We start from the raw sequence: 144,179 nt of genomic DNA, 5'->3' as shown, positions 1-144,179 counted from the left end.
TGAGATGTTCCAATCATACCCATTGGGACATCTGTTTACATAGGGTTACCCTTGGATATATTTAGAATAGTTGGTTGGATAGTCTCCACATGGACGAAACGGATTAGGTTAATGTGGGACCCACCTTGATGTTTGTGTTTTTTTCTACACTGTCCATCTAGTTTGCCAATTCATTTTAGGGCATGAGTTTATGGACCTTAAAGAAGGTTTCAAACGTGGGTGTCATTATCCCCACTGTTTCTGTGGTGTGGCCCACTTTGAGCTTTGGATTTGCTTTAAGTTTGGGTCCATGCTCTAAAATGAGTTAGCAAAAAGGATGAATGGCATGGTATAAAACACATACATTACAGTGGGCCCTACAACACCACCTGGCCGTGTTGGGGTCACCTCCTAATCCCCATTCAGTGGATCACGCGCGGATAGAGTTTTGATGAGGATAAGCCCACCAAAAACCCATCATAGATGCTGGTAAATTAAAGATATGAAGGGAGTGACATTTTTTAGAGTTTATATTTTAGGTCAACTTTATCTAGCAAGGAGTTGAACACTGTTGCTGGTTGGATCCGCCCCCTACTCTGATTGTGGTTGTGGAATTTAATTGGAGGGCAGGTTATTGCCCTCTGGGTACCCAGAAACTTTTAAATGAAGGTAGATTAGGTGGTGACTTCAACGCCACCCAATCAAGTGGTGTTGGGCATTATAGGACCTTTGTGATTTTTGTGTTTTATAGTGACGCCGTACATCTATTTTGTCAGCTCCTTTTAAAGCATGAGCTGTAAAATAAAGCAGATCTACTTGTACTAAATTATTCAACCTTGCAAAATATTACAAGGATGCCATGTTGAAATAATATGAAAGTTTGGATAACTCATGCGTCGTGGTGTGATATTGAAACAGTTCTCTGTTGCTATAATATACAGAGTTTTAATTCGGACAGTGCTCCATTACTAGTTGATTTCAAGTTATTTTAAGATTAATGTCCTAGCACAAAAGGAGATAAGGAAGACATATCTCAAGTACTATAACCCTCGGTGATAGAAAGCCTTTATGTTTACCTCGGCGTGCATTAAATTAGAAATTGCACAAGTAATGGAAGCATGTTTTATATGCATGGTAAACTCAAGCAGAGATCATTGAATTGTGGTGAAGTGGATCTTTCATCACTTGAAGAGTATTTCTAAGATAGTTATTTGTTATGGTTATCAAAATTTAGAGTTGGTTGGCTTTGTCGATGCTGAGTATGTAAAAAATTAAGATGTAAGAAGATTTATCACACAAGTTACATTTTCTCTTTGATTAGTAGTGCAAGTAGTTAAATGTTGATATCGTAGTTAATGGTAGCTTCATTTACTATGAAAGTAGAGTACATTTTAGCAGTTAGTGGTGACTTTGACATCTCCATTTGTGTATGACCGTAGCGAGCTGTTGAAGAGAGTGCCGACCATTATAGTAATCCGTGTGGCGAGCATTTATTATGGCTTGGTCGTGGTTAATGTCTTCTCATAGATATCTAAATTATTCTTCAAAAACTAGATAAGTATGAAATCGTTGTATCATCATAATGTAAAATTGTTGGGCTTCTCAGAATTCTTGAAAAATGGCTCAAACCCATCATAAAATGGCCGACAAATCTTGGGCATGATTATCTATAGTCTCAAAGTGATGCAGTTATTAAAGATGTACATCAATTTATCAATCCCTTCCTACAAGACTTAGATCTAACAAATCTAACTAAAAATAGAAATTACGAAAGTAATGGCATGACGAGCAGCATCGGAAAGCATGAAAACAGATATTAACTTCTGTAATAAGATTAGCAAGCTGAAAGAATGATATTAAAAATAGTTGATGGTTAGAAACCATATAATGCAAGTGAATAACGTGCATTTAATGTAGATCATTGATATACCCAGTGGATCACTGATAGTAAATGTGAATTGGTGTCTATCGACAATTTTCACTACTTAACATTTTACCCAAAAAAAAAAAAAAAGAATAAATCTTCACTTTCATATGGGACCACCATACTCTCCATCATTCATACATCAAATTCTATTCAACTTTACAAACTCCAACCATTCATACAATAGAAAAAATAAAAATAAATAAATAAATACAACTTTGAAAGGAATGAAATCACTAAATCATTGGGATAGTGTGGTGTCCATTTGTACAACTTTCAACGGTCGAAGAAGCTTCGGCTCTTGGTGTGGTCTACCCTGAAAGAAAAAAAAAAATACTGAAAAAGGCCAAGTGGCCTCTTGTCGCAAGGGCCTTACCTTTTAAACCAATCCCACACTGTGGCCCATTGGATTTTCATCGAGAGCTTTAGCTCTTCGTTGTTGTCCCCTCTTATGAAAAAAAAAAAAACCAAGAAAGAAAAGAAGAAAAAGGCAAAATGGCAATTCTCGCTACGAACCCACTAATTAAACCCTCACATGAGACTATATAGGGCCCACTGGATAGTCTTGTAGCAGATCCAACCTGTCCACATGAAAGATGTTTTAATTTTAGGCTATTGGATTAAGTTGGAGGGAAGAACTCATCACAGATTGACCACAACATTATAAAATTAATGCATAATATTCATATAGTTGTGTGCCACAGATAACTTTAATTTTTTAAAAATGATTCTATTATAAGTTCATGACTATTAAATTAAAGAGTGCGGATCCTCTGCCTCTGGGAGGCAGGAACTCCCTGCCTCCAGCGTTTTCATTGGTCACCGTCAGTATAAGTGCCATGTCATCAGATTTTTTAAATATATTAAAAATATACATTTAATAGGAAGAATAACGGACGTTAAACGGAAGCGGTTTGCGTGCTTAGTAACTCAGCAGGGTAAGCGTAATGAGTAAAGTCTGTGGAGCCCACCGTCATCATTCGTGCATTGTATCAACTCCATTCATCTCTTTTATCATCTAATTTGAGGGTTTTACAACAAAATTTAATCATATCCAAAGATCAAGTGGACCACACCACCTGAAACAGTGTGAATTGAATTCTACCGTTGAAAAGTTGTTGCGGGCCCACAGAAGTTTTATGTCAAGATGATATTTGTTTTTTCCATTCATCCATGTCTTTATGATCTTATGAACAGTTTGGATGAAAAATAAATATCATTGAGGGCTTAGAAACATTTCAATGGTGAAAATCAATACTTCCACTGTTTCCTTTGGTATGGTCTACTTGAGCTTTTGATATACTTCAGTTTTGGGCTCAACCGCTAAAATGATTTGAAAAAATGGATGGACGGTGTGGATAAATCACAAGCATTCATAGTGGACCCAACAGAGTTTACTCAATACGATAAGACTAATACCCAATCCGATTTCACGTTAGAGATGCAGATTTCCCAGCCAAAGCCTTTTGCAATAAGATCCTGCACAAGGATTCTGGATGGGCCCACTGCGATGTTTGTGATAAATCCAACCCGTTCATCCATTTTTAGATATCATTTTAGGACATAATACCAAAATTAAGATGTATACAAAACTCAAATGGGCCACACGAGAGGAAACAATAGGGATTTAGTGTCCACCATTTAAATATTTATATGGCCACAAAAGTTTTGCATCGGTCTAATATTTTGGTGTTTTCACTTCATCTTAGTAAAAATGACCTTACAAATAGTCTGGATGGCATATAAACATCAAGACGCCTAGAAAGGCTTCAACTGTAGGAATTTCTTTCTCCATTGTTTCATCTTGTATGGCCTAGTTGAGTTTTTTATCATTCTAATTTTTTGTTACAAGTCTTAAAATGAGTTCTAAAAATGGATGAATGGATTAGAATTCTTATAAACATCATGGTGGACCCCACCATACATCCCAGTGCTGGAACTTCATGCAAAAGGCTTTCCTCGGTGAATCCGCGTCCACAGTTTCCATTGGAAACGGACTGGCTACTCCCCTGCCACTCAGTACTATGTGGGCCCACCATGATGTATGTGTTTCATCCATGCCATCCATTTATTTTTCTAGATCATTTTATGATCTGAGACCAAAAATGAGATATAACCCAATCTCAACTGGACCACATTACATGAAGTAGTGTTGAATGAACGTTGACCATTAAAAACTTTTTGGGGGACATAAAAGTTTTGGATCAAGCTTTTCCCTTCATCTGGGTCTTTAAAACCAAACCAACAGATTGGATGTCAAATAAACAGTACGGTGGGCCTTAGGAGGACTTTAATGATGGATATCTAATCACCATTGTTTTCCTGTGGTGTGGTCCATCTGAGATTTATATCCCTCTCATTTTTAGGGTCAACCCCTAAAATTATATGTAAAAATAGATTAACGGAATGGATGAAACATATACATCATGGTGGGGCCCACAGAGTACCGACCACCACCACCACCACCACCGAGCTGGTGGTGGGGGGAGTAGCCAATTCGCTTTCATTTCCATTTGAGATTCAGTGCCACATTGGGTAGTGAGACTTGATACTGAAGTGATGTCACCTATTTATATGGGTCCCACTATGATGTATGTTTTATATTCAAACCGTCCATCCATTTGGAGAGATCATTTTAGGGCATGAGCCAAAGAATGAATCAGATCTAAAACTCGAGTGGACCCCACCATAGAAAATAGTGGAGAGAGTCGCACCCACCATTTATTACGACTGAATCCAATCCAAACCTCGTCACTTTGTCTACTCAACCCCGTCACTTTGTACTGCAATCCTGTCACTTTATCTACTGAACCCTGTCACTTAGTGTTGCAACCTCGTCACTTTGTCTAGTGAACCCTGTCACTTTGTACTGCAATCCCGTCGCTTTGTCTACTAAACCCCGTCACTTTGTACTGCAACCTCATTACTTTGACTACTGAACTCCGTTACTTTGTACTGCAACATCATTACTTTGTCTACTGTACCCCGTCACTTTGTACTGCAATATCGTCACTTTGTCTACTGTACTCCGTCACTTTGTGCTACAACCTCATCACTTTGTCTACTGCTTCCCATCACTTTGTGCTGTAACCTCGTCACTTTGTCTAGTAAACCCCATCACTTTGTACTGCAACCCCACCATTTTGTCTACTGAACCCCGTCACTTTGTACTGCAACCTTGTCACTTTGTCTACTATACCTAGGGGTGTAAACGAGTCGATCCGAGTTGAACTGGGCTCAACCCAGCCCAGCCCGGTCACTAGCCACACCCAGCCCAAACCCGGCCCAGCCCGGTCACCGGGCCAACATGTCTAGCACGAACCCGGCCCAGTCAACAATCGGGCGAGTTGGGGCCAGTTTCGAACCTTCGAGTTCGGGCCAGTTTCGGGATGAGTCAGGCCGAGTCGGGAAAACCTACAAAACCGAAAATAGCTGAAAACCTACAACAATAACATAAGAGTAAGAATTTTTTTTATTTTTATTTTTTAATCCCTCTTTAAAATGTCCACAATTTAAAGCTGAAAATGGGATTGTACGTCCAAGATCGGATCCAATGCCATCACCAATCAGTTTGAAAATCAGAAAAAACAGCTTGAGATGTCATCCATGGCTAGATCTGATTCAGAAGTAGCAAAAAGAAATAGCCAAAACCTCTTAAAATAGTAGGTCCGCTCGAACCACAAAAATAACTGAAAATCAGATCGTAAAGTTAGGATAAGCAAATCACATATCTCTACGCAGATCTAACCTCAACAAAAACTGCTCGAAATCCGATCGTAGATACAAGATTCAATACAATAACATGAAAAAAACCACAAACTTCTCTGTAAGTCCGATCATAGATTCAAGATCAGATACAATAAAATAAAACCTTGTCGTAGATTAAAAGATACACAACAATAACATAAGAAAAACAACAAAATTCACAATAAATAAATAAACAACTCAAAAGACTACATATAACAGCTGAAATCCTGATCGTAGGTTCAAGATCATATTCAATAACGCCACCACATAACATGAAAATCAGAAACAGATAACGGAAATCTCATCCACAGTAAGATCTATACCGTAAATAAAAGATAAAAATACCTAAAATCTCCTTAAAATAGTAGATCTATTGATGTAACAACATCTATCTAGATCTACGCCATGAAAAGAAAATGAAGAAAAATAAAATTTATGAATCTGAAATTACAGAAAGGAAAGAAAGAAAACGGACATACCTTGAGAGAGAAGGGTTTCAAAAGCTTTTTCTTTTTCTTTTTCCTTAAAACAAGGTATATATATATCCTAAAGGGCGAGTCGGGACGAGTCGAGTTGGGTTTTGGGCCGAGTCGGGCCGAACTGGGACCTATCTGAGCTCGACCCGAACTCAGTTTCAGGCCGAAGAAAATGGCCCGTCTCGACCTGAATTCAATTCCGGGTCGGGCCGAGTCGAGTGAGTTAACCGGGCTAACCCGGTTCGTGTACACCCTCAACTGTACCCCGTCACTTTGTACTACAACCCCGTCACTTTGTACTGCAACCCTGTCACTTTGTCTACTGAACCCCGTCACTTTGTACTGCAACCCCGTCACTTTGTCTACTAAACCCTGTCACTTTGTACTGTAACTCCGTCACTTCGTTTACTATATCCCTTCACTTTGTACTACAACATTATCACTTTGTCTACTGTACCCCGTCACTTTATATTGCAACCCTGTCACTTTATCTATTGAACCCCGTCACTTTGTACTGCAACACCATCACTTTGTCTACTGTAGTACAAAGTGACGGAGTTCAGTAGACAAAGTGACGGGGTTGCAGTACAAAGTGACGGGGTTCACTAGACAAAGTGACGAGGTTGTAGTACAAAGTGATGGGGTTCAATAGACAAAGTGATAGGGTTGTAGTACAAAGTGACGGGGTACAATAAACAAAGTGACGGGATTACAGTACAAAGTGACGGGGTTCAGTAGACAAAGTGACGAGGTTGCAGCATAATGTGACGGGGTTCACTAGACAAAGTGACGAGGTTGCAGCATAAAGTGACAGGGTATAATAGACAAAGTGACGAGGTTGTAGCACAAAGTGATGGGGTACAGTAGACAAAGTGACGATGTTGCAGTACAAAGTGACGGAGTTCAATAGACAAAGTAACGGGGTTGCAGTACAAAGTGACGGGGTTCACTAGACAAAGTGACGAGGTTGCAACACTAAGTGACAGGGTTCAGTAGATAAAGTGATGGGGTTACAGTACAAAGTGACGCGGTTCAGTAGACAAAGTAACGAGGTTTGGATTGGATTTAGTTGTAATAAATGGTGGGCGTGACTCTTTTTACTATTTTCTATGGTGGGGTCCACTCGAGTTTTGGATCTGATTCATTCTTTGGCTCATGCCCTAAAATGATTTCTCCAAATGGATGGACGGTGTGGATACAAAACATACATCATAGTGGGACCCATATAAATAGGTGACATTACTTCAGCAGTGAGTCTCACTAGTCAATGTTTCACTAAATCCCAAACGGAAATGAAAGCAGATTGGCTACTCCCCCAACCACCAGCCCAATGGTGGTGGTGGTCGGTACTCTATGGGCCCCACCATGATATATATGTTTCATCCATTCTGCTAATCTATTTTTACATATAATTTTAGCGGTTGATCCCAAAAATGAGAGGGATATAAATCTCATATGGACCACACCACAGGAAAACAATGGTGATTGGATATCCATCATTAAAGTCCTCCTAAGGCCCATCGTATTGTTTATTTGACATTCAATCTATTTCTTGATGAAGGGAAAAGCTTGATCCAAATACATACATCATGGTGGGCTCACATAGTACCAAGTGGCAGGGGAGTAGCCAGTCCGTTTCCAATGAAAACCGTGGACGCGGATTCACTGGGGAAAGCTTTTGCATGAAGTTCCAGCACTGGGATGTATGGTTGGGTCCACCATAATGTTTATAAGAATTTTAATCCATTCATCCACTTTTAGAGCTCATTTTAAGACATGTAACAAAAAAATAGGATGATCAAAAACTCAACTAGGCCAAACAAGATGAAATAGTGGAGAAAGAAATTCCTACAGTTGAAACCTTCCTAGGCGTCTTGATGTTTATATGCCATCCAGACTGTTTATAAGGTCAATTTTACTAAGATGACGTAAAAATAACAAAATATTAGACTGATGCAAAACTTTTGTGGCCATATAAATATTTCAATGGTGGACACTAAATCCCCACTGTTTCCTCTCGTGTGGCCCATTTGAGTTTTGTATACACCTTAGTTTTGGTATTATGTCCTAAAATGATATCTAAAAATGGATGAACGGGTTGGATTTATCACTAATGTCGCAGTTGGCCCATCCGAAAACCTTGCGCAGGATGTTACTGCAAAAGGCTTTGGCTGGAAATCCGCATCCCTAACACGTGAAATTGGATTGCGTACGAGTCTTATCGCATTGAGTAAACTCTGCTGGACCCACTGTGAATTCATGTGGTTTATCCACGCCGTCCATCCATTTTTTCAAATCATTCTAGGGGTTGAGCCCAAAACTAAAGTATATCAAAAGCTTAAGTAGACCATACCAAAGGAAACAGTGGAAGTATTGATTTTCCCCATTAAAATGTTTCTAAGCCCTCAATGATGTTTATTTTTCAACTAAACTGTTTGTAAGATCACAAAGACATGAATAAATGGAAAAAACAAATATCATCTTGATATAAAACTTCTGTGGGGCCCCAACAACTTTTCAACGATAGAATTCAATTCACACTGTTTCAGGTGGTGTGGTCCACTTGATCTTTGGATATGATTAATTTTGTTGTAAAACCCTAAAATTAGATGATAAAAGAGATGGATGGAGTTGATACAATGCACGAATGACCAAGGTGGGCTCCACAGACTTTACTCTGTACGCTTACCCTGCTGAATTACTCAGCAGGCAAACCGCTTCCATTTAACGTCCGTTATATTTCTTATTAAATGTATTTTTTTAATATATTTAAAAAACCTGATGACATGGCACTTATAGTGACGTTGACCAATGAAAACGCTGGAGGCAGGGAGTTCCAGCCTCCAGTAGGGAGAGGATCCGCACTCTAAATTAAAGTGAATGGATTAAATCAACCGAAGATATCTTGAATCATTAATTTAGTGGATCTCACACCTCATTCTCAAAAGACCGTCTTAACTTTTATGACGTGTAATGACATTTTCATCTTTCAAAAATATAAAAAGTGCATGGGATGTCGAAACATTAATGACTTTAGATTCTAAAGTCAATTCCTTTATGGCATTATAATTAGATGTTATTTTAATTAATAACCCTAAATAGATGGACATCTTATACAAGCTATTTACATTACAGTGGTCCCCATAGCACCTAACACCACCCAGCTGGTGTTGGCCCCCCACCCAAACTGCTTACCTAAGTAACATGTTTCGGGTGATGCCATTTATGACAGCAGCCGGCCATCAATCAAATCTTAACAAGTCAGGGAATGAAAGATCTCACGTCCCCATTACCCGAATCCATAATTGTGGGGTTCATCGTGATACACGTGCCTTACAACCCATCTATTTTGAAAACGTATATTAATGCATGATCCCAATAATAATTTATTTATTTTTTTTATAAAAACCCCAAATCTTTAGTAAACCGCGTTATACGAATCAGTTGTCATTGAAGACACACCATTAAAGACTTCTTAAGGATTGCCAGAATGTCTATTTTCCATCCAACCTGTTGATAAGGTCACACACACCTGGATGAAGGGGCTACAAAAATATCAGCTTGATCCAAAACTTTTATAGCCCACAAAAAGTTTTTAGTGGTCAATTACCACCATTTTCTTGGTGTGGTCCACCTGAGTTTTGTATTTGCTTCATGTTTGAGTTCATACCTTAAAATGATCTATCAAAATAGATAGACTGCGTTGATTTAAGGAATATACATAACGGTGGGATCCACATACCCAAACCACGTCCCACCATGGGACCGGCCCTGATGGTGCAGCGGACAAGACGAGCACCAAAACTTTTGAGCGAATATGGTCGAGGAAAATATGTGGCCACCACCATTTTTGACGACAGGCAAGTGGGCCATGTGAGCTCTAAATCTCAACGGCTGACGTTATTTTGGTTATTATTCTACCTCGGGAAGCTGCGCTAGGTTGCGTGCCAACAACGTGTGGACGGTGTCAAAGGAAGGGCCAAAAAGCTCATTTCCGTTCCGTGTTACATGCATCAGCACCTGTCAGAATCTGAAAATAGACTCTTCCTTCCGATAATGACCCTTGTGGGGCCCACTTCCTGAAAACACGTCTAATTCCACACGCAAAAAGCACCGTGTAACGGAATGGCAACTTCATTTTAACATTGCTTTTGTTTGGTGATTCACATTTTCCGTTCCTTTCATTTTCTTTCATTTACGTCTGGTGGGCCCCACTGCAAGAACATGTCCGTGAAAAAGAAATTATATGATTCTTTGCCGCATCTTTCACAGTATACATTGATCTGTTGAATCCTCACCATAGGAACATTTTCGACCAATATGAATACCAGATTCGAAGATCCCAGCCACTAATAGTAGGACATTTTCCATTGGGCATGGAACATTGTTTTATTTATCTTTTTAATCGTTAATCTGCACAGCTTAAATCAAATGGCTAAGATTTTCCTATCATGTACACTTTTGAGACATAAGTCCATGCGTGAATGGGTCACAAGACTCACAACGAATCAATTATATGGATAAATGGAAGCAGATTGCCTGGTGTACCACACACCACCTACCTCCCTGCTGTGTTGACGTCACCAAGTTCTGGTGGTCCCATCATGAGATATATATGAGTTATATCCAAACCGTCCATCCACTTGGCGAGTTCGTCTTAAGGCTTGAGCAGAAAAATAAGACAGATCCAACCATCAACTGGACCATAATGTAAAAAGCAGTGTTAGACTGATCGTCTACCATTGAAACCATTTTGGGGGTCACAGAAATTTTGGATCAATACGATATTTGATTTTCCTCTTAGTATAGGTCTGTGTGACCTCATGATCAGATTGAATGAAAAATAAAAGTTATGGTGGGCCCTATAAATGTTTTAACCCTGATAATCAGTGTCCAGCTGATATTTGTGGTGTGGTCCGTTTGAACTTTAGATATGACTCAGTTTTAAAAAGAAGATCTAAAATTATCTCTCCAAATGGATGAACGGCGTTGATATAATAAATTGGAGCACCAGGAGCATCGACACGTACCCACACCGGCTAAGTTGGTGGTGTGTGCCACACCAGCCAATACGCTTCCTATGTATGCGGACGTGGACCAGGTGCTATTGGCAACACAGCCAGCAGCAATGTGTTAGGCGCTGTGGGGCCTAACTTAATATAGGTTGTTTGGATCTGCTTTATTTTGTGGCTCAGGCCCTAAAATCAGCTGACAAAATAGATAGACGGCGTGGATAAAACACATATATTATGGTCGGACCTAAGGAGCTTTTTCAACAGCACACATTACCGAAGAAGGTGCTGTGTGCTACACTACACAGTCCATGTCCGGTCTCCACCTCGTATAGTTCCAGTGAAGATAAATAAATAACAGCGTGTTTGGATTTCTCCCCCTTTTTATAAAAATGAGATAAGGAGGTTAGGGCTTGACATCTCTCGTGAACGTGTCAATTTCGAAAATCCAAGCAGTTCATCAAACACGGCATCAGCAAAACCCATCATGATGATATTTCGAACTCATGGACATATGAGTGGGCCACGATCTTAATCTCAAATACAGCCCTTGTGTGTAGGAGAAAAATGCATCTCATTCTCAAAGGCATCCAAATTTCACACTTCGATTTAAACTTCGAAAAGATAATACAATGCTCTCACGGGCAACTGTACCGTACAGGTTGCGTTTTTAAACTTGTACAAGTGGGCCATGGTTTTGTGATCAAAAGGTTGAGATCATGGGACTCGCATTTAAGGCTCATGAACTAATTGTTGGTATGGAATTCGGCCACATAATACACGTGTGAGATTTGTAGTCGTGATAGAATTGATTTATGGTCCAACTTAAATAAAACGCCACTGACCATTCATGTTGAAATAGAGCGATATTTTGTTAAATGGTCAGAAAATCAACTGCATATTCTATCAACCCTCGAGAGCTTTAATCATATGATTTGTAAAAATTGAGTTCTTTTCTAATGAGTTCTTTTTTACTTTAAAATTAAAGAACTTACAAAAATATAGTAAGTAAATTACAGCTATAGGTACAACTAAGTTTACCAGGCTTAAAGTAAGGATGGATTGGTCTATTCCTTGAAACTACAGGTTTCAGGTTGATGAGCAGTAGTGATAATAAATGTTCCGGAACACTGGATAGGTAGTGTTGCGCTGGATAAATCTTTTATTTTGAGCACTCATTTACTATTTATAAGCTCCTGAACCATGTCATAAGAATAATTATTACTTACATCGTGACTCACATAGTGCCAATTGTAAAGTCGCGATTGTCATTAACTAATCTTGCATTGCCGTTGTCAAACACATCCTCATCACAATATCGTAGACCGTGGAAATATCATGCTTGCCACATGTCTGCTTCTCCGCCTATGATCTGGTTCCGGCAGATATTGTCTAAACACTAACATCTCAAACAAACATTAGGTAGGTTTAAGATAAATAAATGTACTAAGCCTTGTACTGTTGGCTAAGTGCATGGAAACCTCGTGTTGCACGTTGTAGCATTTGAAAACGTTCACATCCGCATAACCTGTCTTGACCGTCCGTTAGGCCTTGTCCGGTCTTCTTAAGAGGGTTTGGAAAATATTATGATCAGATGATTCCAACGGCTCAGTCAGGGGCATCAGAGATGAATGTGTGAGATTGTCCGTAAAAAAATGAGTTTACTTACAGATGTTTTGGACCATCAGATTGCTGTGCATTTTGTCCTGTAGTGGAAGGAGAGTAGCATAGATTTAGTGGACGGTCTAGGTACATGCTGTGATTGCCAATAAATCAAGATATAATTATGTGCATGCGTAGGTTCATGCACTTGGCACGCTACATTTCTCTCATATGAAGATGTTATTAAAAAAAAAAAATCAAAAATCAAAATTGAAATATTCTACATTTCACTGTCAAACAATCCAAACAAGCCATTCTTTCAAAATCGAGTCCGATCTCCTGTTATGTTGGACGTACAAGAGATTTTCCCCCCCTAGGTATAAATTCCACATGTGGGACCCACCTCCGAGTAACCTAAGCAGTCCATCTAGTGGGACTCCAGGCCGCATTATCACCCTCATCAGAGGACAGGTGACATCCAATCAAAGGACGCAGATTCGGTGGATCCACCGAACCACGGAAGTTGGTGGATGCGTGACTGAAGGACAGCCGCCTGTACGTTTCTTCAGCTCAGTTTAAGATCATGAGCCCAAAAATGAAGAATATAAAATCTCAGGTGGACTACACCACAGGAACCAATAATTGAACACACCCACCCTTAAAAACTTCCCAGGGCCCACTGTAATAGTTTCCATCCAACCTGTTATAAGGTCACACGGACTTGGCTAAGAAAAAACACAAATATCATTTTGATTTAAAACTTTTGTGGTCTCTAATGAACTTTTTCTATGTTGTGGTTCACCAAAGATTTTGATATACTTCATTTTTAGGCTCAAGCCCTAAAATGAACTGAAAAAACGAATACCCGGCGCGGATATAAAACAGATACAACAGGGTGGGCCATGGTCATGGGTCCACCAACTTCGGCGGTTCCCATATCTGGAAGGGGATTGGCTAGTGTACCACACACCACCGACCAGGCTGATGCGTGTGCGCGTCGTGTGCTATGCGACGACGAGCGCTGACCTTTCTCGAGCTACGAACCGTTTAAAGGGTCGCGGATTGGCTGCCGTACCTCACGCCAACTATCTAGCTGCTCAACTGACGCCAGCAAGTTTCATGGGTTTGATAACGAGGTATGTGTTATATTCAAACCGCTCATCCATTTGGTGAGATTGTCTTAAAGCTTGAGATAAAAAATAAGACAGATCTAACTATCAACAGGAGACGCTGGGCATCGGACCGAGTCGGACCGGATTTGGTCTAACCCAATCAGATTCGAAATCTACACGGCCGGATCTGAATTCGATCCGATTCGGCACCGAGTATAGGCCATTGGAGTCGAACTGATCAAATGCACAGTTGGTCTGACCTAAACTGCCGAACCGAGTCGATCCTGATCAGATTTTTTAACGGTGAAGATCATTATCCTGATTGATATTTTCGGTGTGGTTCATTTGAGCTTTAGATATGATTCAATTTTTTACAAAATGCCCTAAAATGATTATGAAAAATAGATAAACGGTATGGATATAATAAATACATCATTGTGGGGCCCATCTTAAACTCATTTGAGTAGTTCGTACAACTCGTAGCTCAAGGGTGAGGCTTTTAAAAGCAAGCTACAGCTGTAAAACAACTGTGATTGTGAACGGCGTCAGTGGTGAGCACGTTTTAAGGGGGGTTTGATCGCGGTGCATGTGTTATATCATGGTGCATGTGTTATATCAAAACCGTCCATCCATTTGGCGAGCATGTTTTAAGGCTTGGGACGAAAAATAAGATAAATCTAACTATTAAGTGGGCCACATTGAAAAAAGCAGTGAAGAATGAACGTTTATCATTGAAACCCTTTTTGGGGTCACGGTCTGACGGAAGTTCTGGATGATTTCAAATTTATTTTTCCTCTTAATTGAGGTCTTTGTGATCTCATGAACAGATTGGATAGAAAATAAATGTTATGGTGGGCCCTACAAATTGTTTAGAGGTGAAAATTATTCTCAATCGCTATTTGTGGTGTGGTCTAGGTGATCTTTGGATATGATCCATTTTTTTGGATAATGCTGTAAATTGATATGTAAATATGTATGAACGGTGTAGATATAATAAATACATCACTATGGGCCATATAACTTTGATCTCCTTTGAACCGTTCGTGCAACTCGCAGCTCGAGGAGCATCCGCTTGGCACGACACGTACCTATGCTAGTGAGTAAGCCAGCTATATAGCTACTGTGTGTGGTACACCCACAAAACCTTTTACTAATGTACACAGTAACTTTGTTGGTGCCCACCTTGAATGCATTTGATTTATCCACCCCGTCCATTCGTTTTTGTAGATCATTTTAATAGTTGAACCCAAAATTGATGTGAATGGATTAGTTTTTGGGTCGGGTCGGGTCGAATCAGGGTCAATCCGAACTCGACTCGAAAAGTTTTGGATCTGGATGGGGCTACCTGATCCGCACCAATCCAGACCGTCGGTTCTGTTCTAATCGAGTCGGATCGGGTCTATTTTGCCCAGCTCTAGACTGGCACTACAAAAACCAGTGGGGGATTTAACGTCTATCATTGAAATCCTTTTCAGGTAACAGAAGTTTTTCGGGTAACAGAAGTTTTGGACCAATATGAAATTTATTTTTCCTTTACATTTAAGTATTTGTGACCTTATGATTAGATTGGATGTAAAGTAAATGTTACGGCGGGCCTTATAAATTTTTTACCAGTGAAAATTATTATCTCCGCTGCTATTTATGGTGTGGTTCAGATGATCTTTGGATACGATTCATTTTTGAATAATTCTCTAAAATTATCTTTAAAAATAGGTGAACTGTATAGGTATAATAAATACATCACTGTGGGGCCACGTAACTTTGATCTCCTTTAACCATTAGTACAACTCGTAGCTGAAGGAGCGTCAGTGCTCGGCTTCTCACGACACGTACCGACAGCAGCTATGTAGCTGGTGTGAGGTACACCGGCCAATCCCTTCCGGATGGGCTACTCCCCCTGTCACCAGCCTTGTGGCTGATAGTCGGTGCTCTATGGGCTCCTTAATGATCTATGTATTTCATCCATTCCGTTCATTCATATTTAAAGATCATTTTAGGGATTCGTCCAAAAAATTAGAGGGATATTAATCACATTTGGACCACAGCACGGGAAAACAATAGTGATTGGTTATCCACCATTAAAATCTTCCTAAGGCCCACTGTACTGTTTATTTGACATCCAAACTGTTGCTTAGGTCATAAAGGCCTAGATGAGGGAAAAAACAAAGATCAGCTTGATCCAAAACTTTTATGGCCTCCAAAAAGTTTTTAATGGTCGACACTCATTCAACACTTTTTACTGTAATATGGTCCACTTAAGATTGAGATATAATTCCTTTTTGGTATTATATCATAAAAGGATCTGGTAAAATAGATGGACGGCATGGATGAAACAAATACATCATGATGGGGCCCAAAAGCACCGACCACCAGCCATTGGCCGGTGGCAGGGGGAGTAGCCAATCCGTTTCCCCTGCCACCGGACGCGGATTAGTTACTGACAGGTTGAGTAGCCAACTCGCTACTGAAGTGACGTCACCTAGTTCCTTGGGTCCCACAACAATATATATTTTGTATCCACACCGTCCATCCATTTGGAGAGATCATTTTAGAGCATGAACCAAAGAATGAGTCAAATCCAAATCTCAAGTGGACCCCAACACAGAAAACAGTGAAGAGGGTGATGACCACCATTAAAAACTTCCAAGCGTCACGAAAGTTTTCGATCAAGCTGATAACTATGTTTTCCCTTCTTTGATTTCTCTGTTAACTTATGAATAGGTTGGATCTCAAATAAACATTACAGTGGACCTAGGAAGGTTTGCAAAGGTGGCCGTCCCTCTCCCCACTGTTTTCTTTGGTGGGGTCCACTCCAGCTTTGGATCTGGTTCATTCTTTTTTTCATGCCCTAAAATGATCTCTCCAAATGGATGGACAGTGTGGATACAACACATATCATATTGGGACCCACAGAACTAGATGACGTCACTTCACTAGCCAATATCTAGAGGTGGGCATATTGGACCCGATCTGACCCGACTCGGTACCGTTCCGAACAAAACCGACGGCCTAGATCAACCCTGATCGAATTTACCAATCCAGATCCGATCATTTTTCGGGTCAGGTTCGGATAAAGGTGTATCCAGACAGAACCGATCCGAAAACTGTAAATATATATCTAAACAAAAAAATTTTCGTTCGGCGCCAAAAAGTCCCGCCCAACTCTATCTCTATATCTATCTATTTCTCTTTATATTTGCCTCTCTGTCTCTGTTGAAGAAAAAAAGTAAGAAGAAGGCTAATTAAATATTCTTTGATAGATCAAATTCTTTTTTTTTTTGCTGTTGGGTTTTGTAGCTTCATGGTATTTCTCTGTTGGAGAAGAATATATACAGAGAAGTGGTATATAGTTTAATTTGAAAGAGAGAGAGTCATACTCGTAGCAGGTTGACGGTCATACCCGAAGTTGACGAAAGTAGATTGATTGGATCGGCCGGTGTAACGGGTCTGATCACGAGGTATGTATTATATCCAAACCGTCCATCCATTTGGTTAGCTTATTTTAAGGCTTCAGACAAAAAATAAGATAGATCTAACCTTCAACTAGACCACACTTCAAAAATTAGTAGGTGATTCAACGTCTGCCATTGAAACCCTTTCTAGGGTCACATTAAATTTTGGATCAAATTTTATTTTTCCTCTTCATTTGGTACTTAAGATCTTATGAAATTTATTTTTCCTATTCATTCAGTTACTTGTGACCTTATAAACAGATTGGATGTAAAATAAACGTTATAGTGGGCCCTACAAATTTTTTAACGGTGAAAATCATTATCTCTATTGCTATTTATGGTGTGGTTCAGATGATCTTTGGATATGATTCATTTTTTTGGATAATGCTTTAAAATCATCTCTAAAAATAGATGAACGGTGTAGATATAATAAATACATCACTGTGGGGCCCACATAAGATGTAACATTGATCTCCTTTGAACCGTTCTCACAGCTCGGAGATCGAGGAGCGTCAGTGCTGTCTTCGCACAGCACGTAGCCAATAGGCTAGGGAGTAGGGAAGCGGACTGCGTACTGAGTAACTCAGTACGGTAAGCGTACTGAGTAAACTCCGTGGGCCACTGTGTCACTCGTGCGTTGTATCCACTCCGTCCATTTCTTTTAACACATAATTTTAGATCTCTATACCAACAATGGATTATATCCAAACCTCAAATGGACCACACCACTGGAAACTGTGTGAATTGAAAATCTACCGTTGAAAAATTCTTGGGGACAAAAGAGGTTTTAGATCAAGCTGATATTTGTGTTTTTCATTCATCCATGTCCTTCTCATCTTATGAACAGGTTGGATGACAAATAAACATACTGGGGGCCTTAAAAAATTTTCAACGGTTGAAATCAATAGTTTCACTTTTTCCAGTGGTATGGCCCACTTAAACTTTGTGTATACATCAATTTTGGATTGAACCCATAAAATGATCTAGAAAAACGAATGGACGGCGTGGATAAACCACATGCATTCGCAGTGGGCCCAACCTAGTTTACTCGGCACGATAAGAGTATACTACACGGACCTTTTAGCTGGTGCTAGCTACAAATAGCATTTATAAAGCTTCTCTAAGAAGCTATGTCACCGGTGTGAAGCTTCTTCAAGAAGCTACACAGCAATAGTTTTTATTCAACTGGGTAAACTATGTGGGCCCATCATGAATTTTTTTGGTTTATCTACACCGTCCATCAATTTTTTCAGATCATTTAAGGAGTTGATACTAAATTTTAAGTGAATTCAATAATCAAGTAGATCACACCATACGGAACACTGATATAATGATTTTAATGTCGTTGGAAAAAACGAACGATTCAAGCTTTCCCCAATCTGATCCGACTCGGTTTTCTTGACCGGGTCGGACCCGGATCGATTCAGGTCAACAAACATTTGAATCTATTCGAATTAGATGATTCAAACTCGGTCCCGGATCGGAACGAGTACGGATCAGGTTCTACAAATTTCGAATCTGGTCGGGTTGGGCCGAATCCGATCCGACTCGGTCCGATGCCCACCTCTACCAATATCCCTACTCAACCTGTAAGTAGCTAATCCACGTGGCCTGCTACCAGCCAATGTACGTGGTCGGTGCTACGTGGGCCCCATCATGATATATGTGTTCTATCTATTTTTTTAGATCATCTTATGTATGAGACAAAAAATGATCGTATATCCTAATCTTAAGTGGACCACATTACGGGAAAAAGTGTTTAACAAAGCTCTACCATTAAAAAAATTTTGGGGCCATAAAAGTTTTGGATCAGGCTGATCTTTGTTTTTTTCCTTTTATCTGGGTCTGTATAACCTAATCAACGGATTGGATGTGAAATAAATAGTAAGTGGGCCTTAGGAGGATTTTAATGGTGGATATCTAACAACTATTGTTTTCCTGTGGCTTGGTCCCCCTGAGATTTATATACCTCTCATCTTTGAGATCAAGTGTAAAATGATCAGTAAAAATGGATGAATGAAATGTATGAAACACATACATACATCATGGTGGTAGGGCCCACAGCGCACCCACCGTCAGTCACCCGGCTGGTGGCAGGGGAAGTAGCCAATCCGTTTCCGTTCAAAGGATATCAAAGTTACATGGACCCCACAATGATTTATATATCATATCCACACCGTTCATCCATTCGGACAGATCGTTTTACAGCATAAGCCCACCAATGCTCAGGTGGACCACACCAAAAATAGCATTGGTGACTGATTCTTGCCGTTAAAACATTAGTAGGGCCCACCATAACATTTATTTTCCTTCCAATCTGTTCATAAGGTCACACTGACCTGGATGAATAGGAAAAACAAATACCTTATTCATCTAAAACTTAGAGGATCCAAAAGGATTTCAATGGTAGATGTTCAATCCTCCACTGCTTTTTACAATGTGATCCACTTAATCTTTAGATCAGTCTTATTTTTTCTGCCCAAACCTTACAATGAGCTTGCCAAATGTACGGACGGTTTGGATATAACACATACCTCATGGTGGGACCCACAGAACTTGGTGACATAAACACATAAGTCATGTCAGTGATGTGTGGTACACCAGCCAATCCGCTTCCCTCATATCCATACATCAAATGGACAACTATAACATCCAGCTGGAGGGTTGAGAGGGTGGTATGGGGTAGCAACGTCTAAGATCATAAAAAGAAAGGGAGAAAAAGGGCAACTGTAACCAAGATCATAAAAAGAAAGGGGAAAAAGGGCAGCTGTAACCAACCGTCTACATTTAACTAAACACAAAGCAGATGAGATCATTTAATGGGGGAGATTTGCAAATCAGCAAGCTCATGATCAAATTCAAATCAGCAAAAGCAGGCTCTGGATGACGCTGAAACAAATCAGCAGCTCCTTTCACAGTTAAACCACTTAACAATGCCAGATATTACTCACTATTTTCTGTAATGCAATATATCACTACCATATAGCGTTTACCTAGGGCTGAAAGTTGGGCGTGTTCAACCCGTCCGACCCGTGACCGACCGACATTGGGTTGGGCTCGGGCAGGATATACCGGGTTCGATCTCAAGCTTGGGCTATACAAACACTAACCCGATAAAACTTGTGTTGGGCTCAGGTTGAGGTCTCGGATTGCCCGATCCAACCCGAACCCGATCAACATATAAGTTGCTTATAAATTATAATTGAGTATGGATTGTTTGTGTCGAAGGTACACTAGTGATGTCGGGTTTCTTTTGTCCACGTCATTTCCAAAGACTCGAGCTAACAATATATACCGGATTTCTCTCTCCCAAATAGATTGCAAGCTATACTACATGACTTTTAAAAGAGTAGTTGCCCTGTAAGAAAAATGAAGTTCTTTGCCATGAATAAGCACATATATGATTACTAAAATTATAGATATAAAAAATAAGTCTTATATTAAAATATAATAAACTAATGTAGTAACAAAAATATTAGCATGTATACACCTGACCAACTTGATCAACCCGACCAAGCCCGCTTGGGTTGAGAATTCCCAACCTGAGGTTGGGTTGGGTTAGGATTGAGGTATAGGGACCTTGGGTTGGGTTAGGGTTGAGCACCAACCCGGCCCAACCCGCCCGGCTTTCAGCCTACTTTTACCTGCTACTTTCTTCGGCCACCAGCCACATGACAAACGGTATCATGCGTATATGATCCCAGTCACTTTGCAGGTCACCACATACACAATCTGGCACGTGTCTCAGATCCAAGACACTCATCAGGTGAGCTCCACCACATTTGTGCGCCGCTCACGAATCAGGTTGGTCCCTTTTTCATATCAGCCATAAGGGTGGCAATGGGCCGGGTAGCCTGCCTGACCCATCTTTGGCCTTGGACCAAATAGCTTGGGCCATGGGCGGGATGGGACTCAATGCATGGCCCAATCAATTTTGGGGTCGGGCTTTTTTGTTTTTTTGGTTTTTTTTTTTTTGCAAGAGGTGTTACATCCTACAAATGTGCCATTCCAATCCTTAGTTAGACAACTCATCCATCTTAGATATGGATAGTTGGGTTCAATTCTCTAAAATGTCTATTTCTGCATGGCCCACTTGATCAACGGATACGTTATGAACATTCTCATGTGGGAAAATATGGATTTTATAAATTTTTAGGCTGGGCCAGGGTCAAACCAATTGTTTGGGGCTGGGTTTTAGTCATAAGTATTGGGCTAGACTCAGTTGAGTGTCACCAGCCCAAACCCGGCCCATTGCCACCCTAATCAGCCATAGTGTCTGAAACCAATACAAGTATGAAAAGCTGAGTCTGGTATTTTAGCCGTCCATGTGTTTTTTACATTGTCACTGCCTCAAAAATGGACAGGCCTTATCTTTGGACATAGACATCAATAGGACGAGGCCCGCCTGATGAACAGCTGAGATGTTTATGGGAAGGAGTTGCTATACAGTATGTACGCAACTATAGGATTGTGACTAGGTTCCACAATTTAGTCGGCTCAGCTTGACATATGCGATGTGTACACTTTTTAAGTGCTCGCGTATCAAGTGTCATGCACTGCCAGATTATCAAATACTGTCTTCTATTGAATTTATTCAGCTTTGGTGTATTAGATGTTGATTGTAATCAACCTGTATAGCAGTCTGGGGTCCCCAGCCCATATAAAGGAGGAGCGGATTAAATGAGACCCCGGCCTCACCCAAGACGGTGCTGCCCTTACCGTGGGCCCCACCTTGATGTATCTATTCTATATCATTCCATCCATCCGTTTTTTCACGTCCTTTAAGGGCATGGTCCCAAAAATGAAGAAGATCCAAAATCTCAGGTGGGCATTCCCAAAGAAATGGTAGTGATTGAATGTCCTATCATTAAAAGCTTCTTAAGGCATCCCTTAATGTTTCCATAGTGTTTATTTCCATCCAATCCGTTGATAAGGTCACATAAGCATGGATGAAGGGAAAAAACAAATATCAGCTTGATCAGAAATTTTCGTGGCCCATTATGACCAATCACCACCGTTTCCTATGATATGATCCACCTGTTAATTGGATCTGCTTCATTTTTGAAATCATACCCTGAAATGATCTGGAAAAAAAAAAAAAAAGATGGACAGCACGGATACATAATAAATACATCAAGGTGAGCCCGTGGGCCGCACCATGTTGGGTGAAGCCGCGGTCTCACGTTATCCGCTCCCAAATAAAGGAGGGAAACAGATTGGTTACTCCCCTGCCACCGGCCAATGGCTCATGGTCGGTGCTCCGTGAGCCTCATCATGACGTATGTGTTTCATCCATGCTGTCCATATATTTTTCCATATCATGAAAAATAAGGTATGTCCCAATCTTAAACGGACCACATTATAGGAAACAGTTTTGAATGAGCGTTGGCCATTAAAAACCTTCCGGGGGCTATAAAAGTTTTGAATCAATTTAATATTTGTTTTTTCCCTTAATTTGGGCCTGTATGATCTAATTAACATATTAGATGTCAAATAAACAGTACGGTAAGCTTTAGGAGGATTTTAATGGTGGACAATCAATCACTATTGTCTTCCTGTGATGTGGTCCACCTGAAACTTATATCGCTCTCAATTTTGGGATAAGGCTCTATAATAATCTTTAAAAATGTGTGAATGGAATGGATGAAACACATACATTGTGGGGCCCACAACGCACCGACCATCAGCCACCGGCTGGTTGCAGGGGGAGTAGCCCATCCTCTCCTCCTCTGCCATCTGATGCCAGCTGCCGCCTGCCAGTCTGGCAAAACCCTCCTTTACGGAAATGATTGGCTACTACCCCGCCACCAGCCCGGTGGTTGGTTCTTTGTGGTCCCACGATGATGTATGTGTTTCATCTATTTCCTTCATCCATTTTTAAACATCGTTTCGGAGCCTTATCCCAGAATTGAGAGGGATGTAAATTTCAGGTGGACCACACCACAGGAAGTCAATAGTAATTGGATGTCCACCATTAAAATCTTTCTAAACCCCACCTTACTGTTTATCAATCTGGTGATTAGGTCATATAGGCCCAGATGAAAGGAAAAAACAAATATCAGATTGATCGAAAACTTTTATGGCCCTTAAAAGGTTTTTAATAGTAGATGCTCATTCAACACTGTTTCCTATGATGTGGTCAGCTTAGATTGGGATATAGCTCATTTTTGGTCTCATACCGTAAAATGATACGGAAAAATATATGGACAGCATAGATGAAATACATACATCATGGTAAAGCCCACGGAGCACCGACCATCAGCCACTGGCTGGTGGCAGGGTGAGTAGCCAATCCGTTTCCGCCGGTGGAGCTTTGACGCCAGGTCGTAGCCAATCCGCGTCCCATTCTACACTGCCTGAGGTAGATTATGATAGTTCATCACCATTTAAACATAGCACCCAGTCTTCAATTGTACACGTGGTGAGGCTGTGGTATTAATCCAGACCATCCAAATCGCTGAACTAATGATGGAGGGAGCATAAGCAAAAAGCCACACTGATATTAGGTTTCAGATTTTGAACATGGAACTTGGTCCACAAACTACTACTGCTTTTTTAACACTACATTTGATAGACATCAGTTGGATGGTTGGGATTGCTTGATTATTTTGAATTTAGATATATAAACCATTCAAAATGCGTATGTAGCCTGATGATCCGGAAATCTATACATGAGTTACATTCTGAGGAGGATGGGACACCGTGGTGGTGAACTATCATAGGAGTCTCAAGCATTTGTTTTGGGATAGTTATTTGATCACAATAATGACTCAGAAATTGGATACGTGGCACATCCCAAAATCATATTGGCTTTACAATTCTAACCAGTGATTTTTATTTATTTATTTTACACACTCACACCCACACACACTATATTGGGAACTCGGACCCATGATCTCAGTTTGGAGCTCTTGTGAGTCTACCATTAAGGAGTGAAGACCCATTCTAACTAGTGATTTGTGGATCTTCTTCATTGAAAATGACCGTTGGTTTTATTTTCTTCATTTCTAATCATAAGGCAAATAGCCACCAATCTGATAGCCAGATAAATACATGATCTTAATTTTTTCGAGTCAGGTCATATTGTCCATTCATTTTACTGAATCATTTTAAAGCTTGAGGAAAAAAGAAGAAGAAGAAGATAAATCCAAGCCTCAAATAAACCCCACCTTACAAAACAATGATGATTGAATGCAAAAACTTAATAGAGCCGACTGTAATGTTTATTTGCCATCACACCTGTTGATTAGGTCACAGAAATATCACTTAAGGGGAACATGGATATTAGCTTGGCCCAAAGCTTTTGTGGCCCTAAGAAGTGTCAAATTCTTTTTTTTTTTTTTTTCTTTTTCTATGGTGTGGTCCACTTGAGTTTTGCCCATCTCGTTTTTTCAGCTACTGCCCTAAAATGAGACCGCCAAATGGATGGATGGCATGGATTTCACAAGGACTGAGAAGAGACTGCCACTGATGGACGGTCATGATTGAAAAGGACGTCTCGTGATTGGGTGTTTCAAGAGGACAATGGTAGAAATATTGATAAAAAATGTTCTTACAACGTTAACAGCTATTTGTTGTTTTCAACAGCCAATCTGGGTAAGATAAATAGTTTATTTTGGAATGCATTTCTACAAGGTAACCGGATGTGATGGAACGACCGGAAAGCAGACTCGAACCTTAAGGGCCCGTTTGGCCGGGTGGAAAGGGATTGAATGGTATTAGGGTGGAAGGCATGGATTTGGAGGTAATGATGGTGTTGTCAGTGGATTATCTTGAGATACATGGGATTGTTACTTTCCTGGATTGGTCTGTTTGGCACGCCCGGCCAATCCCGGGATTAAACCTTCCCATCCCATCGAATCCCTCGAACTAAACACGTCTCAGGCAAATTTATACGGATTAAGGTGGATTGGATGGGATTTAAAGGTAATGATGCTTTTATCAGTGGATTGTCTCAAGACCCATGGGATTAGGATCACATCACCGACTCTGTTTGGCACGCCCGGCCAATCCCGGGATTTCACCTCCAATCCCTTCCAATACCCTCCACTACCCTCCAAACCGACCGGCCAAACGGGCCCTTAAGAAAAAACAAAAAAAACAAAAAAAACAAAAATGACATTTATGAATGACCTTTGAGGGCTGTTAAGTGGACCACACATATTGGCACATGTGCAAGCATGTGGGTGGAAGAGGTCACACGTGCGGGCTTAAGGAACTTCTATATAAGATGCTCTCTCTCTCTCTCTCTCTCTCTCTCTCGTTTCGTGTTTGTGGAAGTATGGCCATGGAGTCTCCAAACTTCAGCCTTGGAACATCTCTTCAAGTGCCCAGCGTTCAGGAGCTGGCGAAAGAGCACATGATCACGGTCCCACCTCGTTATGTGCGTCCTGATCAAGACCCTACGATCGTCGTAGGTCCAATCACATCGCTTTCGGAGATTCCGGTCATCGACATGGAGAAGCTACTTCTCCGAGAATCCGGCGCCTCTGAATTGGACAGATTGCACTCCGCTTGCAAACACTGGGGTTTCTTCCAGGTCTCTCTCTCTCTCTCTCTCTCTCTCTCTCTCTCCTGGCAGAAGCCAAACCGTGCCATCAGATGGGTCAAGGACCAGGTGCGCGCAGCTTTTGAAACAAGCTGAGGCCTGAAAACTTGCCCAACTCTTCCAAGCCATCCATTTGTTTCCAACATCGTGTCCCATTAGATGAGCAGAGCCTGATGGCCGGGGCGTCTACCATGGATGGGCCTCATTCCAGAAGACCACAGTGTCCACATAATTCTAGACTTGCTTACCAGAAACGGGAAACCCAAAACGAAAATAATAATAATAAAACACTAGGATAACCAGTGGTTGGATCCCCTAATCGGTGTGGTTTTTGCACGGTGGCGCTTGAAGTGTGGGCCGGTGGGCTGGACCTTCATAGGTTGATTGATTGGACTGTTTATGTGTTAATAAACATACAAGACTGCGCAACATATATATATATATATATATATATATATATATATATATATATATATATATATATATATATATATATATATATATATATATATATATATATGGGCAAGATAGCACCTGTTGGACTGAATTATTGTAACCAATCCATGTGATATAAGATTAGGTAGCAAGGCCCTCACCACCTTTAGCGGTGGTGTGGTGAGATTTGATTGGTTGGGCTGTACACACAAATTTTATATAATTATCACGGTGGATCCTAAAAAATCTAATAATGTGTTCCTGTATCAACTTTTTTCCTTTCGCATGGTCCACCTGAATCATAAACCGGTTTGATTTTTTAACTTTAGGCTAAAATAGTGTAACACAACATGTGATTGAGGTGAATTTCACTTAAACATCATGGGAGGCCACTAATTCTTAAAGTGGAATTCAGATCATTTTCTTACCTAATGTCATCACATCACATGGAATCCATGGTAAGTGATGTTGAAATAACGTATCTTTCGATGGTTTGGAAATGAATAAATAAGTGGTAAATGATATTCAATTACAACTGCCGTATACCATACCAAACACGACCACTTTTTGTTATTATTATTAATTACCTAAGATTCATCTTGCCAAACAACATCTAAAGTTAAATATTGTTAATTACTAATATATGGTGTTTACTTCTATGGGTGAATCATCTCCCAATCTTTGAAACAGAGATGAGGCATAAGTGATGATCCAACCATGTATTAATTTTAAGTTGCTTTTTAAAATAGATAAGAGGAGACTGGTTTGATAGAAAAGCAGAAGACTTGCTCTTCACCCATCTTCAACTATACACGGTGGGCTTGGGCTTGTAAGGTTCACTTGACACTTGCGCATCCTCTCAAGGAGTTCGAGAAACCTTGACCTTTTACCAACTATTGGTTTGAATTTTAGGCAATTTAATAAGTCAAAGTACATGATAAGGAAGGACTACAAGTCCTCCCATACCAACTCTTTTGCGCGTGAAACTTTATGCCATTGTTAGTAGTTGGATGTGGACTTTTGACCAAAAACCACTCCAATCGCAAGTGTATGTCAGCTATACAGCGATGTCGGTGGAGCTGTACACGAGTTGACTTAGCTCGGTCAGCTCGCTCGATTCGACTCGAAAAAGCTTGACTCGTCTTGGCTCGAAGTTGGATTCAGATCGAGCCAAGCTAGTTTTTAGAGCTCGAAGTTGGATTCAGATCGAGCCAAGCTAGTTTTTAGAGCTCGAAAAAATTTCGAACCGAATTCGAGCTTGCCTGAGCTCGACTCAACTTGGATCAAACCTCAACTCGAACTGACTCCGATCGAATCAGATCAGTGACTCGGTTATTTTGATATAGATGTTGCTTGCGGAGTGTTTGATGAAATGACTCAATGAAGTGTTGGTGAGGAAAGAATGGATATGCTGGGTGTTTAATTTTAATATTGCTTGCTAGGTGTTTGATTTTGATGCTACTTATTAGGTGTTTGATTTTGAAGTTGCACGGCAGGTGTTTGATGAAATATTTATAAAATGTGGTTACTGTTTTGCATTATATGAGAAATTTAAGATGCATTTCAGGTGTTTGATAAAATACCACACAGCTCGAGCTTGACCCGAGCTGCTGTCCAAACCGAGCCGAGCTAGCCAAACCGGCTCAAGGATCGAGCCGAGCCGAGCCGAGCCAAGTTGTGCCAAGCTCGATGCAAATCAACTCACGTATAGCTCTAGCGACGAGGGACCTGAATTGTTTGCATCAAGTGTTTTAGGCCAAGCTCTATAGGGTCCAATATATATATATATATATATATATATATATATATATATATATATATATATATATATATATATATATTAAATTCAATCCATCCATCAGGTGATAGCTATTATTTAGATGGAATATGCATAACAGAAGTCCAATTAAAGAACTCATATGGCCCCACCAAGGGAACACTGTAAAATTGCATCTTCTTTTTATACGTGTAAGTTACACCTAATAACAGGTTTGATGAAAGATACACACCGGGGGGTGATCCTACGCACAAACATGTGGTCAGCATCCGACCTCTCATTGTTCAATGTGGTGTGGCCCACTAGAGCAGTGCATCTAGCTGTTTTTTTTTTTTTTATTTGGCACGTGATAAGTCGAGCCGATTTCACATGTACGACATGGTGGGCACAAATGGACTTAGAAGGGTGTTTTATGCACTGCCTATGGCAGCATACAGGAAAATGATTCGTCAAGAAAAGGACGCTCAACAATCATCTCCACATGATAAGTGTGGTAGCCTGATTAGGCTCTCCATTTCTGAAATCCTTCCTCTGGTTGGACTGGACCACCTCAAGGCTTTTGATGGGCCGTGCTTGGGCTGGGCTGGTAGCTTATAAATGGACCTAAATAGGAAATGAAATCGGAGGTAAATGAATTGAGAGTAAATGGCTTATTCAAATATGTTTGGATGCCAGTAAATGAAATGCATTTATAATTCAAATACTTTCTCTGAATGGAAGTAAATGGGAGGAATTGATAAAATATCTCAAATCAGCTTTAATATCCCAAATTAGTGTAATTAATAAAATGATTGTAATAAGCCAATTAAAATATATAATTTAACTAAAAATGAAAAAAAAAGCCTCGGGTGGTGGGCCATAAACAAGCAACTTGCCAACGCTTTCTAACCGTCCATTTAGATGACCAATTTTGGACAGTTTGGATAATTCTATTGGTATGATTTTAGTGATGTGGCTGGTAATTGAATTGTTTTGGATTATTATTAACATGACATATCTATAGCGGACATATGCATAACACCACCTTTCTTTACTCGTGCGACTCTCTAAGGAAGCTCAAAAAGGCATTTCACCATGTTTACTTCCAAATGGAGGATTTCATTTACATGCTCATTTACTCTCATTTCATTTCCATGCATTTACTTTCATAAGCACACTTCAAATACCATTTATCACCATTGACTCCCAATTCATCCTATTTACCTCCATTTTCTCCCATCCAAACGGCCTTGCAGCTTCAGATCCACTGAGGTGGATGGGATCCTTGATTGTGGGGTCCACTGTGATGAATGTGACTACATCCATGCCATCCATCTGTATTGAAAGCCCATTTTTGGGTATGATCCAAAAATGAAGTAGATCCAAATCTTCAATGGACCAAAGTACAGGAAACAATGGTAATTGACCATTAAAAACTTCTTATGGGCCACAAAATCTTTGGATCAAGATGGTATTTTTGTGGTCTCTTTGTGACCTTATTAATAGGTTGGATGACAAATAAACATTTTGGAATCCATGAAGTTTTTAATGGTGTGGATTCAATCTTGACAGTTTCTTGTGCTGTGGTCTACCTAAGATTTGGGTCAGCTTCATTTTTGGGATCATGCCCTAAAATGAGCTCTCAAAATGGTTGGATGGTGTGGATTTAAGGAACATACATCAATGTGGTTTGTGAGCCCCATAGTCAAGGGTCTCGCCCACCATGACACACAAAATTAGGCCGGAGTCAGATGCATGGTAGATGTAAATGAGCTTAAATTTGGGTTGGCTGGTCTAGGCCCACTAAATATTTCATTGTTTACTAATTTCATTTTCTACCGTGGCATCGACAGCTACGAATCATATCATAAATGTGTATAACACATGTAGAGCTGTACACGAGTTGAGTTAGCTCAATCAGCTCGCTCAATTTGACTCGAAAAAGCTCAACTTGCCTCGGCTTGAAGTTGGATTTGGATCGAGTCGAGCTGGTTTTTGGAGCTCGAAAAAATTTTGAGCCAAGTTTGAGCTTGCCCGAGGTCGACTCGGATCAAACCTCAACTTGAACCGACTCGGATCAATCGGTGACTTGGTTATTTTGATATGGATGTTGCTCGCTAAGTGTTTATTGAAAGGACTCAACGAAGTGTTGGCGAGGAAAAAATGGATATGTTGGGTGTTAGATTTTGATGCTGCTTGTTGGGTGTTTGATTTTGTTTGATTTTGATGCCGCACACTGGGTGTTTAATGAAATACTTGTAAAGTGTCGTTACTATTTTGCATTGTATGAGAAATTTAAGATCCATTCCAGGTGTTTGATAAAATGCCGTAGAGGCTCGAACTTGGCTCGAATTGGCCCGAGCTACTGACCGAACCGAGTTGAGCTGGCCAAATAGGCTCGAGGACCAAGTTGAGCCGAGTTTGAGCTAAGGTTATCTACTGGCCGAGCCGAGCCGAGCTGTACCAAGCTTGAAACGGATCGACTCATGTATAGCTTTAAACACGTGTGATTTTTAAGACAACCCATCCTTTATAAGGCCTAGTATTTAATTAGACCCAATTGTACATCAACCTGCCACATGTACTATAGAGAGTGGAGAGATGGTTGTACCATGTACCCTCTCTTCCTGCTCTACCATTATTGTTGTTCAATCCGAACACATGACTGCATTGACTGATTTTAATTAAATATGGGTAAATATATTAAATTCCATCTAGAGTCATTCAACTTGAATCAAACTGATCACCTTGTGACCCTAGATGCTAACTTAGCCTTATTAGGACCAAATATGAGAAGATTGGCTTGACTATTCAGTTGTCATTTATTAAAGCGATAAGCAATTTATGAAAGAGAGAGTTAGTCCTTTTGATGGATCTTTTTTGCCTTGAAAATAAGAATTTTTTTAAAAATATATAATGGTCATAATTTTAGCCCTTTTTTTCTCAACAAAATAAAAAAGAAAGATAGAAAAAAAAAATAGAAAATGGCTTGATGTCAATTTTATTAATCTAAATATGAATACAGTACAATCGGCAAAGGAAAATAAACAGAAGATATTACTGATGACGATTCATGCTAGTGGAACAACCGTGGTTTTGACAGTATTCTAAACCTAAATGGTTGTGAGAAATTTAGACGGTTATAGTGTATGGTCGGCAAGTTGTGATCGGAGAATTACCAAGTAAGAACTCGGGAATTTGGGGAATCTAGTAATGGCGTCGTGAATATTTAAATTAACTAATTAGCTTACTATAATGGTGCACTGGACAACAATGAAAAACTAAGTTAAGAAACTATATTAAAAACTCATAGCTTACTACAACATGGTGCCAGACAGAAGTGGAGGAAATTAAAATTAAACTTATTGGAATGGGTGTCCATGAGAGACAAAATATAAGATAGGCAGCATAAAGCTTAAAGGTCTGTGTATGATTATATTGGCATGAGCCTCCTTGCTCTTTTTTATGTGCTCCTTTATAACTTAAAGAGGAAGTCACATTTTGCGATTTTTTGTTGTGTAAAAGATTCAAATGACTGGTAGTACAAATCTTCTTGAGCTTTCACATAAGTATGCGAGAGAAATCCTATGATTGTATATGCTCTCCTTTTGTTATTTTGGTCTTACAATGTACATATGAAGCCTTGTTGCAGAGTCTTTAACATTTAATGTTCTGCAAAGATTTGCATTCATTGGAGACTTGTTCTCAAGGGTCGTTTGGGTGCCTGTAAATTGTTTAAGTGGTAAATGATTTATAGGTGTAAATCATTTACAACATGTCATGCTTGGCTGTAAGCTGCAAATGATTTACAAGTAAATGATTGTCTATGTTTGGATAGCCTATAAATTGTTTAAGTCCAATAATTGGAGAGTCAATCCAATAAATGGAGAGTTAATCTTTTCGTTTATAGCTGCTAGGTTGTAAATGAAGAGCAATAAATTAAATAACAACTTTTTACTTGTAAATCAAGCAATTTTCAACTTTCATATAGATTGTAAACCACTTACTTGTAAATCATTTACAATTAACTCCATTTATAGGCATCCAAACGACCCTTTAAAGATTCTAAGATTAGCTTTAGCTGGAGACTAGCACGTACCACTAAGTAATACAAACAAGCCTCTAGCATTTTGATTTTGAAGTTTATTTTTTATATAATGCATATGATTGCCACATGACATCTTTTGGGTTGTCTAATCTGGTCGTAATAGGTCAAGTGTAAACAACGGTATCATGTCACCTAGCGATAAGACATCGATTGAGGGGACTCAATTTTGGTAGTGGCTCCATCCAGTACTGAGGTCAATATTGATGGGAGTTGTGGGCCCCACCATGATATATGTGCTTTATCCATGCCATCCATCCATTTTCCAGCTCATTTTAGGGCCTAGCCTAAAAATTAGGAAGATCCAAATCTCAGTAGTTGTGACGGAATGCCCACCATTAAAATATTCTCAGGGGCCAAAACAGTTCTTGATCAAGCTGATATTTGTATTTTACCTTCGTCAAGGTTTGTGTGAATTAATCAACATGTTGGATGGCAGATAAACATTATGGTGGGTCCTAAGAAAATTTTAATGGTGGACATTCAATCACCATGATTTTTTGTGGTGTGGTCCACCTTAGATTTGGATCAACTTCATTTTTGGGTTCATGCCCAAAAATGAGTTGAAAAAAAGGGATGGACAACATGGATAAAACACATACATCATGGTAAGGCCCACGGAATGACCAGTACTGAGATTTCGGTATCAGATCCCAGTTCATCCATCATTTGTGCCAACTCTCCCGCCTATGGGTATCGAACCCAAGACCTTCTGTTGAAACTCCTCAAGAGTCTACCACCCACATAAGGACTTGAACCCAAAAGAAGGTTTAATAGAAAATTTTCAAGTGGGCCATATCATAGGGAGAAGTAGGGGATGCAGACGCGCACACATGTCCGTTGAAACATTCTTAAGGCCCACCAAGTTTTGGAACAGGCTGATGTTTGGTTCTTGGCTTCGTTCTAGTATGAATCACCTTTGAAATGGGTTGGGTTGGATTGATGACCGATTACATTCCCACGAGTCCATGTGGTGTGGCCCACTTGAGTTTCGGTTTAGCCTGATTTTGAGCTCACATTCTACCATAAGTTGATGCAAATGATGGATCCCGTGGATGGTACACACATCACAGTGGCCCCCACAACTTTCGTCGCTGCGTTGCCCCCTGCTGTTGGGGGACGGTGCTCTGTGGGCCGTCCCATAATTTATGCGTTCTATCCACGCCATTTATTATTTTGCCAGCTCATTTCAGAACATAAGCTCAAAAAATGAGACAGATCCAAAAATCAGCTGGACCACACTACAGGAAACAGTGGTGATTGAATGCTTACCATTAAAAACTTCTTGGGGCCCACCGAAGTTTTGAATCAAGCTGATATTTCTATTTTCCCTTCATCCAGTTCTCTGTGAACTTGTGAAGAGGTTGGATGTCAAATAAACATTACAGTGAACCCTAGGAAGTTTTTAATGGTAGGTGTTCAATCACCACTGTTTTCTTGCGGTGTGGTCCACGTACACCTGAGATTTAGGTCCACCTCATTTTCATTGTAATATTATAATGTACTGTGAGTAACATTGAAAATGTGGTGCAGTTGGTAAATCATGGAGTTAGCTCTACCTTAATAGAGAAAATGGAGTTGGAGATTCAAGAATTCTTTAAGTTACCTTTGGAAGAGAAAAAGAAATACTGTCAGACGGAAGGAGAAGTTGAGGGATATGGGCAGGCTTTCATTGTATCAGAAAACCAGAAACTTGATTGGGGTGACATGTTCTTCTTGACGACCCTCCCACCTCATTTAAGGAAGCCCCATCTTTTTGACGAGCTTCCCCCATCCTTCAGGTAATCACTCTGCTTCCAATCAGGACACACTTTCATCCGTCGAATCGATGGGCCACACCTTAAAACTGTCCATGAAATGCCATTTTCAGATGTTCATATCAGTCTGTAAATGGATTTTAACTCTTTCAGCATTCCATTGCAGAGAGACATTGGGTGCCTATGCAATGGAGTTGCAAAAGCTGGCTATGGCCATATTGGGATTCATGGCTAGAGCTCTTGGGATGAAGGCAGAGGAGATGAAAGAACTGTTTGAAGAAGGTCTCCAGTCAATTAGGACAAATTACTACCCAACATGCCCTCAACCAGAATCGGTAATTGGCCTTTCACCTCACTCAGATGCTTCGGGCCTTACCATTCTTCGTCAAGTCAGTGAAATCGAAGGCCTTCAGATCAAGAAAGATGGGATGTGGATTCCTGTTAAGCCACTCCCTAATTCCTTTACAATCAACATTGGAGACGTTTTGGAGGTATTTATGTTTATTCCTTCCTTGGGGGAGTGTTTAAATTCAGAGGAATTATATGCTTGAATTATACACTGGTTTTCATTTCTCATTGTTTGATAATCCAGGCCATTGGTCTATCGCGTCCCATTGTTGATGGATTATGACCCAAAAATCTACTCAAATGGAGAATCTTAACCTTGTGATTTGTAACCCCACAAATAAACAGTTATGAAGAGTCACAAGAATAGGATGTGCCCTGGTCATTTTGCTTCTAGCATCAAATTCGGATGTACTCACCTGTTATTTTTTCTATGCTTTGGCAGATAGTTAGCAATGGCGTGTATCGTAGCATCGAGCACAGGGCAACAGTAAACTCGATGCATGAGAGGCTGTCGATAGCTGCATTCCACAATCCCAAATTAACAGGAGAGATCGGCCCTGCTCCCAGTTTGATCAGCCCACAAACCCCACCACAGTTCAGACGTGTTAGCGTGGAAAAGTACTTGAAGGAACTCTTTACTAGGAAACTCGAAGGCAAGGCATATGTTGACTACTTGAGGATAGACTCTGGAGAAGGCAATGCTAGGACTAAATGAGGGTATTACCTATACATAAAATTGCCAGATGCAATACAAACAATGCACATTTAATAAAGGCTTAGAAGTGCTTGAACTTAATGCGCTTGGTACTTTAAGCTTAAGGTATAAAGCCTAGTATTGGATCTGTGCTCTAAACAAATATTGCATATATGATGATATCAGGATGCATGTTTTATTGAAGATCTGATGAGTTATTGTACCTTATATTTCGCTTTTGGTGGTTATAGTTGTTATACATGCAGTATATAATCACTTTATTCCACACTACCTTAGGGGGTTTGGATTGTAAGTTGCTTTACATAAGCTAAATATGTCTGAAATAACTTATCTTTGTTTCTACTTATTCGATACATCAGTATGTTTGGTAAACAACAAATATTTATCGGTAAAAAGGGGAAAAAAACGTGTTTGATTTCCAACATCATAGAAGTACTTATTCCTCAATTTGTTCAGTCCATTCTTAATATCCATCATCCATCATGTGAGCCTAACCTTTGATGTGGACGGTTCATTATGTTAGGCTCACCTTATAGTCATGTCCTCAATGTGAATTGTCCATCGTGTGGGGCCTACCTTCAATGTGGATCATCTACCTTGCAAGGCCCACCTTGAATGTGGGCTATCTATCATGCGTGGCCACCTTACATGTGGGTTGTCCATCGTAAAAGCCCAACTTCGAAGTGGGCCGTCCATCAATGGAGCCTGCCTTGGATGTGGGTCATTCATCATTAGAGGCCAACCTTCAATGTGAACTGTATTCATGTTGGGCCCACCTTGATATGGGTAATCTATTATGAGTGGCCCACCATCAATGTTATCGTCCATCATGTGGGCCCACCATCAATGTTACTGTCCCATCATGTGCGCCCACCTCTAACATCCACCGCCCATCATGTGAAGCCCACCTTTGATGTGGACTGTGCATCACGTGGGTTCACTATTGATGGGGCCTGTCCATCATGTAGGGCACACCTTGGATGTGGGCCATTCATCATCAGCGCATTTGATGGGGACCTTCCATTATGTGACGCCCACCTTGATGTGTGATATCCATCATGTGAGGCCCACTTCAATGTCCACTACTCATCATGTAGATCCCAACTTTGATATCAACCATCCATAATATGGGCCTCACCTTCAATGTAAGTCATTCATCACGTAGGACCCACCCTGGATGTGGGTCATTTATCATTAGGAGCCAACCTTTGATGTGAACGGTATGTTATGTGGGGCACACCTTGATGTGGGTCATCCATCATGGGGTGCCCACCTTCTAGAAGCCACTTTCATCTTTCTTTGCTACGTTTCAATTAGTATGCCACCAGCTAACGGCCCAGTATCATCCACCATACTACAATTTTGGTAGGACGGCCCAATCACCATTGGAAATACTTCGATGAACGTTTCGGTTACCTCTATGTATGCCACGTGTCCGTAAAGATCTAGCCGCACTGGATCCGCTCCCAAAACACAAACATAAGCGATTGAAGGACTCCGATTGTGTAGTGTAGCACACAGCACTGATGTCCGTATAGTGTGCTGCTGGAAATTAAAGGTTTGTGGGCGTCACCATAATGTATGTGTTTTATCGATGCGTGCTATTTTTTCAATTCATTTTAAGGCATGAGCTCAAAATGGATTAGATCAAAACCGCAGGTGGACAACACCACAAGAAACAACGGTTATTGAAGGGTTGACATTAAAACTTCCTAAGGCCCCCTATATTTGCCATCCAACGAACGTGTTGATTACATCACATGGACCTCTGCGAGGGGAAAACACAAATAGCCTGATTCAAAATTCTTGTAGCCCTAAAAAGTTTCTTGTTTAGCGTTCAATTACAGTTGTACATGCACAATTGCATTTTTAGCATGTTTGGACCAAAAGAAGACTAAACAAAAACGAAAATAATTAATAAGAACTCGACCTAGTCCTATATAAGGCATGATGTAACTAGGTTCCAAGGACGTTCAGTTCAAAGAAATTCATTCCATGAAAAAAAAAAAAGAAAAAAAAATTTGACATTCTTAGTTTTGAAAATTAAAGATATATAGTTTTGATCAAACTATTGTCACGAAATGCACAATTTATCAATCTTTATGTAACATGGGTTCAGGGTCAACTGACCTACATAGCAAGTCGTGTACCTCCATTTTATAGGAAAATGCACATTTGCGCTTCAAAATTATGATTTTAGAAAATTTTACCAATTTTAGTACTTTTTATTTTCGTTTTTATATCTTTTTATTTTCAAACTTTTAAGATTTTTATCTTTTTAGAAATTATTTGTAATAATGCTAGAAATGCCCCAATAAGATTTATTTGAATATTTCTATTTTTGGCAAATTTTACTTTTAAAGAGTTTTTCTATTTCTGGTAACATCAAAACAAATTAGGAAATTAAACTTTAGAACAATTTTGCTATTTTTTTATAAATTTAAATTAGAATTTAGCTTTTTTTTTTTAATTTTTTATTTTAATTAGTTGTATAATTGAGAAATTATAAATGTATTATTCAATAAAATGCTCAATTTTTTTTTAAATCTTATTTTCTTATCAATTCAAAAACTCTCCTTATGGATTCAAGGTTTTAATCACTTAAGGAAAATAGCAATCTTTCTCTTATTATTTCACGCTCTTCCCTGCATAAGCATGCCCTAAAATGATGTGGCAAAATGGATTGATGGTGTGGATGAAACACATAAATCATAGTTAGGCCCACAAAGCTTTTCCAGCACATGATACCAAATCGGTGTTTTGTGCTATAGTACTCAATCTGAGTCCACTATTGACAGGGGCAAATTCAGTCAGGTCAAACCTGAGCGAGTTCCATCAAGTCATGACCATAAGGCCCACTTACATATATGCATATATTCACATCATTCATACATTTTGCCAATTCATTTTAGGGCATGGCTAAAAAATGAAGCAAATCCAAATCTCAAGTGGACCAAACCATATGAACCAAGGCCGGAAAACTTGCCCAACTCTTCGAAGCCATCTATTCGTTTCCAACATCGTGGCTCATGAAATGACTCGAGTGTGATGATGGGGGTGTCTATCATAGATAGGATGGGGGTGTCTACAATAGATAGGCTGCATACCAAAAGACCAAAGTAACTACCTGATATGATCAATGCAGTTTTTGCATGGTGGTGTGAATGTTGGATTATGGGTGGATCGAGCTCATAGGGGCATTTTCAAGCTTTCTGGTGTATTTGTGACTCCGTCTGTCGTATATTTGACTTGGAGTCGTCACTCGCCAATTATTTAGATTTTCATAGTTAACTAGACCCTGTAGAATCCTTAATCTAAGGAATTGAAGAGTTCCCTATCTTCAAATGATTTCTAATCTATGACTGAAAATTTTGGACAAGGAACGACGATAACAAAGAGGGAAGGTGTTAGGCTCCATCTCTGTCCATACAAGTGTACTTTCTCTACTCCACGGGACAAGATGAAATATTAGGGATTGAATTAGTAATTATGTACAAACAATGCAATGAAATGTGTGGAATATAGTGTGGCAATGCGATGCCTACTTCAAGCGACAGAACATGATAGACATGTCTACCCGAACTCACCCACTTCAAGAAGCGATCAAAATTCTAGTCAATCCAAATTTTTTTATGGGCAAGATCTAGTATACCGATAAGCCGTAGAGTATACACTTGAACTGACTAGACGAGCAGGTGGGTTGGGAGCAGAGATGATGATGCCTAATATAGATGCAAGTGTGGATGAAGTTTGATAGAGTTGGCTAAGTGGGTGGACGGCTTGTCTCAAGGATTAGTTAAACTAGGTCAGAAGGCCTTTTGAATGGCTCAGCTGACTAAGGATTGTGCGCGACTAGGTTGACCCGACCTAGAAATTCCTTTCCTTGCACTCTTCTCTCTCCTTGGTTGATGGATGGGCTAGGTCTACTATCCCTCTTTCACATTTCTCCTCCTTAAGTCGCTCTTGGTAAAGGAGATGAGAAGTAGAAGATGATTTGAAAATGAATTGTAAAGGGAGTATTTATAGGCTTTTGGAGTCGCATTTTGGTGATTCTTGAAAAGTGTTGGGGCTAAGTACAACTTAAAGGGCTGGGATTGGCTGCAGAATGGTTGCACCACATGGCGCAATGTGATTTGTTGGATCAGGTGGCAAGAAGCGTTATTTTGGTCAAAAGTAGGGGCATAGTGGTCATTTTACCTTGAGTAGGGCAAGGTATGCTTTTTCTCTTCCCCACCTAACTCGTGATAAAATATCAAAAGAATCCACGTGGTGGGTGACGTATGATGGATGGGCCCCATTTTTTACAAGGGCCCCGTAGGATGCTAACTCTCCTATGGTCCCCTCATTTTTATCTTATTGTGGTTTTAAAGCTATATGGGTCTGGGCTTGGGCTTGTATTGGGCATGGACCGAGCTTGGACTTGGGATTAGGTTTTGGCTAGGTTTTAGGGTTTCTAGAGTGCTATTATCAACTTGTCAATCTTGAGTAAGGTGTCTACAGTTGGCCCCTAAAGTGTGGGTTAGAAGGTCTTAAGTCGATTGATCAGACTGTAAATAAACACAAAAAATTGCAATATATACAAGCAAAAAAGAACCTAATTATTTATAGTATATTATAATAAACTCGATGATTATAAACAACCCATGTGATGCAGGATTAAGTAGTGAGGCCCTCACCACCCTCCATGGCGCTGTGGTGACGTTGCAAGATTTGATTGATGGGACCATATGCTGTTAGATATGTAATTGATGTCGATCACTTGTAATTAACGAACCAGATTCACAATGGATGTCGATCACTTGTATAAGTATACAACTCGAATGTCATGTATAAATAACGCATATGAATGGGCGATGTGGTTAAAATACATACATTAATGTGGGGCCACCAGATGTTGTGGATTTCAAGAAATCCCCACATGGAATCAAATGCAATTCCAGCCCCCCTAATTACAAGCCTTCCCCTCAGCTCCAAACTCGAGATGGAATTTGCATGGGACCAAATGCAATTCCATCCCACCAAATCCCACATAAACCCACATATCAAATAGGCCTAGCTAATCCACATTCCCATTAGATAGTGTTTGATGATAATCAGCTCATGTAATATAATTTATTATGCAATTAACGCAGGGATGGCTATGATGAGGTCGATCATCATCTTCCTCAAGGGGATAATTGCTCTGAATCCATGGAGCTTTTTGGAATCCTCACAAAGATTTCTCGAATCCACGAGGAAAATAGAAAAAATAGAAATAAATTCTAATAAATTCAAAAATAGATTGATTGATAATAAAAATAAAATTACAACCCTTTCAATAGTAATCTCAAACATAGGAAAAAATTTCAAAATCAAACTCCCTAAAAACATGACTTACTATAAATATTAAACTTACTATTTATAGATAGTCATGATTTCTACCGGTCTTCATGGTTTTCAACTAAAAATAGTACGTGTCCAATTTGGCCTAACCACGTTATTCTTCTAAATTTTTTAAGTCATTTTCATGTCGGGCACAATTCCTAAAGCTCAAAGGATCAAGAATTATGATGGAATTAAAACTCAAAATATAAATGTAAATAATAAACGTGAAATTAAAAAGGATTTTCAACCGTCGATATGATGGAATCTCTTAAATCCAGCATGTGTAACCTAGTATAGTAGGGTTTGTTGGCTAAAGTAGATTCTCTTACCCCAAAATCATATATGGTATTTGGAATAATTCATTCCCATTTGCAAGATATGACTGTTTTAGGGTTTCAACGGTCCTAATCACTTCTGCTTCCTCCGGTTGGGCCTTCTAATGTCCATTTTGGAGATGAACGTGTCCACGACCCGCTATACATCAGCAGTGCATGTAGGACTTTTGTGCTCTTACTGACTGAATAGGGTTACGTCTGATGGAAGGCACAAAACATGTTCACATGCGTGCTATGTTCAACCAAGCTCTGGCATTTTCCTTATATTGTACCGTCCTGAGGCATGGTCGGTGTCTTGAAAATAACATATATCGGTTTTCAAAAATTGACTTCGTTTTCCAAATGTTGTTAGTTACCTTTCATTTTGAAAGGGACAACAAAGATGTTACGGCATAATTAGAGATGCCTCTCCTTAATTTGTTTTATGAAAATGTAAAAAACCCCTCTTGCTTAGGTTATTGCCAAGAACCCTCCCTCTCTCTCCCCCCACCCATGTAGCATAAGAGGAACCGTACCTCAGGTGGGACCCACCAATCGACGAGTCATTGACTAGGTATACGTGCAGCTTTTGAAACAAATCGAGTCCTCAAAAACTTGCCCAACTCTTCCAAATCATCCATTTATTTCCAAAATCTTGACCCTTAGACGAGCCTAGCGAGATAGCCACGGCATCTCCCATATGGATGGGCTGCATGCCAAAAGACGACAACAGCCACCGATCTTGCACGCTGGCATATGAAGTGTGGGCTGGATGGTCTTAGGTTTTTAATTGATCAGACTGTAAATAAACACATAAGACCGCAATATATACAAGCAAGAAAGCAACTGATTATTTATATTATATTATAATCAACTCAGTGATTTTTATAATTAACTTATGTGATATAGGATTAATTAAGTAGTGAGGTCCTTACTACCCTTTACAGTGGTGTCGGTGACGTTGCAAGATTTGATATTGGTGATATTGTATGTTGTCAGAAATGGGCCAAAGTCCATCTTTAATAGCGTATGATCTTACCAATCAAATCCTACCACATCATCACACCTCTATAAAAGAGGGTGGTGAGGAATTCACTTCCTCGTCAGCGTTCCTACTCGACAGCGCTTGATGGTAGTCAACTCATGTAATAGTCTATCACATTTTGTCTTCTCATTGCCTGAATAGGTTAGGTCGGATGAAAATTCTTCAAACATTTAAAATGCGTAGTCTTCCGAGTTTTGGTATTTTCCCTATATGGTATGGTAAGATAGGCAGGGGCGGTGCCTTTAATATAGTGTGTATTGCTTAATTTTCAAAAATAGTGTCTGAGTTTTTCAAATGAAGACGTTACTTTTGAAAGGGACAACAAAGATACTATGGAATCATTGTAGATGCTTCCCCTTTGTTTGATGAAAATACATAAAAAGACCCCTTCGGTCTTAGGTTGTTGCCGAAAGCTACCCCAGCATAAGCCAAACCGTGCCATCAGGTGGGACCCACCAATCAGACGTGTCATTGACCAGGTGCAAGTAGCTTTTAAGACCAACCAAGGCCTGAAAAACTGAGAACGGATTGGCTAATCCCCCTGCCACTAGCCAATGGCTAGTGGTCGGTGCTCTGTGGGCCTCACCATGATGTATGTGTTTCAACCCTTCTGTCCATCTATTTTTCTAGATCATTTTTATGGTATGAGCCCAAAAATTTTATATATATATATATATATATATATATATATATATATATATATATATATATATATATATAAAATCTCAAGTGGACCACATTACTGGAAACAGTGTTGATTGAACGTAGACTATTAAAAACTTTTTGGGGGACATAAAAGTTTTAGATCAAGCTGATCTTTGTTTTTTCCCATCATCTAGGTCTGTATGACCTAATCAAAAGATTGGATGTCAAATAAACAGTACAGTAGGCCTTAAGAGGATTTTAATAATGGATATCCAATCACTATCGTTTTCCTGTGGTGTGGTCCACCTGATATTTATATCTCTCTCAATTTTGGGATAAAGCCCTAAAATGATCCATAAAAATGGATGAAAGGCATGGATAGAAGACATACTTCATAATGGGGCGCGCAGAGCACCGGGATAGTGGCAGGGGAGTAGCCAATCCGTTTCCTGGAAAACTTGCCTACCTCTTCCAAGCCATCCATTTGTTTGCAAAATCGTGGCTCAGCACAAGATGAGCCGAGCCTCACAGCCGAGTTGTCTATCATGGATGGGTTGCATGCTAAAAGACCACATTGGGTAGATGATTCTAGACGTGGTTTTTGAAAGGTGGTCCATGAAATGTGGGCTGGATGGTCTCAGATGGATTGATCAGACTGTCTACGTACGTGTTAATAAATACATAAGACTGTAATATACGTGGGCCAAAAAGCACCTGATTATTTATGTTATATTTTAATCAACTCGATTATCCCATTTTATCCATGTGATGTGGGATTAGGTTGTGAGACTAAAACTGAGGCAGATACAAATCTCCGTTGGACAACACCACAAGCAATAGTGGTGATTAAACCCCGCTGCTAAGGCCCACTTTAATGGTTTTTTGCATTCCGACTTGTTAATTACATCACATAGACTTTCACCAAGGGAAAACACAAATATCACCTTGATCCAAAACTCTCAAAGCACCCAAGAAGTGTGTGAGCATTCAATCACCATTGTTTGTTAGATCTAGATTACGGAATTGATAGATCGTCTATTCATCAATAATGGAGATTCAATATAAGAATCTTCAATGGGAATAGGATTTTCTCTATTATATTGGTGGGAGACCAAGACATCTATTTATAGAAAAGTGGGATAGATAAGCTTACCCATCACACTTCTCTCTTCTAAGGTCTCCATCCCCTAGGTTTTCTTATCTGGCTTAATAACCGTGTATAGGGACCATGCATGGTTTAAGCGTCCCACCCCAAACTTATTTACAATGATCACAACTGTAATGGGGCCCACTAAATCGCTCAATCTGAATAATTCAAGGGTCAGATCTAAATTGGCAATATGTGGCCCATCTTATAAGAGTCTTACATTGTTTCCACCACATGATAAGATTAGGATCTGCCTTAAAATGAGGTGACAAAATGTATGAATGGTGTGGATAAAACACATACATCATAGTGGGCACACAAAGCTTTCCAGCACATGGTACCATGTGGATGTTGTGTGCTACAGTATGCAGTCTGAGTTTGCCACTGATGGGTGTGGATTCAGTCATCGGATCTGGCTGAGTTGCCGTCTGGTCGTGACAGCAGGGTCCCCTCGATGTATGCGTGTATTCACACTGTCCATACGTTTTCCAGCTCATTTTAGGAAATCACAGTTAGACCACGCCACAGGAAATGCTAGTGATGGAATTACTACCATTATAAACATATTGAGCCCATGAAAGTTCGGATCAAACTAATTTTATGTATTCCCTTCACTCATATTTGTGTGGCCTTCTCAATAGGTTGGATGGTACTGATAAACACCAGGGTGGGAATTCGGAAGTTTGGAGTAAGGCTGAAAGTCGGGTGGATTCGGTCGGGTTGGTGCTCAACCCTAGTCCAACCTAAGGTTCCTATAACTCAACCCTAACCCAACCCAACCTCGGGTTAGAAATTCCCAACCCAAGCCGAACCCAAGCAGGCTCAGTCGAGTTGGCTGGGTTGGTTGGGTAATTATATGTGCTAATATTTTCATTGTTGTATTAGTCTATTATATTTTCAATAAATGTCTTATTTTTTATACCTATAATTTTATTAATTATATATGTAATTATTTATCATAAAGAACTTCATTTTTTCTAAACAAACAATTTAAAATATAGGACAACTAATCCTTAAAAAGTCGTATTGTGTATCAAGCAATCTATTTGGGAAAGAGAAATCTCGTGTATCTTGTTAGCTTGAGTCATTGCAAATGATGTGGACCAATGAAACCCAACGGCATTGAAATTTTTTGTGCTTTCAACACAGACAATCTGCACCCAATTATAATTAATTTATAAAGAACTTATATATCGTTCAGGTTCAGGTTAGGTTGGGCAACCCGAGACCTCAACCCGAGCCCAACCCAAGTTTTATCAGGTTAGTGTTTGTATGGCCCAAGCCCGAGACCAAACCCAATACGTCCCGCCCAAGCCCAACCCAATGTCAGGTCGGTCAGGTTGAATCCGCCCAACTTTCAGCCCTAATTTAGAGGCATAAAAACATGGTACATGTATTACTTACCGGTGAGGGTAGGGATGCCAATTGCCGGATGCGGCTTCGGCTTCAGTGGATCCGTGGACTCACCGACGTGGGTGGGATCTCGGATTGTGGGCCCCACGTTGATGTACATGCCCTGTATATATACCGTCCAGCCGTGTGGAAAACTCATTTTAAGGCATCATCCAAAAAATGAAGCACTTCAAATCTCAAGTGGATCATAGCACACGAAACATTGGTAATCAACTATTAAAACCTTTCCATGGGAACAAAAGTTTTGGATCCGTTAATGTTTGTGGTCTCTTCATCTATGTCTGACCCTATCAACAGATTAGATGGAAAATAAACATTCTAATGGCCCCATGAAGTAGTCCATTTAAGATTTAAATCTGCTTCATTTTTTGGGAACATGCTGATAGTTAGGGGTGCACATTGAACCAGTAGAACCGTGGAACCGGACTGGAACAGACCAAATGGTCCAGTTCTAGATTGCACTGGTTCCGGTTCGGGTTCCAAAAATCAAAGATATCGGTTCGGTTCTCGGTTTGGAGGTATGTAGAATTGAACCGAACCGTGAACCGATTCGTAGAACCGAACCGTGGATCTGAACCGCAGAACCGAACCATGGGAACCGAACTTGGAACCGAACCAGGAACCGTTGATTGTTTCCATATTTGATTCATAATTTATGGTTTACAATGCACCATTTGATTGTTTCCATAAATATATTTTAGCACACCTTATACAATATTTAAACCATTCATCAAATGGATCATAACACGAATGAACATGGGCAAGAGTATAAAATAAAACATGAAATTGGGCTGGATTATAAAAAGCTCGGAACTGTGGAATCGAACTGGTTTTATTGGTCCGGTTCCAGTTCAGTTCTAGGGTGCTTACGGTCCAGTTCTGGTTCCGAATATCGTAGAACCGTTGGGAACGGTTCGGTTCCAGTTTCACCCTAGAACCAGACCGAACCGACGCATGTGCACCCCTAATCACAGTTGCCCATCACTGAAACTGCGCCCAGGATAGCGCGTGATGCTAGTGTAGGCTGATTGTTTGGCGTGGGACGCACCACCGACCTCCATGTTGTGTTGACATCACTAAGTTATGTGGCCCACCATGAAATTGTTATATCACAACCGTCCATTCATTTTAAGAGATTATTTTAGTGTATGAGACAAAAACTGATATTCAGATCTAAACCTTAAGTGGACCACACCACAAAAAGCAGTAGAGGATGAACGCCTACCTTTGAAAACTTCACGAAGCAACAAAAGTCTTGGATCAAACTGGTATTTGTTGTTTTCCATTCATCCGGATTCTATGATCTTATAAATAAGTTGGATAGCAAATAAGCATTATGGTGGGCCATAAGAAGGTTTCAACGGTAGCATCAATGTCTCCACTACTTTTTGCAGTGTGGGCCACTTGAGCATTGTATATGGGACTAGTTTTGGTGTATCCTAAAATGATCTTGCAAAATGGATATACGGTGCAGATATAATGAATGTCCGGTGTGGATATAACACATATATTATGGTAACTTGGGGACGTCAATATAAGGACGCAGGCAGTGTCTTCCGTTGGTTTCCTGAATTTTTTATTTTTTATTTTTCCAGTTCATCGCAGTTGGAATGACCATATAAACGGCTTGGATGGCATATAAATATCAAGGTGGAGCTTAGAAAGGTTTCAACGGTAGTTATTTTCCCTAGTTTTCTCTGTCGTGTGGCTCACCCAAGTATTGGATTTAGATATTTTTTATTTTATGTCTTAAAATGATCTTTTAAAGTGGATGAGCGCTGTGGATTTTTCAAAAACATTACGTAGCCCACCTGAGTTCCGAGCACAAGAACTTTCCACACAAGCTTTATCAAGCAACCCACTTGCACGGTGGACCACGCATTCCACTTCCTCCAGCAGCCACGTCGCCAGTAGACAATAGCTATGTGAGCCCCTCCATGATTATTTTCATCCACACCGTTCATCCATTTTAGATCATTTTAGGGCATGAACCCAAAAAATGAGACAAATCAAAGTATACCACACCACAGGAAAACTGGGTGATTGAACGATGGCAGTTTTGTCATTTTAAAAAATATATCCCGTAAACCTATTTAATTCTAGAATACGGACCCTCTGTTTGCGTGAAGCAGCAAAATTGTGGACGTTGTGGTCTAATTGGACCGTGAGATTGTAACCTATTTAACTCTAGAATACGGATCCTTTGTTTGCGTGAAGCAGCAAAATTGTAATCGTTGCAGTCTAATTGGCCCCTGTGATTGTAACCTATTTAATTCTAGAATACGGATCCTTTGTTTGCGTGAAGCAGCAAAATTGTGGTTGTTACAATCTAGTTGGAACGTGTGATTGTGTAATTACATCGGTGATTGAGGTGGACGACTCGTATGTCTAACGATGCAAACCTTAACGCATTTTACTTTCATGTTTTGAAAGCACGTGTTTATTTGGTAATAGGGTAATAGGGTGGGGATTATACGAAATATCCCAATAAATAAATAAATAAAAGATATTTGCAGATGGCCGGCGTCGACTGGACCATGTTAGCACGTATGCAGGCATGTAGGTGTAAGGGGTCACACGTGTGGGCTTAGGGAACTTCTATATAACTCTCCCTCACTCCGTGTGTATATGTGTGTGTTTTTCAGGAGGAATAGCTATGGAGTCGTCAAAATTTAGCTTTGGAACATCTCTTAAAGTGCCAAACGTTCAGGAGTTGGCGAAAGAGCAAAAGATCACTGTCCCAGCTCGTTACGTGCGTCCTGATCAAGACCCTACAATTACTGTCGATCCAATTATATCGCTGTTGGAGATTCCTATCATTGATATGGAGAAGCTGCTTCTCGGAGAATCCGTGGCCTTTGAATTGGAGAGATTGCATTCTGCTTGCAAAGACTGGGGATTTTTTCAGGTCTCTCTCTCTCTCTCTCTCTCTCTCTCTCTCTCTCTCTCCTCTTCTTAGTCTAATTACGTATCGATTCCTACTCGGTTTGCTAATCCCAGGCACCCATGTGGCATAAGCCAAATCGTGCCAACAGGTGGGACCCACCGATCAGACGGGTCAATGAATGAGTGCACTCAGCTTTGAAACAAACCGAGGCCGGAAAAACTTGCACAACACTTCCAAGCCATCCATTTGTTTCCAACATGGTGACCCACGAGATGAGCTGAGCGTGATGGCCGGGCGTCTATCATGGAAGGGCTGCATGCATAAAGACCACAGTAGCCACATGATCGACGTGGTTTTTGCACGGTGGCCCATGAAATGTGGGCTGAACGGTCTTAGGTTGATTGATCGGATTATACGTAGATAAACACATAAAACTGCAATATATACTGGCAAGAAAGCACCAGATTATTTATGTAATGTAACTTGATTATTCTAATCAACATATGTGATATATATCCGATTCGCTAGTGAGGCTCTCACCACCTTAAGACGGTAGTGCAGTGATGTTGCAAGATTTTATTGGTGGGACTGTATACTGTCAGAGATGGCCGAGTACTACTAAGCAGAAAAAAAAACCTTTACAAAAAGGCCCAACCCTATCTTCCATAAGGTACAGCCAATCAATTAAATGTCGCCATGTTAGCACATCACTGTAGACGGTGGTGATGGCCTCGCTATCAAACCCGCACTCCTGTTTGATAGTGCTTGATGGTAATCAACTCATGTAATAGTCTATTAATTTCACAGCGTATTTAAGAATTCTGTGCTCTCATTGTCAGCAATAGGGCTCTATCTAATGAATAGCTCAAACATGCTGTGCTCTTCAATAGTTTTGGCAATTTTCCCCATATCGTATGGTGCGTAATTACACAAGTTGTTTATCTTAGTTTCTATTTATTAAGCTGAAGTGATTAAGTAACTTTAAGAAATTAAAAAATTACTTAGAATTGATCTTAAATCAAACTTACTTGATCAAACTTACTTGTCCCAAATAAGTTACGTAGAAAAAGTAACTTATTTAGTGGTATCCAAACGGGCCCTAAGAGAGACAGGGCTGGCGTCTTGATAAAACGTGTATTGGTTTCAAAAAATAGCATATGTAAAAGTTACTTTCACAAGGGGCAACAGAACTATTATGGGATAAATCTAGATGCCTCTCCTTTTTATTATGAAAATATAAAGACCCCTCTTTCTTTGGTTATTGCTAAAAGCCTCTCTCTCTCTCTCTCTCTCTCTCTCTCTCTGGGGCATAAGCCAAAACCATGCCATCGGGTAGACCCACCAAACAGTCTAATCAATGACAAGGTGCACGCAGCTTTTGAAACTAACCGAGACCCAAAAAACTTGGCTAACATTTCCAAGCCATTCATTTGTTTCCAAAATCATGGGGTGGATGGTCTTAGATTGATTGATTAGACTATCTATATGTTAATAAACACATGACTACAACACATGCGGGCGCACGTGATTATTTATGTTATACTATAATTTACTGGATGATTGCAATCTACCTATGTGGATTAGGTACCAAGGCCCTCCCCACCCTTAGTAGCAGTAGTGGGGTGATGTGGCAAGATTTTACTGCTGGGTTAGCACCCACCAATTGAATCTTGTACACTTCTTATAATCATCACGATAGTACTTGAAAGAATCAAGGTGGATGGGTGTTCTTCTCTCAACATTTTTTCTTTATATGGCCCACCCGAATAACAAACTCAGCCGATTTTTGAGCCTTAGGCTAAAATTAGCGACACAACTGTTGGTTAGGGTGGATTTCACTTAAACAGCTATGGCCCACTAATTCTTAAAGTGCAATTCCAGTAATTTTCATGCCACAGTCACCACATGAACTCTATTAATCGGTGTTGAAACCACATCTCTCTTGATCATTTTAAAATAGATAAATTGGTGGTAAATGGAATTCAATTATCCCCACTGTGTACACCGTATCAAACACATGCACTTTTATTATTACCATCATTGACTATCATGGGGTCCATGCTATCAAATAACCCTTAAGGGTAACTATGATCAATTGCTCCAAGATAAAGGTGCTAATCATGTAGAGTGGGCCGCGGGCACTTTCATTGGGGTGATGGACCAGAAAAGACCTGATTAGATGTGGAAGTGATCTGGACCGTTAGATTTTTACAATAGGTGTATCTCGCAAACCAAAATGATTTTTTTTTGATGTATCATATATGATTTGGGGGTAGGAGAAGCTATTTTAGACAACCAACCCACTATGCTAGGTTGCCCATGCCAGATTTGTGAGATTCCATCACATTGACAGTTAAAAGTCTATTTTATATTCATTTTTATTATCTACTGTAAGTTTTAATTCGATCATAACCTTTGATCCTATGAGTTTTAGGAGTCATGACCAAATTGAAAAGGGTTTAGAAAAATTAGGAGAATAACATGGTTAGGCCAAAATAGTCACTTATTATTTTTAGCCGAAAACCATGGAGTCTAATAGAACTCTTGACCGTTTATAAATAATAAGTTTGCTATTTATAGCAAGTCATGTTTTTAGGTTGGAGTTTGATTATGAAACTTTTTCTTAAGTTTGATATCACTATTTAAAGAATTATAAAATTTGTTTTTATCATCAATAAATTTAATTTTTATTTTATCAGAATTTATTTCCTTTTTATCTCTAGTGGATTTGAAGATTCTCTTTGAGGAGTCCAGGAAACTTTGTGAATTTAAAGTAACTATTCCCTGAGAGGAAGACATTGATCGACCTCATCACATCCTTCCAAGTGTCAGCTAATAAATGGGTGTTTCCTTGTATGGGTGAATCTTCTCTTAATCTTTGAAATAGAAGTGAAGCATCCACAATAACCCAATAATATATTGATTTTAAATTGCTTTTAAAGTAGAAAAGGAGAGGCTGGTTAGAGAGGAAAGGATAAGACTTTATCTTTCGCCGTGGGCTTGAGCACTTAAGGTTCACTTTATACTTGTGCATCCTCCTAAGGAGCTTGAGGCATCTTAATCTTCTTCCAACTATTAATTTGAATTTTAGGCAACTTTGCAAAAAAGCCAAACCACCAAGATATGATAAGGACTCCAAGTCCACCCTCACACAGTACTGTTTTAATTTTCTCTGCACATGTCGTATGTTGCCCCACCCTTTGGGTGTGCAAAGACACTTTAAACTACCATTATTGGTTGTTGGACGGAGACTTTGTTTTTCTTTAATCTTGAAAATGACCCAGAAAAAAAAAAACCTACTCTAACCATCGGGTAAAACAGTGAGATACAGAAGGTATTAGAGGGACAAGTCACTGTCATTGGTGTTAATTGCATAAAAGGCAATTCCATATCTTAATACAGTTTAAAACCGGACACCAAGCAGGCCCAACCATGGGGAGCGGAATTGTCTACATCACCTGTTTTGAGCCAAACTCTCTAGGGTCCACCATATTGTATTTGTAAAAATCCAATCCGTCCATCAGGTGATAACTATTATTTGGATGGAACACGTATAAGATGAATCCGATTAAAGAACTCATACGGCCCACACCAATGGAACACTTTAATATTATTGCACCTAAAACGGTTTAGTTTACAATCAGGCCTGCATGAGTTATTTATAGGCTGCTTTTTGCGTCTTCTTTTCATTCATGTGAGTTACACCTAATAAGAGGTTTAATTAGAGCTGTACAAAAACCAGGTTAGCTTGGTTAACTCGCTTGCCTCAATTCGGCTCCAAACTGATTTTTTGAACTTGAAAAAAAATTAAACCTGAGTCCAAGCTAGACTAAACTTGACTCGACTTGGCTCGGAATTTGACTCCAACTTTCAAATCAATTCAGCTAGGATTGGGTTTACTTAGTTTAAATATTTTGTATGTATTTATATATTTAAATAAATTATATATTATTATTATGCTTTATTTATATTATATATTTTAAAAACTATAAAACATAAACTTGTACTCAGCTTGTAAGCTCGAATTTAAACTTGGCTCGATTTGGCCCGAGCTGCTGATCGAGCCAAATTGAGCTACCCAGTCAGGCTCAAGGACCTATCCATGTCAAGTTCGAGCTGGGGTAGCCTGCTGGCTGAGTTGGGCCAAGCTCAACTCAGTCCTACTCTTGTACAACTCTAGGTTTAATGAAAGATACAAGTCATGGTGATCCCGATCTCATTGTTCCATGTGGTGTGGCCCCCCCGGAGCAGTGGATCTAGCTTTGTGTGTGTGTGTGTGTGTGTGTTAGGGCCTAACATGAGGACGAGCGGATTTCACATGTACAACATGGTGGGTCCATGGACTTAAAAAGGACGTTTTAACGCGCTGCCTGCAGCAACAGAATCCATGCACGAGATCAATTCAATGAAAGCCGCGCGCGCATAGACGGAAATGATTCATTGAGAAAAAGGACAACCAACAATCGTCTCCACACGATGAGTGTGGTCCCCTGATTAGGCTCTCCATTTCTGAAATTGTTGGGCTGGACCACCTCAAGGCTTTTAATGAGCCGTGACCAAGGACACATGAAAATTACTGTTCGAAATTTAGGTCCACCTTGGCCACACGTACGTACCTTAAAATTAGGCCGAAGCCGGACACATGGCAGATGTAAACGAGCTTACATTCGGGTTGGCTGGTCGGGCCCACTAATTATTTGACTGTTTACTATTTTCTTTTTTCTAATGTCCAATTGATGGCCACCAATCAGATCAATGGATGTGTATAACACGCCTGATTTTTAAGACCAACCATCCATCATGAGGCCTAGTATTTAGATGGACCTGATTGTACATCAGCCAGTCACGTGTACTGTGGAGAGATGGCTGTACCGTGTACTCGCTCTTCCAGCTCAACCGTACCAAGTATCATGTCATCTAGAGATTGGACGTGGAATTTCCGACAACTGTCGCAAGGAGACTGTAGGACCCCTCCAGTACCGGACCCGGCTTCGGTAGATCCGAGGTTGGTAGATCCCTGACTTTGGACCCACCGTGATGCATTTTTCTTATATCGATGCCGTTCATCCGCTTTCCCATATCATTTGAGGACGTGACCCAAAAATAAGCAGATCCAAATCTCCGGTGGACTGCACAGTGATTGAACGCCCACTGTTGAAAAAATTCTTGGGGCAGCAGAATGTTTATTTCCCATCCAAACTGTTTATAAGGTCAAAATTACCAAAATAAAAGGACCATAAAAATATCAGATTGATACAATACTTTTGTGGCCTACAAAAAGTTTTTGATGATCAATCACTACTGTTTCCTGTGGTGTGGTCCAACTTAGATTTGGATCTACCGAATTTTTGGGTTCTTACACTAAAATGCGCAGGAAAATCGGATGTACAGAATGGATATGAGAAAAATACATTACAGTGAAACCCACAGTCAGGGATACACCGACGTCGGTGGAGCCGTAGATCCACCAAATCGCGTCCATCCAGTAACGGGTCGGTGCTGCAGCCCACCATGATTTACGTGCTTTATGATGCCGTTCATCCATTTTGTCAGCCCAAAAGTTAGGCAGATTCAAATCTCAGGAGGACCATCCCATGGGAAATATACCCGTGATTGAACGCCACCATTAAAAATTCTTGGGGCCACAGAAGGTTTTTTTTTTATCAAGCTGATGTTTGTGTTTTACCTTCGTCAAGGTCTGTGTTAAATAATCAACAGGTTAGATAGAAAATAAACAGTACTGTGAGCCCCAAGAAATTTATAATTGTGGTGGTTCAATTACTACTGTTTCTTGCAGTGTGGTCCACTTTAAATTTGGATCTACCTCATTTTAGGACACATTCCCTGAAATGAGCTGGAAAAATGAGGGGACAGAATGGATAAAAAAAATAAAAATACATCGTGGTAAGGACCAAAGCACCTACCAGTACCGAGATTTTGGTATGGAAAGGGTGAGTGTAGAATCCGAGTCCGCCCCGAGGAGCCCGCGCAACACCCTCGGGTCTTTTTGTTGGGTGGCACTTAGCAAGGGGGTTCCATGACCTCTTGAACTCCTTTGAGTCTTACAACTGATGCGTGAATAAGGACTTGGTTTCTACTTATTTAACAGGTAAATATGTCCGGTCAGTCATATATTTATCAGCCAAAGGGTAAAAAAGTAGATTTAATTTACTACATCACGTGACTTATCCCCCAAGTTTGTTCAATCCACTCTTAATATCCATTTTCCATTGTATAAGCTCAAATTTTGTTGCCGAATGTTCTTTTGTTGGGTCCACCTTGACCGTATCTTCAGCGTGAACCATCCATTGTGTGGGGCTTAACTTCAATGTGGACATCTTGCTAGGCCAACCTTCGATATGAGCTATCCATCATGCAGGGCCCACTTTGGATGTGGGTTGTCCATCATGCGTGCCCACCTTCAATGTGGATCATCCATCACGTAGGGCCCAACTTTGAAGTGGGCAGTCCATCAAGCAGGGCCCACCTTGGATGTGGGTCATTCATCATTAGGGGGCTGACCTTTAATGTGAATTGTTTTCATGTGGGGTCCACCTTGATATGGGTCATCTATCATGCGGGCCTACCATTAATGTTATTGTCCATCATGTCGCGCCCACTTGTGTATCCATTGCCCATCGTATGGATCCCACCTTCGATGTGGACCATGCATCATGTGGGCACCACCTTCAATATGGGTCATCCATTATGCAGGGCCCACCTCGAATGTGGGCTTGGCACCTTTAATGTGGACCATTGTGTTTGGGGTCTACTTTGATGTGGGTCATCATTGTGTCAGGCGCACCATCAAAATATATTGTTCATCATGTGGGGCTCACCTTCAATGTCCACTGCCCATCATGTGGAGCTCACCTTTGATATGGACCGTCCATTGTGTAGGCCCCGCCTTTGATGTTGGCCATCCATCACACTGGGCATGCCATGGATGCACGCCATTCATCATCTGTGTCAATGGATTTATCAACTGGATATCTGAGATGTGACGAAGTGCCAACATGGCAGTGGTAGAAATCCCATCCATTCATCCATTTGGACTTTTGGTGGGACTCAACCGGAATGTGCAAGATCCTCGCTATTCATTAGGCAAGCTCATCATGTGCCCTAGTTCAAAAGATCAGGCTAGTCACTGCCCACAAAAATGCACAAGTGTGGGCAACTCAATGAAAGCACCGATTTTGGGTCATTGATCGGGTGGGTCGTATGTGGATAGGTTCTATTACCCATTGGTGTGTGTTCTGGCTGTTGGTTCTCAATCGTTACTTCATTTTTCACTCGAACTTTGTGAACTATCCAATTGTGATCCTTACTGTTGGACAACTAAGTTTGATTGCCTTTATTTTGGGGCCGTAGCACATACACATTATAGCCCTTCAGATAAATGGTCCTGGTTAGCTCGTGCATGTGCCATGTGTATAGTAAAGATTTTTTTTTTTGGCAATACATGCAAACTCACCATAACTGCTCATTTGACTGGACCCTACAGTTCAAATGGCTCAATTTTCATAGATGGGATGATCTTGTGTGCCCCACTGGTGAATTAAAATTGTATTGATCAAACAATCTAATGGCACTTTTGACCCCTACTATCCTTTTGTATGCAATGGTGTCTCATAGATCATCCACCCATGTGATCTTTGTAGTAGCCTATTAATTGGATAAATGGTTTCAATCTCATGAATTTGTAAAGGGTTAATGGCAAGAAGCTCATTTTCTTTTTCTTTTTTCTTTTTCTTTTTTTTTTAAAAATTCCAAAGTTATTGCATCCTAAAGACAGATGGAGGAAGCTGCTTTTGAAAGTTGAAAAGCAAAATATAAAAGCGGAAGTATATGTGGCAAAAAATGAGGTAGATTCAAAACTCAGGCCATGTGAGAGTGAAACCTGGGGAAAGAAATGCCTACCATTGAAAACTTTCCTCAGTCCACCTTGATGTTCATATTACATCTAAACCGTTTATAAGGTCATGTTTATATGACATCCAAATCATTTATAAGTTCATTCTCACTGTGTTGAACCGAAAACACGAAAAACTTAGCCTCAAACCAAACTTTTGTGGCCATATAATGTTTCAACGGTAGTCGTTCAAACCTTGACGTTTCCTCTCTTGTGGCCCAGTTGAGTTTGGGTCGACCTCAATTTTTGTCTAATGATGTAAAATGAGCTGGAAAAATGGATGGATGCGTTGGATTTCTCGCAAATATCACAAAGAGCGCTACCAACAATCCACGTCCTGTTCTTGCAGGCAATTCTCATCCTTGAATCTTAAACCTGTTTCAGTGGAGGACCAATCCGGTTACCATAATTGTAGAATGAGCTTATTCTACACCACTTTTTGGCCCGCCTTAATGTATGTATGACATCCACCCGTCCAATAAGACACCCTACTATGAAATTGGAATATCCTGGAAATCAGGCTGATCTATCCATCATATCAGCCAATGAGATGGTTGCTTTTGCCTTCTGTGGAGTGACGGCATTATGATTACATAGGCCTGATTTCCTTGCCTAACATAATCATGTTAGGATTCGTTTCATCAGCAGGTTGGATGGCATACACACAACCCAATGGGCTTCACACAGGCAGGTGAATAGCTTTTAGACGTAGGTGAATAATTTTTACAAGCACGTGAATAATGTGCTCATAGATTAATGATTTTCATTCTAATATTATAATGTACTGTGAGTAAGATTGAAAATATGGTGCAGTTGGTAAATCATGGAGTTAGCCCTACCTTAATAGAGAAAATGGAGTTGGAGATTCAAGAATTCTTTAAGTTACCTTTGGAAGAGAAAAAGAAATACTGTCAGACGGAAGGAGAAGTTGAGGGATATGGGCAGGCTTTCGTTGTATCAGAAAACCAGAAACTTGATTGGGGTGACATGTTCTTCTTGACGACCCTCCCACCTCATTTAAGGAAGCCCCATCTTTTTGACGAGCTTCCCCCATCCTTCAGGTAATCACTCTGCTTCCAATTAGGACACACTTTCATCCGTCGAATCCATGGGCCACACCTTAAAACTGTCCATGAAATGCCATTTTCAGATGTTCATATCAATCTGTAAATGGATTTTAACTCTTTCAGCATTCCATTGCAGAGAGACATTGGGTGCCTATGCAATGGAGTTGCAAAAGCTGGCTATGGCCATATTGGGATTCATGGCTAGAGCTCTTGGGATGAAGGCAGAGGAGATGAAAGAACTGTTTGAAGAAGGTCTCCAGTCAATTAGGACAAATTACTACCCAACATGCCCTCAACCAGAATCGGTAATTGGCCTTTCACCTCACTCAGATGCTTCGGGCCTTACCATTCTTCGTCAAGTCAGTGAAATCGAAGGCCTTCAGATCAAGAAAGATGGGATGTGGATTCCTGTTAAGCCACTCCCTAATTCCTTTACAATCAACATTGGAGACGTTTTGGAGGTATTTATGTTTATTCCTTCCTTGGGGGAGTGTTTAAATTCAGAGGAATTATATGCTTGAATTATACACTGGTTTTCATTTCTCATTGTTTGATAATCCAGGCCATTGGTCTATCGCGTCCCATTGTTGATGGATTATGACCCAAAAATCTTCTCAAATGGAGAATCTTAACCTTGTGATTTGTAACCCTACAACTAAAGAGTTATGAAGAGTCACAAGAATAGGATATGCCCTGGTCATTTTGCTTCAACCATCAAATTCAGATGTACTCACCTGTTATTTTTTCTATGCTTTGGCAGATAGTTAGCAATGGCATGTACCGTAGCATCGAGCACAGGGCAACAGTAAACTCGATGCATGAGAGGCTGTCGATAGCTGCATTCCACAATCCCAAATTAACAGGAGAGATCGGCCCTGCTCCCAGTTTGATCAGCCCACAAACCCCACCACAGTTCAGACGTGTTAGTGTGGAAAAGTACTTGAAGGAACTCTTTACTAGGAAACTCGAAGGCAAGGCGTATGTTGACTACTTGAGGATAGACTCTGGAGAAGGCAATGCTAGTAGTAACTGAGGGTATTACCTATACATAAAATCGCCAGATGCAATACAAACAATGCACATTTAAGTTCACCTAGATGAACTTGAATGCACTTGGATGGGCTTGAACTTAATGCTCTTGGCACGTTACGCTTAAGGTATAAAGCTTTGTATTGGATCTGTGCTCTCCATAGATCAGGCAATAAACAACGTGTTATGTCATAAATAAATATTGCTTATATGTTGTTATCAGGTGTTTTATTGAAGCTCTGATGAGTTAATGTACCTCATATTTCATTTAGGTTGTCGATTATTGCTATTATATCTGCAAGGTATAATCATCTTATTCCACTACCTTAGTAATTACCCACCATAGCAGTTTCCAATTGTAATAATAATAATAATAATAATATGAAATCAAGCGTTTAGAAACTTGATAAACAAGATGATGTGAGGATTAGCTGAGATCTCCACAACAAACAGCTAGATCAAGAGGGCCTCATGGTCTTTGATCCGAACACAATTTCTGGCTTGAACCAAGTTCTGAAGCGAGGGAACAGTCCCTACCCTTGGGTAATTAGTTATTCATTTCTAATGTCATAGCATCTTATAGAAGAGAACTTGGGATTTTCTATATGCCAGCAGAAGTGATATCATGGGTGTTCAGCAGCACTTGTAAGTAGGCATATCTTGCCTATGATAATCAACATTCATAATGGAGGATGATAAAAAATAGAAATGTAGGGTACAGGCTATTAAATAATCTGTAACTCACTAGCCTTTGTGGTAATCAAAAGGGTCTCCCTCCCATCAAATCTGAATAAGACAGCTCATTCGGCTGTTCAATTCTTCTGGAGAAATTTACATGGGATTCCACCAAAAAAAGAAGAAGAAGAAGAAGAAGAAGATTGAGAAATACATAGATACTTATTGTTTCCATTATTTCCTTCTCATTTGATAAATACTTGAAGACTAGAGAGCTAAAAGAAGAAATTAGCTTACAAGATCTGATTGCGGTTACCATTTGATACCTCATGTTTATGCAACAAAAGGGGAAATATTTATCATTGTGTTGTACCATTTTAATTTTGTACCATTTTTTGGATGTTTTTAAATACCAATTCTGCAAGAGCTTTCTGACAAGGGATCTTAATAGAAGGGTTGGTCTTGAAAAGGCACTTTTTCTTGTCACAAAATGTTGGTTTGATGAGCGTCATATTTCCCAAAACAGGGGTGCCCAGTAAATTTGGACCTGATCTTGCTTTTTTCATGCTGAAGATCTTGGAAGCCAGAAAAGTAGAGATATACAGGGTAAAACTTCAATCCAGCTTGATAGGAAAATCTAGTAACCAAAATATCAATGAATATTAACAAATATATGATTTTGGGGTAGAACGAGCTACTGGCCACCCAACCCTGATATGCCGGGTTGTGTAAGCTGGGATTTGCCAAATAGCCCCGATCAACGGTCATTTCCCTATTTTAATTCCGCTTTTACTATAAATAGTGAGTTTTAGTTTGATTATAACTCTTCATCCATTAGACTTTAGGAGTTGCACCCAACGTAACAAGAGCTTAGAATAATTAGGAGAACAGCTTGGTGAAGCCAAATACGACACTTACTATTTTTGGCCGAAAACGTTGCGCACTAGTAGACATCACCATGGTCTATAAATAGTAAGTTGCGAATTCTATGAGTTTTACTTATAGTATGATTCTAAAATTTCTCTCATTACTTGGTATCACTATTTAAAGGGTTGTGAGCTCATTTATTTTATTCATCAATCAAATTACAAATTTATTAGAACTTAATTCTATTTTTCTTGCTTTCTTTCCTTGTGGATTCGAGAAGTCTCTATGAGGAGTCCAAAGAAGCTCCGTGGATTTGGAGTAGTTATCCTTGAGGAAGGCAGTGATTAACCTCATCACGTTCATCCCTGCGATAGGTTCCGATCAGGTTTGGTTTGAGTCAGGTTGTAAAGGTCCTTAGGTCTGGCTCAGGTTGGAAATGCCAACCTAATTTGAATAGGGTTCTGGTTGAGCAAATTTGGGTTAGGTCGGATTGTGTATAAAAGGAAATTGAGATAGGTTCAGGTTGGCAATTAGGTCAAGTTAGGTTGTGAGTTAGGTCTTGTGGTTAGGTTGGGCTAAGGTTGACCATCAAACCGACCTAACCCACTGGAGTTGCACCCCTAGTAAAGAGTGGAAATTTGAGAAACAAACTTAATCGTGACACAAATAAGAGGACCGTGTGGTTCCATTTAATGGTGGTGGAAACAGCTTGTTGAAACCGCAAGTGGAGATACCTCGTTTCAACACTTGAGGTCTTGGTATCGATCCCTAGTGGGGGGGCTAACAGTGGAGTGTATGTATTGACATGGGTGTGTACTAACAAGCTAACAAAAACAAAAAGGAAAATTGACCGTACTAGCCTCAATGTATGGTCAAATTCCCTAAAAAGATTAAACCTTTCAAATATTTCAGGGGTAGCCTTTTGACAAGCTTTTGAAAATTACTTGGACCAAAATGCCCTTTGTCCTTAGTTCAGCAATTGTACGGTTTTTTAGCGAATAAGAAGTTACGTCATATTTAATGACATCTACGGGACCCTTTTTTTGGGTGTGGCAAGGCCCAACTCGTGGGACTCGCACTGATGTATGTGTATAATCCATGCCACTCATCCTTCTAGCCATGTCATTTTAGGGTTACAGCCCAAATATCAGCCTGATCCAGAGCTAATGTGTGCCACATAATAGAAAATAATGGTGATAGTGTCACCCATTATTGATACTTTCTAGGCTCACAGTATTGTTTGTTAGAAGTGAACACCGCACAAGGAGGGACTTTTTGGCCCCACGGCGAGCTGTTCGACAAGGTGGGTGGAATGGATAACCCCATTGTGGGCCTTAGGCTATGATACCAATGGCTAGCATTTCATTTGGTAGTAAAGGACGTGAACATATGACAACGACCCATATAATATAACAACCACAACCCATATAACATGACAATTGCGACCCATGCAAATCACGACCCACATGGACCCACATTAATGTATGTGTATAATTCATCCTGTCCATCCTTTTTGTCGTGTCATTTTAGGGCTAGGGCCCAAATACTGACCTCATCCAGTGCTTGTGTGGGGCCACAAAAGAAAATAATGGTGACTATTGAAACTTTCTAGGCTCACCGTGATGTTTGTTAGTAGTGGACACAGCCCGAGTCAGGACTTTTTGGGCCCACGGCGAGCTGGCCAACAAGGTGGATGGATTGGATTACCTCATTGTGGTCCTTAAGCTATGGTACCAGTGGCTAAATAGCAAAGGAAGTGAACACATGAAAACCACGATACATATAACATGAGAACCGTGATCCATATAACACGACAACTACGACCCAGGCAAACTACGACACAAAAGGGCCCATATTGATGTATGTGTATAATCCATGCCGCCCATCCTTTTTGTCGTGTCATTTCAGGGCTAGGGCCCAAGTATCAACCTGATCCAGTGCTCGTGTGGGCCACATAACAGAAAATAATGGTGACTATTGAAACTTTTCGGGCTCATTATGATGTTTGTTAGAAGTGGACATAGCCTAAGTCAGGACTTTTTGGGCCCATGACGAGCTGGCCGACAAGGTGGATGGATCGGATCACCCCATCATGGGCCTTAAGCTATGGTAACAGTAGCTATATAGTAAAGGAAATGAACACGTGAAAACCACGATCCATTTAACATGACAACCACGACTTATATGAGCCCACATTGCTGTATGTGTATAATCCATGCCACCCATCCTTTTTGCCTTGTCATTTTAGGGCTAAGGCCCAAGTATCAGCCTGATCCAATGCTCGTGTGAGCCACATAATAGAATTTAATAGTGACTGTTGAAACTTTCCAGCCTCATAGTGATGTTTGTTAGAAAAGGACACTACCCAAGTCAAGACTTTTTGAGCCCACGGTGAGCTGGTCGATAAAGTGGATGGATCAAATCACCCCATCGTGGGCCTAAGCTATGGTACCACTGGCTAGATAGTAAAGGAAGTAAACACGTGAAAACCACGATCCATTTAACATGACAACCACTATCCATGTAACATGACAACTACGACCCATGCAAACCACGACACAAATGGGCCCACATTGATGTATGTGTATAATCCATGTTGCCCCTCCGTCTTGCCTTGTCATTTTAGGGCTAGGGCCTAAGTATCAGCCTGATCCAGTGCTCGTGGGGGCCACATAACAGAAAATGATGGTGATTGTTGAAACTTTCCAAGCTCACTGTGATGTTTGTTAGAAGTGGACACTACCTAAGTCAGGACTTTTTGGGCATACGGCAAGCTGGCTGACAAGTTAAATGGAATGGATCACCCCATCATTGGCCTTAACCTATGATACCAGTGGCAAGATACTAAAGGAAGTGAACACGTAAAAACCATGATCCATTTAACATGCTAACCACGATCCATTTAACATTTAACATGACAACTACGATCCATGCAAACCACGACCCATATGGGCCCACATTGATGTATGTCTATAATTCATGTCGCCCATCCTTTTTGCCTTGCCATTTTAGGGCTAGGGCCCAAGCATCAACCTAATCCAATGCTTGTGTGAGCCACATAATCGAATATAATGGTGACTGTTGAAACATTCCAGGCTCATAGTGATGTTTGTTAGAAGTAGACACTGCCCAAGTCAGGACCTTTTACGCCCATGGCAAGCTGGCCAACAAGGTGGATGGATCAAATCACCCTATCATGGGCCTTAAGATATGGTACCAGTGGTTAGATAGTAAAGAAACTGAACACATAAAAACCAAGATCCATTTAACATGACAACCACAATCCATATAACAGCCATATAACATGACAACTACGATCCATGCAAACCATGATACAAATGGGCCCACATTGATGTATGTGTATAATCCATATCGCTCATCCTTTTTACCTTGTCATTTTAGGGCTAGGGCCCAAGAATTAGCCTAATCCAATACTCTGTGAGTCACATAACAGAAAATAATGGTGACTGTTGAAACTTTTCAGGCTCATTGTGATGTTTGTTAGAAGTGGACACTGCCTAAGTCAGGACTTTTTTGGCCCACGAAGAGCTGGCCGACAAGGCGGATGGAACAGATCACCCCATTGTGGGCCCTAACCTATGGTACCAGTGGCAAGATACTAAAGGAAATGAACATGTGAAAACCACGATCCATTTAACATGCCAATCGTGATCCATTTAACATTACAACCACGATCCGTCCAAACCACGACCATATGGGCCCACATTGATGTATGTGTATAATCCATGCCGCCCATCCTTTTTGCCTTGTCATTTTAGGGCTAGGGCCCAAGTATCAGCCTAATTCAGTGCTCGTGTGGGCCACATAACAGAAAATAGTGGTGACTGTTAAAAATTTTCAGGCTCATTGTGATGTTTGTTAGAAGTGGAAACTATCCAAATTAGGACTTTTTTAGCCCACGGCTAGCTAGTCGACAAGGTGGATGGAACGGATCACCCCAACGTGGGCGTTAAGTTATGGTACCAATAGCAAGATAGTAAAAAAAGTGAACACATGAAAACCACTAAATGGCAATCACAATCCATTTACCCTGACAAACATGATCCATGCAAACCATAACCCATATGGGCCCACATTGATGTATGTGTATAATCCATGCCGCCCATCATTTTTACCTTGTCATTTTAGGGCTAGGGCCCAAGTATCAACCTGATCCGGTGCTTGTGAGGGCCGTATAACAGAAAACAATTGTGACTGTTGAAACTTTTTAGGCTCATTGTGATGTTTGTTAGAAGTGGAAACTGCCCAAGAATTCAGGACTTTTTGAGCCCACGACGAGCTGGCCAACAAGGTGGATGGAACGGATCACCCCAACGTGAGACTTAAGTTATGGTACCAATAGCAAGATAGTAAAGGAAGTGAACACTTAAAACCACTATCCATTCAACATGCCAACCAAACTACGATCCATGCAAACTACGACCCATATGGGCCCACATTGATGTATGTGTATAATCTATGCCGCCCATCCTTTTTCCCTTGTCATTTTATGGCTAGGGCCCAAGTATCAGCCTGATCCAGTGCTCGTTTGGGCCACATAATAGAAAATAATGATAACTATTGAAACTTTCCAGGCTCACTATGATGTTTGTTAGAAGTGGAAATTGCCCAAATCAGGACTTTTTTGGCCCACGGTGAGCTGGTAGATAAGGTGGATGGAACGGATCACCCCAACATGGGCCGTAAGTGGTACTACTATGATGTTTATTTATTTTACACACTCGCACCCACACACACTACAATGGGAACTTGGACCCATGATCTCAGTGTTGAAACTCTTGTGAGTCCCATCAGTAAGGACCCATTCTATCTAATTATTTGTGGATCTTCTTCATTGAAAATGACCGTTGGTTTTATTTTCTTCATTTCTAATCATCTGTAAATAGCCACCAATTCGATGGCCTGATAAATAAATGATCTTAATTTTTTCGAGTCCAGTCAGATTGTCCATTCATTTTCGTGATTCACTTTAAAGCTTGAGAAAAAATAAATAAATAAAAAATCCAAGCCTTAAATAAACCCCACCGTGCAAAACAATGATGATTGAATGCCCAGCATTAAAAACTTACTATATATAGCCGACTGCAATGTTTATTTGCCATCACCCCTGTCGATTAGGTCACAGAAATCTCCCTTAAGGGTAACATGGATATTAGCTTGGCCCAAGGTTTTTGTGGCCCTGAAAAGTGTCATATTCTATTTTTTTCCTATGGTGTGGTCCACTTGAGTTTTGCCCATCTCAGTTTTTCACCCTAAAATGAGCCCGCCAAATGGATGGATGGCATGGATTTCACAAGGACTGAGAAGTGACTGCCACTGATGGACGCTCGGGATTGAAAAAGACGTATCGCGATTGGGTGTTTCAAGAGTAAAATAGGAGAAATATTGATTAAAAATGTTCTTATCAACTTTAACAGCTATTTATTGTTTTCAACAGCCAACCCAGGGTAAGAAAAATGGTTTACCTTGTAATGTATTTAAAGGTAAGCGGATGTGATAGAACGACCGGAAAGCAGACTCGAACCTTAAGTGGTTTTTAAAAAAATCCAAAACAAAAAACAAAAAAGACATTTCTGGATGGCCTTTGAGTGGACCACACATATTGGCACATGTGCAAGCATGTAGGTGGAAGCGGTCACACGTGCGGGCTTGAGGAACTTCAATATAAGATGCTCTCTCTCTCTCTCTCTCTCTCTCTCTCTCTCTCTCTCTCCTTTCGTGTTTGTGGAAGTATGGCCATGGAATCTCCAAACTTCAGCTTTGGAACATCTCTTCAAGTACCCAACGTTCAGGAACTGGCGAAAGAGCACATGATCACGGTCCCACCTCGTTATATGCGTCCTGATCAAGATCCTACGATTGTCGTAGATCCAATCACATCGCTTTCGGAGATTCCGATCATCGACATGGAAAAGCTGCTTCTCCGAGAATCCGGCGCCTCTGAATTGGACAGATTGCACTCCGCTTGCAAACACTGGGGCTTCTTCCAGGTCTCTCTCTCTCTCTCTCTCTCTCTCTCTCTCTCTCTCTCTCTCTCTCTCTCTCTCTCTCTCTCTCTCTCTCTCTCTCATCAGGTGGGACCCACCAAGCAGATGGGTCAAGGACCAGGTGCACGCAGCTTTTGAAACGAACCGAGGCCTGAAAAACTTGCCCAACTCTTCCAAGCCATCCATTTGTTTCTAATTACATCGTGGCCCACGAGATGAACCGAGCGTGACGGCCGGTGGGTCTACCACCGATGGCCTGCATGCCAAATGGCCAGTGGCCACATGATTCTAGAAGCGGTGAAAACCCAAAAAGATATAGATCACCAAGATAACCGGTGGTTGGATCACCTAATCGTCGTGGTTTTTGCTTGGGTAGTAATGCCCGCACCACCCTCCGTGGTGGTGTGGTGCCATAGCGAGATTTTATTGGTGGGATCGTATGCCGTCATATAAGTTCCTGTCAATTGAAGCTGGGTGGGACCCACCGTGATGTTCGTGAGAAATCCATCCGTCCATCTGTTTTTCCAGATCATGTTAGGATATAGTCCCAAAAATCAGGCATATACAAAACTTAAATGGGCCACAAGACATGAAACAGCGAGGATTTAACGTCCACTGTAGAAACATTTGTGGGGGCTACCTCAGAAGCCGTGGACAGGCTAATATTTTTGTATTTTTTGATCATAGGAATGACTATAGGCGACATATAAACATGAGAATGGACTGCAAGGAGATTTGAACTATAGGTTTTTCCCTGCCCAGTCTCTTATACCTAATTAAATTTTATCTGCTAAAAATTAGTAAATGATTCTCATATATGCAGCTATACATGTAATTAAATATGAGCCATTGGAATGGATTTCTAATGGCCCAAATGTTCTTAGAAAAATATCAAATTTTTTATCACAAAAATAAAAACTAAAAATTGTATTCACTTGCTTACAATAGACCTTGCCTAATTAACATATCATATTTTTTTTTTACATATGTGGCACTTCATCCAAACACATCACATGTGTACAAGTTTTTAATCATCCCATTTTCTATGGAAAGAATCATCTTCCTCTTTTCTCTCCCTCCCTCTATTAAATGCTTCTCTCTCGTGTAATGTTCTCTCTTCCCCACTGCAAAAATGGAAATGAATAGACTATGCAACTTAGAGAAGGCTTTGTGAGGCCCACCATAATGTATGGGTTTTATCTACACTGAGCATCCATTTTGTACGATCATTTTAGAGCATGAACCTAAAATTGAGGTAGATCCCAGGCTTATGTAGATCACACAATGGGGATTAAACGTCCGATCGTTAGAAACTTCTTGAGAGTTAGACGTTCAGGATAAAGTTGATATTTGTGTTTTCCTGTCTTCAAGTATGTGTGACCTCATGAACAGGGAAGATGACAAATAAACATCATGGTCAACCCTAGAAAGATTTTAACGGTGGGGTCATTGTCACGGCTGCTTTTCTTGGTGTAGTCCAATTGAGTTTTGGATTGACTGGTCTTTTGGCTCATATACTAAAATGATTGAGAAAATGAATGAACAGTGTGGATATAACACAGGCATCACGGTTGGCTCACAGAATTTGCCACGTCAACACAACACTAGCCTGGGTTGCTGTGTAGCTGCCCAATCCGAGTCAGTTTGTAACCTGGGTCACACTGGAGTGGGTGTTTCACTGACCATGGGGCCAAGTTCATGTATGTGTTGTATATCCAGGATGTCCATTAGTTTTTCCAGATCAATTCAGGACATAATCCCAAAAATGAAGTAGATCCAAATCTCAAGTGGACCACACCAGAGGAAACACGGGTGATTAACCATTAAAAACTACGTGGGGGCTACAAAAGTTTTGGATCAAGCCGATATATGTGTTTTCCCTTTATCCTTGTATCTCTAACCTTATCAACAAGTTGGATGGTAGTTTTTTTTTTTAATGGCAGGCTCTCCATGTCTATTATTTCTTGTGGTGTGGTCCAACTGAAATTTACATCTGCTTCATTTTTCGGACCATACACTAAGATGATGTGTAAAGACTGATGATTGGCGTGGATATTCAACTCGTACATGAAGGTGGGCTCTACAGTCTGGAAAGCGCCCCACTATTTGTCATTCGGGTAACACGGATCCAGTCCCAACCTTCTTGGTAAGGTCCCACATTTGTGAGAACTAACCGCCACAGCAATGCCTGGGCCCATCGTGATGTTTACCGTCAGATCCACTCCGATCATTGGGTGTGTAATTTTATATAGGGCTCATAGGAAAAAATAAATAAATTCAGAGAGATATATATGTGATTCAAGTGGGCTATACCAATGGAAACAATTGAGAGAGACGTCCATCCTTGATTGTTACCAGGCTCAAAGTGATGACCATGTAAAATCCATTCCATCCATTATATGCCACACCAAATTCTAGGCCTAATTCTAAAAATTCAGGGCCCTACATGATTTGAGTGGACCATGCCAAAGGAAACAATTTTGAAGGTTAGCTTTCCTACACATTATTTTGGATGGATATGATTTTCATGTGGTCTACTTGAACCATATATGGATATGATTTTCATGCCATGGATGTAACATGAGGTAAGTTATCTAATGGATGAGGAGGATTTTACATAAACAGTATGGTGGAGCCATCCCAAGCCAGCAACTCCTCTCCTTCTTTAATTAACTTTTCCATACGCATCATTTATTACTGTTAATTAGCATTTAATTCCGAGAGCTAGTTGGACGGTCCAACTAGTTGTGTGTGAGCATTTCTCATATATATATATATATATAAAAGCAAAATGAATTTCTCACCAACATCACTTTGGCCTTACTTAGCTTCAGTCACAAAAATTTATTACCTACATCACAAATCATAGTAGAGTTAAGGCCTGTTTGATTTTTCATACTAATTAATTATTGCTATCTAAGCTTGTTTGAAAATCCAACGGTATTTCCACCTCGAAAACCATTGCAAAAGGAGTGACTTAAATTTGTAGGCCCCACCATGATATATGTGGCATATTCACACCATCCATCCATTTTACCCAAACATTTTGAGCCCGAGTAAAAAATATGAGGCAGATCCAAAGCTAAGTGACCCACGTCAAAGGAGCCAATGGTACATGTAGTTCTATATTACACAGCGCATGTACAAGCTTTTAATTCTTATCGCCTGAGTAGCGTTGCGTCTGATGAACGGCACAAACATTGAGCAAGCCATGCCTGGTTTTGGCATTTTCCCTTTTTGTTTGGCCTCTAAAAGAGACACGGCTGGTGTCTTGAAAATAACGCGGGTCTTTACAGAGAGTGTCCGCGTTTTTCTTTGTGGGATAATTCTAGACGGCTCTCTTTTCTTTTACGAAAATATAAATACCTACTCTTTCTCTGTTTATTGCCAAAACCTCTCCCTTATGATTAAAGGTTTCAACGGATTCCCAGTCCAATTTGGAAATTCCAGGTCCAAATCCAATAAAATAATGAACTCAGTTCCGGCCTTAACTTTCCGACCCTGTTAAAAGTCAGCTCAGGTTCATTTGTCGAACACGGTCAAAGTCGTGTGGCGTCATACCTAATTAGTTTTAATAGTAAAATGATGAACGGTGTGGATGGAAGCCGATTACTTACTGAGTAAACTTTGTGATGTCCACCATGAATTATGCATCTGATTCGATCCTTCCATAAATTTTATCATATAATTTTAGGGCCTGAGCTAAACAAATGAAGTATATATAATGTTCAAATGGACCACACCACAAGAAACAGTTGAATTGAACATCTACCGTGGAAAATTCTTGGGGCTACATAAGTTTTTGGTCAACCTTATATTTGTGTTTTCCTGTCATCCATGTCTTTATGTTCTCATGAACAGGTTGGATGAAAAATAAACATCACTGTAGGGTTTCAACTGAGAAATCATTATCCCCACTTTTTCCTATGGTATGGTCCACTTGATCTTTAGATATGCTTCGATTTTGGGCCCAACCCCTTAATTTAGACGGAAAAACAGATGGACGGTGTAGATAGACATACATTAAAGGTGGGCTCAACTGAGTTTACTCAGTACGATGAGAGCATACTGAATAACTCAGTGCGCAATCCGATTTCGGTGTGGACATACAACACATGGATAAGGTCGGCCTTATAATACGGCTAACACCCACTGCGGTATTACGTAGGTTTCACCTATTCCGCTCCTCAGGACGGTGGCTGCGATTCCGTGCCCTAGAATAGGGCGCGAATTAGATACGGACTATCCAAATGGCTGCTGAAGTGACGTCACCAAGCTCTGTGAGCCCCACCATGATATATGTGTTATATCCATACCGTCCAACCATTTGGAGAGATAGTCTTATTGCATGATATAAATAATGAGATAGATCTAAAGTTTAAGTGGAACCCACTATAGAAAACAAAGGGGACAGTGACATCCACCGTTCAAAACTTCTTTGCCCGCCCAAAAAAGTTTCCTATCAAGCTTATATTTTTGTTTTCACTTCATCTATCTCTATGTTAATTTATGAATAGGTTTGATTTTAAAAATATATATCATGGTGGGCCTTATAAATGTTTCAACGGTGGTTGTGACTGATCCCACGGTTTTCTGTGGTGGGTCCACTTGAACTTTAGATTTATATCATTCTTTTTCTAATACCATAAAACGATCTCTACAAATGGTTGGACGGTATGGATACAGCACATGCATCATGGTGGGGTCCACAGAGCTTGGTGACGTCACTTCAGTAGCCCCTTGGCTACTGACCTCGTCAGTATCTAATACGCGGCCCATAGAATAAGGCTAACACCCACTGCGGTATTACGTGGGTTTCATCTACTCCCCTCCTCAGGACGGTGGCTGCGATACTGTGGCAGAGAACGTGGCAACGACGATGTTCCAGCTCCGTTGACATCGAAAAGTTCTGTACATTATGCTGTATGTGTTACATCCACACCGTTCATTTATTTATTTTTTCCAAATAAGTACAGTAATGAGCTAAAAAATAAGATAGATATAAGGATTAAGAGGGCCACACCACAAAAAGCAGTGGGAACAATGATGGCCACCGTTAATACCTTCCTAGGGCCCACCATAATGTGCCCCTTAGAAAAAGATTCAATGGTTAGCGTTCAGTCCCCACTGCTTTATGTGATGTGGTCCACTTCAGCTTTGGACTTGTCACATTTTTGGTTTATCTGGAAGAATAGATGAACGGTGTGGTTATAACACATACATCATGGTGGGGCCAGAGTCATTGGAATGAATGGCGGAGACTTGCACGGATGCTCATCCTTTATTTATTTCAGACCCCCGTGATTAACGTGGACCATACCTATGCAAACAATTGGAAAAGAGGCGAGCATGTGAAGTCCATTCCAACCGTTAGTTGCTACAGTAAAACTAGTCCTGAGACCCAAAAGGCAGGTCGATAGGTGATTCAAGTGAGCCAAATAAGACAAATCTTTTGGAGGATGATCTTTCTATATATAGCATTTCTAATAGCAAGTTCCACCAAAACCAAAGATTGAGGCTGATTTATAGGCATTGTGTCTAACACGGGGTGACTCACTTAATAGTTGGGGGTAAATTTCACAGTCACACTACGGTGGAGCCCACTCAATCCCCTGCTCCTTCCTTCTTTAAAATACGATTTATTCAAAACGCATTTCTTACCATTAAAGTAAGCATAAATGAGGCAATTATTGAACGTCCAGCTACTTGTCACTTGTGTGTATGAATGCTCACCTGTGGACCGTCTTATGTCAGCATCTGTGTGCACCTTTGTACACATGTCTTAGGGACAGAATCTGAACGGTCCATGTGATGCGGCACTCCTTGAAACCACACAATCCCAAACATTCAGCCCGATACAAAATTCTGGTAGGCATGAAAAAATGAAACAATTTCCTCCCTTGATTTTCATTTCTCTTTGCTATGGCCTACTAAAGTTTCGGGATCAGTCTGAAAATTGAGTCTATAAGATTTCAAGAAATTCTGCATTACGTGGACCATTCAGATTTTGTACCTAAGATATGTGTGCAAAGGTGCACATGGTGCTCACATAAGAAGGTGCGTGCAAGTGAGCATTCCTCTGCATATAATCCCATTCCAGCGAGTTCTCACCATAACTTCTCCACATGTATAACTTATATAATGAGCCCAAAAATTATACGACGACAAAAGGAGACAAATCAAGGAAAGCAACTATTTCCTTTTTCCACGGCCCATCGAAGTTTTGGAAGGTGAAAGTAGGGCCTGAAGGTTTTATGGGGTGCTGTATCACTAGGATGGTTCATACATGGAGATCAACCTTATTTTTTAGCCATCTCATTTTCTAGTTCATTTATTTTTCTTTTTTCTTTTTTTTTGTTAGCTTGTTAGTACACAACACTGTCAGATGACACTTCAATGTTAGCCACCCCCACTAGGGATCGATACCAAGACCTCAAGTGTTGAAACGAGGTATCTTTTCTTTCACTCAGTCTACCCCCTAAGCTATGGATTAGAGTGTGGCATCTCATTTTCATGATATGGAGGGATTGGAGGGATAAGATGTTGTACAAACAACATGGTGAGCCCTACATGGCAACTAGTTAGTCACACACACATACACGTGAGAGGGTGCATTTACACAACACTAAATGGTAATCTAATCCACCACCATGTTTGGCCACCCAACCCTTTGAATGCTTTTATTGAACTACTCCCAATGCACACCCAATGGTTACCTAAACCCAATAGGATAGTCCAGGTCAGGATCTTCAAGAGCTAGCCCTGAACCCAGCAAGACCCGAACTTAGTTAACTCGGGTACAAATACAATAGGACTTTTTCTGATCTCAACCTGCTCTGCTCTCAGCTCTACCTAGGCGTTATAGGAACCTTGACCAAATAATAAAAATATCTCACCTGTAGAGTAAATTTCACTTTATTTATGTGTGCCACACCATAGAAAATAATAGATAAAGAACCAAAAAAAAAAAAAAAAACCTCCACATTTATATAGCTTGCCACCTGATGGTTGGCTCACCTTGACTTTTGAGGTGTCCCATTTTCATGTTAGGGCGACCCCACCAACTGGATTGGATGATATACTCTCACTGTGCTTGGACATCTACTACTAGCTGCATAGTTTTGGCAACTTGTATTTGGTATGTATTGGGATTCAAATTATAAAATTATGGCATCTATATAAATTGAAATTCTCAATTTTGTTAGCATAGTATAAATGAAATATGATAGAATAAAAAAATTGTGTTTGACATGCAGAGTGAAACCACTTAATTTTTTTAAGCATGCAATCCAGAGATTCTACGAATTCTCACAGGTGGCCCGCCTTAATTTTCTGTGAAATTCATCCCAATCATGTGGTGTGCCACTACATTTTAGATGCAGGGCCTAAAAATTAGCCTAGCCTATGATTCAAGTGGACCACATGATTAGAAACAGAAATAGTATACTGGGCAACGCGCACCTTCCAAACTAGTTTCCTTCATATGGATCACCTGGACCACAGATATGCCTGATTTTTTATCCCCATGCCTAAATTTTAGCTTAACGTTTGATGAGTGGAGTGGATTTCTTATAATAATCATCACGATGGGCTCTTAAAAATAAGGGTGGTTGTCCAATTCCCAACCATTCCCTTCCATACAGCCTATCTAAAAAACCACGAACCATACTAATTTTTGGGCCCTACAACTAAAATGGGATAACACATTTGATGATTAAAGTAATTTTTAGATAAACATCCTAACGAGGCCCTCTAGTTTTTGAAGTAGATTTCGGACTATTTTCATGTACAAGTGGTCATCTGTAGTTTAGGCACACCTAAAACAATCTCACAGGTGACCTACTATATATGATGTTTATATGAAATCCACCCTAATCATTAGGCACATCATTTCATCTTACATATAGGGCAACCTAGTCCTTGATTCAGTGGACCACACGGTATCCAAGGCAATGCTCACCCTCCAAACAATATCCTTTCATGTAACCCACCTAAATCATGAATGAGCCTGATTTTTAGTCCCAATACCTAAATTTTAAATTGACTTCTAATGATAGGAGTAGATTTCATATGATCATCATTTTGGGCCTTGAAAAAAAAAATAAAGGGTTGGCATACCTTTCACAACTTCTTCCTACCTCAATCATAGACCGATGTAATTTTTGGGCCCTATGACTAAAATGGGGTGACACAACTAGTGATTAGGGTAAATTTTATATAAACATCGCAGCAGGGCCTACCAATTCTTGAACTGAAAATCAGGTAATTTTTATGCATAAAGTTACCACATAAAAATTCATGGTAATAGGTATTGAAATCACGCTTGCTAAACGAAATCAATTTACCATTACTATACACACTACCAAATGCCACCCATTTTATTATTACCACCGAATTCATTTTACCAAACTACTCTTGAAGATAAATATGGTCAATTGCTCAAAGATGAAAGTTTTAATAAATGGTGTTCCCTTATATCAGTGAATCTGCTACGAGTATTTGAAATAGAGGTGAGGCATCGGTAATAATCCAACCATATATGAATTTCAAGTTGCATTTTTAAAAAGTAGAAAAGGGGAGACTGGTTATACAGAAAAAGTATAAGACTTTGCCTTTAACCGAGAAAAAAAAAATCATCCTAAGGAGTGTGAGGAGTCTTATTCTTTTTACAACTATTGGTTTGAATTCTAGGAAATCTCATAAATAAGTGAAACCACGGAGAGTCGATCAAGAAGGTTGTGTACACCTTCAATCTTACTAAACAGCTGCATTAAGAGCCACGAAGTGACCTATTCAGGTCTATAAAAATCTTATTCTTGCTCTGTGGTAGACTCTCAGGAGTTTCAACACCTAGTCAGGGGTTGAGTACCCATAGGTGGTGAAATTCCATTATGGCGCGAGTGTGCGGGTGTGTGTGTGCGTGTATAAAAATAAAATAAAAACTCTCTAACCTCTTTCTCCACTTCTCTAATCTCCCTCTAATTAAGTTTCTTAAATTCGAGTCCTTTATGTTTTGTTGTTTAGCAATTTTATTCACTAATTATAGAAATTCTTGTTGAAGAGAAACAAATTATGATGTATTTTCCTTTCCCAAAACCATTGTCTTTGGGGTTTGGCTTTGATTTTGCAAGTCTAAGGATACATATTCTTTCGTTGGAGAGGCTACCTTGTTGCATTCCTATAAGCAGGTTTTTAGTTACCCACTAGCAAACAGGTATCCTATAGTAGTAGGGGTTAAGTGCATCTTTAAGATCTTTTCTATGTCTGCCTATACTCGGGAGATCAGTTCTCCTTGATCATAGTAAAAGTATATAGACCTTCAAATCTAAAAACCAAACAACCACACTCATTATCTTGGCCACTCTGCCCATCTAACATGGGTCACTGGATAATGCTCACATGGCTGTATCTTCAAATAACCTTAAAAGGTCAATTTGGCGGGCCTAAAGTTAGATTTGGTAGGTCTTGCTAGAATCATCAGTTGACAATTTATTCAAGTTAGCCGTGTCCTTAATCCAATCACTTTCAACACCCTGATCCATAGCTCAAGTGGTAGACTGATTGAAAGATACCTCGTTTCAACACTTGAGGTCTTGGCATCGATCCCTAGTGGGGGTGGCTAACAGTGAAGTGTCAACTGACAGTGGGGTGTACTAACAAGCTAACCAAAAAAAAAATCCAATCACATTCAACATAATGAATTAGCATTAAAGTAAGAATTAATTATGAAAACTCATCTACATTTTAATTTATTTCGGAATAGACACCTCATTTTAAAATTCTTATGAATACGAGCCTTTCATGTAAAAATAAGATGAATCTGAAAGACCATTTTACCCTTTTTGTCAGTCATATTCACAATTAGACCCCAATTTTTTGTACTTGCTTTGTAAGTGTACTTTATGTTTTTTTTTACACGCGCGCGCATACCCCCACACACTCACACCGTAGTGTAATTTCACCGCCTATGGGTACTCGAACCCTTGACCAGGTGTTGAAACTCCTAAGAGTATACCACCAAAGCGAGAGTAAGGACCCCATCTTTGTAAGTGTACCTGGGGCTCACATATAGCATACAAAGTGATCTATGCCATCCATTTGTTTTGTAACTTAATTGAGTCACATCAAAGGAAATAGTGGAGATGAAGACTCCCACCATTAAAACCTTCCTACGGCCCACCACGATTTGTATAAGCCATAACCAATTCATAAGGTGAGTTCCAATTGGATGAAAAATAATAACCTGATCAAATAATTTGGTGGGCCCCAAGAAGGTTTCAATGGTGTGAGTTCCCACTCATTGTTTCCTGTGGCGTTGCCCACTTGAGTTTTGAATGTGTAATCTCTCCTTACTTCCTGGATGAATTGAATGAATTTCTCGTGGGCAACTGAGCTTTATCTCTTATGTGTAGCCTGCACCCACTCTTTTTCTTTTTCTTTTTCTGCGCACATTCCAAACTGTAGTAGTAGTTGGCTAGGCTGCGAATCTTGCGATCTTTTGAGTGTGTAAAGAAACTTTAAATTTCATTATTGATAGATTGAGGTGGACGTTTTTATTTTTCTACTCTTTCTTTTTTAATCTTGAAAATGACCGAAAACCACTCTAATCATAAGTGTATACCAACTACTCCATATTGTATATGTAAAATCCAATCCGTCAATCAGGTGATAATTATTATTTAGATGGAACATGCATAAGATAATTTTGCTTTAAAAATTGTATGGGCCACACCAATGGAACAATTTAATATTACACCGAAAGCAGCTAAGTATATGCAGTCACGTGGTTGAGTTTTTTTTATCAGGCTGATTTTTTTGTCCTTGTGAGTTACACCTAATAACAGGTTATATGACAGATATCCACCGGGTGATCCTCTGCACAAGCCTATGGTCCGCATCCTACCCTATTTGTTCCATCTGGTGTAGCCCACCCGTGCAGTGTATCTATCTGATTTTTGCCATTAGGGCCTAACATCCGGATAGGACGTAGTAGGATTTCACGTGTACTTGTTGGATGCTCGGTTTGTTTTTCGTTATGTGTAGTGTGTGTGGGTGTGCCAAAATTAATTAAGTGGCTCAATTTAAATCAAAATAAGTAGATACGTCCAATATAAACAAATACGACTAGATTCTAAGAAGATTGGTTGTTTACTCAACCACTTGCAAAATTTTATAATAATCAAGGCGATAAATGGATGATGAAGATGGGATGCTTTGTGTATTCCACAAGAAAGGACTTTCACAATACCAATGCAATCAAACAAATGGAAAAAAAAAACTCAGAATCAATACTAGTAGTAACTGTAAGAATGTGTCTCTCGAAAGAATTGCGTGATAATGGATGAAGAACAAATTCAATATATGAGCATAAATTTGGATTACAACTAAAGATTATAGCTAAGAATTACTGCTACTTGATTACTGCTACTCATAGGATAAGCTAAGATAAAAGATAAATTTGTTTGGTTTGATTGGTTGTTGTTGTTGTTGTTGTTGTTGTATCGGTTAGTGTCTTCCATTGGTACAATAGTTATAGTAGTCAAAAAGTATCTCTTTATCATTCTATTGTTACGTTTTTCTTTTGTAATTGTTCTTCTTCTGTCGGCCAAACTTTGTTCCTCTCAATCGTCTTTTGTAACTTAAACTGCTCGATCGGGCTGCATCTTTTCACTCAACCGATTTTCTCTTGACTACTCGGTTGCATCTTTCCGCTCGACTAATTTTCTCCTGCTTCGGCTTCCGGTCGTGCCAACTGTAATTCCATAAAAGATGCCCTGAACATCTTCAAAAATTCCACGCATGCAAAATATTTATCTGTCACAATATGTGTCCTTTTCCAATTGAATTTTTCAAAAAAAGTCAAAATTAGGGTATAATATTGCCCCCCACATCGCCTCGCCTTTAGTTAAAATGTGAGAGTGACGTTAATTCATTGTTCAGTGCAATAAATGTGACTGATCGGCCATATAAAAATATCAAATTCGGTTGTCTTAGTTAGAAAAAAGTAAATTCAGCCATCTTGATAATAATTATAAATTTTTTATAAAAAAAAAACAGCAAATTCGACCTTCTTAGTCGAATTTGGTCATCTTGATCGAAAAACAGCAAATTCAATCTTCTTGGTCGAACTCAATCATCTTGATCGACAAACAACAAATTCAACTATCTTGATCGAACTTGGCTATCTTTGTTGAAAAATAGTAAATTTGATCGTCTTAGTTGAACTCGGCCATCTAAATCGAAAAATAAAAAAAATTCAGTCATCTTGATCGAACTCAGTTGTCTTGATTAAAAAAACATCAAATTCGACCACGATAATGAAGATTGTTGTTCAATTCATTCGAGATAAGGCTTATGGTAGACCGGGGTAGTATTATGACCGAGTACTTGAACTACTACTTCTTGCACCAATTGCATGATTCGGTCATGATTCATATGGTGTGGTTCAGCCACCGATGGAGGTTCCAGACCTACCTGATTTTGGTTTCGATGATACGATAGATTTTCAAGGAAAGGTTGCCCTCAGGTATACCCTGGTATCTTACTTCAGGAACAATATTTCTAACCTTCCATTCTGGTTGCCTAAACTCAGTAGGTAGCAGAAGATTCTGCACCTCCTGTACTAGAGTAGGAGGTGTGTTCCATCGTAGAGGAGGTGCTTGCGTGTTGGTTGTATGTATACATGAACTATCTGTGTCAGATTTCTGTCATAACTAGTATCGACATGTTATTGAGGCACCACATGTGTTCTTTCAGCAAAGAAAGTCATCATCTTATTCCATTTTTTCGACATGACTGGTCATCCATCTGCCTAAAGGTTCAGCCCGAACTTGTTACTATTCGGTGATATGCTGAATTCCTCATTGCATATCGAGCATTCCAGCCGGCAAAATCTCACGAGGATCAATTTATGATGAGGATGCCTCATCGGAGTTTAATGGAAAGGGTATCGGATTCAATGGCAAACTTAACTACTCGGGTGCTTGAAGAACCTGTCTTCGGCTCATAGCTCCAGAGAATTAATGCACCGATAAGTATACTAATAATTCGACTCCCATCGGGCGTACCAAAAAAGTTGGTGCTTACCAGAATTGTTGCACGGCCAGTGCACAATAAATTTTTGTGTCAATCAAGTAGTTTGCAGTCCCACCGGACGTTTCAAAAATGTTAGACGCTTGGTTTGTTTTCTGTCACGTGTAGTATGTGCGGGCGTGCTAGAATCAATAAAGCAGCTCAATCGAAACTGATCAACTTCGACCCCAAGCGCCGAAATAAGCAAATACGTCCAATATGAACGTATATGATCAGATTTTTAGAAGATTGGTCGTTTATTCAACCATTTACAGAATTTTATAATGAATAGGTGATAATCAAAGGGTAGAGTTCTTCCTCCGAAAATGGATTGTTTTGTGCCTTTCACAAGAAAGAACTTTCAAAATATCAGTGCAATCAAACGAAAAAACAAACTTATAATCGATCACTAAGAGCGATAGTAAGAATGCGTATTTTGAAAGAACTGCGTGCTATTAAATAGAGAACAAATCCAACATATGAGCATATATTTGGATTACAACTAAATATTATATCTAAGAATTACCATCACTCCTATAATAAGATGAGATAAAAAAATAAATTTATTTGGTTTAATTTATTATTGTAGTTGTTGGATTGGTTGGTGTATATCTATTGGATTTCTTTGCTATTTATAGAGTTCTATTGCAACTTATTCTTCCGGTTACTTCTTCAATTATTACAACGATTACGATAATTAAAAATCCTTTTTATAAATCCTTCTGTTATTTCATTTCTATTTTGTGATTGTTCCTTCTTTGTTAGCCAAACTTTGTTCTTCTTAATTACCTTGCTCAACTGTGCAGCATCTTTCTACTCTGACTGCTCGGTCACATTTTTTCACTTCATCGATTTTCTCTCATGTGGACTTTCAGTCGTACGCGCTATAATTCAGTGAAATTTGAATTTTCCACGAAATGTAAGAAATAAGGTACAATAATACTTGCATGGTAGACATACAATCTCAAAAATGGTGTTTTACGCACTGCCTGCTGCAACCGAAGCCATGCACATACTTCAATTCAATGAAAGTCAGGCATACAAGGAAATGATTCGTTGAGAAAATGACAACCAAAACAATCGTCTCCACATGATGAGTTTGGTAGATTCATCAGGCTCTTCATTTCTGAAATCTTTTCCTCTTGTTGGGCTTCTAATGGGACCTGATTGGGCTGCGCTGTCCTTAACCAAGTAGTTCGAGCCTGGCATATGAAATTTCAGTCTGAAGTTTAGGTCCACCTCGGCCCCACGTACCTCAAAATTAGGCGCTAGCAGGACACATGGTGGATGTAAATGAGTTTAATTATATTACAGTTAGTTGGCCTGCGCCCACTAAATATTTGACCGTTTGCTATATTCACTTTCTACTGTCTCATTAATGGCCACCAATCAGATCAATAGATGTGTATAAAAAGTGTGGTTTTTAAGACAAACCATCCATTATAAGGCCTAGTATTTAGATGGACCTGATTGTACACCAACCTGCCACGTGTACCGTAGAGAGATGGTTGTACCATATACCTGCTATTCCAGCTGTACCGTATCATATCATTTGAACTATAAGATGTCAACTTTCCTACAACAGCTGTGGCAAGGAGCCCCTTCAACAAAAAAGTTCATATGGGCCCACCATGATGTATTTCACATCGTGATGTAGAGCAAGTCGGACACTTTTATGGCCAAGATGGAAAAGAGAAGGCTTGATGGGAGGCGGAAGTGATCAGTATGGTCAGAACTTTAAAACAGTTTTGTCTCGTGAATCAAAATGAGTTTTTGGACATATCATATATGATTTTGGATAGGAGAAGCTAGTCTAGCCAACCAACCCATGCAGGGTTGCCCACATTGGATTTGCGAGATTCCATTAGATCGACAATTGAAAGTCCATTTGATTTCCATTTTTACTATAAATAGTAAGTTTTAATTCGATCGTAACTTTTGATCCTTTGAGTTTTAGGAGCCATGCGAATGTGAAAAGTGATTAGAAAAATTAAGAAAATAATGTGGTTAGGCCAAATTGAACACTTATTATTTTTGGCCAAAAAGTAAGAAGTCTAGTAGAAATCATGATCGCCTATAAATAGTAAGTTTACTATTTTATAGTAAGTATCATTTTTTAGTGAGTTTGAGCTGGAGTTTTGAGTTTAGTATTTAAAGGATTGTCATTTCATTTTTTATCATTAATCAATTTATTTCAAATTATTAAAAATTATTTCTATTTTCTTCTCTCGCGGATTAGAAGAATCTCTGTGAAGAGTCCAGAGAAGAAGCTCCGTGGATTTGGAGTAGTTATCCCTAAGGAAGACGGTGATCAACCTCATCACGTCCTTTCCTACATCACATCCATTTAGTCTATCATTTGGGCCAACTACTATCAGACGTGATCCCAAAAGAAAGGCCAATAGAAAATTTTCAAGTAGGCCATACCACAGGAATAAGTAGGGATGCAGACGCATACCATTGAAACATTCCTAGGGCCCACCAAAGTTTTGAATCATGTTGATATTTAGTTTTTACTTGCTCATTGCATAAGCATTGAACATCCACATTCCCACTATTACATGTGGTGCAGTCATTTGAGTTTTGAATAAGGAGTTGACATTCTAACATGAACTTTGAATTAGGAGTTGACATCCTAACATCAACTGATGCAAATTATCAGTATGGTGGATGAGTGGAAGGAGTACCAATCCAGTTATTCTGCACCTTCGCAAAATGAGCTTATCCTATACCACTTTTTGTTCAACCTTAATGTATGTATGACATCCAACCCATCCATCATGACTCCAACCATGAAATTGGAATGCGTTGATCCAACTATCAAGTCAGCCACATGATGGATTGGATGGGCCTGGCATAACATAATCATGTTAAAGGTTGGATGGCATACACACAATCCAGTGGGACCCACACGGGCAGGTGAAGAACCGGCCTATCCTAGTAGGTTGCAGAGTTCTTCAACCGGCCTCACAGAGGTCATAGATCTTGTTTATATGTTTTAAAAAAAAAAAAAAATTCAAAACACTCCTACGATCAAGAAGATCATACCATCCATCACGATTTCCAGTCTGACAACAATTTCCCCATTTGAGTTTTGGCGAACTTGATCTCTGGTTTTAGATGATGTTATTATGTATTATGAGTAACATTGAGAATGTTGTGCAGTTGGTAAATCATGGAGTTAGCTCTACCTTAGTAGAGAAAATGAAGTTAGAGATTCAAGAATTCTTTAAGTTACCTTTGGAAGAGAAAAAGAAATACTGTCAGAAGGAAGGAGATGTAGAGGGACTTGGGCAGGCTTTCGTTGTATCAGAAGAACAGAAACTCGATTGGGGTGACATGTTCTTCTTGAACACCCTCCCACCTCATTTAAGGAAGCCCCATCTTTTTGACGACCTTCCCCCATCTTTCAGGTAATTACTCCACTTCCAATCACCACACACTTTCGTCTATCCCCACCGTCTAATTGATGGACCACACTCTAAAACTTGCGATGAACCCATGCAATATCTGGGTCATTCATCTGGCATCGAAATTCAGACTGGCTCCCTTGGTGCAATCATCAGGTTTGATCCCTTGAATCTGACCAGGTGTTTTCACATTTATACATGGTCAATTCCAGAGTGCATCATCCAGATGCTTGGACTAAGCAACATTCACATGGGGCCGCTTGATGAAAGGCTCAGATCTCTCACACATATTCGACATTCGCATATTGGGTGCTTGAGTTCAGCCACTCTATGGATGGGCAGCTGCAAATAGCACTCAAAATTATAGCAAATCGAAGTTTCCTCATCATCTAACATAGATAATGACCATAAGTTATGAGGAAAAGCAAAAGAAGATTCAATTTATGGGATGGTTGAGATTACTCAAACAGTCCGATCGTCTTACCAAGGCTCACATTGGATTGATAGGCAGGTAGGCCAATCATACAGTGGAGAGCCCTTGTTTGGATGTCACTAAAAGGTTTTTTCTCATTTCACTTGAACAGAAATTAAATGTTAGAGATTTTGGTAAAGATTAAAAGAAAAATTGATGGCCCATAACTTACAGTGCTTTGGTTGCACCAAATTTCATGATTTATCAGTCTAATTTAGTGCAAAATGTCATGATATTGGATTCAACTAAACGCATCTTATTTCAATTAACAGTAATTATGTATTAGAGATCATAGTCTAGGAAATCATATGATATTTTGCTCCAAATCATACCGATTAATCATGAGATATCAAGGAATTTCATGATATTTGATTCAACCAAATGCACCCTAAATTATAATCGCTCATACATAATAGCTATTAACTAAAATGAGATGAATTCATTGTTATGCAGGAACCAAAGGGGGGGACTTAAACACTCCTCCTACTTTCCCTTTTATCGGGTTTTATATTTGACTCTCTAGTAAGATTTTAGGAAATCCTCACACATCATCAGATGTCGATATCAATCTGTAAATGGAGTTTTAACTCTTTCAGTATTCAATTGCAGGGAGACACTGGGAACCTATGCAGTGGAGTTGAAAAAGCTAGCCATGGCCATATTGGGATTCATGGCTAGAGCTCTTGGGATGAAGGTAGAGGAGATGAGAGAGCTGTTTGAAGAAGGATTCCAGTCAATGAGGATAAATTATTACCCACCATGCCCTCGACCAGAGTCAGTGATTGGCCTTTCACCCCACTCAGATTCTGTGGGCCTTACCATTCTACTTCAAATCAGTGAAATCGAAGGCCTTCAGATCAAGAAAGATAGGATGTGGATTCCTGTTAAGCCACGCCCTAATGCCTTTATAATCAACATTGGAGACATTTTGGAGGTATGTATGTGTACTACCTTGGGGGTGTTTAAATTCAGAGGAATTATGGGCTTGTGTTGTACACCGGTTTTCAATTCTCACTGTTTGATAATCCAGGCCATTGGTCTGTCGCATCCCGTTGTCAATGGTGAATGGACTATGACCCGAAAATCTCCTCAAATGGACAACTTTAATTGTTTGATTTGTAATCCCACAAATAGACAATTATGAATTGATACAAGAACAGGATGTGCCCTGGTCGTTTTGCTTCTGTCATCAAATTCAGATGTATTCACCTATTATTTTTTCTATGCTTTGGCAGATAGTAAGCAATGGCATGTATCGTAGCATCGAGCACAGGGCAACAGTAAACTCAATGCATGAGAGGCTGTCGATAGCTGCATTCCACAGTCCCAAACTAACAGGAGATATAGGCCCTGCGCCCAGTCTGATCAGCACACAAACCCCACCACAGTTCAGACATGTTAGTGTGGAAACGTACTTCAAGGAACTCTTTACTAGGAAACTTGCAGGCAAGGCGTATGTCGACTACTTTCGGATAGACCATGGAGAAGGCAATGCTAGTACTAATTGAGGGTGTTTACCTATTCATAAGCTTTTCAGCATGCACAATATTTCCAGATTAAGCTTAAGGTATTAAGCTTTGTATTGGATCTGTGCTCTACATAGAACAGGCAATAAACAACATGTTATGTCATAAATAAATATTGCATATATGTTGATATCAGGGTGTTTTATTGAAGGTCTGATGAGTTAATGTACCTCATATTTCATTTCTGTAATCGTTATAGTTATTATATCTGCAATGAATAAACACCCTATTCCACTACCTTGGTAATTACCCATGATAGCAGTTTCCAATTGTAATGTGAAATGATCTATGGTTTCTGCCACCGTGCATTGGTCGAGCCTGTTAAGAGTTAAGAAACATGGCATCTGTACTGGATACATCTTTGAATCAATGTCAAACATGTTCCTGTTACATCCACAACGATAGTTGTTCAGATCAAATCAAAGACTGGCAGTTGTTCAGATTTTCCACCAGAAGGTGACTCTCAAATTTATTTTTCTTTTTTTTTTTTAGGCCAATCTAAGCTCGGGGAGAACTCTATGATATCTCAAGCAATCTGAGAACCTTGGTATCAATTTAAAAAGCTATGATGGTGGTCCGGTAAAGGAAGCTACTAGGGAGATGACATTCTTTGGTGTTTCAGCATGACAAGTTGAAAGTAGTTAAAATGTTAAGGAAGCCTTAAAGAAAGCAACCATCATTATCTTTTGATGTTTTTGTAAACCAGAAATCAGAGAAAACATGAGCCAGATTAAATTTAAGGAGGTTGGCAAGGTCAAGGACAAGGACTCTGAAAAGAAGAACAAGTTCATTTAGGAATTAAAACATGAGAACAGTAGCATGAAAGGCTAAAACATAGCAAAACAATATGGTATTTGAAGCAGATGTATCTGAAAAAGCAATGCGAAACTCAGTTTGAAGAAGCTATGATGGAGATTGATGGGGGTTTTGCTTTTTATTTTTAGAGCGAGTACATAGTAAGGATTGACTTCATCCATAAATCTTTACAATCCACAATTGTCTTATTTGATGACATTCAAACTGATAAGGAATGTGTGAGCACAATTTGAAAAATCAGAGATCGGGACCATTGATCATCACCCAAACGCGTGTGGTGAGACTGGGAATCACAAAGGAATAGTGCTCTTCCTGACCATATGTGTATTTTCTTTTGATTTCTGTCCTTTTTCTCTTGTTTCTTGTTGTTTTTAGCAATGGGGTTGCTAATTCCCTTCTATTGACTCCAATCCACCATCCTAACATTCAGATCATCAACTCTTCTAAGGTGAAACAATCCTTTCATTTGGGAAACAATAATTTTCTTCTTAATCATGATTTAAACTGTTCAAAAATAGTTTTGCAAAATAAGTGACATTAATAATAGTAATAATAATATGAAGTCGAAGCAATTAGAAACTTGATAAACAAGCTGATGTGGGGACTACCTGAGATCTCCACCTCAAACAGTCGGATCAAGAGGTGCTCATGGCCTTTGATCCAAACACAATTTCTGGCTAGAACCAAGTTCTGAAGCAAGGGAACAGTCCTTACCCTTGGGTAATTCATTATTCATTGATATTGTCATGGCATCTTATAGAAAAGAACTCTGGATTTTCTATAAGCCAGCATAAGTGATATCTACTGATATGGTAAGCAACTTTAGTTAGGATCCTGGTTTCAATAGAAATCTAGAAATTTACTGGCATGATAGGTAATTCTTGGTTTATGAATCTAGGTTTTGCAGGATATCCTTGAACTTGATCTGATAAGAAAAGCGTAGCTGGATGAAACAACAAAAACTGGGAGGACTCAATCTAATGTAGAATGGACAGAAGTGTTCTAATTTCATGGTCATAATCTTTTTAAGGCACCAACAACTCACAATCCAGATATCTTATCGTTAAGATTCGATTGAACATTATGGTTTTTTCCAGACACCAGATTACGCATGCTTCCAAATTAACAATTGACGAAAAATGAGTGGCAAAAACAACCAAGACTAGAAAGTAGAATAAGAACACTACAATTCCAAATTCAATGCTTCTTTCTGTACAGGAAATAAAATCTAAAATAACCTGTGGATCAGAAAAGGTGTCATGAACACTACGGATGATTTGTGGGTGTTCAGCAGCACTTGTAATTATGCATACCTTGCCAATGATAATCAACATTCATAATGAAGGATGATCAAAGATGGAAATACAGGGAACAGGCTATTAAATAATCTGGAATTTGCTAGCCTTTGTGGTAATCAAAAGGGTCTCCCTCCCATCAAATCTTAATAATACAGCTCATTTGGCCATTCAATTCTTGTGGGGAATACCATCAAAATTACATGGGACTCAGCACATTTTTACATTCAAATTCTATCTTTAATCTTATTTTATGTTATCTTAATAAGATAGTGTCAAACTGGTAACATCATCGGCGAGTAAAATCTATACTACTCTCTTGTGGGATTTGCTAATTTGCAATGGTAACTTCAATCATCAACATCATTATCATCAAGCCTCATCCCAACTCATTGGGGTCAGCTACATGAATCTTTTTCTGCCATTCCACTCTATCTGTATTGCTAACTTGCAATAGCGAGTAAAATCTATACTGCTCTCTTTTTACAGTAACTTCAATAGCAAGTAAATATATACTACTCTGTTTCCTGATTTGCCAAGTTGTAATGGTGACTATTAAATCTATTAAAAATTATTTAATTATCCTTTAATAGTGTTGGAGTGAGGGGTGTATTTTGTTTATGGCATACAACAAGATGGACGGTCCTAAATGATAGCAACCTTAGTGAGATAGCTCAGCCGTAGTCCCATTCTACCAGCTATATGATATGAACTCTTTGTGCCCAGTGTCCCGGAACCTTTAGTTTGTACAAGTGGGGCCCTCGGTTCGGTGATCAAGACCTGTCGAAGGTGGGGGCAGACAAATCAATGGTCTAGATAACTAAACCATGGGTGCCACTTGAACTAATTGAAAACCCAATTTGATAGTGTATCCTGTTCTTAGGCCCACATAAATTCAGGTAGGGAAGGTTGGTAATTAGTTCTACACATGTCAATGCATAATCAGGCCTAAATGTGCATATGAAATTCCATTGCTAAATTTCATTAACATAACATATACAGATACAAAATAACTAACTGTGCATGTATCAGAAGTGTTACAATCGTTTGTGTTAGCATATATGGCCTATAGATTATAGAGGTACAAAAGAATAGTCGGCATGAATGTGCCATCTAAGCTATGCACAATGTAGAACAACATAGTTCAAGCCACTTCAATCATAATAAATAGCTAAGAAAATGAAAATGGATGTCCTTACTATAAGATTATTGAGAAGTAAACCTAATTTTCTAATTATACAAGTTTATAAAACTATTTCAAAAAAAGAATTATTGTAAGGGCATTTTTTAAAGAAACAATGAAAGAAAGAAAAAAAAACGTTCAAGAAAGACAAAGCTATAGGAGTTTCAAAAACTTACGTTAGAATGTTCATGGAGTTAATCCTGTTTGGAAAAAATTATGAGTAGTTGAGAATAGAAACCCATTAATTAAGAAGAGAAGTGCATAAAAAAGTCCTCACATGCCTATATATGCATATAGGATCCTCCTCATGATATATTAAGTGAGAAATACTCAATAAAACTGATATTCATCCATCATATTTCTTCAAGTCTTTCTAACCAATTTCCTGTTTATATAGGAGTATGAGAGCGTCAGAAGCCTCTTTGACACTGGGAAGGATATGATGAGGTTGATCACCGTCTTCCTTGAGGAATAACTACTCTGAATCCATGGAGCTCTCTAGACTCCTCACAGAGCTTCCTCCAATTCACGAGGGATAAAAATAGAAATAATTTCTAACAAATTTGAAATAAATTGATTAATGATAAAAACAAAAATAAATTTACAATTCTTTAAATAATGAGCTCAAACCTATGACGGAGTTTTAGACTCAAACTCCCTAAAAATGTTACTTACTATTTATAAACGGTCACCATTCATACTAGACTTGATGGTTTTTTGCCAAAAATAGTAAGTGTCCAATTTAGCCTAACCACGCTGTTCTCTTAACTTTTCTAAGCCCCTTTCATGTTGGGCACCACTCCTGCAACTCAAAGGATCAAACGTTACACTCCTACTAAAACTTAATATTTACAGTAAAAATGAAAAAAAAAAAATGGACTTTTGACGATCTCATGGAATCTCGCAAATTCGGCATGGCTACCTGACGTAGCAGGTTTGGTTAGCTTAAGTAGCTTCTCCTACCCCAAAATCATATATACTTTGTTGAAAAATGCATCTCAATTTGCAAGATACGGCTCTTTTAAGGTTCTGACGGTCTGGATCATTTCTGCCTTCGATCAGGCCTTCTTTAGTCCATCTTTGACATGAAACTGTCTGCGACCCGATCTACATCAACCTTTGCATAGCAACATAGATTCAAGACCATTGTAGAGATGTTGCAATGTATTTTATTAACATTAGAGCAACTGTACTTGTACACAATATAAGAAACTAGATAAGTATGTACAATTGTATATACAACTGGGCTCATATTGCAGGATACTAATGTAAGATTCTACTCATATTGTATATGGGGTTGTGGTTACAACATTGAGTTTGGGCGGATGCAGGTAGAGGACGATAATGGATTCAAATCGGACTAGTAAGCAAAGCAAGGGATGTGTTTAGGGTGGCCGAAGATGATAATATGCGGGAGCGGGGTATGCTGGAGGTATTGGGGATCATTAGACGGCTACAATAATGTTACCAATGGTCATGATCGGTAACTGAACGGCTACAGTCAGTGGATCGGAGCTTAGATCATGGCTCTGATACCATGTTTGATTAGATACTGCATTGTAAAAATGTTGCTGTGTATTTTATTAAGATTAGAGCAATTATATTTATCCATTATAAGAAATTAGATTATAGGAATGTACAACTCTATATAAAGCCAGACCATATGTAAAGGACATTAATCTAAGAGTATACTCAGATTATACTACTCTACACAATCACTTAGTACAATAGAAAGGTGAATTGGACCATACATGATGTGTGGTCTATCTTTTGTTGTCCATCTCTCTCAAACATCACTTTGGTAAGATAATCATGTATGTGTCATATATGTCTCTAACTCTAAAGCATTCCGTACATTTGTGTGTGTGTTGACTAATATATTAGAAGCCAAGTCTCTTATTTTGTTGAACTATGGACTTTCCTATTTGTATTGAATACGCACTTGTGGGGCCATGTTGATTTATTCAAACCAGTGATTTGATGGCTTACATCATTGATGTGCCATACCAAAAAAAAAAACTCTTCTTTAATCAACTCCAACCTTCTCATTTTTGGTATGTTAATAAGAAAGGCACCAACGGTTTTCAACGGAGAAAAAGCAAAAGATTTGATGGCTACTCTTCCAATACGAGAGATTGGAAGAGTAGCCATCAAATCCCTGCTCTTGTTAGACGTAAGCCCAAAAGAAAGGCCAATTGAAAATTTTCAAGTGGACCATACCACCGGGAAAAGTAGGGATGCAGACACATGCCGTTGAAACATTTCTAGGCCACCAAAGTTACGGATGAGGCTAATATTGGATTTTCACTTCGTTCTAGTGCGAATCACCTTATGAACGGTTTGAATTGCATATATGCATCAAGGTGTGGCCCCATGAAGGTCCACAATCCCACAGTTACATGTGATGCGGCCCACTTGAGTATCGGATACCACACACACGTGGTGCGGCCCAATCGATGACCACAGAGACTCCCGTCACAAATCCACTGCGTCCATCAGTTTCACAAGACAATAATAGGATAGCAGTCTAAAAATCAGGCAGATCCAAAACTCATGCGGGTAAAACCACAAGGAACAGCGAGGATTGACTACCCATCATTGGAAACTGTGGGACCAAACCATAGAAGCTTTGTATCAGGATGATATTTGTAAATTAGTTTATCCAAGTGGTAATAACCCTATGAACGGTTTGGATTGCATATAAACATCATGGTCGGTTCCAGGAAGATTTCAACAGTGGACATATCCGTTCCCACTGTTTGCGTGTGGTGTGGCCCACATGAGTAGATTTCAATTGATGAGACGGTTGAGATGACTCAAACACTCCAATCGTTTTACCATGGCCCCCAATGGATTGATAGGCATGTAGACCAATCATATAGTGTGGAAAGAGCTTGGAGATGAGTTTGGATATTATATCCAATGCACAAGATCATTCCTTAGCCCTTGTTTGGTTGTCACTTAAAAGTTCCATCTCTTTTTACTTAAACAGTAACTCAGTATTAGAGATTTTGGATAAGGATTAAAAGAAATATTGATGGCTCATAATTTAGGGTGCGTATGGTTGCACCAAATTTCATGATCTCAGTATAATTTAGTGCAAAATGTAACAATATTGGATGCAAGCAAACGCATCTCATGTCAATTCACAGAAACTATGTATCAAAGATCATAGTTTAGGAAATATCATGAATCTCATGATATTTTTGCACCAAATTATGCTGATTAATCATTAGATATTATCAAATTTCATGATATTTGCTATTTGGTACAACCAAATACACCCTAAACTATAATCTCTAATACATAATAGCTCTGTTAACTTAAATGAATTCATTGTTTAGCAGCAACCAAACAGGACCTTAAACACTCATCCTAGTTTTCTCTTTTTATTGGGTTTTGTGTCCTACTCTCTAATAAGATTTTAGGAAGTGCCACACATCGTCAGATGTCGATATCAATCTGTAAATGGAGTTTTTAACTCTCTCAGCATTCCATTGAAAGGAGATACTGGCAGCCTATGCAGTGGAGTTGAATAAGCTGGCCATGGCCATATTGGAATTCATGGCTAGAGCTCTGGGGATGAAAGCAGAGGAGATGAGAGAGCCGTTTGAAGAAGGGTTCCAGTCAATGAGGATAAATTACTACCCACTGTGCCCTCAAGGCCTCAACCAGGTCATTGATTGGCCTTTCACCCCACTCAGATACTGTGGGCCTTAACCATTCTCCTTCAAATCAATGAAATCGAAGGACTTCAGATCAAGAAAGATGGGGTGGGGATTTCTGTTAAGCCACCCCCTAATGTCTTTATAATCAACATTGGAGACATTTTAGAGGTATGTGGGTGTACTCCTTCCTTGAGAATGTTTAAATTCAGAGGAAATGTATGCTTGCAGTACACATTGGTTTTCAATTATCATTGTTTGATAATCCAGGCCATTGGCCTGTAGAGCCCCAATTGTATGACTGGAAAATCTCCTCAAAAGGAGAATACTGACCTTTTGATTTGTAACCCCACAAATAGACAGTTACGAAGTGATACAAGAACGGGATGTGCCCTGGTCATTTTGCTTCTGTCATCAAATTCAAATGTATTCACCTGTTATTTTTTCTATGATTTGGCAGATAGTAAGCAATGGCGTGTATCATATCATCGAGCACAGGGCAACAAAAAACTCAATGCATGAGAGGATGTCGATAGCTGCATTCCACAATCCCAAACTAACGGAAAAGATGGGCCCTGCACCTAGTCTGATCAGCCCACAAACCCCACCGCAGTTCAGGCGTGTTGGTGTGGAAAAGTATGTCAAGGGACTCTTTACTAAGAAACTTGAAGGCAAGGCAAGGCGTATGTCGACTACTTGAGGATAAGACTATGGAGATTTCGATGCTAGTACTGGCTGAAGATATTACTGGTGCATTTAACTTGTCAGCATACACAGTATTGCTAGATTCAATTCAGACAATGCACATTCAAGTTCACTTGGATGAACTCGCATACACTTGGATACACTTTGCACGTTAAGCTTAAGGAATAAAGCCTTCGATTGGATCTGTGCTTTATATATATATATATATATATATATAAAGTAATGCTCGCACACAACTAGTTGGACGGTCCAACTAGTTGCTTGAATCAATTAATGATAATAAATTCTGGGAGAGGTAATTTAAGCACGCGGATTTCCTTGGAAAGACCTTCGCAGGAAGTAAAGTTAGGTGGGGCCCACCATGATGTTTGTGAGAAATCCACCCCATTCATCTGTTTGGTGAGATCATTTTAGGGGATTAATACAAAAATGAGCCAGATCCAATACTCAAGTGGGCAGAAAACATGAGGATTGAACGTTCACAGTTAAAATATTAATGAGGCCACAGAAGTTTCGAATCGGCATAATATTTGTGTTTTCAGTTCTTCCTAGTAGGAACGACATTATGAACAGTATAGCTGGCATGTAAACATCACTGTCGACCCCAGGGAGGTTTCAACGGTAGGAATTTCCCTACCCACCTTTTGCTTTAGTGCGGCTCACTTGAGTCTTTGATCCTGCTCATTTTTGTTCCCATGCCTTAAAAGGAGCTCAAAACAAACATCACAGTGGGCCCACCTAAGTTTATAGGGCAGGAACTCCATGCAAAAGCCTTCCGCAGGAAATCCGCATCTGTAACTTAAACATCACTTTGCAAAAGGAGTGTCCAGCTTAAGTGGGCTCCACCTTAGTATTAATGTGAAATCCACTTCGACAATCAGGTGAGTCATCCCATGCTTGACCAAATGGCTTAATAATCAGCCTCAAGTATTTCAGTTGGACCACATGATTGGTAAGTATACCGGGACAAGCATTTAATGATTTGAATGGATTTTACATCCTCACTACAGTTGGGCGTTATGAGCCCATGAAAATCAAGGGTGAACGTCTCTCTCACAAATGTTTTCTTTGGCGTACTCCACTTGAATCACAGGTCAACCTGATTTCTTGACTTATGCGTAGTGTGGGATCACACATCTAAGTGGTCGGCGTGAGATGATTATCTGCAACGGATAAGCACCCTATTCCACTACCATAGTAATTACCCGTATCAGTTTCCAATTGTAACGTGAGATGATCTATGGTTTCTGCCACCTGTCGTAGCAGTTTCCAATAAAATCAAAGACTGACAATTGGAAAAGATTAAAATGGAAAGAGTAACTAACCCAGAACATTTTCCACCAGAAGGTGACTCACTCGATTTTATTTTATTTTTAATCAAAAAAGACCATTCTAAGCCAGGGGAGAACTCTATGACATCTCAAGCCATCTTAGAACCTTGGTATGGATTTAAAAAAGCTATGGAAGCAATTCCGCAAAGAAAGCCACCAAGGAGATTACCTTCTTTGGTGCTTTGTGCATGACAAGCTGAAAGTGGTTAAAATAGCAGGGAAGTATTAAAGAAAGCGACCATGATTATCTTTTGACATTTGTGTAAACGAGAGAAATCTGAGAACATGAAACAGATTAAATTTAAAGAGGTTGGCAAGTTCAAGGACAAGGACTTTGAGACAGCAGTGAAGATCAAGTTCATTTAGGAATTAAAACATGAGAACAGTAGCATCAAAGGCTAAACATCACAAAAGAATATTGTATTTGAAGCAGATGCATCTGGAAAAGCTACGGGAATCTCGGTTTGAATAAGTTATGATGGAGATTGACAGGGGTTCTGCTTTTTATTTTTAAAGCGTGTACATAGTAAGGATTAACTTAATCCATTAATCTTTACAATCCACAAATGTCTAACTAGATGACATTCAAACTGATAAGGAATGTGTGGACACAAATTGAAAAATCAGAGATCGATACCATTGATCATCACCCAGATTGGTTTATGAATGTAAGTTTTGCAGGATACCCTTGAACTTGATCTGATAAGAAAGGCGTCGCAGGATGAAACACCAAAAACTCCAAGGACTCATTCTAAAGGCAGAAAGGATAGGAGTCTTCTAATTCCATGGTCATAATCTTTTTACCGCACCAACAACTAACAATCCAGATTTCTTATCATTAAGATTCTATTGAATGTAATGGTTTTTCTAGACACCAGATGGCGCCATTTGACAAAAAATGAGTGGCAAAAACAAAATTACTTGGGACTCGCCACAAATAGGAAGAAGAAGAAGAAGATTGTGCCAAGAAATCCATAGATATTTATTGTTTCCAAGATTTCCTTCTCATTTGATAAATACTTGAACAATAGAGAGCCAAAAGAAGAAATTAGCTTAAAAGATACAGTTGCAGGTACCTTTTGATACCTAGTGTTTATGCGACAAAAGGGGGAATGTTTATCAGTGTTTATCAGTGTTGTACCATTTTTTGGCTGTTGTTAAATACCAATTTTGCAAGAGCTAACCGACAGGGAATCTTAATATGAGGGTTGATTTTGACAAAACACTTTTTTGTCACAGAAATGTTGGTTTGATGAGCATCATATTTCACAAAACAGGGGCACCCGGTAAATTTGGACCCGATCTTGCTTGTTTTATGCTGAAGATCTTGGAGGCCAGGAATGTTGAGATGAATAGGAAAAAATTCAATCCACATTGGTTATCTTCTAAGCAAAATCTAGTAATCAACATATCACTGAATATTAAGAGAAGACATTGGGTAGGTCATTGATATTAAACGAATTGGCATAACAAAATCTAGGCTAGTTTATAAGCTTTGAAGGGGTTCAATTGTCATCTAGCAAAATGGGTTTGCTCAATCAAAACTTGGGAGACGGAGAAAAATATAATCCAGGATGGACCAATATTGAGGAGATTATTAGAAACCTTTTCTTTTTTTCCATTTTTGGCATGCTTCTCTAGCAACTTCAGTGTTAGGCATTAAACCAGAAAATTCTTCCGATTATGATAAAAATTGAATGCAGATTATAATATAATAACAAGGTTCATGAGTGAAGAAGCTCATGTGGGGTGGAACTAAATAAAAATTAATGAATGTGTCAAAAATGATCTCATGTATTTTATCAAAAAATAAAATCTACTTTCCAAAAGGGGAGCCACATATACTCCCAAAATTATATAAAACCAAAATGCAGATTCCCAGTCACAAAGAAATTAAAAACAATGAGTTAAACGGATAAACTACATCAGGGTATAGGTGTTCTTACCTCGATAATGTGTCAAAATTCCACATTAATGCTTGACGAATACAAGGTAGAATATTTTTGTAGAATGAATGAAAAACTGGCAAAGGTCTACTAAACCACAGCTCACATATGAGAAAACTCATTTCTTACAAACTGATGCATCCTAGGTTCCTTTTTATGTCTACATTTAGAATATTCTGTCATATTTGATTTACTGATTTTCTGAAACTCATCATTTTACTTGGACATCAAAACGCCACCAAGAGTCTACATTGCGGCAGTAACACATTTCAATATGGTGAAGAGAAACGAATGGCAGGATATGTTAGCTTTGGTAAATAAGTATACAGGAATTCCGGCTTCCAAGTATACAAATAGATACAGATACAAAAGAATCAGACAGACGAACAAAGAAGTTGCAAAACTCCAATTGAAACCCAAAGAATTTCAGAATAGCTGAATCCATATTGGGATTGTCTATTTGATACAGATATTTTATATGCTAGCGGACCAATGGCTTCATTCCCTATTCCAAACAGGATGCCTTCCTCAATTCATGCATTTCTGGTAATCCTAAGACCAGAAAATTCTTTCAAGTATAATGCTGAAAGAGCGCTTAATCCTGTTGCAAGCATCATTCTCATCTCTGAACCTAGCCAATGACAAAAGGGTAAGAGAAAGCAATATAATCTGGATAAATCCAAACAGAAGATGACATTATTCTGAATTAGTTCAAATCAGTACTGTTTGGTTCACAAAGGATCCTTAATTGCACATGTTCCCACCAGGAATGATGAATTTCCGCCATGGCCAAAATATAGAAATGTCAATGGATAAGGATAAAGCATATAATTCCCAAAGCAACAAATTAAACAACGGTCTGATCATTTGAATATAGTGCCACTAACGAAACAATGATAAAGTTGTGGCAAAAGTTTCACACCGGCTGCCAACCTGACACAACCTTTCTCCTTTATAGGGGCCTAGGACCGGCAATGTGAGCACAAAACTCCTACAGCTGCTATGTAATAGTCAATTACATAGGCTGAGTAAAATCAACAAGCCAATGACAAATTTTACATCACCAATCCAGGCAGTACAAGAAACATAGATCTGTTTTGCAGAAACCCTATCATGAGCCCGGACCACTTGAACTCCACAAAAGCAAGATGAAGCCAAACAGAACCATGGAGGTTTAATGTCAGCAACACTTCTTGCATGGAAGAAATCAATAATTTACAATATCCCATGAATACACAAGGACCAATCAGCTACTAGCTGCTCGGATTGCAATAACAGCAACAAGCAGATTTTTTGTTTTTATTTTTGCTAGTATTCCCTAGAAACAGGGCTAAAAAAATAAAAATTGGGTCTAACCAGGTTTGCATTTTGGTTTCATGGCAGACACAGTAATAAGGAACCAATGAAGCTAGTTGTAACAGAGATGGCTTCAAAAAGAATGTTTGGTAATAGCCTTGTAGGGCTATCAACAACTTCACAGATTTATTCCAGCTCGCATTTCAGGTTTATTTAAAAGAGGAGAGCAGGACAGCCATTCTGGCTCTATCATTCTGAGAATAAGTTTCGTCATCTTCTTGCATGCAACAAGCGAATGAGTTAGTTTTCTAATGAATTGGACAACACATTTTTTAAAGACTAATATGTTCTCCAAACGCACTCTTCTTGTGCTTCCATATTTGATGAAGGTGTTCGTTGCACATATGCAACTAAATCAGCAATATTTAATCCTCACCAGCATGTGTTAGCATTAGCAGTTCTAGTGTGGTAACATATCAACTTAATTTCCTTTCCGGGAAAGTTCAAAAAAGGCAGATTTAACAGAAAATTTCAGGCCAATAAATTAATGAACCTTGGTAGCTCATTTTAATTTGTTTTCAAATGAACCGACAAGAACTTAGCAATCTGCGTATAGTTCCCAAACTTTGCAGATCATGCGATTTGCTTCATCCTTCATAAGCAGTCCTAATCTCACAACCATACCATGCAGAAGAACGTGGCAGCTGCACTCTCGCATGCTAGTGTTGAGTTGACAATATTAATTGCATTGTCAACGAGAAAGTCCAGGCTAGACCAGAGTAAAATCGCTTCTCCATTAGTAACAATAAACAGGCGCTTTTCTAAGCCCACATGCAGTCCTACAAGGGGTCATATACACCTTGTCAAGTATGAAATCCGAACCCTGCATCAGTTGTATCCACCATGTAGATCAGCAGAGACATTGGACAATTCAACCGGTCAACTCATCAGGTGGGCTACAGAGTCAACACCAACATAGACATGTGGTCCACCTGTTGATTAGACCAAGCTGATTTGTTGCCAGGTCATCAGCACAGTGGATCCACCTTGATGCAGGATGTCCCAATGCATGGTAGGTGGCACATGTTGAGATGTATGTGAGCTTAGCCGAACTCCAAAAGGATAAATGATTGAGACTTTAGTTCCAATGCCAGATTCCCATGTGTGAAATTCCAAAGATTTATTATGTTGACATTTCGGCAATTGCTAGCAATTTCATTGACTTCTAGAGATCACAACAACCCAAACTTTCCAGCTTCTAGGGGATTGCATGTTCCTTTTTTTTTTCTGAAACGGTCACGAGAATTGTATGTTCCTTTTAAGTATCCCCATCAATAGATAGGCAGTCAGTCAGTACATTTAAAATTAGAGATCTACAGATCTTGAGTATATATTTTCAACCAGCAAGACAATCGCATGTTATGTTGATTGAGACTCGAACAAATCCGGATGGATATACCAGACTGTCAAAAGGTAAAGACCATGTATTGCACTGCCCTCAAATCCTACTGAGCATCACCGTTCAAAAAAGAAGAGGAAGAAAAAGAAGAAGAAGAAGAAAGCCTACCAAGCATCCTGACACTAGTATCTTTCTCAATAATGTACATGCCTACAAAATCAACATAGCCTAGATGTGACGTAGTATACAGGTTCACACTTTCACCAAATGGAAATATGGGCATCCTAGTCTAATAAACTAATTGATGTGCGATATGAGTATGACCACATGCCATGGCATGAAGGTTCCTGAATTTGTGATTTAGCATGCATCATCAATATACAGGCCATTGTAAACTCACCTGCGAGTTAACAGCCTAACTTTCAGGTTGCCCCCACCTTTCTACTCTATCGATGTGCCAGCTCTTTCTTCTTTTTCTTTTGGGGAAAGATGATGTGTGGAATCAATTCTTTGATCTATTCCAGTGTGAGTGGGTGATGCCAGGTTCCATTGGAGAATTCCTCCTAGCATGACATGGGGCAAGGCTAGGTCAGAAAGAGAAGATTTTATGGAGGCTGTCGATCCTTGCTAGTTTATGGTCAATATGTATGGAGCAGAACGAGAAATGTTTCAGGAACTAGCATAAGCTCCCTAATAAGGTTTCAGGGGAGGTAGATCAGATGTCATAGCTCAGGCCTTGCTTTTAAAGCCCTTTTTGCACAGTAGTGAAGTGCTTTTTTTATTCTTTTGAGGTTCTTTGTAGTTTGCTTTCGGGATTTCTCATCCTCTTTTTAAATAAATTTATCATGATCTTAAAAATAAATAAAAAATGATGAATCTATTAAAAAAGAATTAAATAGCAACAGTGGCCAACCGCTTACAAGTGAGCGTCTCATCAATCGAATAGCTAGGTGCCACAAGAAAAAAAAAGAAAAAGAAAAATCTCCCAAGGGGAAAGCCCACCCACAAGAGACAAGAAACCCACAGAAAACCCTAACCACTCCAATTACTCAGAATATCAACCAAAAAATACCCATGGAAGAACTCCTACTTCAACAAAGCCAAGCTAGCAATCACAGCCACAATTCTTCCCTTTTGCAGATCAATCAGCAACGCTTTACCTTCGAAGACTCTACAATTCCTTCCCTCCCATAGACCCCAAATAACACCAAAAGGCACCATTCTCCAAACGATCTCCTTCATACCCTTGAAGGCCCTAATCCCAATCCAACACCGGGTCCCCAATAAAATTGGTGACCACCCAAGAGACCTGAATATGAAGAAGGAAAAGATCCCACAACTCTTTCGCCACCTTACAGTGGACGAAAAGGTGATCCATGAATTTGTCCTCATTTTCCATAAAGCAAGTTTGAAGTTCCATGTTTCGCTTCTTCAAGTTGTCCACCATCAAATTTTCTTGGCCAACACCACCCAAGCATAAGTATTTACCCTTGTTTTTTTTTTTTTTTCCACATATAAGCAGAAGGCGGAGATGATCCCTTCCAAACCATAAACCCAGTGAAGAAAGACCCAGCAAACAATAAGCCACTTCTGACCACTTTCATGATTTCCCATCTTCTGACAAACTATCAATAGGCACCAAGCTCAACTTTCCCAACAGATTTGCAAACAACACCAATTCTTCATCTAAAAGATTTCTCCTCAATTTGATGTCCCAGGCCATGCTAACCGTGGACGTGTCATAAACATAGATGACTTTTTCTTTATTCACTACGGAAAGCATGAATTAGGGTTGAAATGAAACTGCAAGGGGAATTTCCTCCAAGCATGCATCCTTCCAAAAACGGATTTTGTCACCATTCCCCCACCAGAAAGGGAATACCATTCCCTACATGAAATATCCAAACTATCCACCCCATTAGTACAAATCTCCTGGACAATGGTAAAATCATCCCATCTGAAGGAAAACCCAATCCTCATGAAAAGCAGTCAATCAATCATGGTTCTAAATGTCAATAAATGCATATTGGCTTTTTAACCAAGTAGTATGGTGCATATTTTGTGTATGTTGCCAATACAAGCTCTAAACCAATCAAAATCTGCACTGAAATGGATGATACATAGTGTGTATTGTATGAGACAGGCAATACATATCAATGTTGAAGCTGGTCTAATACATTCTCTGATTCTGATATTTAAACCCACGACATTGATAGACCACAAAAACAATGAATATAATACTACAAATCAAAGAAAAAAAAACATATATCCATCTAAATGGTGAACATGAAGCATGACTAGGAAAAAGAAAAAAGAAAGCAAGAAGAAAAGGGGCAGATAAGATAGAGCCTAATAACTAAATTTGCCTGGAGCGGAACGAGTGTCTCCCATGCCTCGACATTGCTTAGAATGCATGGGACAAATAAAGACTAGATCCGGACCCTTCTTTCAGCAGGTCCAACGGGGGAATGGCCCATAAACAAAACCAAAAAAACACACACTGATCAGACGATCCTAACCTATTAATCAGTGGGTACAAAAGACAAAAAGTCTCAACGGATTGCATTGAATGATGAAGTAGTTCATTGGGTAGGATTATCCAATCAAGGCAACCTTGGGACAGTGGTGGAGCCCACGGGATGAGGAGTATGGACCTCACCTACGTTTATGTACCACAAAGGCTACGGACGCAACGCCAAAATCTACCGACAACGAGTAAGAGATTAAAACACATTTTATAATGGCAAGGAAAAAAATATAATTAACAGGCTACCCAAAAAAAAAATCTATCGAAAACAGAACACGTAGAGAGGGGGAGAAGCCCTAGCAAAGAGATGAAGGAGATGACAATTTCAAGGGTTTCTCTTTTCATCTTACTGACCTTTTCGGTGGCATTCGGCGTCTTTGAGAGAGCTGCACTTCCAGGTGAAACGCAGCAGAGGTCGTGAAGTATTCGCCATTGGCAGCAGCAGAGGTGGTGAAGGATTCGCCATTGGCAGCAGCAGCAGCTTCTTGGGTTCGAGTCGCAGGAGACATGGAAGAGAGAGACAAAGCCCAAACCCTAGCTTCTTTCTTCCCCTCTCGTCTTTCTTTGAGAGAGAGAGAGAGAGAGAGAGATTGTTATAGCTCTTTTTTCTTCTTTAGATTCTCTCTCTGTCTCTGTAGTCTATGGATAGTAGATTAGTAGGGAGTGAGGAGTATTTAGCAGGGTTTATTACGGGAATTCTGAGGTTTAAGGAGGGGTAAGATTGTAAGAAAGGGACGGTTGCAGACTGCCTTTCTTTTATGCGGAAAGGGCGAAAGCACGAATCCAGAGACGTGAATTTAGGAAAAAGTAAAAGAAAAAAAATAGGTGAAGGGTTTTTTCCGCATCCGAGGAAGAAATTTTTTTTCGATTTGAAATGGACCCGCGCGTTCTGGAATAAGAACCTCTGCGACACCTGTCCTTGGACGAGCGTGCCACACCCGACATATGTGGTCCCACCTCGATGTATGTATGAAATCCACTCTATCCATCATTTGAGAAACCTCTATTTAGAATCTAATCCTAAATTTCATCTCCAAAATAATCTCATTTGGGCCACACTAGAGGTAACAGTGGGAATGGGAATCGCCACCAACGAAACCTTTCTGGTGCCACCAGCGTGTTGTTTATTTGCCATCCAACCCTTTCATCAGTTATTTCACAGTATTATGTATATATATCTCAAAATTTATCTTCATTCAAAGCTAAAGTCAGCCTTAAAGAGTGAATTTAGATGTTTTAGTTGTGATTTTAAGCTTTTCCGGTACCGTTGCCTTTATTTGCTTCGGATCAATATGATTTTTATCATGTACGGTTGAAACGATGTGTAGAAACTAATGCACGGAATGGATTTTAGAAAAATAAAAAATTTCTTTAGATACCCTGAGCTCGGGTGTTGCTTGGGCTTCCTAAAACGGGTGTGGCAAGCGATTCCTATCCCGAGACCGTGATGTATGTATCTTATCCACGCCGTCCATACGTTTTATAAGAGCCCAAAGTTGAAGGATATCCAAATCTCAAGTGCGCCACACCACAGGAAACAGTGGTGATAATGACGTCCACCACCGTTGAAACTCCAGCGTGCCACACCGGTGATAATAACGTCCACTGTTGAAAACTTATCGTCATCCAACTTCTTCATAAGGTCACACAGACATAGAGAAATAAATAAATAAAACAAATATCATCTTGATCCTAACTTCTGTGGCCCCAAGAAGTTTTCTACGGTAGCATTCAATTACCACTCTTTCTTGTGGTGTATTCCACTTAAAATTTGGATATTCTTCAAGTTTAGGCTCCTACCTTAAAACGACCTGATAAAACGTATGGATGGAGTAGATAAGAAACATAGATCACGGTGGACCCCACAGAGTTTACTCATCGCGCAATCCGCACACCCGTGTCCCGCCTTGTGTTGTTTTGGGCAGAAGCTTCCCATGACTCGCTTAGTTCCATGGTCCAGCACGCGCGGCCCCACATCTACCCTTTTCGCTGCTTCTTCTTTTTTTTTTTAACTTCTTTTTAATACCGAGTACCGGTTTAGAATCCGCGGGATTATTGGACAACGTAGAGCCCTGGTCCCTCCGTACCTAAGTGGGTCCCACCATGTGACGATCGGAACCATTAAAATTTAAGTCTCTCAACTTTATAAAATTCCTGAATTTTTTGTACCAACCAGATAGTTCTTCACAAATAGATCTTTCAAATAAATAAATATATATATATGGATCTGTCATTTTTCTTTTCAACTATACATTTAGATTTGTGAATGGGTCCGCTGGGGGAGGAGAGAAACTCATGACCCAGCAGATCGGGACATCAGATCCAGTTCGAGATCGTGGGATCGAATCAGTCAATGGGTGGGACCATGTTAACACTGTTGTGACCCCAACTTGATTCAGATTACACTGGTTTATAGTCCTCCATTTTCAGCCAAGTCAGTAGATCATGGAACTTTTGCACTATGGCCCATATTTTCTAGATCTCATAAGACGAGCAGATTCAGTCATGGTGGCTGAGCCTGCAAAGTTCAGGATCTTAGGACTACAATTTCTGATGATACCATATAGTATGACATTTTTAATATCTTGTTATCTTTTTTGTTTTGTACTTTTTTAATTTCTTTTGGTTTCTTTGATTTTATACACTAGCGATTTATGATACACAGGCATTTCAAAAGTGGTTTGTAATTGCATGCGTGGTATAACTTTATTCAAATTAAGCTACCCAGATTATGGGTCCCAGTTTATATGTATCACCAATCAAGAATTACGATGGGTTAGATATTCAACGGTCGTATTTCAACAAAAGTGTCCACAAGGGAATCAGAGGCATCAGATTTTTCAACATTGGGACTGACGTGGCAACAGTGGTTTTCACAATTTAGTCAAGAAAATGCATGCCACGTGTAAAAGATTTGAGGATCGCGTATCAAGCGTGATATTCTGCCACAGTATCAATTAACTCTCCTTTTTAAATTTGCTTCGACTCTACGACTGCCAGTACCACTACTCCTCCCCTCTGTCTCTCTCTTTAGACTCTAAGGCCGCGTGCCTTGACCCTGTCTGTACGGGCACGGCAAGAAGCCTTCCTTCTTGAAAAGCTAGTTTGATATGGCAATACTCCTGCAGTAGCAAAAAGAGTACACGCCCTCGCCTTTAAAAATTTTATTTTAAAAAAAATAAAAACAAAAACAAAAAACAAAAAGGAAAAAATTACAAAATACATTTAAACCGATCAAATATTGAAGCTTTCTATCACAACATCATGGTCCAAAACAAGGCCGGTTGGATAATTGAAACATAGACACTTGTTTGTTGAAGTAGTACTTGTAATTCGTTTCATTCTTTAACTGTCCAATAAATGTCAATTAAAAAAGTAGTTTGATTGATGGTAATTGGTTATGATTGGCGGCAAAAGGATGCACATGGTCAAAAGGGTTACTTGATTGATTGTAAATAGTAGTAATTAAAATTTATATGAAATAAAATGAATTAGAATCCTCGTAGAAGGCTAAGAATTGAATGGAAATGAAGAAAAAAAAAACAATTGGAGACCTACTTTTATTGTGCACCCAATGCTCATAAATTTCTTAGTTTTGACTAAAGTGTATATTTTAATAGGGTCATTACAATTACTGTGTTAAATGTCAAGTGTACTAATTTGGGGTGTTAAAACCAATTTACTTGGTACATTTCACTTAAAAGCATCTAAACACAATTTTTAAATTCCAATACATTCTACTCGCCGGCATCTAAGCACAATTGAGGATTTCAATTCACATCAGTTTCATTTATAGTGTGATTTGTATTTTGGTGTATTTTAATTGTGAGCATCCAAACCAGCTGAAAGGACGCAACTTTTAGTTCAAGATACATTAAAATACAGGCCATGTATTTTTTTTAACTTATAAAAGGGAAAAAAGTATGACCCATAATTGAATAGTTTAATATAAATTACTTATAGGGCTGCTAATGGGTCAGGCTTAAGCTAATTAGTGAAATTAAAATTTCGAATAGGCCTAGCTAATTGAAAGCCCTAAATACTTGAATCCAAGCGTGCAGTTCATAAGTGCATGTGTACCATTCATCAATCTCCACTCCCCTAAAATACTAATGGCTTGTTTGGGAGCTAGGATTTGGAATGCATTGAAATCAAAATCACAATTATATTAGAAGGTGATCTTGAATCTTAAGTTGCATTTGGTTGAAATACACTGGAATCTAAATTTTGTGTATGGGAGCTTGTATTTGAAATGCATTGGAATTCTTCAATATTTTTATAAGACCTAAATTAGATTAACTAAATCAGCTTCACATCTTAAAGTAGTATTTATATGTGATAATTGATAGAATGATTATAATAAACTTATTGAAATATATACTTTGACAAAAAATGAGAAAATTTCAAACCTTAGCTGGGCTATAAATATAAGAATCCTAAATAAGTGACTTACTGACATTTTCTAACCATCCATTTAGATGTCCAATGTTTAGATGGTTTGAATCATTCTATTGATATGATTTTAATGTTACATCCAATAATTAAATAGTTTTGAGATATCATCAACGTGTAATGGGTTAATAGTCTAGCAACACCTTTGTTACACATGGCACTCTCCAACCTTTAAAAAGGATCCAAAAAAGGTATTTCATTCGAGTATTTTATTAAGCAAAATGAGTATTTGAAATACTTTTGATTTGATTTACGGTTAAATTTAAAGTTGCCAAATGCAGGAATTAGCTACTTGGATTTGAAATACACCCAGTTACCTCCAAATCCAAGATACTAAACAACTCCTAAATGAAAAGATATAAAATGCCACCATTGAGAAAAACCCTATTACCTTGGCATAGCATGAAGAATGGCATGGAGGGCACTTACATGTTAATTGCATGAATGTGAATATAACAAGTTCAGCTTAAAAATGTCCAAACTAACAATTCCAATGATACATAGTCACCATATATTATGTGTGGAAGTAATCTTAGAACGAATCAAACACGTGAATAGAGAAATGAAAATTCAAGCAATAACACAGAACACAACGATCTACATGGAAAAACTCTTATGAGAAAAAATTACAGCATAAATCGATAATAAATCCACTATGAAAACGAGATTACAAGAGATAGGCAACTTACAAATTTAAAACCCTTGTCTCTCAAGACGAATTCCCCTTCTCAAAACCCGAGACATGTTTGGCTCTCTCCCATGTTCATGATTCACCCTAATTCATTATTACAAGCTAGTTATATATCCCCCTCATAAAATTAGAAACAAAACCTTCAAGTCCACATAACTCATGCAATTTCTCGATAGAACCTTCGATAGTTTCGAGTGGCATCAATGGCCTGTCGAGTGGCCCACCTTTGATAAGATTAAATATCCCCAAAAGTATCCAGCAAGTAATGGAAAAATCAGTCGATTGAATCGACCATGGCGTTGATCCTATCAAAAATTCCCTGTTTGCATAAATTAAAGGCACAAACAACAATCTCTACCATGGCTTTAATCTCCACGCTCCACTGCTCCAAGTTACTTCCTCCATCTCTTATTGTGTCCATTATATATAATAGCACCATCATTATCGCTTCTCATGCACACTCCATCTTTATTCATCCTTCGCCAAACCCAGAGAAGTCGACAAAACCTAAGCTTCTCTGCAGAAACAACTTTCATAAGAATATTAATAGGATTCTCACTGGTATGAATCTACTCAAGAGTAACACTACCTTATTTTAGCATCTTCTAGATAAAAGTGACGAAGTATATTAATGTACGCTTAGTCTGCGAGTGATAAACTAAGTTCCTTGCCAAATCGATCAAGCTTTTCGTTGTTACAATGCACAGGCATGACTTCGTACTGAAGCCTCAACTCGTTCATCATACCTCCTAACCAGACTGCTTCCTTAAATGCTTTTTTCACCATTATATACTTAGCTACAGTTATGAAAAGAGTAACTATAAACTGAAGTTTCGACATCCAACTGATCGCTCTACCCTGCTAGCACAAACGAGAACCGAAAGTCGACCTTCTATTATATACATTACCAGCATAATTGCCGTCCACATAACCTACCAATTTCTCCTCAAATTTTTCGAATGTCAATATATAGTCAACGGTACTTCATATGTTACGAAGTAGCCATTTCATTACCTACCAGTGTTGCTTATAGGGGTCTGACATGTATCTACTCACAATACTTACTGCATGTGAAATATCAGGTCTAGTACAAACTATAGCGTTCATCAGACTGCCAACTACGATCGAGTGGAGTACATGAGACATTATTTTTCTTCATCAAATATATGACATTGTTTCGAAGAAAGCCGAAAGTGAGCAGTGTGGGGAGTGTTAACTAGTTTAGCTCTATTAAGTTTGAAGTTGACCAAAACCTTCTCAATATTCTCTTTTTGAGACAACTATAACCTGCTCATTTCTCTATCCTTGTGTACTCAATGTTGAGAATCCTTTTTGCATCCCTCAGATCTTTCATATCGAATATCCTATATAATTAAGTATTTAATATGTTGACTTCAGACATGTTATGGTTGATGATAAGCATATCATCAACATATAATATCAGAATATGATAAGCATATTATCATGTTATGGTTGATAATAAGCATATCATCAACATATAATATCATAATATGATAAGCATATTATCATGTTATGATTGATGATAAGCATATCATCAACATATAATATCAGAACGTTAGTACAAACTATATTGTTCATCAGACTGCCAACTACGATTGAGTGGAGCACATGAGACATTGTTTTTCTTCATTAAATATATGACATTGTTCTGAAGAAAGTCGAAAGTGAGTAGTGTGGAGAGTGTTAACTAGTTTAGCCTTATCAAGTTTGAAGTTAACCAAAACCTTCTCAATATCGTCTTCTTGAGACAACCATAGCCTGCTCATTTCTCTATCTATATGTACTCAATGCTGGGAATCCTTTTTACATCTCTCAGATCTTTCATATCGAATGTCCTAGATAATTGAGTCTTTAATATGTTGATTTCAGACCTGTTATGGTTGATGATAAGCATATCATCAACATATAATACAGAATTATGAATTTTCTATCATTCAATAATATAAATAGATATCATGATCGAATTTATTTATAGTAAATTTCTTACTCATCATGAAATAATTAAACTTTTTATACCACTGCTTAGGTGACTATTTCAAGCTGTATAATGACATTTTTAACCTATGAATTTTATTCTTCACTTCATGTATCTCGAATCCTTCAAGTTGCTTCATGTGAGCTTGCTCTTCCAGTTTCCAGTGTAGAAAAGTTATCTTTCCATCCAACTGTTCCAATTTTATATTGCATTGGGTAACCAACGCCAAAATGAATCTGATAGATAACAATTTCACAACTGGTGCGAATATCTCACCAAAGTCGACGCCTTCTTTATGAGCATATCCATTCACAAACAGTCTCGACTTATACCTATTTAGTTTCTTATAGAAGATCCACTTGCACACAATCGCTTTTTTTTCAAAAAAAAGCTCCACTAGCTCTCATGTTTTATTCCTATATAGATAATTCATCTCATCATGCTTCACCGCTATCTATTTTTATGCATCTGAGTCATTAATGGCATCCTAAAAAGTAGACGGGTCTCCCTCATCCATAATGAGGACGAATGCAACATTTAAGTCAACTTTGAATCTTATTGGTAACTTGCAATTTCGTGGCGGATTTTTCCTAATAAGTGGCAGCTCCACCTGCTCCTGTACCCTTTCTTGTGGCTTGGCTTTTACAAGTGTCTCACCCTTGTTGATTTTAACATAAATCACTGCTAATTTTTTTATGTTCTTGTATTTATCCTTAGGAAATAAGGAATTCTCATTAAACTTGACGTCCCACCTCATTGTGATTTTTCGTGTACCTTGGTTATATAGCGCGTATCCTTTCATACCATCACCATAGCCAACAAATGTGTATTTTTTATCCTTTGGTCTGGCTTATCACTCTTAACTTATAGTGCATAAGAGTAAGCATCATAACCAAATACACACAACCCTAAGTAGTTTACTTCCTGACCACTACATAATTCTTCAGGAATTTTGCAAGCAATTAATAGCCATAGATGGGGGCTAATTCACCAAATAACAAGTCGTGTTAACTACCTCAGCCCATAGATCTTTACCCAATGCAGTATTACTCAATATACTTTGGAACCATTCCAAAAGAATATGATTCATACATTCTATTACAATGTTTTGTTCTAGTGTGTGCCTCATTGTATTGTGCCTAACAATCTCATCATCTCTACAATACTAATTAAATTCCTTTGAAGTGAACTCTCCACCATTATCAATCCTCAATATTTTCAACTGCCACCCTAACTGTTTTTCAACCATGACCTTCCAAGACTTAAAACTGGCAAACACACGGGATTTATTCTTCATAAAATAAACCCACATATTTTTACAGAAGTCATCAATGAATGTTACGAAAAATGATGACCCTCCTTTAGAAATAAAATATGATAACCCCCACACGTCATAATGTACATAATCTAGTGGTCCCTTACTACTATATTTCTTAGTTTTAAATGACAATCTTAATTATTTACTATATATGCAATGCTCACATACATTCAAATAAAAAATTTTAAAAGCAGGAATTAAGTCACAATATAGGAGTACCTTCATACCGCATTCGCTCATGTGGCCTAGGCACATATGCGACACATGTGTAGAAATGAATTTCGCTACAGATGCTACAACTCCACCTGATATAGTAATCCTAATCAACATGTAGAGATTGATGGTCCTTTTGTGCCTTTATAACAGTGAGTGCCCCTTTTAAAAATTTTAGGACACCTTCACACCCGACGAATTTTACATCCGAGTGCCTCAAGAGCTTTCAGAGTCATTAAATTTTTCTTCGGGTCCAGAACGTGTCTCACATCCGTTAAAGTACTCTTCACCTCATTGAACATTCTAATATGAAGCAATCCAATTCCAATCATCTCTAATCATCTTACAAACATGATCATTGTCCATAAGTACTAGGCCACCATCAAACTTATTATATATGGCAAACCAAATCCGATGAGGACACATGTAATATGATGCCCCCTATATCCAAAATTCACTCGTTATGCAAGTATCTGACATTGAAAAGAAAATAATATGTCGCAACCACTCTTCTCTTCACTGGATTCCACTAAATTGACCTTTTTCGGTGAATTATCTAAATTCTCATATTCATGGATTAGGTTTAAGCAGTCCTTCTTCATATGTCTCATTCTATCACAATTTTAACACTTTAACTTCCCTTTGCCATTTGATTTGGATTTCAATCGTAAATTACCCATTTCTAATTTAGATGGTCTCTCACTCGGAACCAGTGCCCTCGTAGAATTACCTTTCTCATCATTAATACGTCCCTGTTGCTTCAATTGAATGACAAAGATAACAATATTGAGGTCTAAAGTATCTCTATTATGGCATAGAGTATCAACCAAGTTATTGTAAGAATTTACGAGGGACGTCAACAATATAAGGGTTTTGTCTCCTTCGTTGATATTTACGTTCAAGCTTGTCATTTTACAAATTAGTTTATTGAAAGCACTGATGTATTCAGAGAGATTTGACCCTTTCGTCATCTTTAAAGTGTATAACTATCTCTTCAGATATAGACAATTAGAGAGCGAGTTTGTCATATAGAGGCTCTCCAACTTCACTTACAAGCTTGTGGTAGTCATCCAAGGAATAATATTATAAAGGACATCATCGGCCAAGCACAATTGAATTACACTAGTAGTCCTTTGATTTAGGTCGTCCCAATCCACTTCCTTCATAGTTTTAGAATGTCTCACTTTGCCAATGAGAGCTTGCCACACACCCTACCGAATTAGGAGAGCTTTCATATTTAATCTCCATAATTCAAAGTTATTTTTATTTGTAAACTTCTCTGTCTCGAATTTCACATTAGATCCCTTTAAACCCATGTCTCGGATTCAATATAAATAATTCAATATAAAGCATACACTTTGATATCACTTGTTGTGCACAACTGCCATACGTTAGGTGTAGAAGCAACCTTAGAACGAATCAAACATGCAAATAGAAAAATAAAAATTTGAGCAATCATAAAAACATGCAGTGATTTACTTGGAAAAGCCTTTGTAGGTAAAAAAAAAAACAGTACAAAACGACAGCGAATCTATTATGAAAATGAGATTACAAGATATAGGCAACTTACATATTCAAAACATTAGTTTCTTGACACAAATTCCCCACCTCAAAACCCTAGACACATTTGACTCTATCTCATGTTCCTAATTCACCATTATTGGAGATTACAAGCCACTTATATAACCCCCTGGTAAGAATAGAAACAAAACCAACAAGTCTGCATAAGTCACGCAATTTCTTAATAGAACTTTCGGTATTGTCAGTAGGGTTGAAGATTCCCAAAGGTGTATAACAAGCAATTGAAAAAAAAAAAAAATCCAAAATTACTCAGATCGTATCAATCAATATGTCAAACGTAAAATTTCCTGTTTTTATATAGATTAAAATCACCAAACCAAGAATTACAATTATTAGATCATTTGACCACTTGATCCATGGACATTTATTGGACGGTTTAAAATAAAAATCAAGGTCAGGACTGCGGTGTGAGTGCGCGTGTGGGAAGTCTGAGTGCGTGTGTAACAAAAAAAAAAAAAAAAAAGAGTAGGTAAGGAATAATTCCAGTGATTTGATTTTGATACTGTGAGTTCACACAATTTTATCGGTTTACTTTGCCACGGTTGTACGATTTGTGACTGCCTGATTTTTATTTTTATTTTTTAAAAAAACTTAGTACGCAGCCAAAGCATCAAATATCCCACAGCCAGCGAAAGATACGCGCCACTCATAACGTGAGACAGAGCATGTCATTATCCATAAACAAGATCGGCCTGTATAGAAGGTGAGTCATTCTCTTCTGAAAACAGGACTCCAATCCTCTACCACATCTGTTTTACGCCGTGATTGAAGCATCCAAGTCTGTGGGCCTTAACATGTTGTATATAAAAACCACCATCTATCCGACTCTGTACTCGATGTTAGGTTCTGAAGTAAAAAATCAGCCGGATACACAGCTCAGATGAGCCACACCACATGGAATGGTGGAGATGGGGATGACAGCCATAAGCTTGCATGTGGGGCCACCATGGTATCTTTCATCAAACCCGTTCGTCTATTGTAACTCAGCAGGACGAAGGGAAGATACAAAAACCGGCCTGATAAAAAAAACTCAGGCGGCCGTAGTATGTGTGACTTAGAAGTTTTGATAGCAATTTTACATTGGTCCCATTGGCGTGGCCATATGAGTGTTTAATCGGGCTTATCTTATATATGTACGGTCCAAATGATTTTTTCATCTGATGGATGGAGTGGATTTTACATATACAGTATGATGGACCCCACAGAGCTTGAGCGTTTTACACGCTGCTTAAAATGGTGTGGTCCACGGACTTCGGTCCCCCATAAAGGGAGACGGATTGCCTACGTCTCCGGTCCTAGATGAGGCCCGCCGTGATGTTTGTGAGAAATCCGCACCGTCCATACGTTTTTCCAGCTCATGTTATGACGTGAGACCAAAAATGAGGTGGATCCAAAACTCAAGTGGGCCACAAGATACAAAAAGGTGGGCGAGGGACATGTCTACCATTGAAAACTTCCCGGGGTCTACCTTGATGTCTATATACCATCCAAAGCGTTCATAAGGTCATTCCCACTGAGATGAAATGGAAACACAAAAATATTAGCCTGAAACGAAACCTCTTTGGCCCGACTAATGTTTCAGCGGTGGGTGTTCAATCTCCACATTTTCCTGTCGTGGCCCACTTGAACTTTAGATCCACCTCTTCTTTTTTGTCTCGTGTTCTAATATGAGCTGGAAAAGCGGGTGGACGGGGTGGATTTCACGTAAACATACGGTCCACCTAGCTTCTGACCAGAATCCACGAACTGAAAAAAGTGGACGGTTAGTACAAAAAAGTAATAATAATAACCAAAGGACAACCGTTCATATACAACGCACATGTCACCAATTTCAAACAAGACAACATTGGTTCGAAATGGACGGTTCACATTTGTACAGTACCTTTTTTGGAACAAGATTAGTTCACCCCCAATTTCTTCATGATGGTGACTCATCTGCAGTACGCGTGGCCTACATTGTGTCCCGTTAGACCGTCCAGATCGTAGGGCTGACGTCTATGGACCCTAACCTAAGGAATTGCATGATTGATGATCCGAAACAACCCTACGGGAGGTAGGACCGTCAACGGGTCCCGTTGGCGTCGGATCGTAAAGTTCTGAGATCCGGCTGTATCCCGGCCATTTAAGGGTTTGGATAATTAGGTTGCAAATTACTTATGCCATGAGTAGCTTATTTTGATTTTCACATAATTAAATTAACTGATAAACATGTTTGGTGAAAAATAAATTCATCAATCAAGAATTTTTTTTTTCAAAAAAAGTTTAATTTCCAACATTACATGTAATTATCCCGCCGGTAAGTTTGCTCCTTCTCACATCATCCACTATGTATCAGGTGGGGCCAACCTTTGATGTGAATTGTTTAGTGTTTGGTCCTAATCATCCATTGTGCGGGGCCCATCTTGGATGTAGGTTGTTCATCATTAAGGGGCTCGGCCTTTAATGTGCATTATTTATTAGGTAGGTGTCACACCCCAAACTCGAAAATCGATTGTCAAATCTGGCGCCGACAGCCTCTGTAGTTTCCCATTTTCGGCTTCTGGCACCCATACACTAGGTTTTGATACTGGGATCCTATAAGGAGGATTTTCAACATTAATTTGATTCGTAATGAGCATAACTCACGAACAATAACTACAAGAACGCTATCACAAAATCCACTATGATCAAAAACTTTAAAGTACAATGCGTATGAAGGGAAATACAAGATAATAAATCCAAAACTCTGGAAGCTCTACAGCACGCTTTTGCCTCCTGAACTGCTACTACCTAGCATCACCTGCACGCAACGATCGTTTATAAGCTTATAAAAAGCTTAGAGGGTGGTGAAAGTATGTGCATATGGTAAAAATGCAAGTTTGTAATATCAGAGTAATGCGGAAACGCCGGTAAGTCCATTAATGTCATCAGTCGTACCAAGGCTATGCGATGCAAGACATGAGTGCTATCGGCCATATCAAAACCATGCGAGCAAGGAGTGAATGATGTCGGTCATACTAAGGTCATGCGATGCAAGATGTAACTCAAGCACACTAGTCATCATCCGAATCCATATGTCAATGCAGCTTATCGCTAGAACATCAAATATTAGTATAATTCTCACTTTGGATAATCACCGGGGTCTAGTACACTCTACGCTAGCTTGCCGCTCCTATCCGAGTGCACAACTGGGTGAGTAGAAGAGACCTCATTATCCGTCTGCTAATATCGGGCCCGGCTCGTCAACAGCGGATCTATTCCTCAAGCCGGTCAAATTCAACCTAGAAATTGCTCCCTCACTCAGGCGGGTAAGGTCACACCCCTTTCCAACCTACCACGATACAGTGGGAGACGCTGACCTACTGGTATACAGCCCTCGTGTGTTCATGTATTCACTCGGTCTCGACGTTGGAGTTATCCTTTGATACCATCGGGTTTAGAAATTTTCACCCAGGGACATATATGGCGTCCCGATGCTAAAAACAGTATTTTCGGTATCTAATCTGGCTATCCACGATGTGCCTATGAAGGTCACAGCCCTGATGTCGCTAAGGCGTACAGTAATCACAATCACATAAATGCAAAGTGTATGAGTCACGCAGTCCAATCATGCATCGATCCTGCGCAAGTCGTGCGCTCATGTGGGATAACTCTGTCTATCAGAGTCCCATAAACCGCCTGCACTATGGCGTATGCTATGGCCAATCATATCTCATAACAAACATGCAGATGATGCGTATGGGCATGTATCATGATGTTATGCTGTCACAAACTCATAATTGGCACCGGTAGCCGGTATTGATAATCGGCACCGATAATCAACCTCAACGCAAGGTGGGGTCCATAGATGGACGGCCGATGATGGATCAATTAAAATCAATGAGGCCCAAGCGTTTGGGTTAACCCACTAGAGAATGATAAGAATGAGCCTAATAAGGCCTAAAGAAAGGTCATAATGTAAACATCTAACCATCATTGTCCATCAATGTGGACCTTTAACCAACATTGCTCCCAAGGAATGGCCCACATAGGGCCAAACATACAGTGGGCCCACGGCCTCGCACCAGGGCCTAATATACATCATCATGGGCCTCAATTGCATCAAATGAGCCGATTCAAATGGGTCGATCAAATGGGCCGAACCAAATGAGCCAAGTCAATTGGGCCCCCAAATACATCAAATCGGCCTCATCAAGTGGGCCCCAAATACATTAAATGGGCCATACCAATGGGTCGTACTAACTACATCCTCCATCCATTGTTAGAGATCATTTTAGAGCATTATTTTAAAAAAATCATATCTAAAGGATCATCTGGACCATACCACAATTAATAGTGGTGATAAAGATTTCCACCGTTAAATTCCAGTGGGTCCACCATAGCGTTTTATCCCCCATCCAATCTATTCATAAGGTCACAAAGACCTGATCTCGGAGGAAAAACAAATATCATATTGGCCCAAAACTTCTGTGACCCAAGGGTTGCAATGGTAGACGTTTAATCCCACTGTTTCTGCAGTGTGGTCCACGTTATATTGGATCTGTCTTATTTTTATTCCCAAGCCTTGAGACGGTCTTGCCAAATGGATGGATGGTTTAGATGCATCATGTACAGCAACGGGCCCCATAGGATTGTTGACGTAATGGGGCCCACTGATGGCGGCATGGATAAAGCACATACATCGTTGTGGGGTCCACACACGTGGCTGTCCACCAAATGAATGAACGGTTTGGATGGAAAACATCCATTATAGTGGGGCCGTCCCTGGCACGCCAGGTAGGTGGACGGTTGGGATACAACACGTGCATCATGGTGGGATTCCCCAACCTCGTCCAGATGGAATGAATGGACAGTTTGGATATAACACATGCTTCATGGGATCCACGTCCAAATGGATCAACGGATGGACGGTGTGGATGGGGTCCACACAACAGCTGGGCCCCACATGCTGCAGATGTCAAGACGATGGGATCCACAGAGCTTGGTGGCGTCAAACACCAACTATGACGCTGGTGTAAGGAGACTGGCATCCAGACCATCCATCGGAAACGGATGGGTGGGTCCCACAAGGGAGTGGCCCACCATAAATGCAATATAATATAATATAATATATTATATATATAATATATATAATATCAGGAGACTATTACCGTGTGTGTGTGTGTGTTATATATATATATATATATATATATATATATATATATATATATATATATATATATATATATATATATATATATATATAAAAGGGCGGTTGAGCTCCTAGGAGATGAGTCTGGACGGTGCAGATTTTTATTATAAAGGTGGGTTCCACGCGAAACTGGCCCACCAGCATAAGGTAATATATTATTTTATATTATATAATATAACAATATTATACACACACACACACACACGTGTGTGTAGGAGAGTGAGGGCTTCAGTGTCCAGCCACCGTCCAGCAAGCTAGACGGTGCAAGATGATGTACATACATCATGGTGGTCCATGTGGTGTGGCCCATTTAATATCAAGTTGACATTTGCGTTTTCCTACATCCGGGCCTGTCTAGACGAACGGGTAGCAATCCTATCCGCTGGACAGTCCAGCAAGGTGGGCCCACTGCATGGACGGCATAGATATGATACATACTTCAAGAAGGGCCATACAATCAGGGAGAGAGAGAGAGAGAGAGAGAGAGAGAGAGAGACGATGATGGAGGGACCTCGCCGTTATGGGCCCCTCATGATTACAACACATACACGTAATGGGTCCCACCTACAAGTGGGCCCTCAAATACAAATCGACGGTAGATCACCCACCCATCGACCTTCTTCCTTAGCTCCTTGTACTCTTATGCTCATTGCCTTCAATTTTGATGGAGGATGATGAAGAATGAAAGGTCGAGATGAGAGATGAGAGGGTGGGAAAGTGGGCCACACATGTTTTTGGGAAAGCTTGGGGAGCTCAAACGTTGTGGCTTGGGTTGCTTGGGAGTGAAGAGAGAAATGAGAGGGAGAGAGAAGTGATGGGTGAAAAGGGATGGGATGATGGGTGATGGGTGATGGGTGGAGTGATAGAGTTGTAAGAAAGGGATGGGTGGAGAGAGAGAGAGAATTGACTTTGGGAATGGGAGAGAGATTGGTTGCTCATACTTGAATTGTACTTGTAATAGGATATGTACTTGACATTGATTGATTGATTCATTGATGGGATAGGTTATAGAGATTCTCTTAGAATTCGCAACACGCAACGTTTCTTCTGAATGAGCGTGGGCCCACAACTCATGACCCGGGTATCGGATCGGTGCGCGAGTCGCGGCGTTGGAACCGCGGCGACGGCACGGTCTCTAAGATATAAGTTTCGGGTCAAGCTGACTTTGGTATGTAAGACTCGGCTTATGATCGCGCACAAACGTCAGATACAGGTCAAGGGTTGCCGAAATTTGACCAGGAGGACTGCCGAAGCCTACGAAATGATATAGACTATGATAGGGCCATTATTCATTAGGTAGGGCTCACCTTTAATGTTGCTCATCCATCATGTTGGCCCACTATCAATGTTATTATCCATCATGTGGGGTCATCTTCAATATTCACCGCCTATCATGTGGAGCCCGCTTTTTCTGGTGGGACCATCTCTGATGTGGGTCATTCTTCATGTGGAGCCCGCCTTGGATATGACCCACTATTATTGTGCTGACCTTTGATGTGGACCATCTATCATGTGGGGTCCACCTTAATGCAAATCACACCTCATGTGGGGCCCACCATTTTTTATTGCTCATCATGTGGAGCCTACACTTAATGTGGACTATCCATTATGTGGGCCCTACCTTCAATATGGGTTTCCCATCATGCAGGGCTCACCTTGGATGGGCGCCATTCATCATTATGGGCCATCCTTTAATATGCAATGCCCACCATATGGGGCCACCTCAATATGAGCTATCATCATGTGGGGTCAGCTTCATTTTCCATTGTCAATCATGTGGAGCCCACCTTTGATGTAGACCGTCCATCATGTAAGCCCCAACTTTGAAGTGGACCATCCATCATACCAACCCACTTTGGATGTGGGCCATTTATCATTATGGGCCGACCTTTGATGTAGACCAGCCATTATGGGTGACAGATCTGTACCTGTCACGGATTTCTAACCAGGTCCGGGAAATGGTATCCAATTAGGTACCTGCTATCGGGCTACATGCCTACCAACAGCCTAAATTGGAGGCTACCAGATGGACGGTAAAAATAAAATAGTACATGACCCAACTTCAAATCAATGAACTTACATGGTTAAGATCATCCTATCAATGTAAAATCTTCAAGCGATGCTCCATCCAGAATGGCGTTGTTCTAAGCTGACAAGGCAGAAAGAGAAATAGGGTTGTACATCGAACCAAGTCGAGTCGAGGTGGGCCAAGCTCAGCTTGACTCGTCCATGCTATACTCGAGTTCGAGCTCGAGCTCGCCCTCAAGCTCAACATTGAAGCTTGGCTTGTTTGCCAAAGCTTTCGAGTTGAGTTCGAGTCGAGCTAGTAGTTTGAGTCAAGTCGAGTTTATCTCGAGTCGAGTCGAGTTTACCTCAGTAGGATAAGGGAAAGAAAAAGAGGGAATGGAGATGGGTAGGGTCGAGTAGGGTTTTTTAGTATAAACTTTTAAGTTTTAACTTTTTTTTTAAAGACTTAAATATATATATTATATATATTTAATATTAATAAAATATATATAATATATATTATTAAAATATATTACTCGAGCCGAGTCGAGCTCAAGCTCGAGCTTCGAGTCGATCGAGTCGAGTTGAAATACACCATGGTTGAACTTGGCTTGAACTCAACTCGAGCATTAGTAAACAAGCTTGACTCACCTTGAGTCGGCCTTTCAAGCCGAGTCAATCCGAGCTGAACCGAGCCAAGTCGAACGAGCTTTTCGAGCTAGCTCGACTCGCGTACAGCCCTAAAGAGAAACTCAAGGAGGCCTCCGATGGGTGGGACATTTTTAGGCATAAATGATCTAGTTGCAATTTTGAAATCCAGCGGTTGGATGTTCACTACTTGTACAATAGATAATGGATTGAGACAGTTCACTGGGTGGGCCTCCTTGTAGATGACCATACCCTAATTACAACATTGAGATGATACTAACTAGCCGAACTCACCTTCACCAAGGCCTATTTGACATTACTAATATAAACATTTTTTTAGGGGTGGGGCTGCCACCTTGGAATTAGCCACGTGGGTGGGACCTGACCGTAGGGCCAACCTCGATGCATGTATTGTATATTCATGCTGTCCATCTGCTTTTACAGTCTGTCCATCTGCTATTCCAGATTATTTTTTGGGGGTGGTACAAAAATTGAAGGGGGTGTAAGTTTCAGTGGACCGCACCCCAGGAAACAATGGTTATTGCCTATTAAAAACCTTTTATGGGCTACAAAAGTTTTGGATCACACTGATATACACACACACTTTCATCCAGTTTTGTTTGACCTTATTAGCAGCTTGGATGGTCAACAGAAGTTTAAGGTGGTACTTAGGAAGTTTTTAGTGGTTGGTGTTCAACTGCCATTGTTTCCTATGGTCATATCTTCTTCATTTTTGGTACCAAACCCTAAAATAATCCAGAAAAGCTGATGGATGATGTGGATATACAGTACATGCATTAGCTGAGCCTTATTGTCAGAGTCCCACCCACATCATTAGTTCCCGAAGAGGCAGATAAGTGTGGGGCCAACAATCATGTTTTTGTTTATGACGCCATCTATCCCTCTCTCACATCATTTTAAGGCATGAATGAGGTAGGTAAAGCGCTCATGTGGACCCCACCACATATGACTCTTGCATTTAATGCAACTTAAATTTAATGCCATGTGCTTTTAATGCAATCCAAGCTTACTATTTGGTGTGATCCATTTGACTTTTGGATCTACTTCATTTTTGAGCTTATACCTTAAAATGATATGAAAAAAGGGATGGACAGTGTGGATTAACAGATATATTATGGTGGACCTCAACACAGATCTGCTCATTTGTGGCTAGAGACAAGCAGGGGTAGGAAGCAATACGCTTCCTATAATGCTAAGCGAGTAGTTAAACATTAAATAGCTTCTAGTTAGGGGCTTAATCATAAATTACTGAATAGCAATTAACGAGGTAAACACTTCTGCTAAATGGTGGGAGAGATGCTTACTAGAGGTAGGGGTGGAAACGGGCTGTGTTGAACCATCCCAAGCTAGGCCTAGCCTGGTCTAACAGATTTGGAGTAAAGCCCAAGCCGGGCGTATGCCAAGGATGGCAAGCCTAAGCCTGAGCCCAAAAGTTTATGATTAGACCCAAGCATGACCTCCAAGTTGAGCATAAAGCTTAAAAGAAGAGTTTCCTTTTTACTCTAACCTCGAAATCAAGAATCGGCCAATGCCCACTAAGGCTACATGAGTGTTCTAATGAGTAGAACCATCCATGCTGCCAAATCTATTCCATGTAGTCCTTACGATATTTATGCAAAATAGAGGATGGTGACAGTCTCTTTTTATAGAATAGTAAAAAGAAAATTATCAACGGTTAGCATTCAACTCTAAATTCAAATTCAAGATTTTTTTTATAATTTTTTTTTATTAAAGTGTGATTTCAAAATATTTACACATGGTGGAAGCCAAATGAATCAGGACAAATCTATAAATTAACACAAACTTAAAGAGTACCTTTTATGGAGAATGCAACATGATCTTGCTCTGTCTCTCTCTCCTTATTCACTTGAACTAGTCACCTTAGGAATTCTACTATATATGTCAGAGAACCTTTGTCGGAGGCTAAAGTTTTGTAGAGCTTTTTATGCTACTCTCATATATATTTATAGATTTTTAAGCCTTTACCACAAAGTTATTTTTTAATTAGCGAGGCAATCCTTGTATGTTACTTAAACTGCAAGGGATACCGGCCCACAATATATTTGTTTAACCACATTAGAATTTTGGCCAAATCAAACTTCTGTAAGTTCACATTTCCACATGTACATTGCACGAATGTACATGATCACCATGCCCCATGCTATCATAAACACGTCTATTTACGTACCTCCTTAAGCTTCACTATCCAAACCCACGATATCATGCTGTCATAATAGATTATCTAATAATAAATTTGAATTGTCTATTTTACAAAACAATGCATATAATATTTTAAAATTAAATATTTAATCAAATTAATTTACAAAACTAGCTTGGCCAATTATATTGATCGGTAACTTTTGACATACAAATAAACTCCTAAGGATCATAATTTTTTAATATTAAGAATCATAATATCCATGAGAATATGATTCACCACCCAACTTACTATAATCCACTTAAGAGGTTCATATATTGGTAAATCAACAATAAATTAAATTCAAACTAACTTAGGTCTTCTCAAGTCCAAAGATAAGCGTAACAAACATAGAAACTGCAAGGTAATAATACACAGCCCAATCCAATTTGTTGTCCTAAATCCAATTGATGTATACACGCACATACACCTATACATGTGTGAGGACAATATCTCATTATAAAGACTTATCATACATAAAACAGTCACACTATGTAAAATAACCCATCAATTAACTTATTTAGGCTCATCTACTTAACTTCTTAAATCTAGTCAATGTATACACATGTACAAACATACATATGTGCTGATATCATGTCCTATGGTAGAGATTTACTGTATGCATAACAATCTTGCCATGTATAGTGGCCCAAGGATTAAACAATCCTACCTATGTGCTAGCTATAACAATATTTTAAGTCTATTAAGAACCAAACAAGTTATGCATCATAATATATTTCGTATTAAACTTGTCATATTTCATTTCTTAGGAATATAGAAACCCTAATGAAGTCTCCAAGCAAATCCTTCCCAATTATATCAACACCATCTATACATAATAATAATGCACAATAAACAAAACATTAATGAAGAAAATATATAATTCCTCGGATATTATGAATTGCATGCAACTACTTGTAGTTACATATATATGTCATATTTAGCTGAAATTAAACTAGTCAAATTGTGAAACTCAGTGCCATCCTCATCTCTAAAATCAAATTGGTTGAACAATCATAATCTAATAGATAGGCATTTGTTTGTTGAAATAGAATTGTGGATAATTTTAATTTTTAACCATCGAATAAATATCTATTAATCCGATAGCTAGATAATCAAATAAGCTTAATTTGTGTTCATGATATCTCAACTAGTACGAATAATTCATACACTTTAATTTAAATTAAGACTTGTATGACCCCTATGCAACTTCCAAGTGCCCCACAATATAATGGTTCTTCACTTTTGTAAGATCTTTCCAAATCCAATCAATACAACTTGACATCTTTCTTTTAAGAGGCTAGCAAGGCCATACCTGTAAAGGCATGCAGTCTCCCCTCACATGCATGTTTAGCAAATGCAAAATCAAAACTCTCTATTTGGTAAAAATTAGGCCACTCCACTTACTGAGTGGTCCATAATGCTTGAAACAAGTGCATGGTTTTTTTTTAAAGAGAGAGAGAGAGAGAGAGAGAGAGAGAGAGAGACTTTTTTAAGCCGTACATTTGTTTCCTAAAAAAATAGTCCACCTGATCGATTTATCAATCTAATTCTTGGACCTGCAATATTTTTATTTAGTTGGCATTGTAGATTAATGGAAATAGTTCAGGAGTAAATGATTGACTGACGTGTCCCAAATGTGACCGTTCCTCTCCTCAATTAAATCAATTAAATCGTACTTGTCCACTCATCTTCTGGGTCGATCTTGCATGGCTGTCTTACAAAACCACACCAGGAGAATGATCCCGGTCAAGCTAGATGGATATTCATCTTTCATTGTGGACCTTTCACCTACTTTCTAATTCCAATGTGCACTTGGAAGCTACATATCCGAGAAGCAGGATTGCACCAGTGGTGTTGTTTTGTAGCCACGGACCATCATGGAAGGACTGATCATCATATGGAGGATCCTGATTCACCAATGCTACGGTAACTCCAGCCTCCTCGTTTATGCTTTTACTATTCTCCCAGCATACTGTTTGGAGGACGTGCGGAAGCAAACATGAGTTATAATCAAATAAGAAGAGATCAATTAAACCAATCACAAATGGAATATATGGTTTTACGTGAAAAAACTCACTTGAAGAAGCCACGGTATAAATTAAAGCATATGTGAATTTACTATGAAATCAATGTTTATAATATATGAAAGAGATTATCGATCGAGAATACACCCCCAATATAAAAAAAACATAGCTTTAAACTCCATTTACTCCACAACAGCCCTAGACACGTTTTTCTTTCCTTAACTTCGATTTCAAACTCTTTAATAGGTTAAAAACTGCAATAAAAAATAAAACCCGCAATTTTATAAAATTGCGTAACTCGGCCGATGATAGCTTCAATTATATCGAGTGCCATCGACATCCATTGATAGTATCGAAGCTGTCTTTGATCATATTGATTTGGACATAAAAATTATTTAGCAAGCGAATACCAAAAATCAGGATTTTCTTGATAGGATTAAGTGGCATATATGTTGATCCCATCAACAGACCTGATTATAGGCAGATTTACGACATAAGACAATACATACAGGGGTTTGGACTTATACAAGCAAATAAATGGTTAGGAACAAGAGGCAACAATAGTTAATATAGAAAGAATGCCCAAGATTGGTGATCATGACATTCGAATATGAAGATTTTCAGGTCATGGTCCACCAGACTAATGGCATGGATCACGAACCATGGCCTCACTTTTACAAACCGGTAGCCCGGTTATGGTTTGCGTGTACTCGGGTTGAGGACCTATAATTCTAGGAATAAAATTCAAACGAAGACTAGCCCAAGTAAGACTTTTATACTCTAGCAGAGTTTGAGATTTCGAATCATGTGCCACACTGCAAATCAATGATAAACTAAATCGATGCCCCCCCTAACCGATGGGTGGGACATCTAAGAGACGGATTGGAATTCTCTACAACATTTGTTGTACACAATCAGTAAAACACTCAAGTTTTGTGGGACCCAAAGTGTTCTGCGCATGACATCCACTCAGTGCATCAAGTGAGCCTTCTCTTGTTTACTATGCTCTCTAAAAATCAGTGGGATTTGAAACTTATGTAAGCCATACCACGTGGAGTGGAATGACGTAAAATCAAGCCTAAAACTTGTAATTTCAAGCGGTGTGATGCAAGATTGGATCAAGCACGCTCCTAACATACATGGATGGGAAGAAGTTTAAGGAGAATTCGATAAAATTCAGCATAATTTGGCCAGTTAACAAATCTACTCAGACAAGTTAAAATTTCAAATTGCTTGCTGGTTGATTTCTGCTAATTTAGATAGTATGACAGATCTGTTGCTTGGCTGAAATATTGTTAGAGAAGTCGGCAGTTCAGGTCCACTCAAGTCTAAATTCACATAATTTTCAATTTTAGTCCGGGTATGTTTTTTTAGCCATTTTGATAGGTCAACATATCGAAACTGTCAAAAATCAGTCAGTAAACAATCTAAATTCCAAGGGGTCAAATTATACTGAATTTTACCGACTCCTTGTGTATTAGAAACATACCTGATCCACACCCTACATCACAGTGTAGTCTACTTGGGTTTTGGATCAGGCTGATTTTTGGAGGGTCTCATTATGATTGTGAGGTGCACATGATGAACGAATTAGATGGAATATAGGCACCATAGCACGGCCTACGCAGCCTATGGTTAGCATTCACTCTCCATTTCCCATGTGGTGTGGCTCACCACATTTGTGAATAGGGATGAACTTTGGTGGCAGGGGATACAATCTACGGGACCACCTGGTGCATGGAGTGGATGTAACACGAACAACGTAGTGGCCCACCAAGCTCGACCGTTGTACAGCCCAAAATAGAAAAAAAAGAAAAAAAGAAAAATCCTCTAAACAACGGCTATGCGAGCTCTCTATAGTGACTTCCCCAGTCTGCACGGTTGAATTAAATTCAATATATGCTACATACAGAATTGCCGGTTGCATGTGTCTGAACCATCACACCATGCCTGACCACAAAATAACGGATCATAAGATCCCGTGATCGGCTATTTAACAACGGACTAGAATCGTCTACAACAACTGTTCGAAGCCTATCATAAAACAACTAAGCTATGTGGGGCCTACGATATTGTATATGTAAAATCCACTCCGTCCATCACGTGAGAACCATTATTTGTACCGTAAATACTAAATATAAACCCGATTTAAAACTTATATATGGCACATCAATGAGAAAAATGTGCGATTGGTCCTAAAACCGGTAACATCAAATGGTGTGGCCCACCTGAGCTTTGTATCAATCTGATTGTTGTATCTTTTCTTCATCCTGGAGTTACACCTGAGTAACGTGTTTGATGAAAGACCCACACCATGGTGGCCCCACACACAAACCTATGGTTGGCATCCCATCCCCATCGTTCCAGATGATATGGCCCATCTGAGATGTACATGTATCTGATCTTTGGTATTAAGACCCAACTTAGACGATAGAGACTGATAGACGGAGTGGATTTATATACACAACATGATGGGGCCCACAGACTCGTGTGTTTTAGACGGTGTTGCAGAGGATTCCAGTCCTTCAACGGCAACAAGAAGTGGGCCCACATAAGACCGATGACATCCTGACAAGCGGTGACGTCACGGGAAAATTCCACCACAACGGATGCTTAATTGAAAGCAACCACATTAATATCCCATAACTATCCTACCACTATCCCAACGCTCCGATACCCTCACTTTCCTACTGTGTAACTCTTCACCGGAACTCCTACAACCTTTTCTACATTCCACAGCCAGCAATGGAAACTCTAAGAAAACTTCAACAAAGATGGAAGCAATCTCCCCAACCAGCTCTCATACTGTCCATCTGTGTGATATTCGTCGCAGTGGGCATTTGCGCCACAGCAATGACCAGAAAGAAAAGGGCTCATACAAAACAAATCATCATACAGGAATCGAACGTCGATGAGACGAGCAACAAATCGGGCTGGGGTGGGATAAAGAAGGCTTTGACGAGTTCGGTTTGTTGGAGCGAGAGGAGTAAGTTGGTGGAGCCGGAGAGCGTGAATTTGGATCGGATGCCGGCGTTGCTGGCGGGAGTGAGAGAATTGGAGTGGGGAAGGGGTAGCCCGATATCGCCTCTCTGGCAGAGGCGGATACTGATGGGGGAGCGGTGCGAGCTTCCTAGATTCAGTGGTCTCATTCTCTACGACGAGAGGGGCCATCCCTTACGCCACCACCATTCGGAGAAAGGCGCACCGCACCACTCGGAGAGAGCAGCTCACCAGGTGAGTCGACTCACTACATGAGCAAAAAGACTTCACTACATTGATCACGCATTTAGGAGTTAGGACTATAGTTTTAAAGTTGCATATCTGCGTTCCTGGTTTTCCTGACCTTGTGACTGGAACGGGTTGACTCGGTCGAGTCCCGGGTCGACTCGCCTGGTTTGCGGACTATGTTTATGACTACCTCAGTCGTTGTCGTTGCTAACCGAGTTCTCCCACATGAAGTGTGTGGATCGGGGGTGACTTTTGGGGAAGGGATCTGCGAATTGCAGTCGAGTACACATGATGGACGGTTACGATGCTCCCTTGCTCGTGATTATAAGCACATGCTCAAGTGGTGCTTCTAAACACATCTGCAAAACGAACCTAGCCTTAGGGGGAAGTACAAAGAGCCATGATTCCGTGGAATTTTGATTGCGTACTGAGTTAAACAGTAGGCTTTTATCGTCCTGAGTAAACTATGTTGGGACCTTGAATGTATATGGTTTATCCACGCCGCCCATCTGTTTTTCCATCTCATTTTAGTGGTTAAGCTCAAAATTGAAGCATATCTAAAGTTAAAATGGACCATACCACAGCAAACAGTGGAAATAATGATTTCCACCGTTGAAACTTTCCTAGGGCCCACAGTGATGTTTATTTGTCATCCAACCTGTTCATAAGATCACAAAGACATGGATGAAGGGGAAAAGCAAATATCAGCTTGATCAAAAACTTCTGTGGCCCCCGATAGATTTTCAAAGCTAATTGTTAAATTCACATTGTTTCTGTGGTGTGGTCCACTTGAGCTTTAGATATACTTCAACTTTTTTGTGGCATGCCATAAAATTATCTGTTAAAATGGATGGACGGAGTGGATAAAATATATAAATCATAGTGGGCCTTAAAGAGTTGGGGGCCACCCAAAGCATGCTGTTATATGACAGTGGCATCTCTACCGGCAGCACATGTCCTAATAAAATCCACCTCACTGGTGACCCCATGTCTGTGTAGGAAGCTGGTAGGTGTGATGCAATAACTCCAAGCGACACCCTGTCCCTGAAAATGCGGTGTGATGTGATGCAATTACTCTCTCTCTATATTTTTTATTTTTTACTTCATGAGCTAATAATCTCTTGTAGATCAAGGTTAGATTGCCGTATCTCTCATTTCTAAAGCATCCAATATTTCTTTGTTTTCAAATGGCTTATTAAATGGTTAGCAAAGATATTCTCCAAATAGTTTTCTTATTTTTTCTAATCACAGTCCATGCCATACTTGTAAGAGCCTACCTAACAATCTTTGAAAGTCCAAGAAATATTGAAACGATGGAAAATGTCAGCCCTAACATTCCCCATAAATGAACAGTGCATGAAAGGGATTTAAAAAAAAAAAAAAAAAAAACAGTGCATGAAAAGGTTATCAACTGATTCCTCATCATCACTCCTGCACCATATGCAAATGTTGGGGATGATCATTCCTCTTTTCGAAAATTGTATACTGTTAAGACTTTTCTTCTAGCAACTAATCATTTCAAAGCAGCTATTTTGGGAGGGACATATGGTGCCAAACATACTTAGTGTGCCTCACTTCCTCCGCATGAGAGCTAGGCTCGTATAAATAAATATGAATATAACAATCTGATGGAAAATAAACCTGATTTATCAAATCTTCAAATTATCATATACATAGAAGAAGGATCCGGAATACAAAGTTGAATATGCTTTAAAAGTGCTTCACATATATTCTACTACCTCGTTACACGAAAGCATCTGTAAAGGACCTTCCAAATAACTGCATTTTCCGTATAGGAAAAACAATTGGCCACTAAAATTGAAGTGGTGAATTAGAAAACAAACATTTGCTAAATAACTCTCAAGTCACTCTATTTAATTACGTGAGTAAAGTATGAAATCATTATAGGGGTAGTCAATTACTGAAATCTTTACTACTTTTCATCATTTTACCAAAAGCAAGGACCCTTTTTAAGTGAAAGTTTTGTTTGTACTAATTTGGGTCCACCTCAATCTCCCACCCTTCATCGATGGGAGGAATTAATGGAGTAAAACACACCTGGATTGCCTATGATCCCAACTGCAAAAAATTCCTATGGTCAAAAGCCATGTGAGGCCCACCTTGATTTTTGTGAGAAATACCCTGTCCATCGGTTTTGCCAACTCATGCTTAGAACATGAGCCCAAAATCCAAGTATATCCACAACTCAAGTGGAACACATGATCAGAAAATGTGGGAAGGGAAAATGCCTATTGTTGAACTTTTCCAACATCCATTGTGATGTTTATATGCCAACCAAACCGTACATTTGATCATTTCTATTAGGATGAACTGAAAAACACCAAAATATTAGCCTTTTCCATTACTTTTGTGGCCACACAAATGTTTCAACAATGAGCATTTAAAATCTACTATTTCCATATGTCTCACTTAAGTTTTGGATCTACCTCATTTTTTGGTTCATGTCCTAGTATGAGTTCGTAAAATGGATGGACATGGAAGATTTCTCACAAACATCACCACTTGTTTATGTGCCCATTGATATAAGTGGGAACCATGGTTCTGTTTTCAGAACCAGTGAGTGATATTACAGCCCATCGTGGAAGGACCACTACATAAGGGAGGATGTGATGAGGTTGATCACCGTCTTACTCAATCGATAACTACCTTGATTCTACAAGACTTTCTTGAATCCACAAGAAAAAATCTCGAATTCACGATAAGAATAAAGAAAACTTCAAACGAATTGATTTATTGACTAAATTTTCCTCCTAAAAATGAGTTTAACACCCTTTAAATAACCCTAAACAAACCCTAAAAATATAATCGAAAAGCTCTGATCAAACTAGGAAACAAATTCAAAAAAACATGTAAATTTTCATCGTTTAATGGCTTATCATTGACTTGTCAAGTCAATAGGTCGAAATAACCAAAAAGTGTTTAGAAATTTAAATAAGAAATTATGTGATTTTTAACTTATCAACGTGTTGAACGGGATTTCAACCTATTAACAAGATCCGTTAACTTGTCTAAACAGTCAGAAATCAGCCAGCAAGCAATCTGAAATTTGAGGCAAAATTTTAACCTATTAAAACTACATATGCTGAATTTTGTCTATTTATCCTTAGATTTCTTTCGATTTGTGTGTGTTAGGAATGTGCTTGATCTACGTTCTACATCAAACTCAACTTCAAAAAAAAAAAAAAAACTCATCCTCAAGTTTGGTTTACGATATGTTTTGAACTTCCTCGAGTTCTTCAACAGACTTCGTTCACGACATGTATATTGGCCTGTTACATTGAAAGTCATGTCCTTTGGAAGATTAAGAACAAAGGTGCTATCATTGATTTTCTTAAAGATCAGAATAGGGCCTATCTTCATTCATCAACTTGTCATATGCCACAGTCAGAAATTATTCTTTGCGAAAGCACTTTACAGAAATTGGGGTTGTGCCGTATAGCGATCATGTGAGGCTAAGTATCGCCTTGGATCGAGGTGGAATTAGCGTATTGCATGGTCAACTAACTCTTTCGGTAAAAAGTTTCTATTCTTTCTAATAAATAACGAATCTCTTCATCATCGTCCATGGAATTTTGGTTCATTCCATCATTAGTTGTTATCGGCTCGAGGAGAATCCTTGTTCTGATACCATTGATGCAGAGTGGACATGATGGGGTCAATCACCGTCTTCTTCAATCGATATCTACCTTGAATCCACAAGGCTTTTTTGAATCCACGAGAAGAAAGAAGAAAACTTCTTAGGAATTGATTTATTGACTAAATTTTCATCTTAAAAATGAGTTTAACACTTTTTAAATAACCTTAAAAATGTAATCAAAGAGTTCTAATCAAACTAGGAAATAAATTTTAAAAAACATGTAAATTTTCGTCTTTTGTCAATATATCAACTTGATAGGTTGAAACAACCAAAAAGTGTCCAGAGATTTAAACCAGAAATTCTGTGACTTTTGACTTGTTGACCTGGTGAACTGGATTTTGACCTGTATAAACTGACAGAAATCAGCCAGCAAATAATTTAAAATTTCAAGCAGAATTTCGACCTGTCAATCATAAAGGTCGACCTGTCAAAATTATACTGAAATTTGTCAATTTCTCCTTAGGCTTCTTCCAATCCATGTGTTAGGAATGTGTTTGATTCATGTCTTACATCAACCCCACACTAAAAATCTCTTGGAGATAAATATCCTAGCCCCTTTAATAAGGACAAATTTTTTCTTGGCATGAATTTTTTTTGCTCCTCATGGCCTGCCCATGATATCAACGGGAGCACCGGAGGAACTCTCTGCCCGCGTCCAACAGATGTTAAGACATTAGATTTTCATTTATATAACATGGTGAATGATTTGGGTGAGAAACACTAATTGAAAGGACTAGACAAGTGAATCTTGTCACAGTCAGATCAACATCTATGAATGAGGGCGATGACAAGTGGTCCCACCTAATGAAAATGAGGAAGATGTGCTGCAGAAAAAGACTACTGGTAGACAACTCTCTATCAAGACTGTTTTCACACCTAATCGACTGGAAGAAAATACAAAGAGACTTAATCGGACACGGCTGGCCACCTATCAAATGCTAGGTCCCAGATTCACCGTACTCTAGGGACCCAATCCAATTTTAACGAGTCCAAGTCTGTGTTTTTTTCCCCACCCCTCAAGAAAAAGGGATGGGCTAGTTCTTGCCTTGTAGAAGTTAAATTCGTGTCTAGTTGGGTTGGGGTCGTATCCATCAACTTGGACCCAGTTAAAATAGGGTAAGGTGGGGCAAAGTCGGGTCCAGGTATTCTAAATAATTTAAAATATTGTTGCATGCATTAAATATATATTGATTATTCCTAGAATGTATAAAAGGTTTACTTAGCCATATATATGCAAGTGGGACTATTTAAATGCCATCCGTGTGTTAAAGTGGCACATGCATACAATTTAGTCTATCCATCAAGTGGGCCTAATAATATAAATGGTCTTATTAGCCTGAACTCAATAAAAACCTAAACTTAAAGACCCAATGGACACCAGCATGTATAAAACCTGTTTGGATCCAGGTCCAAGTCTTCAAGAACAAAACTCAAACTCGAAAGGACTTAGACCTATGTGCCCCGAGTACTATAGGACCCAACTCGAACCCAATTGGAATATCGAGTGTGTGGTGAAAGGGAAGTAAGATATCACCATATTTCTTTATGATAAATCTCAAATCCACAAGGTAGAAAAAGCTCTGACGCAGGGATGAATGTGATGAGGTCAATCACCGTCTTCCTCAAGGATAATTATTCTCAATCCATGAAGCTTCTCAGGACTCCTCACATAGACTTCTTGAATCCATGAGGAAAGAAAACAAGAAAATAGAAATAAATTCTAATAAATTCGTAAATTGATTAATGAATGAAAAAATGAGTTCACAACCCTTTAAATAGTGATACCAAGCAATGTGAGAGAAATCAAAATCAAATTACAACTAAAACTCTTAAAATTCACAACTTACTATAAATAGTAAACTTACTATTTATAGACAATCGTGATGTCTACTAGTGCGCAAGGTTTTGGTCCAAAAATAATAAGTATTCTATTTGGCTTTACCAAGTTGTTCTCCTAATTATTCTAAGCACTTGTCACGTTGGGCACAACTTCTAAAGCTTAACGGATGAAGAGTTATAATCAAACAAAAACTTATTATTTATAGTAAAAATGGAATTAAAATAGGGAAACGATCGTCAATCTAGTGGTATTTCAAAAATCCAGCTTGCATAACCTGGCAGAGAAGGGTTGGGTAGCTAAAGTAACTCATTCCACCCCAAAATCATATATTTTACATCCGATAACTTATCCCGGATTGGGAGATATGCTCAATTTAAGGTCCGACAGTCCAGATCACTTCTTTCGTCAACCAGGCCTTTTCTAATCCATCTTGGCCATGAAACTGTCCGCGACCCGTTCCATATCAATCTCTAAAAGAAATAATATTATTGAAAAATAAAAATAAAATTATGCATGTTTAGAATGCCTTTCAATATAACTTATTTAAGTCCTGAGTTTTAAATTCATAACTTCTCCAAACTAGTAGACTTTTTTAAAATAATAATCAACTTCTAAATTAACTTAGATTTCCATGACTCAAACAAGAAATATAAATATAATCGGGCTTCTTCAAACTCTAAAACACTTTTGAAAATAATAAAAATTGTAACTTGCTAAAAATAAATTTCAACTAAAACTCATATTAAACCTCTAAAATGACCTTAGTTTGAAAAATAGTTGGGAGGCCAATTTCCCTTGGCATTGGCTAGGATGTAGAGCTTATTAATAGTTTGCCAACAATATATCATGTATATGAAACGAATAACTAGTAATAAAATTATGGTTGTCAAAAACTAAAATGCATGTTGACCCTTGGATCAAGTTTTCTAACCTGATTTCTTTTAATCTTGACTATTTATGAAATTGGCCTTAACTTGTCCTGCGTTAGGCCCCTTAAAGAATTAAACTCACCCTCAATTTTAGAACGGCAGTAACACAATAATAATCAGCCTTTATAGTGTGTTTTCTTTAACTTTGGCAACAACTGATAGTGAATGCCTAGACATTGGATGAATTTTTATTCATTGCTGAGAACGTAAACAAGTGTTGATTTTCATCATGATGGCCACAAAAATATCCACTTCATTTAGCCATCGAGTTGTCCATAACTATTGATCCATTAATTCTTTTTATTCATGCAATTCATCAATTGATGTTTTTACTCCATCAAAACCTTATTTAGATTTATTGTCTATTCATTCATGAACCCATTAAGCAATTCGATGAAGAGTGATGGCACATGTTTGATGCACATCGGGAGTCATTTATCCATCCATTGATTCATCGAGCGATCCGATGGTGGAGTCTTCAAAAGGCCTCTTTCATCCACATAGCTCTAGTTTTCTTCTTCACATCAGAGAGTTTCATCTCTTTAATTTTTGACATTTAATGGTCCAACACCTTTCTTTAAGTTACTAACTGAAATATGGTTCAAAGGATGGTTGTTGCCCGATTCACTATTGGAAGACATTGATGTGAGAAAAAAATCCCGCTCTAATGGAAGGGGAAGGACTAGATTATTGTTTTCTTCCTTCACGGTATACCCCAAATCCACAAGAAGCCTTAAATCACAAGATAAATTTTCTTTATATATATATATATATAGGGAAACGCTCACATACGTAGTACGTACGAACTTTTTTGGGAACCCATCATATGTGATGTGGATCAAAAATCTGAACCGTTCATGTGAAGCAGCACCTCCTGAAACCCCCCAAGTCTAAGTTTTACTTTGATCTAAAACTTTGATGGGCCATGAAAAATGAAAACAGTTTCCTCCCTTGATTTGCATTTCTCTTTTCTATGGCCCACCAGAATATTAGATCGGGGTGCAAATTTATCACATAGGGTTTTATGGGATTCCGCATCACATGGACCGTTCAGATTTGACACCCATGGCACGTGTGCAAAGGTGCACACGTGCGTAGGTGCGTAGGGGAGCATGACTCTATATATATATATATATATATATATATATATATATATAATTCATGTTCATAGAAAACTTTCATATGGCTTATGTAAGTCATGAGTCCTAAATGCATAACTTCTCTAAAACATTGAACTTTTTAGAAATAGTAAGCAACTTTTATACCAATTCAAACTTATTTCTATTACCCAAACAAGCACTTTAAGCACCATTGGTCTTACTCAAACCCTAAAATGTCCTAAAACTAATAAAATTCATACCTAACTGTAAATAATGAAAATTTTAAAATTAGTAAACAATGTCTAAATTGATTTAAACTTTTTCCCATGACTTAAAAGGACTTTACGTATGATTGAACTAATTCAAACCCTAAAATATCTTAAAAATAACAAAACCTGTAACTTACCACAAGTAATAAACTTTGACTAAAAACTCATATTTGACTCCAAGTAACTTTAATTGGGAAAATTGTTTGGGCTAGCATTAGCTAGGTTGTAGAGCTTGTAGATATCCTTCCAATGAGGTATTATATGCATAAGTAATTGATTGCAAAGTTATGACTAATGGAAGCTATAGTCCGTGCTAGACCCAACTTGGATCCAACTTTCGAACTCAATATTTTTTTTTAAAATCCTAGCCGTCCAAGGAAATTGACCTCAACCTAGCTTACCTTAGACCCATCAACAACCCTAACTATTGTAGAGAATGTGGTCCACCCACAAAAAATTCCCCCATTCACAAGAAGAAAAACACTTTTAATACTTTTATTGAACCCATGATAGAAGTTTTGGCATAAGTTTGACCCTTGTGCACTCCTCCATCCAGGCTTGGGACTGCCAATGAGAGTACAAAAACTCCCACAAGTAGGATGTAATAGACTAATAGACTATTACATGGGTGGTACACTCGCAAGAGTTTAAACATTAGGTCATGCGTTTAAGTAGCCATTGTGGTGTGAATGCGTGGACGTGCATATGGGAAAAAAAAAAAAAAAAGAAAGAGAGAGAGAGAGAGAGAGAGAGAGAGAGAGAGAGAGAGAATAAAATAAGATATACCCAAATGAAGAAGTCCGTAGTTTCAATGAAGATGCACCACATGCATTATCACATATGCATGTATGATTTTTTACACCGACCCATCCTCCAACGAACCGCTCGACAGCACATGTGGGTTGTACTATTGATGATTCTGGACTATCCATCTAATAATGTGCCCTACGTTGACACACCATGATTAAAAAGCAAAACAAGTCATGCATCCTAGCTTTCGAATTTGTGGCCTTCGACGGCAGATTTCAAAACATGTCGGTGGTCCACATTCAAAAAGGAGATGTCACATATTTGTACCATGGCCGTCCATCGTAGGACCCAACCATATCCACCAACTGTATAGCCACGTGTAAGGGTGGCAATAGGCTGGGTAGCCCGCCGACCCGGCTTTGGGCTGGTCTTGGACATATAGCTTAGCCCAGGGGCTGGATTTGGACCTTGCATGCAAGGCCCATTACTTTTTGGGTCAGGGTTGGGCTCAAATCATTTTAGACCATTTTAGACCAACCTAAACTGGCTCAAGTCTAGCCCTGCATGACTTTATACGTACTTGTGTTATATTCCAGGAATATGACATTCTAATCCTCTGTTAGGCAATCCATCCATGTTGAATGTAGATCTATAGTTTCACTCTAATCCTCTCTGTGGATGTGTGGCCCACTTAAACCACGGGCCGATTAGCAACATCTAAGCAGGAAATAGGGATTTATCAATTTTTTGGTTGGTTTGGGTCTGCTGTGCTAGGCTCATGCTAGACTTGGGCTTCGGTCTTAGGTCTGAAATTTGTGGGCTGTTGTGGGACCTATCCTGGCAAAGTCCAAACCCAGCCCATAACCACCCTTAGACGTGAACTTTGAAGAGGAACTAAGCCATGACGCAGAACGTTAGCATTATGTGGATTTGGAAAGCTCATGAAATATGCTTATGTAGCATAAACGCCTTATAAATAAAGACATCTGCTGACATTGTGTATTAGCCACCTCATACGCATCATGACTGGAACAGTAGGGATGGGAATTGGTCGTACCCGACCCATTTATTAAACAGTCCAAGAGTTGCGGCCCAAACTGAACCTGCAACCCATTACCCTAATGACCCAACACGACCAACTTAAAATTCATCAAGCCCGAGTCACAACCCATTTAATTGTAATCAGGTCAGGCTTGACCGACCTGACCCAACCCAATGACCCATTTGATTGTGATTTAGTTGGGATCTACTGACCCGAGAAAACCCAATTTATTGTAATTAGGTTGGGCTTGAAGGCCACAAACCGACCCAACAGGACCACACTTGGGTTTATGAATGGAATATGGAGCTAAAGGTAGACCTAGCCAATTCAAGTGAATACAAAAATAGACATGTGCATGTATTATACTCACCATCTTTTAATTTGTTCCAGGTTTTGGGCTGGGTCTGGTAGGGTCATCTGGCCCAGCCCATTTACAAGCCATATGGATTGGGTGGTTCGGGTTGAGTAGAATTCCAGCCAAGACCAACCCATTTACTTAAATGGGCCACATTGCTACCCGACCCCGGCCCACTACGCATCTAGCTAGGCCCACACCCATTGGCCACTTGATCCGCAGGTCAACACAATACATTGCCACCCAGTTTGAAAGTATCATCCCCAAGCATCATGTATCGTCCAATGCATACCAGTATCGCTCCGGAATGAGATGGTTGTATCAGCCGATATCTGCCTGTAGCAACCCAAGGGCGATATGGGGTGCGTCGGTGACTGATACAAATACAATACCTGAAAGGCTGAAACAGGAAACGGATAGGCTACTGATCCTGCCACTAGCCAATCGCTAGTGGTCGGTGCTGTGGGCCCCACCCCGATGTATGTGTTTCATCCATGCCGTCCACCCATTCTTCCAGATCATTTTATGGTATGAGCCCAAAAATGAGGTTGATCCAAATCTCAAGTGGACTGCACAGTGTTGATTAAACGACCACCATTAAAAACTTCCTGGGGGCCACAAAAGTTTTGGATCAAGCTGATATATATTTTTTACCTTCATCCAAGTCTGTATGATGTCTAAAAACCATTACAATGGGCCCTATGAGTTTTTTAATGGTGGACATTCAATCACTGTTTTCCTATGGTGTGGTCCACTTGAGATTTAGATCTACCTCGTTTTTGGGATCAAGCCCTAAAATTATCTTTCAAAATGGATGGACAGCGTGGATAAAACACATTCATCATGGTGGGGTCCACACAGCACCGACCATTAGCCACCTGGCTGATGGCAGCGTCACTAGACAAACCACGTCCCCTGAAACACCGGATTTTAAAGCTTACTTGCTACCATTATGGAATAGACCCCTCACATTTCTTGTTACTCTTTGGTGTAGGAAAAACCAGCAGCTGTTGTGACTACTCTCAGAGACCTACTGTAACCTCCTGCATGTTGTTTTTTCACTGTAATGAATTCGGTTTTAATATGTGGGAATACGGTTATTATGGCAAGTTCCCAACTGGTCGGCCATTTCTCATGAGAAGTATCTTCATGCACTTTCCCTGAAATGATGTTTGGATGCTCAATTGAATTGAATTGCAATTTGCAAGTCAATAAGGTGGAAATGACCCAAGTGGTGTTAGCCCCACCCCTTTTAATAGTCCAGCTTCAATTGCAATTAGGGGTCGGTTTTCATCATGCACTGAAACGGTCCCACCTTTCATTTTGGTCATAACCAAAGGCCCTATTTGATATATGCCTGAAAATGAATTCATCTCATTTTAGTTGGCAGTGATTATGTATTAGAGAACTGGATCAGTGTTACATAATGAGTTCATGTTACTGGTGATTTATGTGTTAGAGAATTTCATCTCTAACACGTAATTACTGTTAACTAAAATGAGATTAACTCATTTTTAAGCGTCAACCAAACGGCGCTGTTTGGTATAAGGATGGCAAGCTTACAGTCAACTGGGTAGCGGCAGTTGTAAAAATAGAATAGGATTTCAAATTGAAAGATCTTATGCTTAGGGAATTATAAGATAGGTGATGGGAAGCATCGCACACTATATGTGAGTCTTCAGATCTGATGAGTAATGCCCATGATTTGCAAGATGAGAGATGAGATGAAAAGAGTGGGTTATATGTGTAGGAGAAAAACACTTGATAGTAGATGAATAAGATGTCAGTTTTTATTGCTAATAAATTGAGTTTAAACATATTAGAGAGAATACAAAAGTTCCCAATCTGTATCAAACCACAGCTACCCCATCTATACAATTACAAGGCGCCACACCACATACTCCATATCTTATGAGACGGAGATGAGCAAAACATAGATACAACTCAAAAAAGTTATTTAAAGCATTGAGCAATTGTGAAAAGTTGCGACCGATTATGAACATGCATGGATTACCCCCAAAAAAAAGGGCATGTGCAGAATCATCTGTCCATGAATCACGACTAGATGGCATGTAGCATGTCCAATGCCAGTTTGTGAGCTTCTGAGTTCTGAAGTTCTGGTACTAGACAGTTGGATTCAAATAAATGGTGAGATCTGGTAAAAGACTTCAAGCATAAGCTGTGTGTACAGTGATACACCCATCCAGCACTAGATTGGGAGCAGACGCATCTCCAAAGCAAAAAAAAACCATGGTTTTAAGACTCAAAGAGGTGTGTGATACAACTCGTCCAAGTTGACTCAGACTCCATAGCACTCAATCCAGTTTGATAATGCGAATCAACGACTTAGGAAAGTCCCAACTTTACTCAAGACCAAATGAGTTGGACTGAGTTGCTGTGTCTTTTAACCATGCTAAAAGCTCAAAGTAGCGTGCATAAGCACACATACCTGTCATCATGGCTGATTTGTTGTGAGTGAGCTGCTGTCCTCTTCTTGATTGAGGAAGAGGGTCGCCGTTCTTCTTTTGATGAACCAACAGCTCATATAGCATCTAAGATCACTATCTCTACTCTTTCCTTCAACCATCTAAAAGATGGGATCAGCACAAGCGTATATCGATGGGCTAGAGAATGTGCCTAGAGGCTCTTTTATACCAGTTATCTGTCCTAAACCAAGTCAAGTCGCATAAGATGGGCTCTCTTTTCCTATAATTGCTTGGATTAGGCCCCTAATTAATCAGGGTCAATGAGAAAACCTTGCAAATCTAAGTACAGGGAAACATTGAGCAGGAAAACAGTGTTCATGTGGTCACTTAATGTAGACGAAATTTAACAGAACCACAGAAACTAATAACCCTGAAATCAACAGCACAGGTCTTGGTCTCAGCTGGTGAGCGATGAAACCCTCTGTAATTACACCTACCAGCCTTAGGCAAGCTAACACATCAATTTGGCAAACACTTCCTTAGACAATAGCTCAGGTAATTCTTCAGTAATTTGTAAACATCACTGAAAACAAGAATGCATGGCTTCTAATGATGCAATTGCAGGTAAATCAAGTAGAATCCTAGAATCGGGTCCTTACTCATGCCTCGGTGGTAGACTCGCATGAGTTTTGATGCAGGGAAGGGTGTGATGAGGACGATCACCATCTTACTCAAACAATAAACACCTTGAATCCACAAGGCTCTTTTGAATCCACAAGAGAAGTTTTTCAAATCCATGAAAAAAATAAGGGAAATTTTGAGAAATTTTATTAAAAAGCTATTCAAATAAACAAGTTTGCATGCTTAAATACTCTTAAACAAACCCTAAGATGTAATTTTAAAAAAGTTAAACAAATAAGGAAAAAAAAAGTTGAAAAACGTACAAATTTTCGCATTCCATTGTTCGATCGGAATGGCACAAAACATCCAGAGACTAAAACCCGTAAAATTGAATTTGTGCCAATCGATCGAACTAAGTAAAAATTGTCCAGCAAGCTTTTCATCTAAAATCTGAATTTCGATCGATCAATCGACCGACCAATCGATCAACTTGATCGGTCTGCTCAATCGACCTCGATCGATTGAACAATGATGAAACTTTGTTGATTTCTTTTGGACTTCTGTCGGTCCATTTGTGATGGGCACATGCTTGCTCCATGTCCTACATCAGATCCCCTCCACTAAAATAAAAACTCGTCCTCGAGTTATCCTCCGGCTCCGGTTCATGATACTCGCACAAGTCCGCCACATTGAACGTGCGTGAGATCTCCATACTGATGGGGACATCACGGGCACGCACGCCGCCCCCTACGCACGTACAGAAGGAGAGGGAGGGCTCCACCATCGATCTGGTTCGATTACGACGTCCAGGAAGGGCCTTCTAGTTAGAGGCCGGAGTTTTGGTTCATTAGAGTGAGCTCGATAATCAAGTAAAGCCCATCATGGGATCTCATGATCGGGGCCCACTAGTCGGATTGATTTCATATTTTAGGTTTTGATTATTTATGTTATTTAAAATATCATAAACGCTTTAGATTTCTTTGATTAGTTTTTATTTTGGCTTACTTCATTGCCAAGTAATAGGTTGCGCACATGACGCGAGTTTTGGGGTATACAGTTTTCTTATAAATAGGCACCCTTTGTAGTTTTTTTAATTCATTGAAGTTGAATAAAAAATTCCTGTATGTTTTTTCCTACTCTCTAAGTTTCTGAGTTGTGGAAAAAAAATTCAAGTGGGTGCGAAGCTCTTCCTTTTCGAAGGGCTAACTACCGTGGTGCGAAACCACGTCTATTCCAATCCGCCCTCATCTCATATCATCTATATTTCTCCCATTCTAAGATATCCTCACATCAAATCTATTTGTTTTGCAGCCGTTCATCTCCCTATAGTCAGTTTCCAGAATCTGACCCTGCAGGAGGGCCGAAACTTCGACGAAGCACTGCGCCCCGACCGCACGTCGGATCGCCACGAAATTTGGAGGGTTCGTAGTCCCCCTTGGCCGACCAAAGCCTAGAAGGCTGTTTTGGGATTCGAGCCCCCAGCGCACGTGTCGCCAGCCTCCTACGCACGTACGACAGGTTCGGGTCGCGATCCGCACGCGGAAGCTGTCATTTGGTTCAGGTTTTCTTCCTATTTTCCCCATTTACACTAGTTTTACATAACCCTAACCCTAGATTGCATTATCCTTAATTTATTTGCCCATTTTCTCGCCCTGAGATTCCTTAAATTGAAATTGGGGAATCCCTTGTATTAGGGACTGGTTACTGTGCATGTGTGGATGATTTCTATTCCCTTTGAGCATCGTTTGGTCTATAATTTTACTGATCCAATCTTAGCCTGTGTAGGCCTGGACCTGTGCAGATTCCCCTTTACTTAAATGTTTGAGCTTTTGAGTAGGATGTGGAATTATTATGTGATTGTTCTGAATTAGTATGATCTAAGCCAGAATCTTGCATATCATATTTAAATTTCATGTCCAGCATCACATATCTTAAAGAAGATCAATGACGCAAGCGCTGTCATTGATCTTGCGGAGTATAGGCACCGGTCTGATTTTCTTATTCTTCAGCTTGTTATGCGTCCTGATCGGAAATCTTTCCTTTTGCACAGGTGAACCATGGTGTCATCGCCCACATTAAACACCTTCATGTGCCGATGTGTGTCAACACTTTCCTTGTAATTGTCATTCATTGCTTGCAACTTGGCTTGATCATCAACGCGTAGACTTATGATTCGGTCCGCTGCAGCACGCTCACGCCTGACAGCTTGGGCAATGGAATCAAATCAAGAGTATATTTAGGTACTTGCTTGTACACAACTTCAAACGGGAACTTACTGGTGGAACGGTTTTGCATATTGTTGAATGCGAATCCTGCCTAAGCCAAGGCAAAATCCCACTATTTGGGCTTATCACCCAATATGCATCGTATAAGTTCCTGAGTGTACGATTCACCACCTTGGTTTGCTCATCGGTCTACGGATCATATGCACTGCTAAACTGTAGCTTGGTGTCAAATCGCCTCCGCAAAGCCTTCCAAAAGTGAGTGAGGAACTTAGTGTCACGATTTAAGGTGATAGATTTTGAGAATCCATGTAGTCAAACAACCTCTCGAAAGAACAAATTTGCGACATATAGTGTTGAGAGTCTTCTTGTATGGTATGAAATGAGTCATCTTGGAGAATCTGTCGATCATAACAAACACTGAGTTTATTCCATGCTGGGTCTGTGTAAGGCCTAGCACAATGCCCATGGACAAATCCTCTCAAGGGCCGTCAAGTATCGGTAATGGAGTGTACATGCCCGTGTTCTATGATCTTCCCTTAGAGGCCTGACACGTATGACATCGCTGCACCACTTTTCTAACATCCCGTTTCAGCTATGGCCAATAGTAACACTCCTTCAAGAGAGCTATTGTCTTGTCTCGTCCTAAGTGACTGCCGAGGCCACCTCCATGTAACTCTTGGATGACATGTTCTCACAACGAACTCTGTGGAATGCACACCGATTTTCGTTGAAAAGAAAATCATCTGGAATATGGAGGTCACTGGACTGGCCCTCCTGGCATCAAATCCACGCATCCTTGAAGTCATCATCATTGGCATATAAGTCCTTGAGATATTCGAACCCAACAACCTCGTTGCTCATGGTGACTAACAAGGATGCACGCCGGCTAAGCGCATCGACCACCTCATTTTGTTGCCCGACCTTATGCTTCAACACGAATATGAATTTCTGCAAGAAAGTAATCCATCTCGCATGTACACGATTAATGTTAACCTGACTATTAATAAACTTGAGGGCCTGATAGTCGTTAGAAGCCATCGATCCGAGGAAAAGCCTTGCTTTGAGACCAAACTAACACAAGGAATGGCGTGATGAGGACCATCACCGTCTTCCTCGAATGATAAACACCTTGAATCCCCAAGGCTCTCTTGAATCCACAAGAGAAGTTTCTAGAATCCACGAGAGATAAGGAAAATTTTGAAATTTTTTATTAAAAAAGCTATCCAAATAAATGAGTATGTATGCTTAAATGCTCTTAAACAAACCCTAAGATGCAATTAGAAAACAGTTAAACAAATAAGGAAACAAAAACTGAAAAACAAGCGCAAATTTCCGCATTCCGTCAATCGATCGGAATGGCTCAAAACATCCAGAGACTAAAACCCATAAAATTAAATTTGTGTCGATCGGTCGATCGATCGAACTAAGTAAAAATTATACAGCAAGATTTTCATCTAAATCCGAATTTTGATTGATCGGTACCCGATCAATCGATTGACTTAATCGGTCTGCTCGATCGATCTCGTTCAATCGAACTATGATGAAACTTTGTTGATTTCTTTTGGACTTCTTCCGGTCCATTTGTGATGGGCACATGCTTACTCCACGTCCTACATCAAGTTTAAACACGAGGTCATGGGTTCGAGTACCCATTGTGGTGAAAACCTACTATGGTGTAAGTGCGTGTGTAAAAAAGAAAAAAAGTAGGATCCTAGAATATCCAAGAATCCCATCTGAGACATTTGTGTTCCGCAAGCCAAGGCAAAATAACCACCTGAATGCCAAGGCACAGATATAAAGATGCTGAAACATGGAGCAGAGAACCATCTGTATTTTTGGACGTCTAGGAGTTGGATTTGCATATGAGTATCCCATCCGATAATTTTATACCATAAGAAAATTGCTAGCATGGAAAGTAATACAATGGGAAACCGTTAAACTGTATCGTACAGGTATATGTGCCATATACCGTTCAAGTACAGGTATCAACACAGTACAAAACCAGTAAGTATATACAAATATCTGGATATCCTAGATGATACTATTACTGTACTTGGGAAAATCTCCAGGCCTGATTAACAAGCTGCTAGCTTACAACAATTCAAAGCAATGAACATGAGAAAAACACATCAGACTCTACCACAAGGTATGGCTCAGAAGCATGCATTATTAATCTGACTATATATCCTTTTTCACCCATTTTTGAAGGGATCTAGAATCAAGCATTCTCACATATCCATCACGACAACATTCCAGATAGAAAGTGACCGTATGCAACATTATCTCACCCGACTGGATTTGAGAAATTTGGGACTTCTACAACCATATATCATGTATGACTTCCACCTCTTTAACATTTTTGAGTATTACATTTTCCAACAATAAAAACAAATATTGTTAAGATAATGGTAAAAAAATCAATGAAGGGTACCGGTCTCCCAATAAGGAGCAAAATCTTGGATAAAAAAGCCTTGCAAGCCAACCTTCCGATTACAGGGTCATCCACCATTCTATTTGCTTCCTGTCAATGTGATATATACGATAATTCAACTCCAAAAGTATGGATTTTTCTACTGTAAGTAACAAAATCAATTTTGAGCTGCCAAGGGGAAGCAAGAATGGATAATTTACGAATTGCATATAGAGGTAATGCACCTGCAAGATTCCTCAATTACTAAAATACAAAAATCACATAAACATTTACAGGTCAGGACTTGATAGACAACATCCTTTTTTATCACAACAACCCAAAAGGTAATAAAAAAATACTACATGATTTCAAAAGGCATTTCAACATCTTCAAATAAAATAGCAAAGCACCACACAACAACAGAAAATTCAAAGAATTACAGCAACAACAACTTAAGTGCACCTATTATTTCATTGCCGGCAAATTCATCTGTGAGATGTCATCAAGGGTTGTCTTGAGTCTTCTCTTGATTCTCTGCTGTAGTGGGCATACAACGCCAATTGTACTACCCCCAAAACAGTTCCAATCCCATTTGGGACCTGAAATTCATGTAAAAAAGAAGCCTAATCAATTGTAAAACGAACAAATGCTCAAAGGGTGCATTTAGCATTTAGATGCACAATTGAATTGAACTGCGAACATTCTATTTAATCAAGAGGGAATGACAAAAGTTGATAATCTTTCCTAGCATTCATAATTAATTAGCCCTTGAAAATAAAGTAAATGCACCCATACCCTCAGTATGAATCTAAGGAAATTACAATTTGGATATGTCCACCTCACTAGACATACACTCAATAAGAGGCCATTTGGTTACCCAAAAAGTTCCATTTGATAGCCTTGTCCAGAAAGTGGCACTGTCAATGGTTTGTCAAACACCATTATCCATATAGTGGGAATAATTCCAATAAAAACAAAGAGAGAGCACTCCAAAAAGCTAGCCATTCCCTTGAATAAGGTAA

The 144,179-nt window shown here is 39.4% G+C and overlaps 5 protein-coding genes, 1 long non-coding RNA gene and 1 pseudogene across 8 annotated transcripts in view; 5 read left to right on the top strand and 2 right to left on the bottom strand.

Moving 5' to 3' along the window:
• Positions 1-25,523: 25,523 nt before the first annotated feature.
• LOC131240762 (protein SRG1-like) lies at positions 25,524-35,151 on the top strand. The gene is made up of 4 exons (XM_058239212.1): positions 25,524-25,843; positions 33,682-33,929; positions 34,072-34,396; positions 34,696-35,151. Exons 1-4 carry the CDS (start codon positions 25,535-25,537, stop codon positions 34,966-34,968), a joined length of 1,155 nt encoding a protein of 384 aa, XP_058095195.1. The 5' UTR covers positions 25,524-25,534; the 3' UTR covers positions 34,969-35,151.
• Positions 35,152-47,526: 12,375 nt separating this feature from the next.
• Positions 47,527-58,062, top strand: LOC131240763 (oxoglutarate-dependent flavonoid 7-O-demethylase 1-like). Its single transcript, XM_058239214.1, has 4 exons — positions 47,527-47,804; positions 56,509-56,756; positions 56,899-57,223; positions 57,523-58,062. The coding sequence occupies exons 1-4, from the start codon at positions 47,553-47,555 to the stop codon at positions 57,793-57,795; spliced, it is 1,098 nt and encodes a 365-aa protein (XP_058095197.1). The 5' UTR covers positions 47,527-47,552; the 3' UTR covers positions 57,796-58,062.
• A 6,941-nt stretch (positions 58,063-65,003) lies between these two features.
• On the top strand, positions 65,004-84,057 carry LOC131240761 (protein SRG1-like). Of its 2 annotated transcripts, XM_058239210.1 has the most exons (5): positions 65,004-65,365; positions 65,424-65,462; positions 81,578-81,825; positions 82,904-83,228; positions 83,530-84,057. In XM_058239210.1, exons 1-5 carry the CDS (start codon positions 65,024-65,026, stop codon positions 83,800-83,802), a joined length of 1,227 nt encoding a protein of 408 aa, XP_058095193.1. In that variant the 5' UTR covers positions 65,004-65,023; the 3' UTR covers positions 83,803-84,057. The 2 variants fall into 2 exon arrangements, with proteins under 2 accessions (XP_058095193.1, XP_058095194.1); XM_058239211.1 differs by lacking the exon at positions 65,424-65,462 and having other exon boundaries at positions 65,005-65,344.
• Positions 84,058-90,615: 6,558 nt separating this feature from the next.
• LOC131238710 (oxoglutarate-dependent flavonoid 7-O-demethylase 1-like) lies at positions 90,616-91,613 on the top strand (annotated as a pseudogene).
• Positions 91,614-95,036: 3,423 nt separating this feature from the next.
• LOC131240759 (uncharacterized) lies at positions 95,037-100,403 on the bottom strand. The gene is made up of 2 exons (XR_009168862.1): positions 100,338-100,403; positions 95,037-95,392 (listed from the first exon to the last, which is right to left on the bottom strand). It is a non-coding gene; the product is annotated as an uncharacterized LOC131240759 (long non-coding RNA).
• A 24,564-nt stretch (positions 100,404-124,967) lies between these two features.
• On the top strand, positions 124,968-136,629 carry LOC131240758 (uncharacterized). Its single transcript, XM_058239209.1, has 2 exons — positions 124,968-125,538; positions 136,470-136,629. The coding sequence occupies exons 1-2, from the start codon at positions 125,050-125,052 to the stop codon at positions 136,512-136,514; spliced, it is 534 nt and encodes a 177-aa protein (XP_058095192.1). The 5' UTR covers positions 124,968-125,049; the 3' UTR covers positions 136,515-136,629.
• Positions 136,630-143,004: 6,375 nt separating this feature from the next.
• Positions 143,005-144,179, bottom strand: part of LOC131240757 (bidirectional sugar transporter SWEET2a) — a 3,984-nt gene continuing 2,809 nt past the window's right edge. Inside the window, exons 6-7 of one of the 2 annotated variants that reach the window (XM_058239208.1) lie at positions 143,620-143,756; positions 143,005-143,268 (exon numbers count right to left, since the gene is read on the bottom strand). In XM_058239208.1, the coding sequence (XP_058095191.1) occupies positions 143,643-143,756 (114 nt within the window). In that variant the 3' untranslated portion in view covers positions 143,005-143,268; positions 143,620-143,642. Of the gene's footprint in view, positions 143,269-143,388; positions 143,757-144,179 lie in introns of those variants that run through there. The other variant, XM_058239207.1, reaches the window with a different exon arrangement.

Source organism: Magnolia sinica, chromosome 3, assembly GCF_029962835.1.
Source record: "Magnolia sinica isolate HGM2019 chromosome 3, MsV1, whole genome shotgun sequence".
Classification (NCBI taxonomy): domain Eukaryota; kingdom Viridiplantae; phylum Streptophyta; class Magnoliopsida; order Magnoliales; family Magnoliaceae; genus Magnolia; species Magnolia sinica.
The sequence above is the reverse complement of the archived record's forward strand: the minus strand, read 5'-3'. Positions and strand labels throughout refer to the sequence as shown.

Excerpts from the sequence above, each read along its gene's own strand:
- LOC131240758 (XM_058239209.1), top strand. The coding sequence starts at position 125,050 with ATGGAAACTCTAAGAAAACTTCAACAAAGATGGAAGCAATCTCCCCAA. Across the intron at positions 125,539-136,469 it reads CGGAGAGAGCAGCTCACCAG|GAAAAACCAGCAGCTGTTGT; the intron begins GTGAGTCGACTC and ends TCTTTGGTGTAG.
- LOC131240762 (XM_058239212.1), top strand. The coding sequence starts at position 25,535 with ATGCTCTCTCTCTCTCTCTCTCTCTCTCTCTCGTTTCGTGTTTGTGGA. Across the intron at positions 25,844-33,681 it reads AACACTGGGGTTTCTTCCAG|TTGGTAAATCATGGAGTTAG; the intron begins GTCTCTCTCTCT and ends AATGTGGTGCAG. Across the intron at positions 33,930-34,071 it reads GAGCTTCCCCCATCCTTCAG|AGAGACATTGGGTGCCTATG; the intron begins GTAATCACTCTG and ends ATTCCATTGCAG.
- LOC131240763 (XM_058239214.1), top strand. The coding sequence starts at position 47,553 with ATGGAGTCGTCAAAATTTAGCTTTGGAACATCTCTTAAAGTGCCAAAC. Across the intron at positions 47,805-56,508 it reads AAGACTGGGGATTTTTTCAG|TTGGTAAATCATGGAGTTAG; the intron begins GTCTCTCTCTCT and ends AATATGGTGCAG. Across the intron at positions 57,224-57,522 it reads ACATTGGAGACGTTTTGGAG|ATAGTTAGCAATGGCATGTA; the intron begins GTATTTATGTTT and ends ATGCTTTGGCAG.
- LOC131240761 (XM_058239210.1), top strand. The coding sequence starts at position 65,024 with ATGCTCTCTCTCTCTCTCTCTCTCTCTCTCTCTCTCTCTCTCTCCTTT. Across the intron at positions 65,366-65,423 it reads TCTCTCTCTCTCTCTCTCTC|ATCAGGTGGGACCCACCAAG; the intron begins TCTCTCTCTCTC and ends TCTCTCTCTCTC. Across the intron at positions 65,463-81,577 it reads GCAGATGGGTCAAGGACCAG|TTGGTAAATCATGGAGTTAG; the intron begins GTGCACGCAGCT and ends AATGTTGTGCAG.